Consider the following 144,179-nt stretch of genomic DNA (forward strand, 5'->3'; position numbering starts at 1 on the left):
GGGAATGTAAAATACCTAAAGCCTCATGTTTTTCAATTGGAAACCTCTAAAAAGCCAAAGATCTTCATTCTTGACCAGAAAAAAGGTAACAGATTTTTTTCCCTCTTGGCATTATCCTTTTGCAGTAATTGTTGACTATGAAGAGATAGTGAACTTCAAATTATTAAAGTTGGGTACAATCATTATTTAGTGTCTCAAATATAATTCTATTTTTTAGCTAAAAAAAATAAAGTTTTCATTTTAAAAAGTGGATGAAATAACTCAATTTATATATACAAGATTTTGATCATTTCTAGATATGCAATCCCATTGATCGTTTCAAAGATCTTGTACAATAACTAGATATTTAATAAACGCTAATAAAATTGAATTAGCGATTCCAATCAAAATAAGAAGAGACAAATAAAGAAAAAAATGTTGATAGTTTATGTGTGCAAATACTATACTGATAATAACGATTGTAAGTCACATAAATTCAAAAGATTTATCTTTAAACATTTACTATTTTAAAATACATTTATCTTTAAAATCATGCATTTTGGAGATCTTACCTTAACTAGAAATTAGGACATTTTATAATAAATAAGTTGATGCAGACATCATCTTATAAGTTAGTTTTATAAGGTTAAATTATATTTAAGGTTAACTTCTTAATATGGTATCAGAATTCTTTAGAGTTTGTCTATCCAAGTGGAACTTTATTAGAATTATTAGGTCATCCGTATTACTCATAAATATATAGTCTCATGTATAAGTCGGTTGATCTCAACACGAAGAAGTGTTGAGTGTTGAAAATCTCACATTGAATAGTATATAAGTAACAACAAACATCATATTATAAGTTAATTTTATAAGATTAAATTAGGTTTAAAGTACACTTTTTATTACCTTCCAATAAATATAGTAGAAAATAATTTAAAAAATATGAAAAAAAATTAGAGCAACTTAACTATATTTATTAACGATAATCTGAAGTAAACCCTAAATCATATCTAGAATAGGAGGAACAAGGGAGAGTTGAAATCCCAAACGGGATTGTGTCTTATAACAAAAGTTAAGGAGCTACATGATTGCAATAGTGTTAAGAATTTGTACATGCAAATTGGTGGGGATTTTATTTCCCTGAGTTGACAAGAAAAGGTGGTGATATAGGTAAATTAAGAGTAAAATGAAATAAAAATAGTGTTGCTTTATTGGCTTTGCAACAATTACGAAAATAAAGTTGGTTCATTGAGAAGGCGATATGATATATGTGATACCCCACTTTCATTACTAAGTGACGAAGAAGAATCATTATTTTGCTTTACTTAGCTTAAAGATCATACTTTTCTTCTTCTCATTTTCTCCTGCACCATGCTTTAAACAAACATTACTTTGTTATTGCAGCATAAAAGAGATCAATTGGTAGATATATATGATGTTCACATACATAAACATATAGAGCTGTGACAAGTTGACAAAAACTATGTATTAATCAGAATTTGATTAATGGTATGGTTTTTTTATATGGTTTTCTCAATTTTTTGTTACTATACTAAGTAGAGACAAACAGTTTCTAGACACTAGCAGATGTAAATGTAATTTGTATAGTTGAACATATCACTTTTGTTGGTTAATCTTTTCGGAGTTATACACAAATCATAATCTGTATAAGTTATAATAAAGTTCAAACATCTCTAAAATATTATAATTTTATTTATTAATTTATGATAAAAAAAAGTTAATCTGAATTTGATTACACATTGATCTGGCTAAAAATTCAAACTCCTAAAGTTGGACCTTATTCAAAGCCAATTCATAAACACTTATCCAGTTTTTCTCACTGCAATTGTTGCCTTCAAATTCAAACTCACATATAATGTTTATTTAGTTATACTCCTAATTTGACACAAATAGTAAAGAAACGAGTAAAAGGTTGTATGTGTGTGTTTTTTTTTTCAAAAAGGAGTAATGGTTGAATGGGAGCACAAAATTATGCATTTGTCAACTTGGATTAAGTAAGGACATTGAAAGCTAGGAGAAAATAATACTACTCAAAATTCTATTATTATGAATGTTCTTTTACCTCTTTATCTTAGTAAATTATGTAGTATTCAAGTTACAAGAGATAGTTTTATATACATATATATAAAAGCTTTTCTGTTAAGCATCACTATGCAACTTGTTGACATCTCAATTAGGTTGACACTTCAAGTAACAACAATCATCTACTATCACATGAAAAAAGTATTATTAAAAACAGAAAAAAGAAAGAAAATAAAAAAAAAATATATGGAGGGACTAAACCCAAAATCCATATGTTAACAAAAACGATACATATGTAAACTATACATTTTCATAAAGAATTCTAAGAACAAACTAGATGGAAGCCTATTATACCAATGAAATGATTCTCTATGAATAAATCCTAAATTAGCCAACTTATCATCACACGCATTCCCTTCACAAAAAATATGAGTAACCCTGAACCTAATTTTCCCACAGTAATTAAAACAAATATTACGTCGATTACAAAACATCCACGGAACATTAGTCATAACAGTAAACACAACACAAACCAAGACAGAATTACACTCAAGTCATACATTAGTAAGCCTCGTCTTTTGAGCTTCCTCCATAGCTTGTATAACTCCATAAAACTCAACAACTATTGCAGTCTAAACTTCAAGAAATGCGGAGAAAGCACCAATAAACTCCCTCATACTCCCACGAAAAATACCTCCACAAGTAGCAAAATCAGGATATCCCTAACAGCCCCATCATTGTTAATTTTAACCCAGCCTGATGAAGGAAACTTCCATCTAACAGGAAAATGACGAAGAACTTTACCAGTACAATTATTAATACCAAAAAACTTAATCACGTTAAAATCCAACATATCATTATTCATTGAAGCTTTAGACGAATTTCTCACTAGACAAGTTAAATCTTTAATTACCGAAATAGCCCTAGAAACATCAATTTTATCTTGAAATCTAACATAATTCCTCATATGCCATATCATCCAAATAGAAAAGGTTATCACAATAAGCTTAATCAATTTGACCAAAAGACTACCATCACTCTTAATAAAAGAAAGAAGATCATCATTATTAGATAAATGAGAAGTAAGAAAAATCTACCGAACCCAACTCCAAATATGCAAAGCATTAGAACATTCAAAAAATAAATGTTGAATAGATTACTCATGCTTTTCACAAAGCGTACACTTAGAACATAAACCTTTATTCTAATATGTTGATCTGTAGGAAGCCACCCATGAAAAAATTTCCAGGGTACTAGCGTTTTGGAAGGCGGAATAGATGAAGACCAAATGAATTTATCCCAACCACAAGGAACTCCTGGTTCCAAGAAAAAAGTCCTAGTCAATTTAAGAGTAAAACAACCAGACTCATCTAGAATCCAATTAGGAATATCTTGTTCCTCCCTAACCATGATATGATTAAAAAAATAAGGCATCTGCTATAAAGACAAGGGAATATTCCTATCACAACCTGTCCAAAACTGAGAGACTGTATCTGGAATGCTAGCACCATCAGATAACCCTGTAATATTTGCTAAAGAAGTAGTAGAACCTATGTAGCACAGACACTGACACAGACACTGATACGACATGAACACGGAAATACGTAAAATCTCTAAAATGTAGGACACGGGGACACGGATCTATATATTATATAATTATGAATTATATAAATTGACAATAAAGATTTATGTGCACAAGTATGCTCCAAATTATTTTTTGGAGCAGAAAGATGTTTTTCATGACTGGTTCACGAGGATTTGTTTCTTATTTTTATAATCATAAAACAATTTATACAATAAAATTTGAATTTTTAGAAAATTAATGTATTTTTCCTTTTTAAAATTGTGTTAGAACCGTATTAGAATTGTAAAAAATCTAACAAATACTTTTTGAATTGGACACTTCACGAATACGTGTCCTACAGGTGTCATACGAGTGTCGGTGTCCGACCCGAGTATCGGACACCGACACGCCATTTAAGAGGAGTATCCGAGCTTCATAGAGTAGAACACCATTTATCATTCTAAAAATTAATAAAAACACATGTACCAACAATCCAAGTATAATCAAGTATAGTAAAATAAAGCTGCTTAATTCCAGGCTAAAGAGATGAGGATCTGTAAACCATTCTAAACTCGTATTTTGATTTAAAAACCTTGACTTTCAGGAGAAAAGACCAAGACCTGTTGCTATAAGCAAAGTTCCAAGTAAGCTTAAGAAGATATGCATTATTTTCATGACGAAGATTAATAATCTTCAAACCTCCATTCTCAAAAGGAGAACAAATCGTATCCCAATTCACGATAATTATGCCTTTTTTTAGAATATCACTAGTCCAAATAAAATTTTGACACCATTGTTCAACTTGCTGAAGAAGTGAAACAGACCATTTATACATATTAAAGTTATAAGATAGAAATCTAGTAATCATCGTATTGACCAACTAAATCCAACATGCTAAGAGATTTACCCTTCCAAGATGCTAGCTTCAATTTGACTACTCTTAGAATTATTAACATAGTGACCAAAAAAATCACCATATGTTTTTTAAAAAAATACTTAAATTTATTAGACTTATTATCCCCCTACAGAAAACAAATATGTCATCAACATATAAAATATGAGAGGGAGTGAGATAACCTTGCAGACTAGCCATATGTAGAATTTTCTTATCATTCACAAGCTTAGAGATACATCTACTAAGAACTTCCTCTGCAAGATAGAAAAGTAAAGGAGACAAAGGACCACCTTATCTAACACCTCTACTGCAAGGAAAAAAACCACCAAACTGCCATTTTTTATGATAGAAAGCATAATTGAACGGAGAATTGTACTAATCCAACCGACAAACGAAGGGTGAAAATCAAAGCGTGTCAAAACTAATAATAAGAACTTTCAACTCAAAGTGTCAAAGGTTTTATGAATATCAAGTTTGTAAGCCACATTACCTCCTCTAACCTTTTTAGAAAGCATGTTAATAGCTTCATAAACAATACTAATGCAATCCTAAATTTATCTACCCTGCACAAATCCATATTGATTAGGAGAAATGATTCTAGCAGGAACAAGTACAATATTTTGTTGGTATTCTTACACACTTACCAATAAGTTTTATTTTTTTATTAAGTTCCATATTGTTTAGTTTTTTATAATGAATAAGTGAAAGTCCTCTTTAGTAGAGTGAAATAGTATTCACGTCCTTGAAAGTATCAATCTAGTATGATTAATTCTTGAAAGTTTTTAGTTGTAATTAAGTCTTTCAAGTTTTTTTTTTCATTGAAAATTTTGTCTTTTGTTACTAATTTTAGTATGCTTTATGTTTGAAGTTTGTCATAAATTTAAGTATTTTGAATTAAGTTTTTATAAAAAAAAAGTTGTCTAAATACTTAAAAAACTTATATTTTTAATTGAGTATTTGTTGTTTAATTTTTTCACTAACTAGGTTACATGACTTTTATTTCATCATATTCTTTAGTTATCTTCATATGTTAAGAAATATGAAGATTTATAGTTAATATAAAATAATATTTCATTTAATATAAAATAACAAGTGATTTTTATTATTTTCATTAAAAATGTGTTGGATAACAAGAGATTGTCATTGTTAACTACATTGATGGTGGTGACGACAACAATCCCTCAGTGTAGGTGATAATGTAGAAGTGATCAAGGAATATAATGACCTCTTATCCACACGTTTTCAATAAAAACAATAAAAATCACTTGTCATTTTTATTAACTATAATATCATTTTATATTAACCATAAAACATTACATTTTTTTGACATGTAGAGACAAATAAATAAGATAATGGGTAAGATAACATTCACACCACTCAATTAATGAAAAAATCAAACAACATGGATTCAATTGAAAAATATAGAAATTTTAAATACTCTATAGAAGAATTTTTTTAATAAAGAAACAATTCAAAATATTCAAATGTATTAAAATTTAATTAAGTCATATGAGAAAAAAATTGGTAGTGGAGCTTTGTATTACATTGTTGTTGTTGACATATTCATTTTTCTCTAATCCTAAAATGTACATTTTATACTAATGTTAGAGATGTGGTGTTATAGGGCACAATAGAGCCTTTCTTGAAACTATTACAAATATCCAACAACCACATGCTGAATATTAAACTCACCAAGTTTGCCCCAACCCTTCATACAACTGAGATACATTACATCATTCTAGATTTAATTTCGTTTATTCTAACTCCAAGACTAAACTAAATGCGAACTGAAAATGTGTTTCTTTTCTTAACAGACATATAAACATATTATCTTAATTACTTTGGTTATTATTTGATATAGTTAAATTAAGTTGCTGATAGAAAAAAAGTTAAATTATTAAGTCTATTTAAAAGGTAAATTGAACTATGATTGTATTTTTAAAGTTTATTTTGATCATAATGTAAACTATAATGTCATATTGTGGTTAAAAATACTTTCAGAATCAGTTATCATTTATGCATACTTTTGTGCATTTTCTACTAGTAAATAATTTATTGTAATTGATACTTTTGATGTATAATTTAACTTCAATTTATATTATGCAAAGCTTGTAAATACTACTTCACAAATTCAAAATAATAACCATTTAACTAAAATATGATTCATGTTATTTGTTAACTAATAAAATAATTACAAACAGCGTTAGACAACATCTAATGTTGTGACTAGTTATTTGATAAAGAAGTTATTAGCATAGAATGATAGAAGAATTAATGTACCAATAACAATAAACAATACAGATTTATTTATCTAAATTCTGTTTTCAAAAAGCTAAATGTCAATGCTTATATTTTTCAAAGATTAAAAATAGTAATTATTTCACTTGTTTTTATGTTCTAACATTCACCTCAATAAAGAATTAGACATGACTTAATATGAGTACTACCTTGTCAACAAAAAAAATTGAAAAAATAAATGACTGAAATTCTTTTAAGGAACAATCAATTAAATTTTTTTAAAAAATGCATTCATCATGTGTGCTAACTATGAATTGTCACTTGGTGTAGAACCTTAGCACTATACATCAAACAAAACTCGCCATAATGATTAAAATGAAAAGGTGAAAATGAGTTAAAAGTGCCTACTCTGTTCATCCATGTGTGTGTATAACAGTTTTTAGAAAAAGTATGTTAATGAAAATCAATTTCTTTTGAAAACAATCTTTTAGCTGGTATAAAGCATGTAACTAGAACACATTTCCACACCCTTATAACCCAGTAAAGAATATATCTTAGGTAGATACTAAATGTAAATGGTGATTTTCAGAGCAGAGAAATTAATTAGTACAAGCTACTTCAAATTAATTTAAGTGACTACAGTAATGAAAGATTAAGTTCCATGGTCCAAAAACTTCCTCGAGTGCAAGCCTGTGCAGTTATAGAGAAAGCATGACACCAATTCATGAAAGGAGTCTAAGCTTCTCTAGTTTCCAGGTACACACTATATAACCTATCTTATGACAGCAAAAGAAAAAAAAAATCATGGACCTTTCTTCTCTTCACCTAACAGATAATATAAACTTTACGAACACCTTCAGCCACCAGCTACTCACACTTGATGGACCTGTATATGTGACGAACAAAAAGCAGGGAGGCACGGAAACCTACACTACCAAGCATTAGGAAGAAACCATAGCAGATGCAGGCCATGTAACCGAAGAAGAACGAAGTTTGCATAAAACCAGACATATCTGATCGTGCGTAGTAGTAATACAAGCAATAGCCGTAGATGAACAAGCCAGTTGATCCACCGCAGAGGAAAGACCTGTGAAACACAGCAACATGTCATCAAGTTGAGAGTAAAATGAAGACTCAAGTTTAAACAGTGCCTCTAGCTTAAAAATGTTGATGACATAATTAAAATAATAATTACTATTGGCTAAAAAACAAATCTGGCAAAAAAGGGAAAAAAACTGTTGTTGCAAGAAATGCCACAATACTCTACTTAATATTTTCTTAATTTTGGACCAAGAAAACAGTTTGTTTACACAAAGTTGAGACAAATTCATGCACTGATATTTCTTTCCTGCCAAATTTGAACAAAAATGTCTATATATGGGCCATGCTTTGCATTGCCAGTGCTCAGGTAACCCAGACCTTTTAAGATGATAGGCCAAAATTTAGAAAATTTTGGCCCTGGTCTCAAAACCTAGCCAGGCCATGAATGCAACAGATAATCAGTATGTTTTCCGGAAGAAAAATAGCAAACAAAATTGTTGAAATATGGGTGAAATATTGCACATTTACTGTGCAAAAGACAGATTGATTTGTAGGAAATCCCTCCCTAAAATTAAGGATGTGGGATTAGGAGCTTATTTGGTAGAATTGCTCCTGATTTAGAGTCTTTATTTCTTGAAATTCATTTCCTTTCATTAGGATTTTTTTTTCCCCTTTAAATACTCATGTATTGTTTCTTTTTGAGATCAAGAAAAGTAATTCTATAATTTGTTTATTACCTACACAATTTTTCAAATGTAATCAGAGCTCTAGTTTTTCCTCCAGCCCTGGTCTCTACTTTTAACACCTACGGCCTTCATTGCCACTTTCTCTTCAAGAGGGTGCAGCCTTAATTGTTGCAATTTAACGTAACAACTTTAGTGTAGTTTTCTCTTCTTTGTAAAATCACCCATTAAACTACTGGTTGCTGATTTGCATCTTCATGATGTCTGATCCAAAATCAACAAAAGATTCCAGTTTTTCACAAAAGACTGGTGAACTCCAAGGCATTAGACCTTCATACAGGTTAAACAGGAAACCCTCCAAATCATGCTCTCGAGTAATGTTTCTTGTATGAGTGTCTCATATAGCACTAACTCTTGGATTATGGATTAAGGAGCTACAGATCATATGACATACTCATCTCAACTCTTTTATTCTTACACCCCATCTCCAAGCAATGGGAAAATTATTGTTGCCAATGGCTCTTTAGCTACAGTTGATATGGAGATATTCATTTGTCCTCCAAACTTATTCTTAAAAATGTTCTACATGTCCCAAAACTTTTGACAAGTCTTATCTTCATAAAAAATATAACATATAACCTCAATTGCTATGCAATGTTTTCCCCATCTTTGTGCATTTTTTCAAGAGCAGCACTCAAGGAGTAGGATTGGACTTCCTAAGGAAATAAATGAGCTCTACTACCTAGAACCATCTTAAGAATCCAAAGCTGACCAGCCCATGTCTCTTCTCAGTGTATCAAATAAAGACACTCTTTGGTTGTACTACTATCACTCAAGACATCCATCATTTTCTGTTTTGAAAATTATGTTTCCCCATTGATTTGATAATCTATATACCTCAAAATCGAATTGTGAGTCTTGTGAATTAGATAAAGACTTGTATGTCTTTTCCCATTAGCAATAATATGGGGACCATCTACTATACCTAATATCTTTGGGGCCTGTTGGTTTTTAACTTTTGTTGATGATTGTTTACTTGGCTCTATTTGCTTAATAAAAAATCTGATGTGAGCCCTGTTATTCCCATTTTTCATTCAATGATTCAAAATCAATTCAAGGTCAACATAAAAGATTTAGGTTTACAATGCTAAGGATTATTTCAACCAAACTGTGTAGTTATTTTCAATCCAAAGAGATCATCCTGGACTCTTCATATGTCTATACTCCCTAACACAATGGAGTGGCAAAGAGGAAAAATAGGCACTTGCTCAACACCACTCGAGCACTTATCTTTCAAGGGAAAGTTTCAACAAATTATCAAGTAGAAATTGTTATCACTATTGCATATATGATAAATAGACTTCCCTCACATAGGTTAGAGAACAAAAGTTCACTTCAAACCCTAAACAATTTCTTCCCTCACTTCAGGATCTCAAATGGCCTCATTCCTAGAATATTTGGGTGCACAACTTTTGTACATATACACAACCAAAATAGAGACAAACTTTATCTCCAAGCTGTTAGATTAGATGTGTCTTTCTTGGTTATTTAGCAACTCATAAAGGTTACAAATGTCTTAACCCTTCTAAAAACCTGTATATCTCCCTTGATGTCACTCTAACTAGGGAATTTTCATATCTTAGCAAAATTATATAACTGATTTGCTAGTAGGAACTGGAAAAATTGGGTGCAGACTATTATCAACTCCAAAGGATCCTAATCACAAGTTATGTAAAGCTGAAGAGGAACCAATAGTAGACAAGATGTAACACTAGTCGAAAAATTAGTAAATTTGGCTCTGACACACACACACACACACCAGACATTGCTTATTCAGTGAGTGTTATCGGCCAATTCATGCATGAATCAAAAGAATCTCATCTTCAAGCTCCTTAAAGAATTTTACATTACTTGAAGGGCACCCTTGGAAAGGGAATACTATTCAAAAGAAATGAAAGACCAACTCTTGAAGCCTACACTGATGCAGATTATGCAGGTTCTCTTGTTGATAGAAAATCAATAACTGAATATTGTACTTTACTAAGTGGGAACTTAGTGACATGGAGAACCAAAAAACAAAATGTGGTGGCAAGAGCATCGGTAGAATCAGAATTCAGGTCCATTGCATTAGGTCTGTGAGTTATTATGGCTAAAAATTATCTTATATGACTTGAAGGTTAATTTGGAGGAACCCATGAAGCTCTCTTGTGTGTGATAATAAGTTATCAATAGACGTTGCACATAATCTCATTCAGCATGAAAGGACAAAAACATGTTAAAATGGACACTCATTAAGGAAAAATTAGAAAGTTAGTATGTCCGTCCAAGCAACAGGTGGCTGAAATGCTGACAAAAGGACTCAATACCAGACTTCCATAATCCCATAACCAAGTTGGATTGATGATATTGTTAGAGATCCCATATCGACTATATATATATATATATATATAAGTGAGGACAATCCTCACTTACAAGCCGATTTTGCAAAATTGAGTTAGGCTTTAACTCATTTCTAATATGATATTAGAGTTTATCCTAACGAGGTTTGTTGGACCTACTGTATTACCCACTACCGAGCCACTATCAAACTATCCACATGTATCTAGTTCCATGCTCAAGATGTATATGTCTCAAAGTGAGTAGATGTGTTGGAGATTCCACATCAACTAGAAATAAGGTCAATTTACAGTATATAAGTGAGGACAATCCTCACCTTACAAGTCAATTTGTCTTGATTGAGTTAGGCTTTAACTCACTTTTGAGAGAGGTGTTGAAATATGGGTGTAAATATTGCACATTTACTATACAATATAGACGGTGAAATTCGTAAAATTAAGGGATTGAGATTAGGAGTTTATTTGATTGATTTGCACCTAATTTAGAGTCTTTATTTCAAGAGAATCATTTTCTCTATTTCAAGAGATTTATTTCCTTTTTCGTTTTTCCTTTAAATACCAACTTATTGTTTCTTTTTGAGATCAAGAAAAGTAATTCCATAATTATTGCTTACTACCTACACATTTTTTCACAAAAATATTTTGTAGTTGCATTTGTATAGGATATTTATTTCCAGGCAACCATAGAAAAAGATTATCTTTATGAATTAGCAATATTAGTCCTAGAAAAGTTACATATTCTAAGGCACATTCCCTTCCATTATAGCATCAATCAAATCTTACCAATGCAATCCACTAGTTCTAATCAAAGTGGGAAAACTAATGTTAGTATATTGCTATAGTGACCTGGGAGACACATGGACAAAGTGTCTGCTTGTTTGAGTAGACACAATAAGATGAAAGGGAAATAGGAAGTCAATGTGGAGATAATAAACTCTCGATACAAATGTGCTTTCCATATATTCAATCAAACAAGAAACCCTAAATCAATCCCACTACTTCCCACTTTAAGTTAACCCGAGTCATTATACAATATTTATAGTCATTTTACAGAAAATTAACATTCCAAGTATCTATGGTAAGAATCTCAAAATCCCAAACTAAATTGCAGCCAGCTCATGAATTAAACTACTGATTCTGAATGCATGATCGAAAAGGAGACTAGGGGAAAACAAGGACAGGCAGAAAAAGGAGAAGAGAAACTGGTAAATTAACTCAGACACAACTGAGTTCAAATTCAAAGTAGAAGACCTTTTGTAAAGAGCCCAAAATATGACCATGTTACAAAATTAAAAGCATAATAACCAACATAAAAAAACTTACAAAGTTTAGACCTTAATAAAATCCTAAAGATATGTTCATAGGCTTATGAATGACATCACATGTCATCCACTCCTTGTTGGGTAACCATATCACCTATTTTCACTAACTAAATATTATTTTTGAAGAGGGCCAATGAGAGAGAAGGGATGGTATTATGAACCAAGAATTGAAAAGAAAAAGAAAAGATCGATTTTATTGAACAGTATGAAAAGAACAATGAATAGGAGAGAAATCTCCCCTCCAAGGGTTCTCCTTAAGAAAGGATTTTTCCTTTCTCAAAATGCCAACGCTCAATTTACAATAACAACAAATCTGCCTCTCCTATCCTTCTTCCCTTATTTATATCTAACTAACCCTAACCCATTAATATTCTATCTATCTTAATAAACTTCTCCTTCTACTTGTATTCTAACAGATGGGGATTTGAGATGGAAGGAAATGACACTCCCCTCCCAAATACCATTGTTAGCCCCAAATTTGAGGTGATGTAGAGAAAACCAATCAGATAGATATACATTACTAACATTACATACATTAAAAATGTAACATGACAAAGTATTGCGTTATTTTCAAATATTATTTTTTGTAGAACCAGCATTGTCATGAACATATACTCTGGTAAGTGGGATGAAGGCCACTGGAACTTAAATATTAGAATATATTACAAATATCCGATAAATTATTGATTCTATATTAGAGTAATTTAATGTATCTAAGATTATGAATTAGGATTAGTTTTCACAATTCCTTATTATCTCTTGGATCAGTATCCTTGTTTCGTTATATTAAATTATTAGTTTCTGTATATTTAATGATTAGTTTCCTTACTTAATAGGGATTACAATCTAATGTTAGTATAGATAAGTATCTCATTGCTTTATATTTTGTAACATGAATATAAAGTCTTAATCAATTTCAGAGTTATTATCAATTATCTCCTTTTGCTCCATCAATACTAGAAGGCTAAAACCCTACAATTTTGAACATGGTATTAGATTGGTACCATCCTCCTCCATGACCTATATCACCACTACTCTTCTACTGCCACTGTCAGTTAAACGTTTTACAATCACGACCAAGCATGCCATCAATTGATACAAGCACCCAATGTCTAATGTCCAGGAAGTCCAATGCTTGCATAGACTAGATTTGGCATGTATCATACATTGCACTGCGCTTCTCTCCCTGCATGCATGTCCAGCAGCACATGACAGTGTATGGGGTCTCTGACTGCACCACTCTCTACAATACCAGTCACCTAAGCACTCTTTACCCGGATAAGGCCTCATCTGATCCAACTAACCCCCAAAATCTATCTAACCAAACATTCTTGTGCATATGCAATCCTATTCCTAACCATTGGTATCTTGTCAGGCCCAGTCCTCTGTCTCTGTTCAGCATTACAGATGCCTGTTTGGCTTTGCCATTGTTTTAGGTTCTGAATGCCTTTTATCCAATATAGCATTGATGGGGAGAAAGGTGGACTGTACCTAGCCCTGATTTCAATCCCAAACATGATTTGGCCGTGCTGGTCTCCAATCTCAGACACTAGCCCAGTCAATGTCCAATCTCAAATGCTTTAGCCTTGTCTCAATTACCCACTCCAAACTCATCTCTATTCCAAACCATCCAATGTATCATAACAACTTTCTCTTTGTACTACTGACTTTTTTGTGGTGACTTGCTTTCACCAATTAGTCATACTGTGATGAATTGAATGTGTATCATACTAACTTCCTGTTGAGGATCATATTGATGGTGATTTATCCTGACTCATTGATGACTCATTCCAATGATGAATTCTCCTTAGTTGTGAATGATGCAGACCAAACCAATCAACCTCAGTTTGAATTTAAATTTTGTGTCCTAAGTTTTATTATGGTTTCAAGCTTCAAACTTCTGTTTTGGATTAATTTGGAGAAGCATTACTTCATGCTTTGTAATTTGTCAACCAAGGACCATGCCAACAAAATCCCTTCCTCCTTGGTCTTGCAGCTTCAGACCAGTTTGCTGACTTTGAATACCTTTACCTTTAGCAGTACTCAGCTCTCTGACATCTCCAGCATCCCTGAGTTTCCTATCCAACCATGTCTTGCATAATATGTGCTTGCATATTTATTTTAATACATCAAGGTTTAGTGTGTATAAAGCGGCTGTAAAAATTATAAAAAAAAGATCTAACAATATTTCAGTTGTATCTTATAATATCTTAAATTATCTCTAAGGATTAGTTTCCCTATTTCCTTACTATATATACATTAGGATTGGTTTTCATATTTTTTTGTTATTGCTTGATTAGTTTCCTACACGACCTCATCTTTCATGGATAGGTTCCATATTTAATTAGAACAATGATCAATATTAGTATAAGGGAGGGCTTGTGCTCTATGTTTTTCACCAAATCATATACCAAACCTATATCAATTTTAGAATATCCAATCTCCATTCTCTCCTTTTCCTACCACAATAACTAAAATCCTATGAAACCCTATGATATTAACAACAAATTGTGTGATAGATTCAATTAGCCTTTACATATGTATCTCAACATTTAAGAGGAGTAAACTTAATCAGACCAAAAAAAGTGATAAGTGGATAAAAGAGCAGAGAAAAATGTACAACTTTTCCATAATAGCAAGTGTAATTTAAATTTTCTATTAACAATTTTTAAATATTTTATTGGAAAATATGTGTGAATAGAGTAAAGAATTTATTTGAGATTTTGTGGACACGATAGTGAGGATAGAAAACTCATTTCTTGTTACTATATTAGTAGTACATGCCTAAAACTTTATTTTAAAATCCCCCCTCTTTTCCTAGCCATTGACTGTATCCTTTAAACCAAGACCTATACGAAAAACTAGCTTGATTACTGATATAAGCATAGACAACATTATTTCTAGTGAAATACATATTACACACTCAATTTTAAAACAACTATAAAAGATAGCAATAGGATAAGTTACACACCTCCACCACCATTCATGATCCTCCGCAGCAAGTTGGAAGTATGTCAGAGCCACAGTGATGAAAGCAGTGACAATCAACAGAATAATAAAAACGATGAATAGTATGCTGTAGATGGTATAAATTCTGTGGCCCCATACACTTGCAAAAATGTAGTACAGCTCTATGTAGATGGCACTAAATGGGAGAAATCCTGCCATTGCCATCTGGGGAAGGGTACTCCTGTACCAAGGCAGTGGTGGAATTTCTCGGGGATATTTTGTAGTGCGGACAGGTGCTTGGAACTCAGATTTGCTATTTTTACCTGCAATACCACCCAACACAAGCAGTGGTGAAGTTACCAATGTCCATATTAGGACTATCACCAAAATTGTGCCAAATGGCAGGGCAGCAGTTGCACTATAAACAATTGCAACTGTGTTAAGGAAGCAGAACATAAGGAAAAGGGGCCCACAAAAGAGGCATCCTGTGAGCAATAAGTTCCTAACCTGCCAACAAGAAAATAAATGTATAAATCATTTAATTTCATTTCATAAAAATTATACAAATTAATACAGTAAAACCATTAACAACAATCAAAGCAAGGAGTTCATATGTACCCAATTAGACCCTTCAAGTTGAATGTAGAAGGAAGTAGCAGTGTAGCCCGCAATGCCAGATGTGAGAGCATATATGACCACCAGTGCAGTAAATAAAGCACCTCGGTTATATGGATAAAACACACCAACCAGTGCTAGCATAAAAATGAAGATTGTACTGCACAAGCATAAATAAACAGAGAATGACTTCCATTGGTGTGTATAACATAGAAAATGAAAAGAGGATTAAAAAGAATTCAAAAACTTCAACACAGAAAGGAGAAATAGCCTGATAAGATCCTTACAGTGTGAATAACTGAGTACCAGAACCAAGGGATGCTGCAAACAAAGATTTATGCTTTGGAAACCGAAAAACATCACCATGAATGTATTTCCACCCTGTCTCGTCTTGATCATCAGCAGCTTCCTCATCTTGAGCGTATCTGGAGAAAATTACAGCAGATAAAAACAGGAAACAAAGAGGGTGAGGGACGAAATGTTATAGGTAAACAAGATGAAAATCTGACGACAGATGGGTAAGCAAGTCGTACTTCATAAAGTCATTCTTCAATACACGCATGAGAATGGTTGCCAGAAAACCAGTCAAAAGAAGCACTGTTACACAGGAGTTTATGATCGAGAACCAGTGAATCTCTAAGTGATGAGGCAAAGAAGAAGATTGAGAGTACTTTTCCATTCTCTTCTCGAAAGGAGTATCAGTTTCCTTCCATTTTGCTGTGTACCTAAAATCAACATCAACCTCTTTATCCTCAGTCAGATCCACCACAGAATTAGGATCCATCCGGGCACTGATCTCAACCACTCGATCCTTGTTGTACAGAATATCAAACTGAATGTGCTTGTAAAGAAAATACTTGTACTCGCTAGGATCAGTTTTCCCTTCCTTATCAACCGTCCCAATAAATCCCCAGATTGGCAAGTCATCATAATACATCTGGAAATAATAGTCCTTCTTAACTGCTTCTCGAAACTGAGCAACTTCCTGCTTTTTGAGCTTCCGACTGCATACAAGCTTAGCGTCTTTCTCTGTTCGGAAATCAAGTTCATAAGGAGTACTAACAAGCCGATCGCCATTCAACACCTCACCAAGAGCTTCGGTCTTTTCTTTCTCGTTACCTGACATTTAAATGTATTCATTCTTCCGATTGCACATATTAAGAACCCATAAAAGTATACAAAATACATTAAACATAGCTACATACAAACTCCCATTTATTTTGTCCAGATGGTTCAATTCAACAACTACATAACCTAACCAAGAACACAATACACTAATAGCAGGAAAAAAGCAATCCAGTATGATCTCCCTTTCTAAAACTGAAACACTAAAACTAAACTAAAAAATCACACGTTAAAACTCCATCATGAGTCATCACAGTTGTATTAAAAATTGGATGAATAGCTTTGACTAAATCAAATAACAAAGTGTCAATTAAGGAAGAAATAAATAACAAAAGCTGAAAAACAAAATAAATTCAGATAGTTAGTTACCTGTTACACAGAATGGCAGGTCAAAGTACCGATAAGTTTCACTGAAACCAGCCAAATATGAGAAATCAGAACAATAAGATGACAACCTCGTATCACACTACGTTGCAATCGAACATAACAAAGCATGAAATTGAAAAGAAGATCAGATTTTGACGACGACCCAGAATCTTAAAGGGTGGAAAGAAAGTGCTGGAGGAGGAAGGGGTTGATGGGGTTGGTTTAGAAATGGGATCGAGCGAAAGAAGTAATGAACGAACCTTGGGTTGTGAAAGGGACCAACTTTGTTGGCGTAAAGAGGAACGTGGTCTCCTTCCTTGTAACGGTGATCGGAGGCATCGGATCTGACGAGGATTGTTCCCTGCAAAGAGATCAGAATCGCGAGAACCAAAGCCAACCCGCTCCTTCCCATTGCTCTTGATCTGCACTCACAATCAGATCAGATAGATGGATAGAGAAACAAATAAGGACAACCAGCAACCAATTTATTCACTACAATTTTCACGCAAATTACCACATTTATTTATTTTAAGAAAAAACAATGTTTCTACTTTTTCTTTTTCTTTTCCCACTATTCAAAATTAATTTTCTCCCTTTTATATTCAAGACTCTATGCATTATATCCTCCTAGATAACTATTATTTAATCTCAAATCATTATCAAAAAGTAATTTCAATACATATTTTCTTGTGGAAAATTCAACTTATTTAATAATATTAGTTTCAAAATTTTAAATTTTAAAGTTCTAAATATTAACAAGGTTTAAATATGTTTATAGTGTGTGAATTTAATATAATTATTGCTTTACTCTTTAAAAACATACGTAGAAAATTAGTTTTCCAAAAAAATCTATTTTTATGCCCCTAGAAAAATCTATTCCAAAGTGATGGTCTTTTTCTACTTACTCGATTAAAATTGTAGTAAATAGAGAACATTCAGGTGTGATTAACGAATTAATTTGTAAAATAAAGCATGTATCATTCGATATATCATTTTTTTAATTTTATAAATTCTTATTAAATCTTTATTGTTGATGAGAAAAGATACACAAGTTTGTTTCTTTTGATTAATAAAGTTAGTTAGGTGAGTGAGAGAGTGCGAAAATTATGTTTTCTATTTGCCCAGTGGACAATTAGTTCTGTTTCCTCTAAGAAATGAAAATTATTCATTAATCACAAGTGATGTTTGGTTTTCCAAATAAGATCATTTCAAATGAAGGTTCTTAGATTTGTGTTCTTAAGTTATGAACTTGTTTTCATTTTATTTTTTATTTAATTATCTTATTCGTTTTTACATTTGGTCAATATTCAATTTAGTATTATAATTTTTTTTAAAATTAAATTAATTAAATCTTTATTTTTTTCCAAAGTGAATATTTATTTTAAATATTGAAACGAATAAGATAATTAAATTTTTATTTTTTCCTTCTAAGGACAAAAGTGGAGGGAGCCAACATAAATATTTGAAATGAATAAATAAAAATTGAACTCACCTGCAGAGTAGCATTATAAAATGGGATAAAAAGGGGCACGTTTTGCTGAATTGGTGATTGGGTGATAACAACAGTGTGAAGTCACCTTTTATGAATGGTTCAAAAGAAAGTCACTTTCCATGCTCAGAATAAAGAGAAATTTTTTTATTAACAGAAACGAATGAAGTTTCAATTTCTTTTTAGAGTTTCTTGTTAGTTAAATTGACTGTAAAAGGGAGAAGGATTATAGCATCATTTTACTCTTAACTAAAATAATTTTGGTGTTTCCTCTATTGGTAATATAAATAAGTGTGAATTAGAAGCTAGAAATGGAAAAGATCAAGAATATATCAACACAAATGCAAACAAAATAAGATTGTAAAACACAAAAGAAAAAATGAATAGATAAACTTAATACTGTATTTATCAATTAACTAAGTTTGAAAAAATGACTTTAAAGAATTGAATAAAAGATGGGATTCTTGATAAAAGGCAATGATAATCAAGTAGATTCTACATCTAATATCAATCAACTCAATCATTAAATACTTTAAATAATTCATTAGTAGTAATAATAATCAAATACTCTTAATTTTAATTGATTTAACTATAAAGAAAATGAAAATATGTGTAAAATCATTCATTCAAAATGCATAAACAAATCAACATTATGTCCTAAATATATATATATATGACACAAATTACACAATTTTCATTAAGGATGCATAGATACACTACAAAAAAAATCATTAAATAGAAATTAATTTTAAAGACAAAAAATAATCAGTTACTATAGTAACTAAATTAGAAACCATTTTAGAGACTAAAAAATTTGTTGGTTTCTAAATTAGTTTCTATTATTGTTAAATAATTTTTAAGTTAGTATCAAATTAGCTACCAAGATTTTTGCTACCAAATTCAGTCAATCAGTATTCAAAACTTACCTGCAAGCAATAAGGGTTAGAAATATTAGTAAAGATAAAACGAAGGGTTGAGATTATTATACAGAACATTAAGATAAACAATTATAAAACAATAAAGAAAACACATTAACTCTCAAGTTCATTCAACAACAAATTCGTTGTTGATTATCTTAAGAATTTTCACTTTTTCATTTCTCACACAAACATCAAACTTAATCAAATAACCATTGATCAAATTTAACAAAATCTTATCAACAAATCAAGCGTCTACTTACTTATTCAATATCTCACTCATCTCCAAACGTCTACTTGTGAGATGTTTTTCTTCTACTCTTGAACTAAGTGAACAAAAGATTGATTAAAACTAAGTGAAATAACCAAGAACTCCAATTAAAGAAACAAAATGAATTCTCAACAAGTGTTTAAACATAATTCCTTAACAAACACCATAATTAAAAAAATCATACCTTTTAACACAAACTGCTATAGAGAATTTAATAAAAAAAACTTTAATGAATAGAAATTTCATAATTCATTTCAAAATCACAAGATAATCAACTCAAAGGAGCTTAGCCTTTCATGTGGAGAAAAACTAAAAAGATTACAAAGAAGAAAATAAGGAAATTAAGAAAACGCAATGCTTTGTTTTTCGAATGTTGTTGTGAAGCTTTTTGTCCTTGAAGTTTGTATCTTTTATAGGTTTTTCTACTCTAAGGATCTCGAAAATATATTTTATCTTATATATTGTTTACAATTTTCTTAATTTTCAACTTTCTAAAAAATTTAGTTTTTGTTTCTAGTTTTATCATGATTTTGTTACTTCATTGATTTTATAGATAATTTACTTCCAATTATGTTTTTGGAATATTGTAGATTTCATAACTCACAACCCTATATGTCACATCTCATACCATAGGAAATGGATGGAAGAGAACTACTCACTTAAGGAGAAAACTAATTGGTAGAGCTTGAAGAGAATGATGAGAAGAAGTGATGAAGAAGCAAGGAAAGAGGGAAGAAAGAAGTATCTCTTAATTCCTTGTGTCTTAGGTAATAAAGGAACCTTTTATGTCTTAATTTTGAGCTTTGGTTTGTGCAAAAAAATACCAAAAGAATATGACTTAGGGCTAGTTATATTCAATTGAAAAGGGCAAATTTGTTTAGCATATTATGAAAAATTGCATTATCATAACCTTAAATCCCCTCAGAGCAACCTCACTTCACAAATAGAATTCACTCCCAAGAGAAAGGATGAAGAAAAGCATTCAGTATGGAGAAACTCGATGAACACATCCCCAATATGGTAAAAAAAAGCTTTTAATAAGAAAAATTCATTGAATGCATGCCCTATACGTTGGGCATATTAGCTCTAGAGACATTTTTAGTGTAGGGTTGGAAATGTGAGCCAATATGAAAATGATTGAGTCAATCTGAAAATGATTGAATCAATCTGAAAATGACTAAGCCAATTTGGTCTATGCTGAGTAGATTTTGCCTAAGTTGAGTGAATTTGACTTTATAACTTAAAAAGTAAAAAACATGTTAATAAGAATGTTATGGTTGTTTTCCATCATTGGGGTAGGTATGGACACTACAATGTGAGATGAAAGCACTAGAAGCAATATGTTATATATAATAAGAAAATATCTAAAAAGGAGTGGGTACCAAAGAATCTTATAATTTTGTATGGAAAAGGGTTAGGGACTAAACTAGTTCCTAGTGGATGCTTGCGTCACATGATAGAAATAAAGTCTACATTCCTAAACTTAAAGCAATATGATGAAGGCAAGGTTGCCTTGGAAGGTGTTGGCAAGAGCAAGATAACAAGTATTGGTACTATAGGTATTTTTTTCCTTATCTCTATTAAAAATGTGCTAAGGGACTTAAGTGTAACCTACTGAGCATAAGTCAATTATGTGTCAATGGTTACATAATCTCCTTCAACAAGGATCATGTGTAGTCTTTACGTCTGATGGATAGACTGACATTTTAGTCAAACAACACAATAATCTTTGTAAGATTGTTTTGATACATCTTTACAAGCAAAAGGTAACATGTCTTCTTCTAGAGAATATGAAAGATGGTTTTAGCAAAAAAATCTTGGACGTATAAATATTAAATATACTTCAAACTATTCAAAAAATAGCCTCGTAAGAGGGTTTTCCAACCTTTCATGGAAACCCATCTTCTTTGGAAAGCTTGTCAAAGAGGAAAATAGTTAAAAAATTATTTTAAATGAAATAAAAATTATGTTTCTACTTTTAGGCCTCTATAACTCTTACACATGGATCTGTTTAAACCCACAAGAATGCTAAATCTGGGTGGAAAGGAATATGATTTGGTTATTGTAGATGACTATTTAAAATTTCCATGGTATTCTTCTTAGCCCACAATAACAAGTCTTTTAGGGTGTTTAAAGTATTTTGTAAAAAAGGTACAAAATTAGAAAGGTTTTTATTTTTCTAGCATTAGTAATGAACATGGTATTGAGTTTGAAAATGAAGAGTTTAAAATGTTTTGCGAGTCTAATGACATATATCACAATTTTTATTCATTGATAACATATTGACAACAATAGGTTGTGGAAAGGATGAACAAAACTCTTCGAGAGATGGCTAAACTATGCTCTATAAAAACTCTATCAAAGAATTTCTAGGCAAAGGTAGTAAACATTACTTGCTATTAACATACTGATCAAACCCATGTTGGAAAAAGCTTCTTATGAATTGTGGAAGGATAAAAGAGCCAACATTGGTTATTTTCATTCTTTTAGTTGTAACTCTTCTTAATACCAGGGATTAAATTGGTAAATTTGAATTTAAAGTTGGTAAAGGAATAATTTTGAGAGACTCTAATGGATACAAGGCTTATAGAGTGTGTAACACTCGTACCTTGATCATGGAGGAAACCATAATTGTGAAGTTTGCTGATTATCTTCAGACTAATAGAAACCTACAAGATCTTGAAGATGAATTTTGCAAATCTTAGGATTAAAGCCTCCAACAAAGGTATGGCAAACAAAGAAATTTTTTTAGGTGAAGTTAGATCGTCTAATGTAGTGAAGGTTCTGGTGTTCGAACTAGTCATTAATGATCGACTTCATTGGTATCTTTTCGATATGCATTGCAAACACTTTCATTTTTAGCGTCTCATCTTCTCTAGAGAAGCGAAACTCGAACAGATAGGACAAATGAAGATGTATCTGTTCTAGATTACACTCATTATATCCATTATAAGGACTAGAAGTTCATATTGTCTCACCCCTAAGAGCATATCCTTAGTGAGAAGATTGAAGGGGTAAGGACTATATCTTCTTTTAAAGATTGATCATCTTTCACTTTTGTGTCCCAAGTGGAACCAAATAACTTTGAAAAAGCTTTGGTAGACGAAGATTTATCCTTGCCATGGAGGAAAGCTAAACCAATTCATAAGAAATTATGACTTTTCTTCAAATCAAAATGTGATTGGAACACATTAGGTCTTGCACAATAAGTTAGATGAATATGGCAACATGGTAAGGTATGAACTTCACTGAAACTTTTGTTCTAGTTGCATGTCTTGATGTAATAAGAATTTTATTAGCCTTTGTTGCTTTTAACAATATCCAGTTCAACACTTTGACACAATAAGACTTTTATTTAATTGTTTAAAGGTTACTAGATCGTCTAGATCGTCTAGTGTCTCAACACAATCAACATTTAACAAGTCTAAGCAATGCATAAGCTTCCTCACAGAAACTACACAAAGAAATTAGTATGATTCTCCTAAATGTTGATTTTCTTCACCTTGAACATTTCCTCAATACAAAAAAGTGATATTTGATGTTGATATGCTTTGTCCCACCATGTTGCACATGATCCCTAACCAAAACTTATTGCATTTAGTATAAAAATTGATTGTCTTCTCTTGAGCAAACCCCATAACACTTATTAGACCCTTCAACCATATATTCTTTTTGTCATCTCCGCCTCCGTCATTGACATATATTATGCCTCCATCAACAACAATACCACTATTGTGGAGAGTAGCTTTCCAAATAACCAGAAGCCCACCAATGGTGAAAGAATAACCAATAATGGACCGTCCAACACCTAGGTATCGCAAAGTCTGAGTTCAATTAACCTAATGTATTACATTGTGAATCACTCTGGATGATAATTCCAATGTTTTTAGTTCCCTTCATGTATCTTAAGATCCTTTCATAGCTTGGTAATGTTCCTTCCCAAGCTTGCTCACATGCTTACTAGACAACTTGTGCAAGGTCTGATCTAGCACACACCATGACATACATCAAACTTTTCACTATACTCACATAGGTAACACAAGTTATGTATTTCACCTCATTATTAGTCTGAGAAATATTGAGCTAAAAAATACACATAGACATTGTCAAAGATGTGCTAATGACTTTATCTTTATCCCAAAATATCTTAACACTTTTTTAGAAGCACTTCCTTTAGCATGAAAATAGTGGACAACTTGGAGAGACCTTGTATACTTGGATAACTAAGAGTCACTTTTATCTACTTGTCTATAAACCATAAGTGAGAATGATAATATTTATAATTTATCTTTAATAGTAGAACTTATTATTGTTTAATTTTAGAAAACTAGATATTGTCTTATTTAGGTGAACCAATATAGATTTTGTATTATCATTTTGCTTCCGAATATTAACTATTCATTATCTTTTTAGAATGAACTATGAATAGGATTAATATTAACTATTTATTATCTCTTTATAAAAAAAAAACTATGAATGAGACTAATAAAATCATTAGAAACCCCTATTTGCATCTAATGTGCTATTGTGAAAAGTGTTTTAAAATATATTTAAAAAAATAGTTATGTTCAATTCCCTCTTTAGACAAACTTGTATATTCATGTCGAATTTGATATCTCTATTTTTGAAATAATGAATTTAGTTAAAAAAAGGTTTAAAGCAACCCAAGTAATAGACCCATAAGCAAATAAACATAATATGATGCAAATTTAAAACAAGATAAGTAATAAAATAATAGAACAAAAGAAAAAGGACGAAGAGAAGAGAAATTATGAATGCACCACTTGACTTAAACTTAAGATAAGTGAAATGCAAAGTCACCACTTGAACTTTTTAAACTCGGGATAAAAATCAAAGAGAAAGTTCCACACTCTTTAAACAAGGTACAATGCTCTACAAAATTCAAATTTGAATTCTATTAAATTTGTGAAACGAGGCTACCGTGGTGCTTTGTGTAGGAAGTTACACATCCAAGCTAAAGATTTAGAGGCTTCTATGCATTGCTACATCCAAGATCCTATAATTATCCTTCTAGTGCCACTTATCCTTCTATGGTGTTCCTATCTCGAAGAGTTTCTTTTAGTGGTAAATAATTCTTGTACTTATCCTTGAGAGATCAATTCTTTTTCTTTCCTTAATCCACTTTAGTTTGATGTTTTCTTTTAGCTTTGGCCGAACACATATTAATGTAGAAATGACTTTGGTAGAAGTCTTTCTTTGAGTTGAAATCATTCTGAAGTCCAAGAGAATTCCATGAACTTTCCTTTCTGTTGATGATTTCTAAAATAGATTAGAGTAGAAAAAATAGAAGATAAATAATTTGAAGCTTAAACATCGTTGTTAAAAATAAAATACTTTATATTCTTATGTTTTGTTATGTTTATCACTACAATAAAATGTGGTCATTTTTTCAATTTTATAAATTAGAATAATTTTTTGATAAACCGAAATTTATTAATAACAATATTAGTCAAAACAAGATTGCCACTAATGAAAACATCCCAAAGATGTCATGATTTTCCTAAATTTATTTCTATAATGACATTTTTCAGTACAACTAAAAAGCCTTCAACTAACAAACAACACCCAGTTTCTGATAAGCTTATTGTTAACAAAATACAGCTTCATGGTCCATTATCACTATTTGTTGGTGATATAGAGAGGAACCATATATTACACGACACACAAATAAACAACCTAAGACTCTTGACCCTGAAGACTAGCGAAAAGATAGAGTGCTGGGTGAATCAATCCTCACAATAATATCTTCTTCTTCTTCATCACTAGAATTATCTCCATGACCATGATGATGTTGTCTTCGCTGTGTGCTTTGTGAAGGTGGATTTGTAACTTGTCTTGTGACCTCATGGACCTTCTTAGCAGTTGCAGCTCCTTCTGATTTGACTGAGACAAGAGGACGGTGCGACCCAATGGTTGGATAGGACAGGCTACGAGGTGCTCTACCATGATGGCTTGACAAACTTCTACTCCTTCGAGGGATCTTCACCTTCAAAATCAGAAATAATTAATGAAAAAAATAGAAAGAGTTTTGTTGTATGAAGCTAATAATATTACCATGCTCCCATAAATGCTGAGATGCATTGCCCTTGCAGACAAACTATTGGTTTGTCGCTGAATCCCTGCAGATATCTGCTCATGGTTGTTGTGTTTGTAGAAGTGTTCGGGCCAACTCATAAGACCACTGTGTTTTCGACGGAAAGATCTATGAGGGTTATCCCCGGCATGCAGTAACACTGAACTTGACCGTCTAACAAGAGAAGCATCGGCTACAGGTGCTGGAATGTCAAAAAGAATTACCCTTGCTGTAGTTTCAACTAGGTAAAAAGATCCTTGATGAGTAAAACTATCTCCCTTCGAACCTGCTTCAATTTGAAACTAAAAGTTTTAAAAAAATCGTTTTCATCCACAATCAGACTATACAGTTTTTCAGAAGGGAACTGAAACGATATACTGCAGGCTTTTGCTTCGTGCAACCAATAAATTCTAACATGCACCCTTTTAATTTCTGAAATTTCATAATCGTCTTTTATTCTAGAATTGGAAATCTGAAATGAAAAATAAATTCCAAAAAAGAAAATCCAAAATAAATTTTTCGTATTCGAGAAATGAAATATCTGTATAGAATTGGAAAATAGAATACAAATAATACTAGAATTAGAAAATCAAAATCTCTTTCTGAAAAGACAAATATAGAATACAAATAATACATTATGAAGAACAAAATTCAGAAACATATTACGAATAACGGATTCCAGAAAACAAAAGTCCAAAAACATATTTCAGAGAAACTATCCTGAAAAGCAAGTTGTTCCATAAAGCCTTATCCAAAAAGGTGTTCCAGAAAATCCAAATTTGAAATTGTATTTCGAAATACCAAATTTAAAAAACATTTTGACCTACACCCGAATCCTATTTAAAAACTAAAGAAGACATTTTTGTCATTTAGGCAGATTCTTCCAACATCCAACTTTTTAAAACCCGCATACACTTTTAAATTTCCAAAAATGCCCTTCATTTTAAAAAGGAAAATCAAGAATTAAAAAAATAAGGAAAAATAAATCAAGAATATATTATTGTCTTCCGGAAATGAAATTCCAAAATATAATTAAAAAATCAAAATCTCAATTCGAAAAAAAGATTTTGAAATGCAAAAATATGTTTTGAAAAAAAATCCACAAAAAAATAATTTAAAAGCATAGTCTGAGAAAGGAATTTCAGAATCCTAAAAAGTGCTGCAGAAACCCAAATCCAAAAAAATATTTAAAAAAGGAATTCCAAAATATATTTTTATCCACACCCCTTTAATCTTTAATTTAAGGGCATTTTTGTTAAAATCGGGTGCAGGATGTAGTAACTGCCTTCTCAAAATTAAAAGGGAAAAACGGTTCTTGCAATAAGTGTGTTAGGGGTATGATATAAAGGCTAGCAATTAGAAAACCATCACTACTCAGAATGTTGATGTCTTGGTTTTATACTTCTTGTTCGACACGATTAAGGAAGAAAGTTGTAGCTGATGCCCTCTTTCTATCTCTCTGAAGGTTCACTGCCTTCTAATCATTTGGGTATGTTTCTTTGTTGGTAAGCCTCGTAAATGTTTGGTTGATAGAATCAAGAAAAAGCTTCATGCTTGAAAAGGTTCTTTGTTGTTGTCATACATGGGCAGGATTGTTACGGCATAGATGTATGACTCATGATCAAACTCAAGTCTACATCTGAGAATCTTGCCCAAGAAACTCATAGTTTTAATGATAACAAAAAAACACCCTTGTTTCTTTTGTTATGAACAACATATTTGTGGCCCGAGGGAATTGATTAAAACCATGGAATCCTGGATCGGAAATTTTATTCGGACTACCTATGTTAATAATGCCAAGTTGATCACGGTATCTTGGAGCAATCTTGTGGATTTATCAAGGACGGTGGCTTGGATATTAAATCTTTGTATGCTCTTAATGAGGCTTCTTTGGTGAAAGTTAGCATGGATTTTCTTGATTCTCGTTTTGAATGAGATAGTATTCTTAAGTTGAGAGCCGTGTGTGGGAACTTACTCAACATTTCATATTTCGACCCATCAATTTGGCATGTTATCAATCAGAATGCTGGTTTGATAATTGAAAATTCAACTTGGCAGATTGGTAATGGTCAAAAGGTTAATTTTTGACTGGATAAATGGTGGACTATATTGGCTTAAGAGTCCTAGTCATTTACACATAGCAGACTTCATATAAAATAGATCACGGTCTATACAGGATGCTATTGGTTCTAAAGATCTGGCTCTCACTGCTGCAATATATGCTTTAGTACTACCTAAGTTTGATATTGAGGATGAGCTTAGATGGAATGGTTTTGCGGATGGTACTCTCAATCATGAAACTTCTTGAAATTTTCTTTTGCATCAACCTAATACAATGAATGGTCCAGCACAGGTTTGGAGCAAATTTATTCCCCCACTACCTCTTTTCTTGTTTAGCGTATTTTTCATAATTTGTTGTCATCATATGATAACTTGATCAAGTGTGGTATGATAATTATTTCTTGCTGTCATCTTTGCACAGTGCTGCTGTTGAAACTACACAGCACCTGTTTTTTGAATGCACCTTTGCAAACCTCTGTGTCTGACTTAACATCTTTTCAGTGTCACATTGCTGCTGATTCTATCTCTTCAATTCTTTGTTTCTTGCAAAGATCCTGGAGCACTCAGGCCAAAACGATACAGACTTCTTTACTTGGTGTTATGGAAGCTATATGGACAACTAGGAACGACATCTGTTTAGATAATCATACATTATCCTATGACAGAAGTAAAAACATGATTTATGTTGAGGTAAATCGAACTGGGAATTGTTGTTTGGAATCCAATTCAATCAGCTCTTTCTTCTTAAAAGTTTTTAGTAGATATATATATATATATATATATATATATATATATATATATATATATTCTAGGAAGGTCGCATCCTATGTTCCTATTTTTTACTTTCTCCTCTCTCGTTCTCATTGGCTACTGATGTATCTAATTGTGGAGGTAATTTTAGAGATCATCATGCTTCCATTGTGGGTTGTTTCTCTTTATACCTTGGTGTTCATAAAGCTTTATATGTTGAGGTGATGGGTGTGATGTGATTCTAGCTATGGAAGTTGCAATTTCTAACGGAAGGACTAATCTTTGGATTGAGTGTGACTCTTAACATGTTATTCAAGCTCAGTCTAATACTTCTATTATTCCTTGGAATCTTCGCAAAAGAGGACTGAATTGTTTTGTTTATATTAATACTATGAGTATTCATTTTAGATATATCTAGTGAGGGTAATCAATATGCGGATAAAGTTGCTAAGTTTGGCACCAAATCTTAGGGCTATAATTGGTGGGATAATTCTCCTAGATTTATTTGAGTTTTTCATGGATAGATTTGATTTACCCTTTTATGGTTTAGGGATTAGTGGATCAAATTTGGTCCCCTACAACATTTTATATTTTCTTCTTTCTTTATGATATTTTGAGGTGCTGCATTGATGGTTTTTGTGGTGCCAACATAGTTGGGATGACAAACAACATAGTGATGCCTAAGAATTATCATTTCTATATAGAAAAAGGGAGTGCAAAACCATGATTGGAAAAACAATAAAATGAGAAAAGCAGCATCTTCTTAGATGAACAAAGATTTCTCATCCAGCCTAGTTATGCTATATGCATGTGAATTCTGTCTCCATGTGCCTTAGTATTTCCCAAACCATATTAAATTTCCTTGTTCACTGACCTTTTGTCCAATGGAAACTCAAGTAAAAAGTATTTGACAGAAAATATTTTACAGACAGCTTTAACTTGAGATAAAATACCTGATCCTGCCAAATTCTGGAAGCTTAGATTCCCTGGTGAAGGAAGCAGGGCAGCTGGTGCTGTTACCAGTTCTTGACGACCTTGAGTTTTGAGATATCCTTCTAGTAAGAGGGCAACTGAATGATGAGGAATTTCTATTGTTTCCCCTCTTATGAATATGGTCATCCGAGATCTCTCTGGATCTGCAATAAGAGCTCTTAAATCTTGCATAGCCAGTTTCTCAAATATCTGAGGAAGCAATAGTTTGGAAAGGAAAATAGCACTTTCCTGCAAATCAAGATAAACACAGTGTTTTATTATGACAAAAACACTCAAACATATTCATTTTAAATGAAATTAATTACATCATCCACCATTTTATGTCTTCAAAACAACCAAGCATATCTAATATATAATATCTTAAATATACATCTTTGAAACTGAAAAGCTGAATCCCGGTTGAGCTGAAGGGACTTAATGAAATTCATACACAATGCTTGCCGGAATTTCAGAATGTAGTGACATAAGCAGTCAGAAGCCATTAATGTCAAAGCAGCAGTTGCAATAATGAACTATTAGTGTAACCATACCTCCCACAGGAATTTTTCTGTTGAAGGATCTGATTTGAGACATGATATTATCTTATCAGCTTCAATAAAAATGCAGAATACCACAGAATCTGTGATGACATCACAGATATATGGTCTTCCGGTCAGCACTTCGTAAAGACCCAATGTACTCCCATGTGTAAAAGTAGGATAAAAAGAGTGTTTGGTTGTTGTCATCTTGCTTTCCCACTAGAAAAACAGCAATTTTCAAAGATGAATCTTGTGTGTACAATCAGAGATATGTTAAGCTCATAATGAGAGAATTTAATACCTTCACCACTCCATTAGAAATTAACCAAATACCATTTGACTTTGCACCTTCCTTGTAAAGTGTCAGACCACGGAATTTCATCATTTCCTTGGTACAGTTTGCAAGTGATTCACGAACTGAAGATGGGAGAGCACCCAACATAGGATGTATGCTACTTATTTTAGGAAGCTTAACCAAAGGAGGATTTCGAAGTAATTTCTTCATATCAGTCTGAAAAATAAAGGGAATTAATTAGTAGGTTCACTTCATAGAAAAGCAAACCATTAGATAACAGATAAAAGAACAAATGACTATCACAAGACACCTGGACAGCATCATGGAGATGTAGCATCTCTTTCTCTTCCAATATCCCAGTCTTCTCAAGGTTTTGAACATATCCCATTAAATTATGTAGCACTGCATATGTAACTTGCCTTGTTTTTACAACACGCAGAACCTGATTATTTGACATTCATAGTATAAAATAAAGAATATTTGAGAAAAATAACACATTTGAACGCCATAAGCTCAAGAAACTGATTAACAGATAAAAGACCAATCAATTTGACACTGACAGGCTGGAAGCCAAGCAGTTCATTAAAACTAAATTAGAAAAAACTCGGAGGTCTTGTTTAGCTAGCAAACCTGAGGGTAAGTTACATTAACATCTTCTAGAAACTTCCGTGCTTCTTCTCCTTCTACAACGCTTTCATTGATGACGGCAGAAGCAACATCACTGTCACCTACAAAAGAGTATACGTAGAGGATTACAATTAAAAATGTTATCTGACCAACACAAAAGTTTAAGAAAGAAACCAGTAATAACTAGAAAATTTGCCATGTGAGGGCATAAAATTGGACATCACGAGCTAAGAAGCACTGAACCATTGACAAGTGGAAAACATCAAGTACCCAAGGAGTATCTGAAAATGTATATATAACATCAAATCCAGTGCATTTGGATACCATCATATCCAATGATATCAAACCATGTTATTTTTAAATCTGACAACTTCTGATACACCTCAGATAGGGCTTAAGTTGGCATGATATGGCTTGGATATTCAGCCAACATGACATATGGAACACCTAAGAGGACCTCAAAACAGAATGTTTATTTCAATTCTAGCGTATGATAACCAGTGTAAAACAGTTAGAAAATGAAGCATATAACAGCTCTGCAAGGATTTAACTGCATTGACAATGGGAATGGGGACATAATGTTTTCAGAGCTACTATGAATTTCATGTTATTTGTGTTTGAAATATGGGTGTAAATTTTTGCACATTTACCGTACAATAAATATAGATTCATTGAATAATAAACGTAAATTTGTTTGTAAGAAATCCCTAAAATGAAGGGATTGAGGACTCAGCGTGAGACTATATATTATGGGTGGTCCAATAGCGGCCCAATAACAGGTGGCACGATAGGCCCAACACAAACACTCGCTAGGATAGACTCAAAATGGCTCTGATACCATATTACAAAGTGGACTTTAAGCATAACTCAATCCCATAAAACTGGCTCAATGAGGTGAGGTTTGCACCCACTTATATACTATGAAAGGCTCTAATCTCTAGTCGATGTGGGATCTCCAACACACCCCCCTCACGCCGAGACTGTCAACTCGTGCGTGGGACTATATATCATGGGTGGTCAAATAGCGGCCCGATAGCGGGTGACACGATAGGCCCAACACAAACACTCGCTAGGATAGGTTCGAAATGGCTCTGATACCATATTACAAAGTGGACTTTAAGCATAACTCAACCCCATAAAATCGGCTCATGAGGTTGAGGTTTGCTTAAAGTCCACTTCGTAAAATGGTATCATAGTCATTTCGAGCCTATCCTAGCGAGTGTTTGTGTTGGGCCTATCGTGCCACCCGCTATCGGGCCGATATCGGACCACCCATAATATATAGTCTCACGCACAAGTTGACAGTCTCAGCGTGAGGGAGGTGTGTTGGAGATCCCACATCGACTAGAGATTAGAGGCTTTTATTATATATAAGTGGGTGCAAACCTCAACCTCATGAGCCGGTTTTATGGGGTTGAGTTAGGCTTAAAGTCAACTTCGTAATAAATTTATTTGGTATATTTGCTCCAGATTTAGAGTCTTTATGCCTGGAGATGTATTTCCTTTTATTAGTATTTTATTTCTCCGTTAAATACCAATGTATTCTTTCTTTTTGAGATTAAGAAAAGGAATTCCCTAACTACTGGTTACTGCCTACACATTTATTTAAATGGTATCAAAGCTTTAGGCTTTTCCTGGAGCTTTGGTCTCTTGTTTTTACCACTTACGACCTTCATTGCCATTTTATCTTCAAGAGGATACAACCTTAATTGCTGCAAATTCATCATAACAACCTTTATTCCTGTTTTCTCTTATTTGTAAAATCACCCATTGGTCAGCCATCTGCTGATTTGCATCTACATAACTTTTGACAAGTATTATGTCCACCAAAAAACTAACATATGACCTCAATTGTTTTGCAATACTTTTCCCGTCTTTGTGTGCTTTACAGGAGCAGGAGTTAGGGAGGAGGATTGGACTTGCTAAGGAAAGAAATGGACTTTACTACATCTCAAGAATTCAAAGTTGACCAATCCATGTCTCTATTTAGGATATCAAATAAAGACACTCTTTGGTTATACCACTATTGCTTAGGACATCCATCATTTTCATTTTTTGTTTTAAAAATTATGTTTCCTGTTTCCCCATTTATTTGAAAATCTAGATACCTCAAACCTGCATTGTAAGACTTAGCAATAATAGAAGTTCACAACCTTTCCAATTAATCCATAGTAATGTATTGGGACTATCTAGTATAACTAATATCTTTGCCGCATGTTGGTTTGTAATCTTTATTGCTGATTGCACTAGGGTTACATGGCTCTATTTGCCTAAACAAAAATCTGGCGTGAGCACTATTATTCCCAATTTTCATTCAATAATTCAAAATTAATTGGGAGTGAACATAAAAGGATTTAGGCCCTTGGGATTATTTCGACCAAATTGTGTCTACTTATTTTCAATCCAAAGGGTTTATTCATGACACTTCATGTGTCTATACTCACCAACAAAATGGAGTGGCAAAGAGGAAAAATAGGCACTTGTTTGACACCACTCGAGCACTTCTCTTTCAAGGGAAAGTTCCAAAAACTTATTGTAGAGAAGTTTCCTCACTGCTGCATATATGATAAATAGGCTTCCCTCCCATATACTAGAGAGAACAGAAGTCCTCTTGAAACCCTAAAAATCGTTTTCCCTTACTTTAAAAAAATAGTCTCATTCCTAGAATATTTGGGTGCACAACTTTTATACATATCCACAACCAAAATAGAGACAAACTTGATCCCCAGGCTGTTAGATAGGTTTTTTGCGGTTATTCAGCAACTCAAAAAGGTTACAAGTGTTACAATACAACCCTTCATCTAAAAAATTGTATATCTCCATTAATGTCACCTTCTTTGAAACTAATATTTTTTTCTCCAATGATGACTGCCAAGGAGTTCTTTTAGAAAATTGTGATGACCACCTTGAACCCTTTGGTCTCATAGCTCCAACTAAATCCTCCAAAAATGAACCTACAACTGAGCAAATTAATTCTGGAAAACTTAAAGTGATATTATCATTGATGCTATTGAACTACAACCAGAAAATACTAGAACAGTTACACAATAAGAAGAGCATTCCAGACATTCGCAAGTCCATGAATCCAATCCAAGTTCTAAACCTAAAACTACAAACAGAGTTGAACCAAAAAGTGAGAACACTCTCAACCCTCCATATGACCTTGATTTGCCAATAGCCATTAGAAAAAATACTAGAAACTGCACAAAACAACCTCTATATCCTTTATAAAATTATGTTTCTCTAGATAGATTCTTGGCTAGCCATAAAAGGTTCATTGTTAGTTTGAATTTATTGTTGTCCCTAACATTGTTACTAAAGCTTTGATAAAGAAAGAATGGAGAGATGCCATGAAAGTGCAAATGGTTTTATTGGAAAAGAAAATACTTAGGAAATTGTTGACAAACCCAAAGAAAACAATATTGTTGACCAGAGAAAATATTGTTTTTTTTTCTGGAACATCAGAGGTTTGGCTAATTCTAAATTCATGAATATGCTGGGAAATCTTGTTAGAAATCATAAACCAAGAATTATTTTTCTTGCTGAACCTATGACTGATTTTTCCAATGCTCACACTAGATTTTTTCAATCTTTTGATTTGACGCTGATTGCTTTTTCTTCTAACTCTGCCAAAGTTGCTAAGCTTTGGTGCCTTGGTGATGCTAATTTAAATATCACTGTGTTACATTCCTCTATGCAATATATTGCTATATCTGTTATGTTGCAGGGTATATCCTTGAATTTAGCTGGCTTATATGCACCCAATTTTTATATTAGGAGGCACTCCATTTGCTGGGTCCTGGTGCATTATTGGAGATTTTAATGTTGTCCTTTCATTTGAGGAATCTAAAGGGGGTAATCCTCCTCATAATATCTCTTGCACTGATTTTTGTATTTGGGTTGACACCAATAGTTTACTTGTTTTTCCATTTTCGGGCCCTTCTTTCACTTGGTCTAATGGTAGACTAGGTGGTAATGGAGTTAATAGAAAGCTAGACAGGGCTTTTGGTAACTTTGATTGTATTGATCACTTGGAAAGTTGCAGATATAATGTTCTCCCTAGAAATTGCTATGATCATCACTTCTTTCTATTTTTGATAATGTGGCTGTTAAGAGAACTTCTAGTTTCACATTTTTTAAAATATGGTTCCAGCACCCTGGCTTATTTTCTCTAGTCAAGGAATCTTGGGCTGATCCTGCTTTTGGTTGCCGTATGCTGGTTCTCCAAAGAAAGCTGCAAGGATTCAAGGTGGTTCTTAAAGCTTGGAACAAGGTGTACCAAATTATGGATTTTTACAAGCATATGGTACCTCTTCTGATTAATGGATGAAAGTTTCTAAAATTCTTTTCTTCACTGATGATAACCGTCCTTTCAATGGTAAAACTATTTTAGGCTGCAATAAGGGTTCTATTCCTTTTAATTATCTTGGTGTTCCAACTTTTGTTGGTGCTCCTAAGTTTTGTTATTTTCAGCATTTTCCTTATCAGAATTGCATTTGAATTTCAGGTAATATGTCTAAAAAATGTATGTCTAATCATATGGATGACTTCTCTGTCTTGAAGTTTTTTGGCATTAGCACCAGACCTAGTAAGGTCTATATTCTTGTGCAAGTGTATTGGGACTTCCCTACTATGGACTGGATTAAAGGGAATACTGAAGGTGCTGCTCGGGGGTTTCCTGGCCCTGCTGGTTGTGGGGGTACCTTCAGAGGAAGTCGCAAAAAATATATTGGTGGGTATTCTGCTTTTTTGGAAATGAGAATGCCTTGTATGCTGAGGCGATGGAGCTATTCTTGCCATTGAACATGCTAAGAGTGTTGGTTTCAGAAAGCTTTGGTTGGAGAGTGATTCTACTTTGGTATGTCATGCTTTTTTCTTTTGTTGATGTGGTTCCTTGGACACTTTGAGGGAGGTGGAGAAGGTGTATGCAACTATGTGTTGGCATAGACTTCAAAGTTTCTCATATTTTTAGGAAACACAATAATTGTGCAGATAAATTGGCTAATATGGGTGTTGATAATCAAGACTTTGCCTGATACTTAGTTATGCCTTTTTGTCCTAGTTTGGATTTTTTCCATAACAGATACCAATTTTCTTTATTCCGTGTTTAGGTTGTGTTCCTTTTTATTACATGGTTTTGGTTTGGTCCCCCATATTTTGTATTCCTTTCTTTTGTCTTTTATGTTATGTTTCATGTGATGACAAATGATTAGTGGATTTTGAGGTGTCAGTCTAGTTAAAATGTCAAAATTCATGGTGATGCCTAGCATGAGTTTTTAAAAATTAGAAAATGGATATTCAAAGTAAGATATAAGGTTGATGAGTCTATTGAAAGGTACAAATAGAGGTTGGTCGCCAAGGGATACACTCAAACTTTTGGAATAGACGACTGGGAGACTTTTGAACTAGTTGCTAAGATGAATAATGTAAGGATTTTTTTGTCCTTGTAGTTCACTTTGATTGAAAAATTCTACAAAATGATCTTAAAAATGCCTTTCTACATGGTGACCCAGAAGATGAAATCTATATGAATATTCCACCTGAGTTTGAAGGAGATAGAACAAATAATGTGTGCAGACAGAAAAAGGCTCTTTATGGACTTTAATTGGAAGATTCACAAAAGCTATGAAGGGATTTGGCTACAAACAAAGTCAAGGAGATCACACTTTGTTTACAAACCATTTAGAGAAAGAAGGGGTAAAGTTTATGTTGATGACATTATAGTGACCGGAAATGATGAAAAAAAGAAGGAAGAATTGAAATAAAGACTAGTCGAGGAATCTGAACTAAAGGAGCTAAGAAGATTAAAGTATTTTTTAGGGTTTGAAGTAGCTTACTCTAACCAGGGAATTGTCATAAAAATATATAACTGATTTGGAGGTAGAAACTAGGAAAGACGAAGGTTTAGTATGCATGTCATACATTTCGTCCAAGCATAAGATGGTTGATATGCTGACAAAATGACTCAATTCCTCAGATTTCCATAATGTCATAACCAAGTTGGGAATGGAAGACATTCTCAACTTGAGAAGGGGTGTTGAATTGTGAGGGCAAATATTGCACATTTATTGTACAATAAATATAGATTGATTGGATAATAAATATAGATTTGTTTATAAGAAATCCCTAAAATTAAGGGGTTGGGATTAGATGTTTATTTGGTAGATTTGCTCCAAATTTGGAGTCTTGATGTTTAGAGATTTATTTCCTTTTATTAGGATTTCGTTTTTTCCTTTAAATACTAGTGCATTGTTTCTTTATGAGATAAAGAAAAATAATTCCATAATTATTACTTATGAGATAAAGAAATCCTAATAATGAGGATTTCACATTTTGTTCATTTTTCCTACATTTATTTGACTTATAATGATAATTTCTGAAATTAAATTGTTTAGGACAACTTGCTAGGACATATATAATTTGTTATATTTGATATTCTTAGGTGGAATTCTTTTTTATTTCTATTACAGGTTATTAAGGAAATGTATTCCCTTATATAGTGTTCTGATGACACTAGGTAGGAGATTACAAAAATTGATCGTGTGTAAACTAGAGATTCCAGCAAAGATAAGGAAAGGGATCCTTTTGAAGGTAAACTTGTTTACCTTGTTCGTTTGTATTATTTGATTCTTGAAGAAATAAAGAGATATTTTGGAGTGTTATTGTTCCAAAATTAGGGAGGTGTTCTTATTTTCAAGCAAGGACAATTCAAGAAAGTGAGTCCTAACAACTGGTCTAACCTGTCGGATACATTTCACTATCAAAAAATGATTTGGAACTTTGGAAAAAAGTAGTAGGCAAGATGAAGACCAATATGGAGTATATCAAGAATCTTTTGTTGCAGATGAATGAAAGGAAGCCTCATTTTGTTGTTAGAACTAATTTAGTAAGTAGGAACAGGAGGTACTCAGAGAGAGAAGCATAGACAAAAGTTTTGGGATCAAGAAAGTTTACCCACTTTTAAAGGAAAAGACCCATTGCGGTGTTGGCACATGCTAAAAAAACTTTAGGTACAAGAAGTAAAACGTTCAAAGAAACCAAAGATTGTTTTTATTAGTGCATTGATTCTAGTATTTGAGACAAAAATCCAAGGATTTACTTGAGAAATGTACAAATAATAGAGAATGAATTTCAGAACTTAATTCCTTCTCTTAGGTTCTCATATTTATAATGACATTGGAAGTTTAGATACAATGAATGAAGGAAAGAGAAAATAATAAGAAAGGCCACATCTAGGATTAAGTACAACACAAAACACATAACAACTTTTCAATAAAGTCTATTTAAGGTGATATGGTCCTCTCAAAGAATTTGCTAGCGCATCTACAAGTTAATCATTGTATTTGAGAAACTCAATGCATATTTCTTTGGACAATAGCTTTTCCTGAACAAAATGACAGTTGATTTCTATGTATTTAGTCCTTGCATGGTATTAAAGGAAAAGAAAGAATAGGGTAAATCCCTTGTGTATATTGAACACATAGGGTTATGTTTATATAGGAAAAAGAAACATATAGGCTAAGCCCATTACATAAATATGAGATATCTAACAATATCTATAATATCTCATAATATCTAATTATATCTAATAATATCTAACACTCCCCCTCAAGCTGGTGCATATAGATCATATGTACCCAGCTTGTTACAAATGTAATCAATCCTAGGTCCTCGTAAGGGTTTAGTAAAAATATCTGTTAATTGATTATTTGAATTAACAAACTCAGTCTTGATATCTCCTGATATAATCTTTTCTCGAATGAATGACAATCAATCTCAATATGTTTTGTCCTTTCATGAAAAACTGGATTTGAGCTAATATGCAGAGCAGCCTGATTATCACATATCAGTGTCATTTGAGTAACCTCTCCAAATTGCAATTCTTTAAGTAACTGTTTAAGCCAAATAAGCTCACAAGTAGCCGAGGCCATAGCTCTATATTCTGCTTCTGCACTAGATCTTGCCACAACACTTTGTTTCTTGCTCTTCCAAGAGATCAAGTTATCACCAATGGAGACACAATAACCAAAAGTTGACCTTCTATCAGATGGAGATCCTGCTCAATCAGCATCTGAATAACAAACGACTTTAGTATGGTTATTATGACCATATAACAAACCTTTACCAGGAGAGCCTTTAATATACGAATGACTGCATTCCAATGATCTTCACATGGAGAATTAAGAAATTGACTCACCACACTGACTGCAAAGGAAATATCAGGACGAGTAACAGTGAGATAGTTCAATCTTCCAACTAATCTCCTGTACTTCTCAGGATCTGAAAGAGGCTTCCCCTGATTGGGTAGAAGCTTGACGTTGGGATCCATGGGAGTATCAACAGATTTCGAATTCATCAACCCAATTTTCTCCAAAATATCTAATGCGTATTTTCTTTGAGAGATAACAATACCAGTATTGGATTGTGCTACCTCAATCCCCAAGAAATATCTGAGTTTGCCAAGATCTTTGGTCTGAAAGTGTTGACAAAGGTGTTGTTTTACTTGTGAGATGCCATGGTGATCACTGCCTGTAAGAACAATGTCATCAACATATACTATAAGATAGATACACCCAGCACTCGAGTGACGATAAAAAACTGAATGATCTCCTTCACTGCGAGTCATACCAAATTGTTGAACATCATTGCTAAATTTTCCAAACCAAGCCCTAGGAGACTGCTTGAGGCCATATAAGGATTTGCGAAGACGACATACCAATCTAGAAGACTCCCCCTGAGCAACAAAACCGGGAGGTTGCTCCATATAAATTTCTTCCTGCAAATCCCCATTAAGAAAAGCATTTTTAACATCCAGTTGATAAAGAGGCCATTGTTGAAGAGCAACCATAGCTATGAATAAGCGAACAGAGGCCATCTTTGCTACTGGAGAAAAAGTATCACCATAGTCTAAACCAAAAATTTGGGTATAACCCTTAGCCACAAGACGAGCTTTGAGACGATCAATAGTACCATCAGGACCAACTTTAATAGCAAAAATCCACCTGCAACCAACAACAGATTTCTTAGATGGTAAAGGAACAAGTTCCCAAGTTCCATTATTTTGAAGCGCTCCCAAGTTCCATTATTTTGAAGTGCATTCATTTCATCAAGCATGGCCTGACGCCAACCAGGATGAGCTAAGGCATCACCTACAGATTTTGTAATGGATACAGAAGAAATAGACGAAAGGCAGGTATAAAAGTGTTGCGATAGTCTATGGTAACTCAAAGCAGTATAATGTGGAGAGGGATTACGAGTAGAACGTATACCTTTACGGATAGCAATAGGAAGATCAGGTTCAACAGTCGGAGGTTCAACTATAGGAGCCGGAGGGGGATGAGGTGTTGTCATCAGAATAGAGTCTGCTGATGGACGATGAGACGGTTGACGACGACTATACACCTGAAGAGTTGGCGGCGGTGGTGAATTGTTAGGTGCACTAGGCACAACAAGAGGAATATTAACTTGATTAGATGAAGAAATTGAAGGAGAAGGACAAGACTTAAAGTAAAGGGAAGATTCACTGAAGGTGACATCTGCTGAAATAAAGTAACGGTTTAAAGACGGTGAGAAACATTTATATCCTTTTTGTGATCTAGTGAACCCTAAAAAGACACATTTGTGTGACTTAGGAGATAATTTATCAAGACCAAGACTAAAATTATGAACAAAACATGTGGACCCAAAAACTTTGGGAGGTAAAGAGTGGAGAGGGTCATGTGGAAATAAAATAGAATGAGGAATTTTGTTATCTAAAACTGAAGATGGCATGCGATTAATGAGATAACATGCACTAAGAACAGCATCACCCCAAAAACGCTGAGGAACATCACCATGGATTAAAATAGTACGAGTTGTTTCAACAAGATGTCTATTCTTGCGCTCAGCTACCCCATTTTGTTGAGGTGTATAAACACATGAAGTTTGATGAAGAATACCATGAGAAGCCATAAAATTTTTAAAAGAATAAGAAAGATACTCACGTCCATTATCACTGCGCAAAATTCGGATGGAAATTCCAAATTGATTTTTAATTTCATTGTAAAATATAGAAAACAACTCAGAACGGTTTTTCATTAAAAATACCCAAGTACATCTTGAATAATCATCAATAAAAGTAACAAAATACTGAAATCCTAAATTAGACTTAATACGACTTGGTCCCCAAATGTCAGAGTGAACTAAGGCAAAAGGAGATGAAGCACGTTGTGAGACACTACGAGAAAAAGAACTACGAATGTGTTTCCCTAACTGACACGACTCACACGATAAAGTAGACACATTAGACAAACTTGGAACAAGCTGTTGCATCTTGGCAAGACTATGATGACCCAACCGAGCATGAATGAGAGATGGAGAATCCATAATTGCGCCAACATGTGCAGAGATCTGTAGTTGATAAAGTCAATGAGACTCACATCCGATGACAATCATCCGTCCCGAACTCTGGTCCTGTAAAGTAACAAAATCTTTGGTAAAAGAAATAACACAGTCAAGGGAACGAGTAAGATGACTAATGGATAATAAATTAAATGGAGACCTAGGGACATAAAGAACATTATCAATAGATAAAGATGAAAAAAGATTAATAGTACCAACACCATGTGATAGTACCCTATATCCATTGGCCATGGTAACTGAAGGTAAATAACCCGTAGTAGATAGGGAAGAGAAAAAAGATTTATTACCAGTAATGTGATCAGTGACACTTGAATCTAGAACCCAAGGGCCATGGGAAGTGGAGTGAGTGAGGCCAACAAAAGATGTACCTGAATGTGCAACAGAAGCCGTTGAACTAGGGTTCTGACGATCCTCATACCATTTAAGAAATTCATTGAAAATAGCAGGCTGGCCTGGGGTATAAATTGAAGTATGGTCCATGGTAGAAGGTTGCACAGGGGCAATTTGAGCAACCGCAACAGATCTAGGAGGACGACCGTGTAAGACATAACATCTATCAATTTTGTGGCCATGTTTGCCACAATGGTCACACTTGTGACGCCCTTTGCCCGACTTGTGAGGGCGAGTACGATCATTATGCTGAGAGACTAAAGCAGAAGAGTCATCAACATGAGACGTTATATCAGCGGTGTGTTTACCTGGCACGCGCAAAAGGGTAGAACAAGTGGAAGTAAAATTGGGCACAATAGGAGATCCCAAAATTTGATCACGAACGTGAGAATAATCATCAGGAAGACCATGTAAACCCAATAACATGAAGAACTTGGATCTTTGTTCTAGTTCTTGAGAAGGAGTAGAGGCAGGAGGTAATAACTCATTAAAATCATGAAGAAGAGCATGAAGTTTACCTAGATATTCTGCCATTGTACCATTAAGACGTTTGGGAGCAACAATTGTGAAAAGATTTTGACACACACCATAAAGACGTTAAGTATCATTGGTGTATAATAATTTTGCTTGTTCCCAAACTTCTGAACATGTCTCATAGGTACGAAAAATTTGTTTTAAAGATGAGTGAATGGTCGATTTGATAACAATGCATAATTGAGCATCAATTTTTGACCAACGGACAACCTCATTTTCAGCAAGAGTAGGATGAGTAAGATGATCAACATAACTTTGACTCTTAAGCCATAATTTAATATCTGATGCCCAAGTGTCATAATTGGTTCCATCCAATTTGTCAATGGAAAGATGAACATTGACGTAATTAGTATAAATAGATGAATCCGTCATAATGACTGCAGAAGAAGCCACAGTGGTAGCGGCAGCAGAAGAAGCCATAGTGGCAGCGGAAGCGGAAGAAGCCATAGAAGATAAGGACAAATCCAGTCACCGGTTAATTGGCGGGAGCAACAAAGATGAAGGCTCCGACAGCGATTCCGACAACATCTCCGGCGAGATTCCGGCGGCGGCTCCGGCGAAGGTCCGGCGAGACAGTGGGGTGGTGGCTGGAAAATTCCAGTGAATAGTGGGTTCACCAATAAAAATTGAACCATAAACCCTAACCTTATGCTCTAGATACCATATTAAAGGAAAAGAAAGAATAGGGTAAATCCCTTTTGTATATTGAACACATAGGGTTATGTTTATATAGGAAAAAGAAACATATGGGCTAAGCCCATTACATAAATATGAGATATCTAACAATATCTATAATATCTCATAATATCTAATTATATCTAATAATATCTAACACATGGAATACTGGATTGGAAGCAATGTGAAGAGAAACTTGGTTATCACAATACATCTTCATTTGCTGAACATCATAAAAATCTAATTCTTGGAAGAACTATTTTACTCATACAAGCTCACAATTGAGAGATGCCATTGTCCTATACTCAACTTCAACAATTGATTGGGCAAATACATTTCATTTCTAGTTTTTTTTTTTTTCAAGAGATAATATTTCCTCTAATGAAAACACAATATCTTATAATAAAGCGTCTATCCATACGAGAATCTGCCCAATCAACATTGCAATATCCAGAGATTTTGGTATTCCCTATTCATAAAATAGACCTTGTCCTAGAGCCTTTTTGAGGTACCATAGAATACAAATGATAACATTCCAAAGATCAATACAAGGATTTTGCATAAACCGACTTCCAACAACAATTGCAAAAGACATATTTGGTCTAGTAATGGTTAGATAAGTTTTCCAATCAGTATTCTATATCTTTTAGGGTTAGAGAAAAGTTTTCTTTATTTTGTTATATCTTATTTGGATTCATAGGACAATCCACTGGTTTACAATCAATCATACTTGTCTCTTTTAGGATGTCTAGAGGATATTTCTTTTGAGAAATTACAACACCTTCCTTTGATTGGGCTACTTCAATGCCCAAAAAGTATTTGAGACTTCTAAGACAGAGTTGCATCTTCTTTCAGTTCTTTTTAGAAAAGAAAACTGAACATGTTTTCCTAATTGACATGACTCGCATTCTAGGACTTAGAGTTTGCGAAGTTCAGGAATCATCCTTTTTAATTTTCATAAATGTAGATGACCCTAGTGATCATTCAAAAGCTTAGGAGATGGGGATGCTAAACAAGACATTGATGGTCTACTACAAAGATAGTAGAGTCCTCTAGATTCATGTCCTTTACCAATCAATCGATATGTGCCTTGCTCTTGTAAAGAACTTTCTACAAAGGTTATGGAACAATTTAAAGATTTGTTTAATTGACTTAAGGAAATTAGGTTAAAAGGACAATTAGGGACAAGAAGAACATGCTTTAGGTTTAAGGAGGGAGAAAGGGAGATTTGACCTACTCCCTTTGAAGTAACTTTGGATCCATTGGTTAAAGTAATAACATGCAGAATATTAGGTTGAGAAATAGAAGAAAATAAGGAAGCTATTACCAAAAATGTGATTTGAAGCATTTGAATCAATTTTCTATGAACTTTGACACTCCAAGGTTTGAGAATGCAAGCTTTTGACAAGATAGAATGGGTGAAAGGTTGTGCTTGGCTGCCAGACTTTAACTTAAGATATTTTTTTATTAGTAAATTATGTTTGTTGCCTTCTTAGGAGAGCCGCATAAGGAAAATCACTTATTTCAAGTGTGGTCAATTCTTCTACAAAAGGAGCATTTAGGACATTTGCACCTGCTTTGAGTAAAGGAATCCATCAATAATCAAAATTAAAACAACCTTAGGGATCTAAATTAACACCCAAATCAGAAGGCCAACATACTGAACCCATTGTAAAAACTACAATGGTCGTTCCCGAAAGACAAAGGAGAGATAAATTGTGAGGAATCCTTGATGTCACACCAAACAGTACCGAGACAAAGAACCAAGGGTGGAAATGTGCTTAGAAGGCTCAGTCAGGTCGAACGGTGGTGGTCTAAAAGGATTCTGACCACTGGAAGGTGATGCGTGAGAAACACGCCTAGGTCAATCGAGAAGAAAACTACGGTTGGCAGTGTGTCTAACAAAGTTTGGACATGCGACCATCGGGTTGGATCGTGCTCCTTAAGACACACCAAACCCTGACTTCGGCGAATGATATTGTGGTGGCATACAATGACCAAATGGTGTTTTCTTTAACAAACATATAGAGACAGGTAGAGTGGGATTAACCCTCTCTGATACTAACTTGAGAAAAATACAAAATAATAAAGAATGAATTTGAAAGCTTAATTCCCCTTTCTTAGGTTCTTATATTTATAGAGACTGTAATCACATTTGTAAACACATCAGAAATACATCTCATCTATTTCTTTGAACTAAGATGACCTATTCTAACAAATCCATCTTGGAAAGAATATTTTGAAGCATTGATGAAATGATTTGGAGAATAGGTAAGTGGAGAAATATGTGAAAGGCCATTGATGGATTTATCGAATAAGGGAGAATTGTAAAGCGACGCAAGAGAGTGCTAAAGCTTTTACCACGTTACAAGAAGCTATCACCACTTCTCCGATTCTACCTATGACAGATTTTTCAGAAACATTCTCCATAGAGTGTGATGCATCAGGAAAAGGAATAGGCGTTGTCATACAAGATAAAAAAACCTATTGTGTTTTTTAGCAAAGCCTTGGAAGATTCTACACTTACAAAATCAATCTATGAGAAAGAATTGATGGCTTTGGTACTAGCTATTCAACATTGGAGACCATACATATTAGGTCATAAATTCACTACATTTATAGACTAGGAAAGTTTAAGAAATCTCCTGTAGCAGAGAATTACCATTCTAAACCAACAAAATTGGTTTGCAAAACTGATAGGGTTGAATAGTGTAGAAGGTAGGTGCTTCCCACTGAATTGGAAATGCTTTGTAATGGAGGAGTGAGGATAAAGAGATGCATGCCATATCAAGACCTTTTTGGACAAACATTGTAGAGATCGACGAGGAGCTTAGAAAAAATGTATTTTTGGCCAAAATTGTGGAAGATTTGAAACAAAACCTGGATTCACATCGATGCTACTCTTTGGAGCAAAGCATAATGTTGGAGATTCCACATCGACTAGAGATTAGAGCATTTCATAGTATATAAGTGGGTTCAAAGCTCAACTTATAAGCCAATTTTATAAGGTAGAGTTACGCTTAAAGTTCACTTTTTAATATGGTATCATAACCATTTCGAGCCTATTTAAACGAGAGTTTGTTGGGCTTATCAGGCCACCCATTATCAGACCGCTATCAGACAACTAATACTATATAGTTCCATGCACGAGTTGACAGTCTCAGCGTGAGGGGGATATGTTGGAGATTCCACATCGACTAGAGACTAGAGCATTTCATAGTATATAAGGTAGTGCAAACCTTACCTTATAAGTCAGTTTTATAAGGTTGAGTTAGGCTTAAAGTCCACTTCTTAATACAGACTGTATTACAAAGCTAGCGTTCCATGGGTTTCTAACTTTGTCCAAGAATTTCATACAACCCATACAGGGGTGACATTTGGGTATTTACTATAGAAGAATGACACAATAATTTTTCTGGATTGGCATGAAGGGAACAATAATATAATATGTAGCAGTTTGTCATGTATGTCAAAGAAGTAAATACCAGGCTTTATCCTCAGCAGAGTTACTGCAACCACTGCCCATTCCTACATCTGTATGGGAGGAAATCAGTATCGATTTTATTGTAGCTCTTCCTAAATCTGAAGGTTTGATACAGTGATGGTGGCTGTGGATAGACTGAGTAAATATGATTTTCATTTTGCTCAAGCATCCATATACTGCAATATCTATAGCTGAGATTTTTGTTAAGGAAATCGTTAGATTCCATGGGGTGCTAATCTCATGAAGTGACAAAGATCCTACTCTTGTGAGTTTATTTTGGTAGGAATTTTTCAGATTACAGAGAACTACTTTGAACAAGAGTACAATTTACCACCCAGGGTCAGATGGGCAAACTGAATTTCTGAACAGAATATTAGAAACCTATCTCAGGTACTTTTGTCTGGAACAGCCAAAGTCTTCAGCAGAATGTATTCCAAGGGTTGAGTATTGGTACCTTACCAATTTCCTAGGAGCTGCACACTACACTCCATTTGAAGTGGTTAATGGAAGACCACCTCCTTCCTTGGCTAAGGACCCTGGAAGAAGCTACATGGGCAGACATATCCTCTGTCAAAGATCAATTACCATCTTTTAACCTTAAGGACAAGGTTGTTTCGGAGCAGGGAGGAATTGTTGTATTCTGGATACTTGATAAACCTTTACAGCTTTATTATAGGAGAAAGAAAGGATTACATAAAGGATAGATATAGTTTGTTATATCTGTTATTGTTAGTTGGAATTCTTTTATATTTTTATTATAGGTTATTTGGGAAATATATTCCTTTATATAGTGTCTTGGTGACACCACGTAGGGGTTAGAAAATTCAATTGTGTAAACTGGTGATTCCAGTGTAGAAAAGGAGAGGGCTCCTTTAAAGGGTAAAATTGTTTACCATGTTCGCTTGTATAGCTTGTTTCTTGAAGAAATAGAGAGCTATTTCAGTGTAATTGTTCTAAGAAGAGAAAGATGTTCTTATTTTCAAGCTATAGTTTGGCAAATCAAGAAAGTGAGTCCTAACAGTTTTCAACATTTCTCCTAAAGAAATAAGTTAACACAGCTACTAAGCACAAAAAAACAAAAATGGAAAAAACATGAAGTAAAAGGAAAGAAAATTTGAAAACTGGCAATAGTAGTATTAGGATAAATAGACAAATTAATGAGGTAGACTTGTACCTATGAAGTCGTGTAATTGTTGTCGAGCAATTCTGTGAGCACGAAGAAACGCAGCACAAATATAACATGCAGATTCCAACCTTTGCACAGTGAAGTATGTCACTAACTTCGGTGGGAACATACTGGACTGTAGAAACTTGTAGTAACTCGGGAAGTGGACGCTAGATTTTAAACCTTTCCAGTCAAATAGAGGCTCAGAAGAAGCCAAATCTATTGCTTCCTCTACGGACAACATTAGGATATTAGCTGTTGTTTGAGAAATTCTTCCTTCATCAAGCATCTCCCAGTAAGCAGCTTGTACACCTAATATGAGTAATAAGTTCTGAAATTAGGCATGATATTGGTATATGGTAAAAACAAGGCTCATCAAAGGACTTAGCCAGCAAGAGACTACCAAAGACTGACTTAGTTGAGAATGTATTTCTCTGTAAATGTGCCTGCCTGTCAAAAGTTTACTAACTTAACATGAGTTAACAAAGCAATCTTTGTAAAGTATTGCATATATATACACCACCAAGAAAACAATAGTTGCATCTTCTTAACTTAGGCCTTAAGGCAAACACACACGATCATCATCAATAATTCTAAGCGCTGTCACATCATAGCAAATACAATGATTATAACAAATAGTTTAATCCGGGTCAGCTACATGATGATGGATCACACATTGTCATAAAATTCAGTTAATAACCAAATTCTAATATTATTAGTCACCAAGACATTGATTGTATTCTAATAATTTCCTTCAATGTCTTTCTTGATCTCTCCACCCATTCTCACAAGTTTAAAAATCACGTCATCTACTCTCCTGATAACATATCCATCCATCAAAATTGAAGTTGATCATATCGAGACTTTTATTTGCAGAGATTGGTTGCTAGAAAATTAAATATTAACCAAAAGGTCTTTTCTAATAGCAACTGTACATGCTACAAAACTGAAAGTACAAAAGAAACACAAGACGAGCAACTGAAAAGCTAATGCAAACATATTACCTTTATCTTTGAATTGAACAAGTTTCAAATAAATTTCTTGAATACAGTGTGGAAGAATGAATGCATAAAAAACTTAATTAAATTGAAAAGGCTTTAAGCATAATCCCCCAAAACATACTTGTCCTTACAGATGCAAGATGTCTTATGATTATTTGTCTTTCCTTTACTTTTAACTTGAAAAATTTATGGACTGTAAGAATTTAAGATGCAGTTAATCAAACAGAAACACAAGGTACAGACCTGATGAAGTTCCTTCTGTTGTAAAAAATGACACAAACAATGAAATACTATAAACTATAAAGTTAAAAAATTTAAGGACTGAAGTTAATGTAAATGTTCCCATACCATTCAGAAGGCGCACTCGTATATCTTTCAAGTTCATAGGATCTAGGTGACTATCCTTTTCAGGTGCACCATGAGGGTGAACACGTTCACCTTCAATGTCATTTAAGCAAGAGATGTATCTCTTCACTGAGGGCCAGTCAGCAGGCCCAAGTTCCTCATCATCTCCTAGTTCACTGAAAGCCTCTAATGCCTTGTCTAACATTTCATGCTTTGTAAAGTCAAGGATACGTCTCTGTTATTAAATGTGCAAAGCATGAGGATCAGACCAAATATAAGTCAGAAAAAGAGAACGAGGTGATATAGGGATATTCTTCATTTGGAATCAATTTGCAAGCATTTATACAAATTTAGAAGCTTTACTTTGTTTCTAACAATCTACTTTATTTGTGTTTAAAGTTATGTAACCCTCCAATCGTTATATAAATTATAATAGCTATGAAGCCCATTTACTCAAAAAATGACAGAGTAACTGTAAACCCATTAGGATATATCATTTGCTTGCAAAATAAACTTGACAGCACTGCTGCATTTTTTAAGCTTCCTTGGCTCACTAGTTTATTTTTATTGTTTATTATTGATACTCTATGTCATTGAAACAACAAGTGCAAATACATGTATATCAGCAAAGTATATGGATGAGATATTTTTCAAGGTACTTTCTTAGATTTAAGAGAAGAGAAGAGAGACCAACAAATAGGATAAAAACCTGAAGACATTAGTGAATTAATAAAGTACAAGATATCAAAACATTTCTTCTCTCAAAACAAGAACAAAAGTTGAACATAGAAGATGAGAAAAATCCTGACCTTAGCTGCTGATAAATTATCCATGCCAAGGTAGCGTAAAATGAGTTGTGTGGTTGACCCATTTACTACAAGTGTTAAAAACACAGTCCCACCAGTGAAGAAAACAAACTATACAATAAAAAAACAATTGAGTCAGTTCACAAAGACAATTAAGTTATCAAGGATTTCAGGGTTGTGATGACCTAGAAAAATCTTAGAGGAGCCATGCATTTGAAACTTATAAGTGTTACATTAATCATTAATTGAAAAGCATACCAGTGTTCCTGTCTCCGGAGTCAACTCAACTGATTTGCCACTCGAACGCTAAACCAATAAAAAATTTAATAATTAAAAGATTTAATTACAAGCAGATGGACATGAATGTGTGTGATAGCCATATAGGAGCACCTTTTCCTTGATTTTCTTAACATATATTATTAACCAAAAGAATTTCTGTAGAATTTGTTCTAGAGAATAGATAGACATATAGCATATGTCTATCCTTAAGTTGGTAATTAATTATGATGAACCTTTTAAATAGAAATGTCATTTTGAAATACATTTAGTTGAGACTAATTCCAAGATAATATTGTATGTGTTTGACCTTGTTTCAATAAGCAAGTAAATATGAAAAAAAATATGTTAAAGTTGAATTGCAGTTTTAGCCCTTTTGGTAACATAAATCTGAGATTTTTGGTTTCTTAGGTTCTATTGTGCCAATTGAGTCCGTCAAGATTCTTCAATTAAATATCAAGTTCCTTTATCTTGATTTGATCCAATTTAGAGTCATCTATTAGCTCAAAATAAAAAGGTATTCCTTTTGCAGATCATTGTTATCATAAAAATATTAATTTATGCACAATAATTGCCAATAGAACAATTTAGTGAGTACAATTGAAGCACCTTTTTATGTCAATATAGTTTAAATAGTGTTCTTAAGGTTATACATTGTCTTTAGTACAATCATGCATGCCTAGTCATAGAAATTGGACTTTAAGTTTAACTCAATCTCTCACAAAATCAGTGTCATACTTGCTATAATTTGGTTATAGCTCAAGCTAAAGAAGGATCTTCAACCCACCCTCTCACACTGAGGAATAGACATCTCACAAGTGTAGGAACAATTATTTATGGGTGATTCGATAGCGGCCGATAGTAGGTGACACAATTGGTCACACCAAAGCTCGCAAAGATAGAATTTGATACCATCATAGAAAATAAATTTTAAGTCTAACTCAACCTCACAAAACGTGAGGTTTCCACTCACTCGTACACTTTAATTTGGACATATCTCTATTTGATGTGAGATACCCATCAATTATTGGATTAAACACTTACCATTAAGCCAAAATTTTATAGTTGATAATCATAACACAACTCTTTCTACTTAAAAGCCCAGCAGCCCAACAACACAATTTGATTGTGGCTTGGTGTACCTGATCTTCGCTACTGGACAATTGATGCACCCAACAATAATATCCCCCTCAGCAATTGTCTTGCTATGGATCAAACTCTGCAATTGTGACTTGACTCACCTGGTATTCATCATAGGACATCGAATCGTGACCTTAACTCTAATACTAGCTTGTTATGAATCAAGAGGGACCAATAGACAGGAGATATAGGGTCATGAGTCAATCACATAAGAGAACATGACACCACTCGTAACCTAAAACGTTAAGAAAATAGGTTTGTTGGTTGTTCTCCTTCTGTATTGTTCATCCCACTCATTTTACACAATGTGAGACTTCCAATCTACTCGTGGAATGTGAGTCTCTTTCACATTGTAAGGTCCTCTTCCAACAAAATCCAAGCATTTTATAACAAATTACCTATGTCGTCTAAACCAGATGTACTCATCGATCACCAAGATGAAACTAGCTCTAATACCATCTTATAAAGTAAACTTTAAATCTAACTCAACCTTAAACAATTGGGTTGCAACGTGGGGTTTTCACCTAGTTATATACTATAACTTGGTTATATCTCTAGTCGATATGAGATCTCCAATACCTATTTTAACAACTAACTTTTAATGGTGGTTTCCCAAGTGTTTGGGTGCTTATTAGTTAGTGAATTCCATTAAATATTCGATGAATACGATTGGAGCCCTGATTATAAATGGAAGAAAACTTTAGAGACCTAATTGATCCAATTAGAACCTAGGGAACCAAAATTTTATAATCGCAATAGTTGATCGAAGGATAATATGAACAGAAGGATAGTGAAAGTAAATGTTGGAAACTCTTCATGCTCCAATTGTTTCTAGGGAAATAAAATCTACGAAAGCTGAATAGTGTGACTTATTATTCTAGGAAGTTACATTTTATATTTAGTCTTGTTGGAGATCCCACATCGACTATAGATTAGAGCCTTTCATTGTATATAAGTGGGTGCAAACCTCAACCTCACGAGCCGGTTTTATGGGGTTGAGTTAGGCTTAAAGTCCACTTCGTAATATGGTATCAGAGCCATTTCGAGCCTATCCTAACGAGTGTTTGTGTTGGGTCTATCGTGCCACCCGCTATCGGACCACCCATAATATATAGTCCCACGCACGAGTTGGTAGTCTCGGCGTAAGGGGGTGGGTTGGAGATCCCACATCGACTAGAGATTAGAGCCTTTCATTGTATATAAGTGGGTGCAAACCTCAACCTCATGAGCCGGTTTTATGGGGTTGAGTTAGGCTTAAAGTCCACTTCGTAATAAGTCTCAATAGGAATTATTGTATATAAGGAAACTACTGGCTGCTTCCTAACTCAGGAAATTTCATTAATATATATCGATGAGTAAAAGATGGATAAAAGAGCTTGTATACTCAAGATAGATTGTAAATTATGAAAGAAAAGATCTTTGCTAGAAACATGATTCTTATAGATGTAATATGAAATCTTTTGGGATGTGATCTAGTGTTTAATCCTTGCCACCTCCATTCTTCTAACATAAATTTGAATTTGAATGCAAATTAGGTGGGTTGAGCATTATTCATGTTTCAAGTCCAAAGTACTCTTGCATGTCAGGGTGTGTTAAGAGATTTAATATAAAATCATTTATATTTCTTTTCCTAACATTATAAGATCGTGAGGTTTTTAGCTAATGAGAATCCAGTGTTATCAATTGAGATTACAAAAAATGGTGGATATATAATAATCTACAATATCATATAGTAGATGGCATCATGGGCAAATAGCAAAAGTTGGTTTTCAACATTCTGTTATTTAACCAATGATACTAAATAGGAATAATAGTAATGGTATATTGCTAATTAGCAAACCATAAAAACCTGGTCTCTTGTCCGGCATAAGAACAACTACTAATTTTTCCATTTTCTAGTAGCAAGTATTAATTTCTTCTTCTACAAGTCCTATTGCCTTGGAAAGATGAATATATCTCAATATTCCTATTCATCCACTATTATCATTCCTATTCCATAATCAGTTGCGTTTTTATGATTTTTTCCTTGTGCATTTTAGCTTTGTTAAAGAAGCTTACTTATTTCCCTCTCTTTTTAATTTCTCTTGAAATAAAAGTTCTTCATTTCATCATAAAAAATCCAAAAAGAACCTTTCTCACTTGTAATCAATGATAAGTACATATAATAAGGAGCTCTTTAAATATGCATCATTAGTGAATGAATACTTGCCTTAACTGATAATGAAAGTGCCAAGGCAACTGCCCCTCGCAATCCTGACCAGATGAGAATAATAGCTTCTTTCCAATCCAAACCATATCCAAGATATCTTAGAAAGGGAAATAATACTCCAACTACAATGCATCGAGAAACTTGAACATATGCATAGAGAAGCAAGAGGTGGGTCCATGATGTTCCTAAAACAGACCAAATAATTTGTAGTCACTCTTTTTGGCACAACAAACATGAGTGTGAGCAAGAGCTCTCTCATACACAACAAAACTAAGATGATAGCAAGAACAATGCAAGACATAGTACGTAGATATATGATTTAAAGGAACAATTTAATGAAATTACAGTATCTATCTATGGACTTGCCAAAGTTCCTCGCCAACTTTGAGTACTTAAAAACTATGAAATACAGCTTTCTCCAGCATAATAAAGATTCATCAGCACTTTCATGCAAGATTGTTATGAAACTCCCATTTATTTAACATTATTTTCATGTATTTGCATTCAATATACTTCATCATGGTACAAATTTTCCCAATAAGAGAATGAGATGACTCTTCAAGTAATACTACCATGATAGAAAACAGTGTTGTCACTAAGTATTCCTTCAGCTATAACAACTCCACTGCAAAAAAGATGATATGAAAATATTAATGGAAGTGATATACCAGTAAGAATGTCCAACATTTGTTAAACCGGAAAAACATTTTCTATCTTTCCAATCCAAAACCATTAAAAGCATGTTTCACAAGTTATATTAATAGATTATAATTTAAGATTCCAACCAAGCCCTTACCTCAAAATGAAAATTAAGGTATTAGCTATATAAGCAATCATTTCCCTGGACAAAATAAATAAAAGGATTAAAACACAATTACACTTGACTACAAAATATAAATACAGAAAATAAGAGGATTCCATATGACAATATTAGGTGTGCCTTGCTGCACCAGCAAGGCATATAGTAATTAACTGTTTTAGCTTCAAGTCAGAATTTTTTTTCTTGTGTCTTTATAGAGATAGAGTATTAAGACGGACAAAAAACGATACATAAAAGAGGACAGGAAATCTGCTTAAATTAAACACAACACTGATTTATTATGTTTGAGTAGTCTTGGCTTTTCATTTTGTTGGAAATCCCACGTCAACTAGTATTATATAAGTGGAACATAACCCTCATCTAACAAGCTAGTTTTATAGAATCGAGTTAGACTCTCAAATTGTAACATAGTATCAAAGTTTATATTAGCAATTTTTATTAAGCCTAACAAGTCACCCACTATTTGAACATTACCAAACAACTCATAAATATCAAGTATTGCAAAGTTCACGTTCAAGATTGTTAAAATAGGTTTTAAATAGGCTTTATTGAAAATTTGTTGTGTCCTCTAGATATGACCTTTCTTATTCTTTTCTCTTCTCTGAACTACTAATGTCATTATAAATATGAGAACTCAAAGAGAAGGAAATCAAGCTCTTTGATACATTTTCTCATCTTTTATTGTATATATCTCAAGTTGATATCAGAGCAAGATTCTCCTTGTTATGTTATTAATTTCTGATTTGGATCCATAGGACTATCCACTGAGTTACAATCAATCATATATGTCTCTTATAGGAAGTCTAAAGCATATTTCCTTTGAGAAATTGCAATACCTTCCTTTGATTGGGTTACTTTAATGCCCAAAAATATTTAAAACTTCCAAGATCCTTGGTTTGAAAATGATTGTTGAGACCCCTAGACATTGATTGTTGGCCACTGGAGAGAAAGTATCATTGTAGTTGAGCCCAAAGATCTGAGTATCATTATAGTTACCTGGATATTCCTCAAGAAAGATAAGTCTGAAGTTTTTCATTTGTTTGTAAATTTTTACAAAATGGTTCACAATTTGAAAGTCCAATTAAGAGATTATGTTCTGATAATGGAAGAGAATATGTGAACCAGAACCTTTCCAAGTTCCTTAAGAAAATGGAGTTGTTCATGAACTAACCTGTGTGGACACTTCTCAACAAAATGAGGTTGCTGAAAGGAAAAATCGTCTTCTTGAGGTAACTAGAACTTTACTTTTCAAACGTTTGTTCCTAGATCTTACTGGGGGGAAGCAATCCTGACTGCCACGTATTTGATTAATAGATTACCCTCTCGGGTTCTAGAGGGTGTTACTCCTATTCAGCTTATGACCACAGTCTATCTTTCTATTCCCATTTTGACTAGTCTTCAGGGTCGTGTCTTTGGTTGTCCAGCTTTTGTCCATGTTCATAGTCCGTATCGGGGTAGGTTAGATCCTCGCTCCATCAAATGTTAGTGATTTGATTTTATTTGATTTGTACAACTTTAAACACCCATTATTTCTGGCTTTCATTACCTATTATTTCTTTTCTTAATTAGGTGGTAAAACAGCCTATAAATAGAGACTGTAATCACATTTGTAATACGCATCAAAAATACATTCCATCTATTTCTTAACTCTCCCCATATTTTTGGTTGTGTATGCTTTGTTCATAATATTTCCTCATGTGTCTTCTATTACTATTCCTAAAAATGTGACAGTAGCATTTGATCATCCAAGATAACGACAAGCCATGATTTTTGAATTTCATGCTATTGAACATAACAGTTCATGGAAGTTAATTTCTTTTCCATCTAAAAAGATTATGATTGGTTGTACCATTAAAGTTGAACGTAATGGTGAAGTTGATGGCCTCAAAGTTGTCAAAAATATACTCTCTTTTTCTTTATTTTATCAAGTTGGTAATAGAGTTTATAGCTCATCTAGGAAATCGCCTGGTTCAATAGACATTTGTGGAAGGGGTTTGTTGGGAAGTCTCACATCAGCTGCCTCAAGTCTAGGATTGTGGCTTCTATATCTGTTGGGGAACTTCACTTATGCCAATTGGTTTTAAGTTGAAATGTAACAATAATTAATAAAATATTTCTTTTCTCACTCTAACTATTCAAGTACACTTATAGATATAGGACATTTGACAAGGTTCTCTTACCATTTTGAAGGCAATGGGCAAATCAAGATCACAAGGTATGTTTAAGGATTCTTAATAAGAATGACTACTTACCTTGGTTAGGGAACTTGAATTTGTTGGACGAGTACCAATAGATGTGATAGAGAGTCGTGAACCATTACCTATAGCAACTTTTTTCGAACATGTGTATGGTGTTTTTGTGGAAAGATTAGTGTTGTGAGCAGTAAGGTGATGAGACGCACCAATATCAGAGTACCAAAGAGAATCATGAAGAGTAGTTGGGGTGCCAAGGATCGATGGTTCATCATCACTAAGAGACGAAGAAAAATGAGTGGTGTTAGCAGTAATCTGAGAGGGAGTTGAGGAATCAAACCTATGCCAGCAATGAAGTGCAGTGTGCCCATATTTTCCACAAATTTGACATTGCACCCGAAACGAAAAAGTATTGGATGGCACCTTGTTGTAGTTCTTGGAGTTTGAAAAACGAGGTTTGGAAGAGAAACGTTGTTTACCAGGACCAGAGGTGTGGGTTGAAGAAAAAGGTTTGGTAGAATTGGAGTTTGAATGAGAGAACGAAGATGGAATAGAGGAAACATGTGCCTGCAGAATTTGATCCATAGAATATTTGGCTTTTTCTATACATCCTTCTTTTTCTATACCGTGTAGGGATCAAGACATGATGCTACTGATGTGATGAATGAATCATATTCATCAAACAACCCATCAAGGATAGCGTCAATGTGATCCTCTATAGAGATGGGGCAATCCACAGCAGCCAAGTTGTCCACAGTTTTCTTGATTTCAATAAGGTAGGCAGAGACAAATCGTTCTTTCTTGGGCGTGCGCAGAAGCTGTTTGTGTTTCTTGATTTGGGCTCTGGTTTGGGATGCGTAGTGAGTTTGGAGGGTATGCCAAACTTGATGCGACGAATTCAGGCCAACTATTTTGGTGAGAATACCGGAAGTCATGGAAGCCAATAACCAAGCTAGGATGGATTGGTCCTGGCGATCATAGATGTTGGAGATCCCACATCGACTAGAGATGAGAATATTTCATTGTATATAAGTGGGTGCAAACCTCACCCCATAAGCCGGTTTTATGAGGTTTAGTTAGGCATAAAGTCCTTGGGATAGAGGTTGCTTATTCTAGACGGGGCATCTTTATTTTTCAAAGAAAATACATCTTGATCTCCTCAAAGAGACTAGTAAGTTGGGTTGCAAGACCACTGAAGTGCCAATAGAGCAAAATCATAGGATTGGGAATGGTGAGGAAAATCCAAAGGTGGAGAAGACACAATATCAAAGACTTGTGGGAAAACTCATGTATCTATCACACACTAGGCCAGACATAGCTTATGCAATTAGTGTGGTTAGCCAATTCATGCATGATCCAAGAGAAAGACACTTGCAAGCAGTAAATAGAATTATTCAGTACTTAAAAGCCTCTCCAAGGAAAGGATTGCTATTCAAAAAAGGCGAAAACTTGTCCATGAAAATATAGACTGATGCTGACTATGCAGGATCAATTGTTGATAGGAGATCCACCATAGGCTATTGCATGTTCCTGGGTGGAAATCTGGTGACATGGAGGAGCAAAAAACAAAACGTAGTTGCAAGATCAAGTGCAGAAGCAGAATTTAGAGTCATGGCTCAAGGTGTTTGTGAACTATTATGGATGAAGATCATCCTCGATGATCTCAAAATAAAATATGAAGCTCCTATGGGTTTGGTGTGTGATAATAAATCCACCATCAGTATTGCACACAATCCAGTTCAACATGACCGAACAAAGCACGTAGATATAGACCGACATTTCATTAAGGAGAAGTTGGATAATGGTCTTATAGCCATCGAGTACATCCCTTCAAGACTCCAATTGGCAGACATGTTTACTAAGGAACTTCCCACAAAACAATTCAAAGATCTTACTTGCAAGTTGGGAATGATAAATATCCATTCACCAACTTGAGGGGGAGTGTTGCATAATCAAGAGAATTCTTCTATAAATAAGTGCAGATTTCATTCTCTATTTATTAGGACAGATTTGTTAGTGATTTGATTTGATTTGTACAACTTTAATCACCCATTATTTCTTGCTTTCATTACCTATTATTTCTTTCTTTAATTAGGTTGTAAATAGTCTATAAATTGATACTGTAATTACATTTGTAAATTACACCAGAAATACATTTCATCTATTTCTTATAGATGAGATATTTGGGATTAACAGAAGGAGAAGAGTCACCATCGGCAGAGATGAGACGCGGCGGGATACAGGAGCTATCCAAGAAGTAAAGAAGATCAAGGCTGCAGAGGGTTGCAGTGACTTGTTGTCTCCAGACCAAGAAATGATCAAGCTTCAAGGGTATGAGTGTATGAAAAATGTGGGAAGAAGAGCCTCGGGTTTGGAAGAAAAAATTTTAACAGTGGTTGATGATGAAGCCATAGCTTGCTTTGGATACCATAAAAGGTTGAAGAGAGAGATGCGAGAAAAGAATGTATTATTCAGTATTTCACCGTATACAAAGGACAGAAGACAGTGGATATTTATAATACCCAATACTGCATAAGATGCGGGTAAAGTTGTTTTAACTTCTATAACTAACGAGGTCAGATATCTACCTATGTTGATCTTGTTTTCCACAACATCTAACCACATTATTCTGTTAAGATATTAAGGTTGGTTCAAGGTCTTATTATTCACAGGAAGATGAGTTGAAAGATATCTATGTTAACTTCACAAACACTCTTTCCGTGAAGCAATGGACTGTTTTATAAAAAGTGACATCCATAGAAACATATATAGGACAGTAGCTGAAAGGGATTACACTATTCAAAACACGAGTATTTTGTTTACTACATTAGTAGAAATGAATACAACTTTCCCTGATAAGACATAGGAACAAACCTTTAGAATAGTAAAACTCTAGCAAAGTCAAGTAAAAGACATTTTTTTCACTCTAAAATCTGATTTGGTTGAAGGGTATCTGCACAAGTAAGCTCCTGAACACCATTATCAAAATGTAATTTTTTAATTGGTTGCCAAATTGAATTTGAATCATGGTATAAATTTACAAACAATTGGAAAACATCAAATGGATCTTTTCTAAGAAAAATCCATGTCACTCGAGTGCAATTATCTATAAAGGAACAAATTAACAAATCATTTTGCACCAGATATATTACAAACAATCAGGAGACCCCACACATCTGTATGAACAAAAGGCTTAACATACTTCATAAAATCAAAAGTTGAATGATAGTGTTTAGCAAATTGTTATACTTCACAAATAATATTTTTATTGCTTCTGTATCAAGTGTACACAGAAAATTCTGGTTCAAAAAAAGTGTATGCAGAAAATTAGAAGAAGAAAAAAACTCTCCCATAGATGAACTTAATTTCTAGTCACAAAGTAAAAGGCATACCAAAAGTGATGCAAGCTTTGTTGACTTTCACCCTTAAAAGCTGTTCTTGCAAATGCAGAATAAAACCTGTAGAACGATTTCAATAATCAGATTTCAACAAAGGGATATTACCCATTACATACTAAAGGTCACCTTACATTCCCAAAGACATCACCGTCAAAACACCTGAGACACCTGAACCCTCCTGGGCCTGTAAAAGATTTTGACCATCAATTTCTTCATGCACAAGATAGAATTAACTTAAGATAACACCAATACATCCAAGAAATTAGAGTTACAAAACCAATACTTTCTACTTCTGTAAGTATTAATAATACAAATATAATCTCTAAATTTAGGAAAAGATGAATTCAAATTTGAATGGTACTTACAGTGAAATAAGCAATGTAGCTAACAGCAAATGTTAGAGCAATCTCAATCACTGTATCATTAAAAATAAACCCTAGCCACAAAACAGATGCAATCCCAAAAGCAAGACCCATTCCTACACTGGACCGAGCAAACAGTCAAATGAGTGAAGATATCTTTTACCACTATTGCTACAAAAAAGTAGGTGAAACCTACGCTCCAAGTGAAACTTGTGCTAGAAATTTGATTATAGCAACCCAATTGAAGGTCTCTCCAAGAACCATCCGATAGAAAAGAGTATAAACCACAATAGCCGTCCTGGACAAGAACAAAGATTCAGCTTTGACAAATACCAATACAAAAAAAAAACAAAACATTCATTCAAAAATCATCTACCACTTCTTACAACATAGACTCATTTGGCAAAATACATGAATTCATTTGAAGAGTAGATGTTAGTTAAAGAAGTGCAAAGTGTACTAAAAGTACCCATCATTCATCAAGGATTCCCCTTCAATTATTGTGCTTAGTTTTTTGCTGGCACCAAGATCTTTCAACAAAGCCACAACAGCAACAGGATCAGTTGCACTCAGAAGTCCCCCAAGCAACAGTGATGTTTTCCAGCTCCAATTGTATGGAAAAGTAAGCTGTATTACGACAAACGAGCTATAATCATATAAGACAAATAATGAAATCTAAACACATCAACTCACATACCTTCATAACAACTCCAAGACAAACAGTTGAAATCGCAACACCAGGACCAGCTAGTAAGATCATTTGTGCAAGACACCTCTGCATTTAGTCCAAAGTGCATCTTGTGTTGTAACATCAGGCATTTTATGAATAATAGTCGTTGACTTATATTATTATAATAAAAACATCAAGTTTGCTCCCTATTTAGTAACCTCGAGGATTTAATTTCTTCATCGTCCATCAGGTATTACTGATAATTGTATTAAACAATTATTTAACCTCATTTTGTACATTAAAGATTTCAAAATAATTGATATTAGAATTAGTTTGTTTGTAGCTCGGTTTTTAAGTTCATCTCCTTTAGTTTATATAGCTTTTCTTAGAATATTTAGTTTTCTTACATATATAAGATACGAAATGTCATAACAGAAAGAAAGTATAAAAAGAAAATAAAAAGAGGTATAGGATTAATCCCTTGTATGTAATAAACATATAGGATTATGTATTTATAAGAAAAATACAAAACGTATGGACTAAGCCCGTTACATCTAACACTCACCCTCAAGCAAGTGCAAGTAAATCGTATGTACCAAGTTTGTTACAAATATAATCAATTTTACGTTCCCGTAAAGATTTAGTGAAAATATCTTCTAATTGATCATTCGAATTAACAAACATCAGTCTTAATGTCTCCAGATACAATCTTTTCTCGAATAAAATAGCAAACAATCTCAATATATTGAGAATTGATCTTAATAGTAAGAGCAATCTGACTGTCACGTATAAGTGTCATTTAAGTGACCTCTCCAAATTGCAATTCTTTAAGTAGCTATTTAAACCAAATAAGCTCACAAGTACCCAAGGCCATAACTCTATTCTACTTCTGGACTAGATCTTGCCACAACATTTTTGCTTCTTGCTCTCCCAAGAGATCAAGTTATCACCAATGAAGACACAATATTCGGAAATGGATCCTCTATCAGAAAGAGATATTGCCCAATCAGCATCTAAATAACAGATAACTTTAGTATGGTTATTGTGACAGTATAGCAAACATTTTTCAGGAGATCCTTTAATGTACTTCAATATATGAATGACTGCATTCCAATGATCTATACATGGGAAATTAAGAAATTGACTTATCACACTGACTGCAAAGGAAATATCAGGACGAGTAACAATAACATAGTTCAATTTTCCAACGAATCTTTTGTATTTCTCAGGATCTGAGAGAGGCTTTCCTAATTAGGTAGGAGTTTGGCATTAGGATCCATGGGTGTGTCAATAGATTTTGAATTTCATTAACCCAATTTCCTCCAAAAAATTCAATGTGTACTTTCTTTGAGAGATAACAATACCATTATTGAATTGTGCTACCTCAATTCCCAACAAATATCTGAGTTTACCAAGATCTTTGGTCTGAAAGTGGTGACACAAGATGTTGCTTTACCTGTAAGAACAATGTCATCAACACATAGTACTACATAGATACACGCAACACTCGACTGAGTAAAAAACTGAATGATTTGCCTCACTGCAAGTCATACCAAATTGTTGAACATTGTTAAATTTTCCAAACTAGGTTCTAAGAGACTGCTTGAGGCCAAATAAATACTTGCGCAACATACCAATTCGAAAGACTCCCCCTAAACATTAAAACCCTGAAGGTTGCTCCATATAATTTTCTTCCTACAAATCCCCATTAAGAAGAACATTTTTGACATCCAATTGATAAAGATGTCATCGTTGAAGAGCAGTCATAGCTATGAATAAGCAAACAAAAGTTATTTTTGCCAATGAAGAAAAAGTATCACCATAGTCCAAACCAAAAACTTTGTGTATAATCTTTAGCCACAAGGTGAGCTTTGAGAGGAGCAATAGTACCATCAACACCAACTTTGATAGCAAAAATTCACCTACAACCAACAACAAGTTTTCCAGAGGGTAAAGGAATGAGTTTCCAGGTTCCACTATTCTAAAGAACACTTTATCAAGTATGACCTAACGCCAATTAGGATAGGCTAAGGAATCATCACCTATAGAATTTTTGGAATGGACACAAAAGAAATAGACGAAAGGTAGGTATAAAATGGTTGACAAAATCTATGTAACTCAAAGCAGTATAATAAGGAGAGAGATTACGGATATAGCATATATCTTTACGAATAGAAATAAGAAGATCAAGTTCAATTATCAGAGTCGTAGGGGATGGAAGACTTGGCACTAGGAGAGAGTCAGGCGCTAGACAATAGAAAGTCTATCGACAATTGTACACCTGAAGAATTGGTGGAGATGGGGCATCTTTAGGAGCACTAAACACAATAATAAGATCACATACAATTGGGATATTAACTTGATCAAATGGAGACACAAGAGGAGACTTAAAGTAAAGGGAAGACTCACTGAAGGTGACATCTAATGAAATAAAATAACAGTTAAAAGAAGGAGAGAAACATTTATATTCTTTTTTGTAATCTAGTGAATCCTAAAAAGACACATTTGTGTGACCTTGTAGATAATTTATCAAGACCAGGACTAAAATTACGAACAAAGCATGTGGACCTAAAAACTTTAAGAAGGGATGGAAAGGCTCATAAGGAAATAAAATAGGTTGAGGAATTTTGTTATCTAAATTCGAAGATGGCATGCGATTGTTTAAGAAATTAGAACGATTTTTTATTAAAAAATAACCAAGTACATCTTGAATAATCATCAATAAAGGTAACAAGATACTGAAATCCTAAATTGGACTGAACACGACTTAGTCCCAAAATGTTAGAGTGAATTAAAGCAAAAAGGAAAGCACGTTGTGAGACATTACTAGGAAGAGAACTATAACTGTGTTTCCTTAACTGACATGACTCACAAGACAAACTTGATAACTTGGACAAACTTGGAACAGGTTGTTGCATCTTGGCAAGACTAGGATGACTCATCTAAGCATGAATTAGAGATGGAGAATCCATTACCATGCAAATATTCATAAGTGATAAAGACCATGAGACTCACATCCGGTGTCAATCATTTGTCTTGGACTTTGGTCCTATAAACAAATAAAATCTTTAGTAAGAGAAATAACACAATCAAGGAAACAAGTGAGAAGACTAATGAATAATAAGTTAAATGAGACTCGGGGACATAAAAAACATTATCAATAGATAAAAAAGGAAGAAGATGAATAGTATCAACATCATGTGATGAGACCCTAGAACCATTAGTCATGGTAATAGATGGTAAATAACACAAACTAGACCAAGAAGAGAAAAAATATTTGTTACCAGTAATGTGATATGTGGCACCTGAGTCTAGAACCCTAGGGCCAAGAGAATTGGAGTAAGTAAGGCCAGCAAAAGATGTATCTGAATCAAAAGCAGTGGAACTAGAGTTCTGACGATCCTCATACCATTTGAGAAATTCATTGCAAATAACAAGTTGTCTTGAGGTATCAAATGAAGTAGGTCACAAAGTAGACGGTTGCGCAGGAGTAGTTTGGACAACTATAGTAGATCGAGGAGGAGGACCTTGTAAGGCATAACACCTGTCAATTATGTGGCTTAGCTTGTGACAATATTTACACTTGCAAAGGCGATTGCGATCATCACACTAAGATACCAAAGCAGAAGAGTCATCAGTGGAAGCAGGTATATCAATGGTTGGTTAACCTGTGTGGAACAAGTGGAAGTAAAATTAGGCACAAATGGGATCCCAAAATCTAATCACAAACTTGTGAATAAACATTAGGAAGTCCATGTAAAGACAATAACATGAAGAACTTTTACCTTTGCTCAAGATCTTGAGAAGGAGCGGAGACAGAAAGCAAGAGCTCATTGAAGTTGTGAAGAAAAGCATGAATTTTACCCAAATATTCAGCCATTGTACCATCAAGACGTCTGCGGCAATAATACTAAGGAGATTTTGACAAACACCGTAAAGATGTTGAGTATCATTGTTGTACAATAATTTGGCATGTTTCCAAACTTCTAAACATGTCTCATAAGCATAAAATATTTGTTTTAAAGATTAGTGAATAGTAGACTTGAGAACAAAGCATAATCGTGCATCAATTTTCAACCAACAGAAAACCTCACTTTTAGTTATAGTGGCCACACTCTAGGTAAGATGATCAATATAACCCTGACTCTTTAGCCATAGTTTAATGCTTGTTGCCTAACTATCATAATTAGTTCCATCCAATTTGTCAATGGATAGATGTACATTGACATAATTAGTATAGATGGACGGATCAAGCATAGTGGCAGTAGAAGAGGCCATAGTAGAAGAGGAGAGAGAAAAAACCCTTAAAATTCCAACAAACTCTTATCAAGTTGACAAGGGAAGATACAGAATGAGGACGTCAAGGCAATCTCAACGTTGGTAATCGTCGTCAGAAAAAAGGTCAGATGCGCCACCACGCATTGCGAAAAGTGATGGCAGTGACGCGACTTGAAGAGGCGTGTGAGGGCACGTCGGAGCTCCGATATTTATAATCTTTGCAGCATGATGGTCGCCTGAACGGAGGTGTCACCGATCCAAATGGAAGCAGTGGCAGAAAAAAGAAATGACTGGTGAACAGTAGGTTCACCATAAAGTCAAAGATTTTACCTAGCTCTTGATACCGTATGAAAATAAACTAAAAAGAGGTATAGGATTAAATCTCTTTTGTGTAATGAACACATAGTGTTCTGTATTTATAGATAAGAAACATACAAAAAGTATGGGCTAAGCCCGTTACTTCTAACAAAAACCATCACTTATAAATCACTAAATTGTACTCAGAAGAATCCAAGAAAAGAAACCTTAATTTGGTGAACTTCCATTAAGAATGAGCTCTCAAAAAGGAGAGCAGGAAGAAAAACAGCTAACAAAAGGTCTGGATCAATCTCTGACCCTGCATATAAAAAATATCAATCACTTCAATTATATTTAAACAAGAAGCAGTGAGAATGAAAGCTTCTTAAATTGAAAATTTTCTAAAATCCCAGTATATTCACATGCTCCAAGGCTGTAGATTGAAAAGCCTTTTCCTTTTTATTGGTAAGAACATAAGTTTCAAAGTAACTAGAACAAAAACAGAACAAACTTACAAAGACGAATTCCATCTCCAATCTTTCCCAGCCGATGATGAGTACCATATTCTGTTTAGAAATGCACCATCAATCAGCCAAGTCATTAACATTAAATAAAAAAGTATTTTATACGAGAATGCCAAAAAGGAGTAAATTTAAATGAAAAGAACAGTTAAGAACCCTGTTCAAAGGGAAAAAGTTAAACTGTGAAGAAGGCTTATCTTTCAGCTGTCACATAGATTGGCAGAAAATAGTTTTCCTTCTCTAGAAAACCTAGAAAAGGACCATTGTCTTAGGACTAATTTCCATACCCAGGATTTAAATTCAGAAATGCAACATTTTCCAATAACAGGAAAGTTTTCTGAGACCCAGGTAACCTCTGATGAGGCAAAGAACGAAGCAAAATTATAAAAAAGAAATGATAATCAATATAGAATAAGTTTAATAATTTCTACAAAATATAAACCTAAAGAAAAAAATTTGACAACATTTTCTAGTCTCCTTGAGAATGTCATCATCCCTGGTGAGTTAGGTGACGTTTCTAAGGTATGTACCTTAGATTAGATGGTTATGTATGAATATAACTAGTTAAAAGAATAGGAATCAGTAATTTGCAAAAGAATTCTATGAAAATATTTTGTCTGATCTATATTGAATTCCCATGATTATTATTTTGAAATTTCATTTCCAACAATATCATGATATTTTGAAATATGTTTAAATGTGTACAGTCCTTCGTTGGAGCTTCAAACAAGAAGCTCAAAAGGATCAAATTAGAATAAAACAAATGATGTATATAGAATCAACAAAGAGTAAAAGTTCAACTATAAACTGTTTATTTCCTATTCACTTCCCTTTGCTTTCAAATACTGTCTTTTTCTTCCCCAAACATGGTGAATAATACCATCTCGGCCCGATGTTGGTACAAGAATATGATTGGCATCTAAAGAGTAAAAAAAACATGTTTCAATATCATACCCAACTCGTTTAAATTTTATCTAGTATTTGACTAAAACAGGAAAAGGAGGAGGCCAAAGGGTGTGTCTCAATTTTTCTCCAGTCAGTTATCGTCCTTATATAGAAAGTCAACACCCCCAGATGAAGCCTTTGACACTAAAAAATCTGTCTTTTTCCTTCCTCATCACACCAAACCCAGGCAAAGAAGTCTAAGATTAGGGTGGTTCATTCTAGAAAGCAAACTATAACAACAACATCAACAACAAAAAGGAGAATAAAAAAGAGAAGGGTAGGACCTATAGATCCAAGTGCAATGCCAATTATGAGCAAGGCAACGGTGTAAGGAACTCTAGTCCCACGCAAGAGGTGCCTACAAGCAATCCCCAGAGCCAAACTGAGACCAAAGAAGATCACTGCATCTGCTGGACTGGAGTGTTCCCCTGAAGAGGAAGGAGCAGAAGCAGCAGAGACAACAGAAAGGGAAAAGGAAAGGGAAAGTGAAAGGGGTTGCTGCTCTTGTTCTTGCTCCATTTGCAGCAGTGGTGATGTTGAGAGATGAAAACTGGGAAGCAGCTATTATCAGGTTCGGGAAAAAATTTGGATCAATCACAAACTGAGACACGTGCAAAAGAGAGAGAGAGAGAGAAGGTTGCATATTTGTTTTATTTTGTCTGTGTAATCTAGCTGCTGACTGAAGAGTGATGATGTTCTACACGACAAAACAATGTGGCGGTGATTATACTTCGTTGACTAATGACTACAACTGTACAACAATCCTTCTGAAAAACATCAAGTTAGAGAAAAGTGTTACTTCTCATGTTCAAATTTTCAGATGAAAAAACTTAGTTGGAAAAGTAGACTTTATTAATATTAATTAGATTGATTTTACGATGAAGATGAGTTATGTGCAGTAAATTCATGGTCAGAGCATCTCCATGGGAACTAATGAGAAACTGTGTTCTTCCTAGGAACTTGAAATGTTCTTTTTTCTCCTTCATTTTTTAAAGTTAAAAACTTGTTTATTTTTATTTTAGTCAGGTTTTCAAATTTTCATTCTCTTTTTTTGAATAATAAAGTTTCATACAGGTATTCTCTCATTCTCCTAATCTCCAAATCTCCATGTGAGTTTTTATTTTAATTATACAAATTCAAATTAAAAATTATAATGGAAATGTCAATAAATTAAAACTTTGTTAGCATAAATAGATTAAACTTATCCCTATTTAAAATGAAAATAAAAATATTAATGTCAAAAAATGTATTCTTATTTAATATTATTTACATGACCTTTTAAAATATGTATATATATAATAGTACGCAAGTAATAAATTGGAAGCCTTATCCTTTAAATTCTTTTATTTAAATTTTATGCTATACAATCTTGTTATAAATACTTGATTTTTTAAATTTTCTTAAAATATTAATAAAATATAATCATTACTCGTACATTACATGAATTAAATTACTAGAAAATACATAATTTTCTTCTAAAAAACTATTTAATAATTTCTTTTATCTGATACATTAACACATATTTGAATATCTTTTTTTCAAGTACGTGATATTGTATAGCACTTTTTGTTTGATACCTAAGAATGTTAAAATTGAAAAATAGACTTCGAAAGTATGATTCAGTTGTCACTGTTAGTTTTTCTATATTTTTGTACGAAAGTATGCATATTTTCTTCTTCTTCACTTCTTTCTCTTTTTCTTTTTCTTTTTATTCTTTCTTCTTTTTTCCTCTTTCCTTTACCTTACTATTTGTCTTCTTCTCCCTTCTTTTCTCCTCCTTCCTTTTCTTTTATTCTTCCCTCTTCCTTTTTCATTGTTTCTTTTCTATATTCATTCTATTTTTTTACAGTGCTCCAACATCTTTTATTATTCCTCGTTCTTCATCTTCTTTCTTTTATTTTCCTTTTTTTTCTCTATTTTTTGTCATGGTGTAATATTTGTTGTTGGTGATTTCTTGATTATGGTAAAAGTTATGAATATTTGAAGGAGAGCATAAGGATGAGGTGTTTGAACATTAATAACTACTTTTGTAAGACAAAAATAACATTACAAGGGAGAATTCAATTGTTTTTTAAAAAATTGTATTTAAAAGATTTCTTTTCATTTTAAAAGGATTTTGCAAGAATATAAAATCTTTTAAGGATATAAAGACATAAGAACGCAAAGACTTTATATTGTTTTGTCTGAGTTTAATTTTTGAAAATTTCCAAGTTTCACTATTTCTTGATCACACGAACAAATATTCTTAATAAAGCAAATAAACAAAAACAGTAGATTCTCTAGACATTTTTCACTAGTTATTTTTTAAGTATTCTTTAAAAGTAATTTCTAGATGCTTTTATACTCTCCAAAATAGAACAAAAGTTGTTATAAATCAAAATATATTAGATAGATGGATTGAGAAGATTATACTCACTAAAATCTCGAAGAAAAACTAGTTTTTCATCTTTAGACAATATTTCCTTTAAATATGTGTTTCTCAATTTTCTTATGTGAAAATACATATAAATACATATGAAACTTTTGGAAGTAACCATATGTTGAATGTCTTTATGTAACCATGTCATTTAATGTTTCACAAATTAGTTTCAATGAAGAGATAGTTGATTTATCTTGTTGTAGTCAGAAGACTATTTTTTTTAGAAACAAAGGTTGAGTTCAAGAGATGGAGGAATTAAACTTTGAAAGATTTTCAAAATTGGATGAAAAGTTGACTTTGAATCAAAGATAAAACATTCAACAAGTTTTTTGGTTTAAAGAAGTGCTAAAATAATGTTTAAGTAATCTTCCACTTTAGAAAATGCTTGTGTTTGCTCTAATTTTAAATATGTAAAGGTAGGAAGAAAAGAGAAATATAAAAAAAAATATATTGTTTCACTCTTACAATAGAGTTACATCCAGTTGTATATTCACTATTATTAGACCAATTCACTATCATTCAAAGATTTACAAGACTCTTAGGTAAGAAACTAGAATGAAGAATTAACACACCAATATTTGAAACTCTACAATATCCTTTACAACCTTTTGTGAAACTTTATCACAAGAATCACCTTAACCACCCTAGTCAATAACTTACATAGATAAGAATGGAATAAAAAATAACAATCCCACTTGGACATAACTTGGGTAGAGAAATGAAAAAAATAAAGACTTAAAAGTGATTCATGAAAATAATTTTATTCACACTCAATAGCTTTAATCATATATATTTTGACTATAATCATGAATAAATTTATTATTTTAATTAAAATTCGTCTAAATGGTTTTTTTTTTAATTTAACCGTTATTTCTATTAATTATGTACTTTTGAGGTAGATGGTCTAATATTTCTCAAGATAGATGGTTTGAAGGAAACATTTACGACTGTGAATGAGCTGAATATGCAAAAGCCCGATTTGCTTCTTTGAATCATATCAGCAAAAAAAATTAGGAGAAGAATAAGAGAATAAAATCTACAATATCTTCAAAACATAATTGAAAACAAAGCTACTACAAAATACAAAGAATTAATGTCTCATAAGTGTTCTTATATAACTATGCTTATGAATCCACTTTTAAGTTGTCTCACATATTAATTAAATGATTTTTTATAAAAAAAAACATAATAAATAAAATATGATATTATCAAGAGTTAATGTAAAAAGAATACATATTTTATTGTTATTACATACAACACAAATTCGTAAGTAAGACCTTAAATCCATATGTAATGCTGCAGATTTTATTAGACTCAAACCCAAGTCCCTTCAATTACCAAAGAATCTTTAACCACTACACCAGACAAATTCTTTTGTCATATTATGATTTTTATTATACTTATTATTATTATTAATATCATTTATATTTTTAATATTATTAACTATTGTTAATATTATAAATATTAATAATATTTAATCAAAATTCGTATGTAATGCTCACTTTACATAGGATCCAGATCCGTATGTAAAAATCCATATGTAACGCTAACTTTACATACGGATCTAAATTCGTATATAAAATTATGTATGTAATGCGTACTTTACATACGAATCCATATTTGTATGTAAAAATTCATATGTAATGCTTACTTTACATACGGATCAAGATCCGTATGTAAAAATCCATATGTAACGTCACTTTACGTACGGATTCAAATCCATATATAAAATTCGTATGTAATGCTCAATTTACATACGAATTTGAATCCATATGTAATAATCGGTATGTAAATAGCAAATGTCTTGTAGTGAAAAAAAATACACATTTTCTTTTTTTAATAGCTTGAAGGAAGAAATTATAATTACAGAAATCTTATAATAGAGTACCAAATAACATTGACATAAATGTCTAATAATTATAAAAAAATAAACAATCACACATTATTAAAATTTAATGATTATAACATTTATTATTTTTATAAATATTGAGAGAGAAGATACCTCTGAATAAACTTCATATATATCAAATTATTTGAACCATTAATAGAGAGAATAAAAAATTATATAGCAAGAAAATTCTTTAAATAAAATAGAATTAATAACTAATTAAAATAGAGAAGTAATTTTTTAAAGTTTTTTTTATATAAAAACTTTCATATTTGACAAGTATTTTTTTTAAGTTACTTAATAAATTAAAAATTTATGATTAAACATTCGAAACTGATAATTAGAAATTATTACCTAAAAAAAAATATAAATATAAATAATCAAATATGCACGTTAAGAAGATTTAATTGAATAAAATTGAAATTTATGATTCTGATAAGGTAATACATTATCATCATTTGAATAAATAAATAAAAAATATAATTAAAGTTGTGATAAGAGAAAAAAAAAAGCATCTTAAAAATATAGATAAACTTGATAAGTATTAAATGATTTGAACAATTAAGAAACATAATATAAAATAGCATAACAAAATAAATATTTTCAAATAAAATAAAATATATCAAAATTGAAAATATATTCTTATACTCATATTGAATGAGAATTTTCATTAAAATCGAGATAAAGCCCTAAAATACCTAGTTAATTTGACTTGTAGACATGTGTTCCTTCCTATAGATATAGAGTAGAATAATATCTAAGTATACGCTGAATGAATGAGGCAATTAATTCATGCACCGCATGTTACACGTTCTAGTATCAAACTTTATTTGAAAACCAACATTGCATGCAATTCAACTTTATGCCAAAAGTCACACACACACTTTATTCCTCAAATAAAGAGTAAAAAGGTGAGGGTGGTAATAGTTTGTGGCATTATAGATTGTCTACTATAAAAACAATTTCTTGCAAATTTCCTCAAATTTATTACCATATTGTTTTTATTCTTTTATATTTGAATAAAGGAAATAATTGCCTTTTGGTTAAGTTTTTATGTAAATTTTAAATGCTAAGAATAAAATAAAATAGTGTTTTTATTTCAGATTTTAATAATATAAAATAACGATATTATATTTCTCTAATAATAATAATAAATGTGTATATTATTTAATTACTATTTATTAAACTTGATTTTAGCAGTTGAATGATGGGTCCAATTTTAGAAGTATTATTAGCTATTTACCTGGCATATATCTTAATACTTCTACCTTCCATATTTTTCTTTCTTTTTTTGAATGTCTTTCCAATAAAATAATATGCAAGAGTCTTCTTTTACATAAATTCAATGGATCAAATATATTCCATCATTACTGTGGCGTGCATGCATCACTTATGTCTCGATTTCTAAATATTGACTTTGAAAATATAAATACGCCATGGTAGTGAAGATTTTGAAAAACATATTTAGTTCTTAAAACACACTAAGGTCATGTTTGATAGACAAAAAAATAAATATAATAGATTAAAAGATGAGAAAAAAAATTAAACTAAAAATGGTTAGCCTGTAAACCAATATAGTCCTACATCGTTTAGAAGTCGAGGTCAATGACAGTTTATATATTTCCTTCATCTTCTGAGAACTTTTTCAGGACAAAATTGTGACAGAACATCAACCTCCAAAACAGACAATATTTCGGATTTAACCAAAAAAGATTCGTTTTAAATGGATTAAGTTATTCTTTCGATCTCATGTATATCTAAATTTTCTATTTATTTTTAGCTTTTCTAATATATCACATTTCTAATTCCAGAAGTTGAATACTTTTATTAGCTTTATGATCACGCATAATAAAAAGCAGCTACATGAATTAGAAAGACATTAAGTTACATCATGGGTGGCATATTCAAACAAAACATTATTCTTCCTCCTTTTCCTTCTTCTCTCCTGCACCACAAATTCTTCTATCTTTCTACTTTTTACTACTTTTCATTTTGCTGGGTGCAGTGGCGTAGGCCAAGTTTAATTTAATTTTTTATTCCACCTAATTAAATTTATTTAACTGAATTTAGCAATTCAAATAAATCATTGGATAAGGTTGAGTAATTTTTTTTTTAAAAAAACTATCTTTTAAGACAAACTATTTCAAAATAAATATATTTAAAAAATCTAAAAAATAATTTTTAGTGTTTCTTAATATTTATAACATGAAAAATATTATATTCATTATATAAAATTACTTTTTACAGTAAAATTATTAGAAAATGATAATTTTTTTATAAATTCATTATTGAGTCGGGTTGGATTCATCATTTATTAAATTATTAATTCTAATTGGGTGTACTATACAAATTTGAATCCAAGATAACAAAATGTAACCCAGTCCAATTAGATTAGATAAATTTATAGGTTGGGTGCTGCACCCTTAGATTTGACAATTATACAACATTCATTTTTATTTGTATTTTTGTTTATAAAATTAAATTAGACGAATTACATAGTGCTTTAAAACGGTCCTTGTTAATTATGAACAAGTTGAGAAGCACAATGTAGCAATTATTCTCTTTTATTAGTTGACCTTTGTGTAGAGATGGGTAAGTAGATTCGTTCAGTTTGTTTAAGGTATAGTCCATGAAGCATGTGTTTTACACATGCCAGATAAGTTAAGTGTATGAATAAAAAAGCTTTATTTGTCGGCCATTGTATTCTACACCTCCATGAGTTTTTTTAAGTTGCACCCTTACGGAGAAGATGAAATATCTAACATACTCTTATTTCACATCTATAAAAATTCCTATTTTTCTCCCTCACTCTCTTCATTTTTCTTTCTTGTCGTATCTCCATTTCCTGTGTCGTTTGTGTGTGAGAGGCCTTGTCGAAACAATGTTACTCTCCGAAGAATTGCATCAAACCCTGTTGTTTTGTCGTGTCGCTTAAAGAGATTGGTTTTCATGAATCTCTCTTCGTTTTCACTAGTGGTGGTTTATTCCAGATTGAGTGATTTTAGAAAGTTTCAAATTGCACAATCTGGAACCTGCTTTAAAGTGTTGTGTACATTCCACAATTTGGAATGTATTTTCTAATCTAGAAATGTATTTTGGATTGTGTATTCCATATATTAAGATAGTCTGAAATGCACAATTCATAATGTATTATTAATACACTCTAGAATGCATTTGTTTTAAAAAATATATATTTTTAATGAAATTATTTGGCATTTGGTTGAGATGTAGCTAGGACTAGAGGTGAGACATCTCAAGGCAAATTTAGACATTGACCGACTTCATCAGTTCGTAAAAGAGGTAGGAAGTAAGTTGCCACTAACATTGGTGGTGATGTGCAATTGTTATCTTCTGATTGAACCAAGGGCGAATATCATCTAGCATTGTCTTATGGAAATTATAAAAGCCTATGACTACTACAAGGAACTCTAATTAACATCTTCCATAATTCAAATCACATTTCATGTATAGATGAACATTGTGACATTGTCTAAAGAGAACGTATATGTAGATAGTAGGAAGTATAGATCTTCAAGGAGGAGTTAGAAGATGACCCCTCACCAGAATCTATAAACATCTTATACATTTGTCATCATAAGATGTCTAATAAATGATATAAAGAGTGAACTATATTTGTAAAAACTTCACTATGTTAAGATATCTCTTAACAAGCAGCATTATTCGCAAATCTTTTGTTTTGAGAGTTATCCTTGTATCTTAAACAACTTTTAATTGTTGTAGCTAGAATTGAAAATAATAAAATATTTGGAAAATTCAAAATTAGCTTAGTGAAAATGAATATTTGTATTCTTTATTTCAAGGGAAGATAAAAATAATATTTAGGAGTGACTTTGTGTACTACTCGTTGTGAGTCAGAAGTGACATAAATAATACTTATAATATGATTTTATTAGTGAAACCATTTTATAGTTAGTAAAAGAGAATTGTTTGTAGTCTAATTTTAGGCGAATCAATATAAAAAAATCAAGTGTCTCATTGTTTTGTTTATTACACAAGTAACCATCCTTCTTCTTCACTAATAACACTGGAGCTCCCCATGGAGAAACACTAGGTCGAATGAATTGCTTTTCCAATAAGTCTTCTAGTTGTTTCTTCAATTCAGCTAACTCTGCTGGTGCCATTCGGTATGGAGAAATTGACACTGGGCCTGCTCCAGGAATCAAGTCTATTGCAAACTCTATCTCTCTTTTAGGTGGAAGTCCAAGAATCTCATCAGGAAATACATCCATAAACTCCTGAACTACAAACATATCTTTTTGTACTTTATCAGTAACTATAGAACAAGCCAAGAGCATAAAACATTTTGCACCTTCTTGTATCTCTCTCTCAAACTGATGAGCTGAGATAACCTGCATTCCTTCTAATTTAGGGAAAATTAACTGCTTCCGACCACAATCTATAAGGATATGATTAGCAGACAACCAATCCATTCCCAAGATAACCTCCAAATCTTTTAGAGGTATACAAATCATGTTGATCTTGTATCTCTGCCCATCTATAATTACTGGACACTCAACACACATGGAAGAAGTTACTATAATACCTTCTGTTGGTGTAGATACCACCAACTCAAATTCTAATTCTCGGACTGGCAACTTAAGTTTCTTAGCACAACCAAAAGATATAAAAGAATGGGTTGCCCCAGAATCAAAGAATACAGATAATTGTGTTCCAAGGATAGAACAAATACCTCTAACAAGGCTATCAGACTATGAAGCTTCAACTCCACTAATAGCAAAAACTCTGCCAGCAGCTTTGGGTTTTTGATTACTATTTTGTTGTACTTGCTGCACTCCGCCAGAATTTGGAGCTCCCAATTGGACACGACAGTCTTTTGTTGCATGACCATACCTGTGACATCTATCACATGTCACATTTGACACTGGATGAGGGCAAAATCTAACAACATGTGGCCCACCGCATCTAAAACATCTGAAACTAGGTGGTGATTGAGAACTGGGTCTTCCACTGCTATAAGATTGAGGTTTGAAATAAGGTTTCTTTCTATCTTCATATTTAGGCATGCTTTTAGAAGGTCCTCCCACTTGAGGCTTAGCAAGTCTGCTACTATTTTTCAAACTCTCCACTACTTTTGCTTTCTCCACTAGAGCAGGGAAATCTCTAATGGACATAGGAATCACCACTTCTTTAAGTTCTTGCTGTTGGGTCTATTAGTGTCTAAGTTCAAGAGGGGAGGGGTGAATTGAGCTTATAAAATTTTCGCAAGAACACAACATTTTTCAGTATTCCATAGGCAAAAAGAACATATTGTTTTTACATGAAACAGATTGATTCTTCAGAGCAGTCTTGGCACAATTTGAATTTTGTTCAATGTAAAATTGTGATCAACAGAGAATTATAACAGAACCAGATCAGCTTAATATTGTGAGGATGAAGGATACAACTATGCTTAGAAATCAACCAAACTTACACACCACAAGATTTCAAGAAGAATGATCCTTTCTCAGGTTTTAATGAATGGACAGTTTGTTCACAATTCACTTAAACCATTATATGCAGAAACCTTGTTTATGATCAGAAAACTTTAACAAATCAGGAAGAACAGTTTTCACTTAAACCCAGAATTAACAGATTCAATTTCAAAATTAGTTCTTGACAGAATTAAGCAAAAAACCAGAAATGAGTGCAGGGATGAGAATACAAGGTACACACGTTTTTATACTGGTTCACTCATACAGAGCTACATCTAGTCTCACCTTACCCCAAGGTGGAATTCACTAAAAATAGTACCAATCACTTACAAAACCAACAGTTCTTGAACACTACAAGAACAACACACACAATGCTGAAAAACCCTATTTCAGCACACCTTGCACTCCAAGAAACCCTATCAAGGAGTGACTAACAATTACACCTTTACAAAACATAATAAAGGAAAGATTACACCTGAAAAGAAGATGCAAGAACTCAAAACCAGTAGTTCAATTTGCTGCAGAACTGCACCAACACCTTCACCAAGATCAAAGGTTTCCTAGAACAAGCACACTTGAAAATCTCTTTGGAAAACCTTTCAAAAACTCTTTCAATCCTTCTTCTCACATGGAAATTGTTTGATCTCTGTCAAAAGCGTAATTCCTCAGCCCTTATTCATGTGAGAGAGACTTTTCTTTATATAGAAAACAATTTCTAACTTCTTTTCAAAAAACAGTTGAAAAGCAGTTAAGAAAACAACAGATTCATTTTTTAACTTAACAGATTTATTTTGTGAAAACTGCCAACTCAGCTAACAGAAATAACTGTCTGAGTTTTACCTTTGGTGCCCTAACTAACTTGTGAAAAACCTTTCAGCAGACCAAAGAATAAACCTGTTCTTTCACAGTAAAACAGATTAAAGTGTAACAAACAGGCCAGCTCAGCTTAATTGAAATAACGAACTAAGCTTTCCCTTGGTGCCCTAACAGAAATTTAGAAAAGCCTTTTAGCAGAGAAGTAACAGATTCTTTCTCCATAAAACAGATTTATTTGTGTACTGTTTTAAAACTTTTAAAATCATTTTTAAAAAGCTTTTCAAAAACCATTTAACCACATCATGTGCTTGATCTAGACTTGGTTAGGCATCTAGGATAGGTTACACAGCAAAAGGCAATCATACACACTTACAAGCCTAATTACAAATGAATCTAAAAACCTATTACAATCTTCAAAGCACTCAAGCCATTTTCTTCATCAAACACACATCAAGCCTTGGTAGGGAAGAAGCTTCCTCCAGCTTCAACAATCTCCCCCTGTTTGATGGAGACAAATTCCCTTTGCTTTGCACAACTTTGAAGAAAGATCATGACCAAATCTGTACAGAACTATATACAAAGAAAACAGGTGTTAAAGCAGAACAAACAGATTTAGAAATGATATACCTGCAGATTTAACATCTGAATCATATCAGCAACCCCTGTGAATATCATCTGCAGAACTTGTACCAGGCTATTCTTCTCCCCCTTTGGATTCATCAAACAAAATGGGAGCACAAAATACCAAAGAAAAAAATAGCCATACATAACAGTTCAAATAAAACCAACATAGAGGTTCATTACAAACCACAAAACACCTAAAAACCAGTGCGGAATAAAAAAAACAATACAGATTAATCCCAAATTGTTCAACAACATATGAAAGATAAAGACTTAGAAATAGGATCACTTGTTGTTGTAATAGAGCTCAGCTAGCTGCACTTGAACTCCTTCAAGTTGATCATCCAAGTGTTGAAACCTGGCGTAAGTCATCTCATAGTGTGCCTTCTGCTCATCTGTGAGTATGTCCAGCCTGCTTAGCACCTGTCTTTCAAGCATAGACAGAGGTTCACCCCTGTACTCAGGTGCCTCATATGCAACTATTGCATTCTGACTAGTGGCAGCAACATCTTCATGTTCAGCAGAATGTACTGGTGATTCGTCCATGTGTTGCACACCATCAGCATTTTCTTCTTCTTCATTTCCTTGAGGAGCAGCTTCTTGCTCAGCCCTTTGTCCAACATTTCTTCTAAAAACCCAGCCATCTTCATCCTTATAGAATCCCATTTTCATGAGTGTGGAGTTATCTATTTCACTTGCAGCCTTAATAGAGTCATTCCTTTCATTGGTAGTGTCCACTTTAAAGTGATCAATTAGTTTTGACACAAATATTGCATAGGGAAGACGATAATCAGGTAGTCTTGCAGATTTCAGCATATGTTCAACCATAGTACTTACCCAATTTACCTTAAGCTGGTTCATGATGCAATACAGCAGTATCAAGTCTTCCTCATGAAGTACAGCATGATTACTTCCTCTAGGGGTAAGATGCCAAACAATTATATGAGCTAAGAGTCTAGGAATTAGAGTTAGGCTACCTGCATGATACCTAGCTACTGGTTCAGTGGGATTCCTCACACAGCTTCTATAAAATTGCAATTTGTTGAATCCTTGAATTCCAGCAGTGTTTCCTTTGCTCACTTTCAGTCCTGAATATTTGATTCCACCCACACTGCTCCAAATTTCCCTAGTGATCTTCAGCTTCACTCCTTTTACATGGGAAACCAGATTTTTACCATCTTGTTCAAGGTTGCAGTAAAACACCTTCACAAGATCTGGATAGACATATCCATTCATCTCCAGCAAACCAGTTTTCCAGGATACCTTGGCTGCTTTGAGATTGCTCCTTGGATTTCTTCTTTCTATGTGAGGAGGATGCCATGCTTAATCTGTTTTTCCCTGCATCAATATATTACCATACAATTCTAGAAGAAAGACATTACAGATTATTATTCAAAAGCAGAAACAAAACCTGTGGTGAAGCAATGTGCACCTGGACAGCTTATAGTGCAAGTGAGATGGTGTGAGGGACAAGCTAAATTGTGCTAGGTTTATATAGGATTATTAAACCAAAATTGAAAAGCACAAATTTTAATTCAGGGCAATGTAATCAGATTTTGGAAATAATGAATTTTGAAGAAAAATCAAATCCCACAGATATGCTACAGATTTTATTCCAATGGTGCAGCAGGTTCAGGTGTGGATTCACGTAAGAATATCTTGGAACCTGATTTTGGTACATCAAATCTGTTGCATCTACACAAAATCCAATTAGTTAGGATACTCACATTGATTTGCATGGATCTGCTGGTCAATAACCGTAAAAGCAGTCAACAATAAAGTGAGAGAGAGAAAAATAAATCTTTCTCTTTCCTAGTCGCAGTTGTGATTTCTGAAACAGGGAACGAAACATGTTAAAACATAAAACAACAGATTGAAATTCTCACTGTAGAGGACAATTCAAGCTAATAATACCCAATTCATTTAAAAGAAAGTGAAACCTGTCTTTAGCAAGTGGTTTAGTGAATAGATCAGCTAGTTGAAATTCAGTACCAATGAATTGTATATCACATGTTCCATTAGCTATATGTTCTCTTAGAAAGTGATGTCTAATTTCAATGTGCTTAGTCCTTGAGTGCATGACAGGATTCTTAGACAGATTTATGGCACTTGTATTATCACACTTTATAGGTATGTTATTTAACAGAATACCAAAATCACTTAGCTGCTGCCTTAGCCATAAGGTTTGAGCACAACAACTTCCAGCAGCTATGTATTCTGCTTCTGCTGTGGAGAGAGCAACACAAGCTTGCTTCTTGCAATGCCAAGAGATTAGACTTGATCCAAGCATGTGACAAGTCCCACTTGTGCTCTTCCTATCAACTTTGCAGCCTGCAAAATCAGAATCTGAAAAACCAATCAAATTCAAAGATACCTTGTTAGGATACCACAATCCAACATCCTTAGATCCTTGCAAATATTTCAGAATTCTCTTTGCTGCATTGTAGTGTGATTCTTTTGGATCAGATTGATATCTAGCACATAAACATACAACAAACATAATGTCAGGCCTGCTGGCAGTTAGATATAATAAGGAACCAATTAAACCCTTATATTTTGTTTGATCCACTGATTTTCCTGCAGAATCTTGATCCAACTGACAACTTGTTGAAATAGGAGTGCTGATTGCTTTGCATTGATTCATATCAAACTTCTTGAGCAGTTCCTTGCAGTATTTTTCTTGGCTTATGAAAATCCCATCCTTGAGTTGCTTAACTTGTAGACCAAGGAAGAAATTCATTTCTCCTAACATTGACATCTCAAACTCACTTTTCATGGTTTTCACAAAGTCTTCACACATCTCTTCATTTGTGGATCCAAAGATAATATCATCTACATAGACTTGCACAAGTATGATATCTTCACTTTTCTTCTTTAGAAAGAGAGTTTTATCTGAATTGCCACGGCTATAACCTTGAGACAACAGAAATTCACTTAGCCTTTCATACAATTGCCTAGGTGCTTGCTTCAATCCATATAAGGCCTTCTTAAGCATGTACACATGTTCTGGATTTTTGTGATCTTCAAACCCTGGAGGCTGAGATACAAACACCTCTTCATTTATGTAGCCATTCAAAAATGCACTCTTGACATCCATTTGAAACAGCTTGAAACCTTGTATGCTGGAGAATGCTAGAAGAAGTCTGACAGCTTCAAGACGTGCTACTGGTGCATAGGTTTCACCAAAATCAATACCTTCTTCTTTGTTATACCCTTTAGCAACCAGTCTTGCTTTATTTCTAGTGATAGCTCCATGTTCATCCATCTTGTTCCTGTACACCCACTTGGTTCCTATGATGTTCATCTCATGCTTTCTTGGAACCAAAGTCCACACTTCATTGTTTTCAAACTGGTTCAGCTCTTCTTGCATTGCTGTTATCCAATTGCTGTCTTGCAGTGCTTCTTCCAGACTTTTAGGCTCAATCTGTGACACAAAAGCTACTGTTCTGCAGAAATTGTTGAGTGAATTCCTTATTGAAACTCCTTTCTCAATTTTACCAATTACATTGTCAAGAGTGAGATCCCTTGGAGTCTTCCATTCTTTAGGCAGTCCTGCATGCACAGTAGATTCTTTGACAGAATTTGGATTAGTAGCATCAAGCTCACTGGATTGATTTTTTTGCATAATTGTTCTTAAATCATCCATACCAGGTTCATCCATAACAGATTTGGGCACAGAAAAATCTGTTTCATCAAACACAACATGTATAGATTCTTCAACTGCAAGCAATCTTTTGTTATACACTCTATAAGCATGACCATTTATAGCATAACCAATATGTATTCCTTCATCTGATTTAGGATCAAACTTCCCCAGATTATCTTTACCATTATTTAAAACAAAGCATTTGCAGCCAAACACCCTAAGATGACTAATGCTAGGCTTCCTACCTTTATACAATTCATAGGGAGTTTTCTTAAGAATTGGTCTAATCAATGTTCTGTTAAGCACATAAGAAGCAGTATATACAGCATCAGCCCAAAAATATTTAGGTAAACCAGATTCATTTAGCATAGTCCTAGCTAACTCTTCTAGTGATCTATTCTTTCTTTCAACAACACCATTTTGTTGGGGTGTCCTAGGAGCAGAATAACTATGTATGATCCCATGTTTTTCACAATATTTATCAAACTTTGCATTTTGAAATTCTCCCCCATGATCACTACGAATCTGTTTTATCCTATTTTCATTATGCAGAACCTTAACAAGTTTTTTAAAGGCTTTATATGCATCATTTTTAGAAGCAAGAAACAAAGTCCATGTATATCTTGAAAAGTCATCAACAATCACCAAAGCATAGTAATTTCCAGCTAAGCTAGCAATCCTAGATGGTCCAAACAAGTCCATATGCAAAACATCCAAAGCTTTATTTGAAGAAACCATATCTTTTGATTTAAAAGAAGTTCTAATCTGTTTTCCCTTTACACAGGCATCACACAATCTGTTATTTTGAAACTTTATGTTTGGTAAACCAGAAACAAGATCCTTAGATTTTAGCTTATTCAAGTGATTTGTATGAATGTGAGCTAGTCTCCTATGCCACAACCATGACTCATCATTTTTAGATAGCAAACACTCATTTTCAGAACAACTCTTTATAATATCTAGGAGATAAACGTTGTTTACCCTTTTTCCAGTGAACAGCACCTTACCAGACTTTTCATTTGAAATTGTACAAATGTTGGCTTCGAAATTGACCTTGTATCCCTTGTCACACAGCTGGCTAATGCTTAGAAGACTATGTTTTAGCCCTTCAACATATAGGACATTCTCAATAGTAGTTGAGTCTTTAGTACCAACATCTCCTCTTCCAAGAATTTTTCCTCTATTGTTATCTCCATATGTGACATGCCCTTCAGCTTTGAGTTTCAGATTTATGAACTAAGTCACATCACCAGTCATGTGCTTTGAGCAGCCACTGTCTAGGTACCACTGGTTTCTCCTGCTGTTTTTCTGCAACAAAACAGATTTAGCACATATGGTACCCCTTTAGTCTAGGGTCCAGCATGATTAACACCTTTCCTTAGGAAGCCATTTGGCCAATCCTTTAGGAACAAGATATCTCCTAGCTTTACATGTTCTAGATACATGACCAGATTTCATACAATAAAAACATGTTGCAGTATGCATTGTTTTTGAATTACTAAAAAAGGAAAAACCTGTTTTGGAAGGAACAAAGAAACTGGACAGCTTTTTCACATTACCTTTCATTCCAGGATTATATCCTAAACCATTTTTATTGAAAACAGCATTCTGTGAACCTAATAAGGTTTCAAGATTTTCTCTTCCCTTAGTGAAATTTGAAAGTGTTTTTAACAAATACTCAACTTGTTTTTCCAGCTTTTTGCAATTATCACAAGTTTTAATTGATGCATGCAAACATGTCAATTCAAGACTAATCAATTCAGTTTTAGTTTTGTACAGTTCTTCTTCAAGAGCTTTGACCTTTGGTTCAAGTACCCTATTTATTCTATTCAATCTGTTGCACATTATAGTCAACTTGTTTGCTTCATCATGTGTTTCCTTAAAGGCTATTAGCAGCTGATCATAGTTTTCAGAATCAGTGGAGAAATTACTTACTGAGTCAGAGTTGGATCCCTCATCATTCACCATGAAGCAAAGATTTACTTCTTCACTTTCAGTTGAAGAATTACTAGATGAGGATACATCATTTTCTTCCCATGAGATATATGCTCTTCTACCTTTCCCTTTGTCACTCCTCTTGCTTGCTGATTTTTCTTTACTTTGATTGTTTGGACAATCAGCTTTTATATGACCTGGTTTACCACATCCAAAGCACGTGTAATTGGAAGAATTTGAATCAATAGGTTGTTTGAAATACCTCTTTCTTTGCTGAGTTCTGTCACGGTTTTTCTTTCTAAGAAATCTGCTGAATTTTCTGGTGAGCAGACTCACAGTCTCATCATGTTCTAGATCACCTTCTTCCTCACTTGTATCATGTTCTATGGTAGTTTTCAGAGCAATTCCTTAGGCCTTCTTTTCCACTGTTTCTTGTTCTTTCAATCTTTTCAGCTCAATTTCATGTTCTATCAGCTTTCCAAAAAGTGCAGCAGTGGACATCTTGGATAAATCTCTGGATTCTGAGATTGCTGTTACCTTAGGCTGCCAGCTCCTATCAAGACATTTTAATACCTTTATGTTAAGCTCTTCCTTGTCAAAGACTTTACCAAGGCCAGTGAGGTGATTTACAATGTATGTAAATCGTTTCTGCACATCCGCAATACTTTCTTCAGATTGCATTCTGAACAGCTCGTACTCCTGAATTAGTGAGTGCTTCTTTGCCCGTTTCACATCATCAGTTCCTTCATGAGTCACCTCTAGTACATCCCACATCTCCTTTGCTGAGTTACATTGAGAGACTCTAAAGAACTCATCCATGTTCAGTGCAGAAGTGATGATATTCTTGGCTAAGGAGTCATATTGGGCCTTCTTCTTCTCAGTTTCACTCCATTCAGACCAAGGCTTCTTTCTTGTTTCATCTTTGACAACCTGCATAGGTATAAAAGGTCCACTGACCACTGCATCCCAGATTCCCATGTCAATAGATTCCATAAAGATCTTCATCCTGATTTTCTAGAAAGCATAGTTAGCACCACCAAACATAGGAGGTCTATTAATAGACGCACCTTCAGCAAAAGGCATTTTAAACTCAGACATCATACACACACTTGAGCAAAATACAAGCACTAGCTCTTGATACCAATTGTTGGGTCTATTAGTGTCTAAGTTCAAGAGGGGAGGGGTGAATTGAGCTTATAAAATTTTCGCAAGAACACACAATTTTTCAGTATTCCAGAGGCAAAAAGAACAGATTGTTTTTACATGAAACAGATTGATTCTTCAGAGCAGTCTTGGCACAATTTGAATTTTGTTCAATGTAAAATTGTGATCAACAGAGAATTATAACAGAACCAAATCAGCTTAATATTTTGAGGATGAAGGATACAGCTATGCTTAGAAATCAACCAAACTTACACACCACAAGATTTCAAGAAGAATGATCCTTTCTCAGGTTTTAATGAATGGACAGTTTGTTCACAATTCACTTAAACCATTATATGCAGCAACCTTGTTTATGATCAGAAAACTTTAAACAAATCAGGAAGAACAGTTTTCACTTAAACCCAGAATTAACAGATTCAATTTCAAAAGAACAGATTTAGTTCTTGACAGAATTAAGCAAAAAACCAGAAATGAGTGCAGGGATGAGAATACAAGGTACACACGTTTTTATACTGGTTCACTCATACAGAGCTACATCCAGTCTCACCTTACCCCAAGGTGGAATTCACAAAAACAGTACCAATCACTTACAAAACCAACAGTTCTTGAACACTACAAGAACAACACACACAATGCTGAAAAACCCTATTTCAGCACACCTTACACTCCAAGAAACCCTATCAAGGAGTGACTAACAATTACAACTTTACAAAACATAATAAAGGAAAGATTACACCTGAAAAGAAGATGCAAGAACTCAAAACCAGTAGTTCAATTTGCTGCAGAACTGCACCAACACCTTCACCAAGATCAAAGGTTTCCTAGAACAAGCACACTTGAAAATCTCTTTGGAAAACCTTTCAAAAAATCTTTCAATCCTTCTTCTCACATGGAAATTGTTTGATCTCTGTCAAAAGCGTAATTCCTCAGCCCTTATTCATGTGAGAGAGACTTTTCTTTATATAGAAAACAATTTCTAACTTCTTTTCAAAAAACAGTTGAAAAGCAGTTAAGAAAACAACAGATTCATTTTTTAACTTAACAGATTTATTTTGTGAAAACTGCCAACTCAGCTAACAGAAATAACTGTCTGAGTTTTACCTTTGGTGCCCTAACTAACTTGTGAAAAACCTTTCAGCAGACCAAAGAATAAACCTGTTCTTTCACAGTAAAACAGATTAAAGTGTAACAAACAGGCCAGCTCAGCTTAACTGAAATAACGAACTAAGCTTTCCCTTGGTGCCCTAACAGAAATTTAGAAAAGCCTTTTAGCAGAGAAGAAATAAACAGATTCTTTCTCCATAAAACAGATTTATTTGTGTACTGTTTTAAAACTTTTAAAATCATTTTTAAAAAGCTTTTCAAAAACCATTTAACCACATCATGTGCTTGATCTAGACTTGGTTAGGCATCTAGGATAGGTTACACAGCAAAAGGCAATCATACACACTTACAAGCCTAATTACAAATGAATCTAAAAACCTATTACAATCTTCAAAGCACTCAAGCCATTTTCTTCATCAAACACATATCAAGCCTTGGTAGGGAAGAAGCTTCCTCCAGCTTCAACACTTGCTTCAACCCAAATTCAAATTTTCTACATCTCCAAGCCTCAGTCATGGTCTGGGTGTAGAATCTAGCTAGGTGTTTGAACCTAGTAGCATATTCAGTGACTGAAAGATTTCCTTGTTCCAGCTGCATGAATTCAATTTCTTTTGCATACCTGACACTATCAGGAAAATACTCCTCTAGGAATCTTACTTTGAAGTTCTCCCAAGTAGCATCTTCACCTTTGTCTTCCATCATTTGCTTCATGCCTATCCACCAGAATTCAGCTTCTTCAGTTAGTACATAAATGGCATAGGATAACTTTCTCTCTTCAGGGCATTGAGTAGCTTCAAAGATTCTTTCTATGTCTCTCACCCACTGGTTTGCTCCATCTGGATTTACCTTACCATTAAATTTGGGTGGATTGTGTCTCAGAAAATCCTCCAGACTAAAGGTATGGGGTTGTTGATGAAGCTGAGTTGCTTCTGCTGCTAATCTAGTTGTTTCTAATTGATGAAGGGCGGTCTGATGTTGTTGTGTCATAGTAGCACTCTGTTGTTGCAAGGCTGTTGCCATCATCTCTATTGCCCGAGCTAAGTTGGGCATATCTACTGGTGGAGGAGGAGTAGGTGGTCTACGTGCCATCTACTAAGCACATAAAGAATTGGATTAGAAATTACTAAAAATTTTCAACTACATCTTTAAGACAAATTAACTTCAAAGAAATAATCATACGAAACAGGTAAAAACCAATCAAAACTTATCCCTAAAATGTACTCTAGCTACTTAGAATTAAGATAGAAAATAATCTTGATCTAGTCATGAGTGTGCACCCTCACCACTCTATCAAGATTCTTTTCATTCTTAATACTTTCATCTTTATTCATAACAATTAACTTGACTCGAACACAAACAAGATTTCAAGAAAAACAACTTTGTCAAATATCTTATTAGAAACTTTTAACTAAGTCTTGAGGCTAGACGTAACCAAAAATCTACACGCAGGAGAAACAGAATAAACCCACTACCCTCAGGTTATCCTAAGGATGAACCGCTCTGATACCATTAAATGTAACACCTCATAATTTACATATAACTATTACAATACCGGTTCTGCATATTTCCGTACAAGCTTACAGTTTTTCAAAACATTCCTAATACGTGATTAGGACATGGAAATACAAGTATTTACAATATAAGTTTCAAAATCAACGCCTTAAAACTCTTCTGATCCTCAGACACCTGTAAGATCATCTGCTCGTGTACGTAGTACAGTCATCGCAGTTCAAACACAGCAAGAAAAGCAAGGGTAAGCTAGTGAAAATAGAATTTTATAATATACGCAATACAATCAAAAGAGAAAACCAAGTTACATGATCAGTTTCTCAAATTATACAATCTTCTTCAAATCCCAACATTAAAACAATCACATAGATCTCACATTGATCTACACATCCAAGATATTCAACAAACAACGTCTTCCGGAAGACCCATATTAAGTAAGTCCCACCAGAGACTAACACCTGATCCAAAGATTACCAGCGAATCCAACAGAAAGGATCAGGGTAAGTTCAATACAACCCAAGCCGTGCATCTCATATGTCACGGTGTGCATGAACTCCCCCATCAGCTTCTCACCACCTGATATCTTAGTCTATGTGACTTAGATCATCAGTGAAGCTCGAAGATCTCTGTTACCACATAGGCATCAATACTTAATACACAACAAACATCAGTCCATACATTATCCCGACATCAATACTTAATACACAACAAACATCAGTCCATACATTATCCCAAATGTATGAATTCAATTTCATACCATTTCGTCATACAATATCATTCAAAAAGTTATCCACAATATTGAAAAGTTTATTTGACATAAAAAAAATACACTTTAATACTAAATCATCAAAACCCAATATTTCCACAAATTTAAATAATATATAAACAAACAACCCAATATAAATAAACACACAACATCCCTGCAAGAGAAATTGAATATTGGGACCACGTCCCTTCCGCATTCAGATCTTCTATCCTAGGGTGCTATTAAAAATTAAATTTAGCTTCCCTTACCTCAATTGCTTGCTTTTCAAGCAACTTTTAGAATTTTATTCCCCACCGTTTGGATAAGCTTCAAGATTTATGGGCTTAATGCAAATTATCCAAACAGAACAAAAATTCAGTATATAATAGAATAAGTTGAGAGGATTAAACTTCTCAACTTACCCCACCAAGATTGATGATTAAATCCTAAAGAAGAAAGAGAACAAAGGATATTTAGAGTAAAAATGAACTTACTCTGTTTAAAAATCTGATCGGGTAGAAATGTTCCTTAACTCCTCTGCTACAGCGTGGTATGATCAGATTCTAAAATAGATGAAGTTTGTGAGAGAAAATTAGGAGAGAGGGAGAGAAGAGAATATGGAGAGAGAGAGAAAGAAGAAAAATGGTACGTGGTGGAAAGAATGTTTCTGTTTTAAAAAAGGCACGTTGTTACAACTTTAATGATTATTTTTCTATTGATGCTAATCAATATTATTTCTTAAGTTAATAATGGTAAGGATTTTTTTAGCTAATGTCAACAAATTTATTTTTTTATATATGTCACCTATATATTTTTATTGACATCTTTGATGATTATTTAAATAGATATCTGGTATTATTTTTATACTAAATTAGTAAGAATTTTTTTAATCAAAAAAATTTCACCTAACATGAATTGAAATTGTTTTATATAAGATATAGATTTAAGGCTTAGAATTTAAGGTTAAAAGGTCACTAATCAATAATAAGAAAAAAATAATTTTAATCAATATCAACTAAAATAATTATGAATGATATATGTTAAAAATAACTTGACCGATAATAAAACATTCCTTGTCAAGTTAGATGAAAAAATCTTCCACACTTTACAAAAAAAAAAATAACATTAATAGACTTAGATTAAAATTATTATTTTGTGATAACAATTAAAATATTCCATTCAAATAAAAGAATTAAAATTTATCAAATTTGAATTGTTTTATTCTATCAAAATATTTTAAAAAAACTATTCAAAATTTTAATTTTCTTTTCTACAATAACAGTGTATTCTAATGCAATTGGCTACAGTAAATTTTATTTTTGGACAAATTACAATAAAGACATTAGAGAATTTTTTTCTTGCACCCATTTAAAGTTCTTCCTGAATTCCATCAAATAAGTGAAATTATCAAATACTTCATCTAATTTGCTCTCATACTGAAAAGCTCTTTCTAAAACACATTAAAACACATTCTGAAAAAGTTATTCCATAAATTTTTTTCCGGAAAATGTTTTCTGGAAATTCTTTTCTTCCTAGAAAATGTTTTTCGAAAGACATTTCATGAATGCCAGAATAAGTGTTCTGGAAAAGTTTCCGGAAAAGATATTTCAGAAATCATTTAAAAAAAGGGGTAAAATAGGTTTTTCGGAAATTGATAAGGTGCAGAAAGAGTTTTGACAAGGGGCAAGAAGAAACACCGAAAATATTATCCAATATATATTTCTTGAAATTAAAGTAATTATTCGGAAGAGTAACTAACAACTAAGTTACTTTAATCCACTTGATTAAGGGTGTTTCTTTCAGCATCCCGTCAAAGTTCTTCTTGTACCCATTAAATAGGTGAAATGACCAAAATGTCTCCATCTAATTGGCTCTCTTTCCAGAAAGCTCTTTATGTAATATATTCTAGAAAATTTCTTCCAGAAAATACATTTTGAAAATACACATTCTGGAAATTCTTTCCGAAAAATGTTTTCTAGAAATTCTGGAAAACGTTTTCTGGAATATACTTATAAATTCTGGAAATGGGTGCACAAAATGATTATGGAAAAGCTAATCTGAAAATCATTTAAAAAAGGAGTAAAATCATCTTTTTAGATATTGATGGGGTATAGGAAGAACTTTGACGGAGTGGAGGAAGAAACACCCCTTGATTAATCTTTGCTTTTTTAATTATCTTAAACTGTTTATACATGGTGTGATTTAGAGGCCTATTCCTAAAGCCCTTTTGTTTATCACATGTTTTTGTTTGGCCCCATTAATCTGGTGTATTGTGAGCTAGTGAAACTGCTGAATCTTGGGAAATTTGAAACGTTTGATACAGTAAACCTTCAAGCTTCGTATAGCATTCCAACTTCAATCCGTTGCTGCGGTGGAATCCCAAGAGTAGGCAAGCCAGATCTACAGTTATTGTGCATGACTTCATAAAAAGTAAGCACAAATTTATCAAACCAGCCACAGTTCAGGCCAATGTAAAATCTGGTTTTTCCACGAACATGAACTACCCCAGCAAGCCTTGCTTCTTTTAAGTTCGAAGTCTCTCCAATCTCTAGAGAATCAGATGAAAGATTCTCGGGAGATTGATGCTTCTGTATATGTTTTTCCAAACTACTAATGACTTGATCAACAAAATGATCTCCTTCTAAATTTAGAGCATCTGCATAGCCATACTGAATCATACAGCAATATACCCCTTCGAGATTTGATTTCTTGATCACAATCCTCTCATGTGGAGGAACCTTGGGTACTAACAAATATCTAAGAGTAGTGAATACTGTGACCTTATGAAGAGATTTCATGTTCTTTATGTAGTGTCCCAAAATAGGAGTCAACCCTTCTTGAATGTTGGTATAAAAGAAGCATAGCCCAGGAACCCTTTTAACACTGCTGTCAGCTAAAAGCTCTTCAAGTCTCTCAAAGGTTATCTTGTGGGTTAATTCGTAATCAGTCTTTCTTTGTCTACCATAAAACCAACCAAACATGATGAAAGCAAGGATAAATGATATGGCAAAAGGAATCCATCCACCTTCTGCAAATTTGGTGAAAACTGCACTGACATAGACCCCTTCCATCACAAAAAATACAACGAAGTACAGGGCAACCAGCACAGCAGGAGTCCTCCATATCATGATCATGACTAGTGTGAGCAGTATAGTGGTGATAAGCATAACTAGGCTCACAACAACACCTGCAATAAATGGCACACCGTCATCAGACTATTCCATATACTAAATAGAAGCAAATCTAAGGTCGCCATATGGCCAAAGATATAATCATTTGTAGACATAAGAAATTGTGACAGTTTGTTAAATTTATGATTGAGAAGAACTGCCTTAGACTTGGATGAAGAATAGCTTGTGTCGCCCCATATATTGTACTTCGACATATTGGAACTAGCAGAAGCCCTTCTGTTAATCTAAAATGTATCATTGATTGATTTCAAATTCAACATGGGTGACCCAAAGCTGTTATAAAATGGAATTCTTTATTCTTAATCAGGTGGTAACTATTTAAGGTTATCTAAGAAAACATAGGGCTTGAGAAACAGACATACCAAAAGCATTTCCTATATCTTTTCCATCTCCAAAAATAAGTATCACAGCTACGCAAAGGACCATCAGGATGTAGTTCACTTCAGGGGAGTAAACCTCTCCTTCTTTATTTTTAGATGTGTGGACAACCTTTACTCGAGGAAAATAATCCAGCACTACTGATTGCTTGATTACAGAAAAGGTGGCTGATATTAATGATTGGCTAGCAACAACTGCAGCAGAAGTGGAAATGATAAAGATAGGCCAGTATACTGAAGTTGGTATAAATTTGTAAAAGCCATCATCATGATCATTGGGATGCTTGATCAGGTAAGCTGTCTGTCCCGCATAGGTGAGAACTAATGAAGGGTAGATTGTAAATAGAAAAGCTAGCTGGTACCAAATTTACAAAGAAGAAAGGAGGATAAGATAATAATTGGCTGGAAAGGATGCACAACCTTCAAAGAAAGATAAAAAAAATAAAATAAAGAAGTCAACCTGAATGGACTTCTGATTAAAATGACCAAGATCAGCAAACATTGCCTCAGAACCTGTCAAGATGAAGAAGTTAAGAACAAAGAAAAAAAATGTACTATGTCACTTCAACGTAATCAATTTCTATAACTAAGAGATCACTGTATTCATATGAGAAGTCAATCTATAAAATCGTCCACCATTAAGTGTTTGGACATGTTCTAGTCGCCCCCTAAGGTTATCAAATTGCGAATCACCAAGCTTACTTTTGAATCATGAATAGAATACTACATTGAATAGTTCGTGATATAATGAAAATACCTTGAAATTACATAATAAAAATAGGGTGTATTCAGTGGCATTCATTTTCATTTAACACTTTAAGCTTATTTTTATTTTGTTAATCAATTTCTCTGATAACTATTGCTGAAAGGAAAAGCAAAAGGGAATGAAAATTAAAGAATCATTGAATTGTGAAATTCATGTCAATGATATGAATTGTACTGTCTCATCCGTGTACCTATTTGCAAATCATCACCTTAAACAAAATGTTGGCTTGCCAAATTGTGCAATTCTAATAACTATTCAAGATTCTCTTTTGCACAATTCTCATATGGCAACATTATGTAGTCCATAGCTTGACCTATCACAAGTACTTGAGCATAGCACGTGGATTTGTGATATGATTTCACAAGGACAGAAAGGCGTCTTTCAAAGATAAATTTCTTACTCCTATATCAGCAAGGATATATCATGTAAAAAGGATGAGTTAGATACCTGTAATGCAAAGGACAGTACCACCAAGTAAAAGCCATCCAGATTTTCCATTTCTCAAAAAGAAATGGAATATATAGTGCGGAGATAAAGCCTTAAATATGCTAGGATAGTGGTGTATGATGCTGTAAATTCCTACAAGTGGGGTACTCAGTGTCCATGCGCCCATTATTGGGGAAAAGAGGAAACTAACACGGGATGTTCCAAATTTTTGCAATAAGAACAGAACGATCAGAACTACTGAAGAGAGTGCTTCCACTAGCGCTGTGGCGGCATATGCAAAAAAGAAGAAAGAAATTAGTTATATAAACCAAAAGAATGAATCGTATACTCAAATCTACTCTAAATAAGCCTCAGGATAAAAAAGATTCCTTTGATGGTTTTATTAGTTGTAACCTACCTTTTTTACTTACCAAACAGCTTCATTATATAAACTTTGTTATTCAAGTCATTTTATTATTCATGATAGATGCTAAAGAAGCACATGGTCACAAGCTTCTGATCCTATTTTGGTATCCCAATGGCAGTATACAGAAATCCTACACAATCAGGACTGCATCTTGCACAAGCTCAACATTATCAGAAGAAAGTCCATCTCCTAATTTGTAAAGGACATAGTATCCGATAGGATAATGAAAGTCATACAGGCTATAGATAATATTTCCATAATCTCCTCTTACACTGCAATATTCATATGTTTTTGTCTTTGAATTATGCAAGTATTAGCTGATGATGTTGCTTGCATCTGATTAAATTAAGGGTTTTGTTAACATCATCTTATTAATGTAACAAAAAGTGGAAAAGAAATTAGAAAGGAATCATTCATTTCATCTGAGATACCAAACTTTAATAAATTCCACTGTTCACAATGAAAAACTCCCACTTCTACTTTTTTTAAAACAACAAAACCGTCAAATTAATTATGTTCAATAAGTTTGACAGTTTCCATAAATGGAAGCTGCAAAATACCAGGATCACAGTAAAACCGTTCGAACTCCAAAACTTACATTTGCTAACTGAAGGAAAAGGTGCTCTAAGTCCATCCATAGCTGACAATACTGAAAACAAATTAAGCAAAATCAAATCAAAACATTCCAAAGCGACAAAAAAGGAATCGAACTTTTGAAAAGGTGATAAAAACGAAAAAAAACTGTCACCAAACCTGAAATTGCTGGTGTAAGTATACCGTCACCAATAAGCATGCAAGTACCCAACATAGCAACGAAGAGCAAGAGCCTCCGAGCAACTAAGCTTGTTTGGAAGAACCTGGCAAGCAAAGTACTCTTCTGAACGTCCTTAGTTGTGTTCAAACCCACATGCTTGGAGGGCAGGATCCCAATACCGACATGCCTGCAAAGCAATGAATACAAGGCAAAAGTCCCACCTGCGATTCAAACATGGTCATCGTGAATAACAATGAAATATAAAGCAACAAATTTGCAGCTGTAGAAATGTGTATTTGGGTGAACAACAGCAAAAATTGATTTTAAATGAAAATAATAACAAGTTTGCTTCAGCTTTGCAGATCCCATTCAATGGTAAGAAAGGTGTTACCAAACATATTCATTAATTTTAAAATGAAGCGATTTGCATTGCAATGTTTTAATCTAAAGCAAGTTAATAACAAAATTTAGTATAACTTTTTTCAATTTAAAAATTATCAGCTTTGGATTCAAGAATGATTTGAACTTAACTCCCACTAACCGGCATTTGAACATGATTCTGAATGATCCAATGAGAATCGAAAGAGAATGAAAGTAGCTAGTACCTTCACCATGGTCATCAGCTCTAATGGCTACATTGGCGTACTTGACAACCCCTATGAGAGTAAGAGTCCAAAACATAATGCTGTAAATGCCCAAATAGTCATCTTCCGTCGGATGCTTGAGTGGCATTGAAGGGTACACGTAGAGGGGTGACGTCACAAGTCCTCCAAACACCACGCCAAGAGTCTTGTAAGCAAGAACCAAACTGTCCCTTCTTTGGTTCCCTTCCTGCACCTCAACGACATCATCAAACAAACATGTTAGTTACTGTTGTTCATCAAATTACAGTCGTTGAAACTGAAGTTACAGTGAATACATAACCAACCTTTTGTTGCTGTTGTTGTCGCTGCTGCTGAGGGGAAAATGCATGGTTGGTTGGGTGAAGGCGGCGAGCGTCGGAAGCAGAGTCTCCGCTGACGTTCACGACGACTTCGTTTAACGAAGGGTGGTCGACATGGATTTCCATTGATTAGCCCTCGTGTCGTGTGAGAAGACACAACAGAACCTTTAACTGAATATCAACAGAAGCAATTGTGAACACCTATTATAGACAGAGATTCGCTTCATTAGTAAACAAAAAAGATTATTTAGGTCATATGATTGGGAATTTATGAGTATTTTAAGGTTTCATATTTTGATACAGTTATGTATTATTATATAGTAATATACATAACATTGATTTCTTATTTTATTGTTTAAAATATTACTGACTTTGGAAGAGATGAACTTAAAAATACTTTTTGATTTGTTTTTTTTATTGGATATTTTTCTTTTTCAGATTATTTATTATTTTAGAATGTCATCAAAACGTGTTAACTATTTTTAGTATATTTTTAAGAAATAAATACATTAATGAAGTTACAATTGTTGTTATACAATGATTAATTATCTGTGAAAATGTATTTTCATCAAATAATTATTCTATCATGAAAACTAATTGAATTAATTATTTTTTTTAGATGTATTAGCTTAAACAATAAATAAAAAACATTCAATTTAAATCAAATTATACATTATTATATTAAATTCAAATTCTTGATATTCAACAAAGACAATTATTAGAATATTTTATCATTTATAATAAATTTATTCCATTCAAATCAAGTTTTTTCTTACAAATTATCTTATGAGAAATATACATATTTTTAAAGACAAAACTTATATATATATATATATATCATATAAATATTTTTAAAATAAAACTTAGATTTCAGCTTTGGGATGAAAGATATAAATTAAGAGAATTTTATTAAAAAATAAATAATTTTTTAGTTAAAAGTAAGATGCTTCACATGGATAACTTAAAGATATAAAATTAAAATAAAAACATATTTTCTGCATGTTAGTTGTTAAAGTTTGAAAAAAGAATGAAAAATTATGTTTTCTAAGCTCCCAAACCCATTTTGAGACCAACAGTTTGTCGTTTTTGTGCACTGGTCAAATTAAAACTACTACTCTTTACTAAATAATCATAGTTATCTACTAAAAAATAGAAAATAAAATCCAAATAATAATTTATTTAAAAGAAAATTCACCAAATGGATCCATCAGACTTTATTTTTCCAAATAGATCATTATTATCGAATTCCCACCTCCATTGGACGCTTTTGATAACTGAAACTCCTCTAAAATTCAATTTCTGGATATTTTGAAGAGATTTATGATTTTTTATGAGAAAGGAGAGAAAGTTGGAAAAAGAATAAAAAGTAAAAAAATTATTTTACGAAAATAGTACACTGAAATAAATAATTAAAAATAGGGATAATAAATTTTAATTGGTTTGATAGAGGGAAGAAAATAAAAAGATTGTGTAAAAGTGAATATAGTTTAGTTTTGTAATATTGTTTGAAATTAAATATGTGATTATCAGTTGATTGCAAATAAAAAATAATTAATAAAAAAGTTATAATTTTGTAGTGCTGCATTAAAAAAAGAATATAGTGGTTTAAATAAAATGAAATTATTTATATATTCACCAAATTATAATAAGAAATTAATGTAATAATATTTGCGAAAAAAAAAGTTATATGAAACAAAATAAAAAAAATAATAATTATATATAATGATGGTTAATAGAAATGTAATTTGTTTAATAATTAAATGTAGATGATTGAAAATATTTGAAACTTGTAGAATACGATTATTGTTGTAATGAAATTGATACTCATTCAGTCAAGTGTGGATTTTTTTATGTCATGATGGTTAATATAGGTATTATCTTATAAGTCCCGAACCAGTTCATCAAGTGTTGTCTTGTGTAAATATTTGGTTTGGACAAACAGTTCAATGTTGGCGGTTGATTTTTCACACTGCATACACATGAGTTGAGAAGTTGAGTAATTTTTCAACAATTGATTATTTGTGTGACATTGACATCCTTTTATATTTGTACAGAGTCGTATACAAGATTTTAATTAAGAACTCTAATTGGATGTTGGTAGTTGATTTTTGTCACTTGTTTTGGTCTCCATATTGTATTACTTGATATATGTTGCCAAATAACTTATTTAAAAAGAAATTGTATGAGATTGTCATTGTTGCAGGGTTAGAACATTTGTAGGTTAACCCATAATCATGTAGACTTTCTATTATGGTGGCTCGTTTGACAAGTCATTCGTAGTAGATTATTGTTGTAGTGGAATTGATGGGGTTTGGATTTATGGAAGAGCTTGTAGTGAGTGATTTTAGAAGTCTTATAATTTCTTCTTTAGATCTTGTTAACTTTGCATACAATTCAATCATTATACGAAATGAAAATTGGGACTTCCAAGCTAACATTTGAGATACATAGTTATCTGTTCATATTTGAACAACATCATACCTAATTAGACTGTGGTTTGTGAGTTGAGGTTGGTGGTAGTACAACTTCTTCAAAGTTGTTTGATCAGGAAGTTCCAAAGCAATGCAAACTTTTTCCTTCAAATATGAATGTACAATTTTGTCGGATGCAAAAATATTTAGGAGATGGACATTCAAAATGACCACCTTCTTCATTTTATGTTATTTGACCATTTGCAAACACAATTGCAAGATAAGAGATGAAAATAATCTATATTTTTGTGATGCAAAATGTGTCCATTTGAAGTTGAATTTTGAAGTAGTGGAGAGAAGGAAGGTTTTATATGTTTGGTCAGGATGTTGTGTTTTTAGTGAATGATTTTAATTTGGTAGATAGTTGAATTTATGCATGAAGAATAATTTAGTAACAGATAAGTATGTTGTTGTGAGTTGTGAAATAAACAATGTAGATTATATCTACTATAATGAACAATATTGATAATAGGCACATAAAACTATATAGTCATATGACAAGAATGGTATTAGTTAAATTTTTTAGGTGTTATAATTTTGTAATCTATAAAATAATATTTAACTTAGTTAATATAATAACTAATTATTTTTTATGTTCAAAACTAGTTTCTACTTAATAATTTTTTATTTTAATCAATATAAAAAAATTTAAAATAGAAAACAACATTTAAACTCCTATTATTTTTTTAATCAACAATAAAAAATATATTAAATGAGAATATTTGAAACACTCCAATCCTTTTAGGAACATATTTTTTGCACGACTATATTGTTTCCTGATGTGCATCTTCATGCTTATCTGACTTGACTTAGGTTTGTCCTTTGAAGTTCTTTTCATTTCATGATTTAGACAAAGTATTGGCCTTATGTAAGGAGGCCAATAGTCTTCATTCCTCAATTCTTCTAAGAGTCCTACACTTCTTTGTTGCTTACCACTCTAATTGCATCTTCTTGTGCAAAACTAATTTTGGTTCCATTTCAAAGGCACAAATTTTGGTGACGACATGGATGTTGATCTAAATACTACATCCAACCATTGTAGTTTCCACTAGTGGATCAACTTGAAGTCATGCCCGTGTTGAACAAGGTGCTTTGATGTCTCCAAATCCAAGAGGAATGCTTGAAGACCTTGTCGTTGATTGTGTATGTGTGTTTAGTAGTCTTTGAATTGTTAATTCACTCTTTAAGATGATCCAAGGTTAATTGAATCTTAATCTTCTTGAACAGATGAGTTTTCTAAAGAGTGTGAAATTTCAACCTGTTGAAATGTCGATTCAACCGGTTATTTGACACTTAGTGACTTTTGAAATGAGTTTGAAAAGCTTGAGTTTGTTTTGGCTTTACTGTAAAATTGATTCAACCGGTTGTTTTGAGAATTCAACTGGTTGTTTTTCTGAAAACCTTAAACAAAATTCTGGTTTCAATATTTTAAATGATTCCAACAACTTTTGGTTTTTGATTTAACTGTTTTAACCACTTGATTGGAGTATAAAAAGGTTGGTTTACGCTTCTGTGTAGAATAGAGATTAATCAAAAGCACTTTTCAAGATTTCAAAGATCTTTTTGATCATCTCAAGTGTAGAATAGGATTGGGTCTTGTATTTCTGAACTTTAATCTTTGATTTACCCAGGTGTATTCTATTCCCTTCTTCCTTGAACATTGTATTTTTGTGTGTTCTGGTGTGGTGCAATTTCAAAAGGTGTTTTTGGAAATTGTGTGGTTTGCCAAAAGTGGTGTGTGTTCTTGAAGGGTTCAAGATCATCACTTTTGGTGTGTGTTTTGTAATCTATGGTTGATCACATAGTGAATTCTCAGTGGTTAGCTGAGAACTAGATGTAGCTTTTGGTTAAGAGTGAACCAGTATAAACATCTTGTGTGAATCTCTTTATCCCTACACTCATTAAATTGTTTTATCTTTGTTTTTCAAATCTGCTGGTATAAATAACTGGTTGTTTCGTGAAAACAATTGGTTGATTTCCTGGAATCAACTTAAGAATTGTTTTCTATTTGGTTGAACAAATTTTAAATTGATTAATTCTCCATAGGTTTTCACTCTACCTTCAATACTTACGAAAATCTTTCAAAAACAATTCACCCCCTTTCCTGTTTAAGGCCTCTAACAGCCTACAACTGAGAAGGATGATCAATACGCCTTTATAGTGTGATAATTTTATACTCAAATAGGAAAATTGCTTAGTTATAGAAAACCTCTTTTGATATTGTTCCAATAAAAAAAAACTGCACAGATCACTGAATTTGTCGTAACTCGTAACGCAACAATTGCAACAATTTCATTCATCGTGAGTTTCAGAAATTAAAGAACATGAGTAGCTTACTAACACTTCACAAAAAACACGTTGATTGCATCATAAGAGAAAACGATGAATCACATTGAAGTCACCTGAACAATTCTGATCACCTTCTTTGATTGTAATTTTTGCCATAATTTGAAACTACACTTCAACAAATCTCTGTCAATCAATGTTAAGTCTTCTTTTGTTCAATAAAATCTAAATCATATTTCATAGTTGAATGTCAACATAAATGAATAACTTTTAACACCGAAAAATTGCCATCAACATCAAATTCAAATTCTCAAATCATGAATAATTTCTCAATAGAAATGCAACCGTGTGGGATTCGTAAGAACAACTTGTGTAGATTCAAGAACAACAGAAGCAAAGAATTTCAAAATACACAACATTTGAAATGCGCAACAAGCAAATTGCTATTTGCACCATCATATCTCTCTATTTGTACCACAAACATTTTCAAAAAAAAGTTACAAAAATACTGAAACTAACCTAAAAAATGTTGGATCTTAGACCAAATGATGGAAAAAAAACCTTGTGTAGGATTATTTTTAACAATTTTCACCAAACAATTGAGAAAAGAGAAAATATGGAGGAGATTAAAGATGAAAAAACTAAAACAAGTCTCTAAAAGCTAGAGTCTAGAAAGCCTTGAATTATAAGAAAAATAGAAACATATACATGCCCTAATACAAAAAAAAAAGGAAAAAAACAATTACAAGGCCCAATAAAAGTGCAAAATCAAATATTATTCAAACTACTTTACTATCTTTTTCTCCCTTATGAACTTACTTTCACACAATATATTATTGCGAAATCAACAACAAAATAAGGTTGACTTCATTGTTACTATGGTAGGATGATGACATATTTTTTTCCTTAATGATTTTCCAATATCACTTTCTTCATTTTTGTAGGACCCTAGATGATGTTGTGCATATCACTTATAAGAAAAAAAATGGTACCTACGTCAATGATGAGTATATGAAAATTGGGGTAAACTTCACTAATGGATTTAGCTTTCATGTAGTTGTTAAATCCCAGTGAAATATATGGTTTTAGTGTTAGACAAATTGATGTTGAATTAAGGGAAAAATAAGTTCAAGAAGGGAGGTGAATTGTACTTAGAAATATTTTTGCAATTAATTGTTTAAAATTACAACAATTTAGACAAAATTTTAACAGATTGTTTTTCAAAATAACATATTGATTTTTATAGAGAAATACACTTATTAAGAAAGTGAATATGTTTTATTAAAAAACAATTGATTAAATTCTTTAATACACGAATCTTAAAACATAATCTTGTAAATCAGAAATACGGTTTGAACAAAATTTGAATATGTTTTAAAGAAACAAATTTCTGAATGAAATTCAACAAGTTATTTTTTGAATTAATAGATTTTTTTTTTTAAGAATAACAAAAAAGAGATTTTACAAATTACAAGATAAGTGCAAAATTCAAATGTATCAAACGATGTTTTTAAAAAACCTTTGTTTCAATTTAACTTGTTTAACTAGTAACATATGCGAATGGATACAAAAAAATATCAATATATAATGTAACACTCAATATTGCTTATCACAATGTTTTAGTTATTACAAAAAAACAAACAAATTTGCAGAGAACAAAATCAAAAGATTGATTTTTACAAACAACCGATTGATTATATTAGTGAAGAATATTATGCAAAAAAATATAAATTACATCTAGTTCCATCTCACACCAAGGTGAATTTCTCTAAAGTAACACTATTCTTTTACAAAAAACAACAAAAATAATTCTTGAACACTATAAGAACAATACCACTTATTGTAACACCTTGACACAACAGTGAAAAACACCGAGAAACCCTATCTTGACCCTAACAAATACATAATTACAAAACAAAAGGTAAGGGAACAAATAAATTTTGATTGTGAACCAAGAAATACAACGGGACTTCTCTAATTCACAGTTGCAATGAAGAATCTTTGACCTCTATCTATATGATGAAGATTTGGAAAGATCTTTCAAAGACTAATTCTTTAAAAAGAAAATCTCACTAAGGTTCTCACGGATGTAAAAATGTAAGTTGTATGAGTAACATTTGTCTAAAATAATGCAAAGCCTTTTATAGAGGTTTAACAAAAATGACTTTTAACAAAATGGTACAATTAAGTATAATAAACATGTTAAAAAATCGAATCAATCTGTTGATTTCACTTAAAAAAATGTAATATGTATGAAAACTGAATTTTCTCAATTAAAAAGTACTCAAACGGAAAACATTTCTTATGTTACATATTAAAACACAGTGTTTTCAATATATAAAATATATTACAAAAAAAATTAAAACATTTCAGTATTTTCAATCAATTAATTTAAAAGATAACATATTGAAAAACTATAACTTTCCAGAAAACAAAATTAAAACCAGTTGAAAAACTTTTTAACCATTTGGAAAACAATTTGTTCTTGGATTCATCATTGTTCCTAAAGGCAAAAGATAAATTAAGACATACAAACTAAAAACTAAACTATCTAGACACATAAGGCAACAAGTCTTCATCATGACTTCATCAAACATCAAAGTTGGATCGTTGAGATGTCTAACAATTGCTACATAAATGAATTGTTGAATATATGGAAAGTCAATCACAAGAAAAATTTCATGCTAGTTACAAAAATTGTCATTATAATTTTTTTTATCAACAATAAAAATATATTAAATGAGAGTCCTAAGGATACTCCAACTCTTTTACAAAAAACACGAACAACTATACATGATACATAATAAGATAAAATTATACTCAAAGCCCTTCACATGATAGAATTTTTATTTTGGTTGAATTTCAACAAATGACGAAGTTAGCTTTGATTTAGTTATTGAGCTCTCAGTGGCCAGTCTTGGTGTTATTTTCCTCCCAAATGCTTTTATTGTATATACTTCTGAATGGTTGGTTAAATTATACATTTCTCTATATATCAAATCTCTTTGTTGGTTTGTAGTTTATGTTTTAATGTTATTATGGTTGACTTTCAGCCTACAAGTACAATGAGAGTTATTACTCATGATATAAAGGCTTAATAGAGAAAAGGTTTCAAAATAAGAGGGTTTTGTGGTATCTACGGTGTTGCATTGAGATTTGATCTAATTGTTCTTAAACAATGTTCGTTTTCGAATAAGTTTTTTGTTATGTTCATTTGATTTTCTCAGCGTCCAATCCTAGTTTTCTTTTCCTAACATGTCCTTTTATTTGATAAGCTTGTGATTATATGACTTGTTCAATATATGGTTTGTTGATTATTCTATAAGTTTAAAATTTGTTTTGGTGTGGTGGACGATGATTATATGACATGGTTGATTAGTTGTTCAATCTAGTTTGACTTGTTTGATTATTATAGTTTTGTGTATTGATCAAGTAGATTTAGAATTAGTAGTTGTGTGTGATCCAATTTCTAAGGAATTACTCCAATTTTATGCATGAAAAAATTGATGAGCTAATGTTGTAAAACCAATAAATTACATTAATTTATCTTCAAATAATTGATGTCTTATTTAGTGAAAAGCATCTAAGTCAGGTCTAAAGGATTGTTACATGGAGCTTGTGATACCCTTGTTTATAAGTGATCCACTCCAAGATCAAGTAGAATGAACTTTGCTCATCTAGTGCAACTACACCAAATGTGTAGGACAAGTTTGTCAGGATGGAATTGAGTTTGCAACGGTAAAAACCAACGCAAACACTTCCAGCCTACATTACTTATGAATGTGACATTTTTAAAATTTTTAATATATAATCATTAAAATGGAATAATATAAAACTAATTCTTTATTTATTTTAGTTATCAGAAAGTGTTGCTCTTTTAACAAATGAAATTAGAGGATCAAATACAAGAAACAAAATCGACTAGAAAAAACACTACAAATTTTAAAAATTAAAATCACTCTAAATTTTCAAAATATGCTAATGTAATAAAGTGGAAATTTCATAAGTTTTAGAATATTCTAGTTTGTTATTTTGTGTGTGGATATTTTCACCTTTTGAGATATTGGTTTAACGGATGCCTTTTTTTTAATCTTAAACCAAATAATTAATGAAAAATGTTGGTTAATTTTTATTGTTGTTATATTTTGAGATTCTAAATGTTGGTTGATTAGTTTGAATATTTTTTATAATATTTTTTATTATTCATTATTAAAAATAATTTTTATTAAATGATGAGATTATAGACACAGATAGACAATTACAAATAGTTTAATATTTAAATTATGACAGTTTCATGTATTATATTTCTGAATCTACTAGTTAAAACAATGATAATTAGAAACATGATATATAATAATAAAAATAATAACATCTAGATGCACCGTCCTATTTATATTGAGAGAAAGTAGTTTTTAATTAAGAATAATAATTATAATTTAAATTGACATGATTTGAAAGTTTAAAACACTATGTTATATAATATATTAAATGATAGGTGTTGTTATTTCTTTCTATATTTTATGATGACATCTAAGGTGATATAAAAAAATTCACAAGTGTAACCATCATAACTATTATTATTCCATGAAAACTATCTTAGTGGGAAACAAGAAAAAGACATGGGAGATTTTACATGTAGGATTGTGACATTGCATGCTTGAGTTGTATGTGAATGGATTCCACACGGCAATCACAAACTCATTTTTCAGCATTAAAGACATGAATGAATGGTGGAGATTACAAAGGTTTATACTCATTCACAACAACGCATTATACTTACAGTGAATCGGGTAAATTTCCTATCTAGCACCATTTATACTTTTATTTTCTTAACTAGCACCTTTTTCTTTTTATTTCCCTATCTAGCACTCTTTTCTTTTTATTTCCCTATCTAGTACCCTTTTATTTTTTATTTCCATATCTAGCACCATTTCAAAAATAAATTAAAAAATAATAAATTAATTTTTTTGATAATTTTAATTTTGAATGCATTAAAAAATAAATACTTTTAATGTTTAAAATAGTTAGAAATATAATTAATGAATAAAGAAATGTGTTTTTACAAAATAAAAATAAAAAAGCAATAAATTTAAAATGTTTAGTTTAAAAATTATTTTTTTAAGAATGAATAAAATAAAAAATTAAACTCTACAACAACATAAAAGTTGAATATATAAACATAAATTAGTATTTATTTTTATTATTATTGATGATGTAATTATGTTAATTTCAAGTAAAAAATACAGAACATAATTATAAAAAAACAAAGTTAAATAAGGACTGATATGAACATAAAAGAACAACATGATCGAATAAAAAATGTTCATATTGTCAAACACCAAGACAAACATAAACATAAAGAATATGTTCCATTTAATGTACCATAGAAGAAAATATTAAATGAATTATCATCTTTCATTTATTTTCATTTTTATGATCAACATATACTTATTTAATATCGCCTTATATCTCTTATATTTATCTTATTTGGATTTATTTTTATATCTTTTATCTTTACCTTAATTTGTTTTGCTTTTATTTTATATCTTTTATGTTTTTAGTTATTATTATTTTTTACCATTATTTTTTTTTATTTTCGCTGTTTTTATTTTCTAGACTTATTTTTTTTCATTTTTTGCTTCTCATTTTTAAGCATTAAGTGTAACATTTGCATTAGTTTTTTTTTTTTAGGATTTTGCATTTAGGATAGACACTTCAATATTACTTGTGTATCCACTATTAATTAATACTAATTGACTTTGTTTTTTTGTAATTATGTCATGTATTTTTTACTCGAAATTAACATGATTACATCATCAATAATAATAAAAATAAATAGTAATTTATATTTATAGATTCAACTTTTATGTTGTTGTAGGGTTTAATTTTTTATTTTCTTCATTCTTAAAAAAAAAAAATTTAAACTAAACATTTTAATTTTTTTAGTTTATTTTATAAAAACTCATTTCTTTATTCATTAATTATATTTCTAACTATTTTAAACATTAAAAATGTTTATTTTTTAATGCATTCAAAATTAAAATTATCAATAAATAAATAAATTATTATTTATTTATTTATTTTTGAAATGGTGCTAGATAGAAAAATAAAAAATAAAAGGGTGTTAGACAGAGAAATAAAAACAAAAGAGTGCTAGATATGGAATTTACCCGTGACCACTGTTTTACATGAATAATTTAATTCAAACAAATTTAGAAATAGATGTTTAATTTCTTTCTTACATTTTCACATTTCGTACTGGTGTGTATTAAATTACACTTGTAAATGAATAAAAAATATAGAATTCATTAAAGTGTCATATTATACAAATATAATTATATCATTTTTCAATAATAATTGTTACATATACAATTTTTTCTAAATATGAGAGTTATTAAACTATAGTATTATATAAATAATTATGTCTTTTTAATAATAGTTGTTATATATACAATTTTTTTAAATGCGAACGTTATTAAGATATCCAATTATACATATAATTATAATATTTTTTAACAATCACCGTCATATAGACGATTTTTTTGTGTGTGTGTGGATAGTTTATAAAATATGAGTGCACGAAATTTAATGAATTTAATTTTTAAAAGTATATATAAAAAATCTTTTCAATGATTCAGTATTATATTTTTTGTAAACAAATTATGTAACTTGAGAAGGAGATAAAAAATTTAATTTTAAATAAGAGAAAATAATTTTTCATTACTTTATCTAATTTAAGAAATAGTAAACAAGTCCTTTTTTTATTTAAGACTTTATTTTATTACTTTTATTTAAAGTATAGTTGTATCTTATATTAATGCATAAATTTTAAAAAAATGTCGTGAAATTTAACTCGATTTTTTTTATTTAATTAAAATAACAAAAGTTGTGAAATAAAAAAATTATGGAAAGTTTTAGAATTTTTTTTATTATTATAAAACACTGATATATACATTGAATCTAAAAAAAAATCATTTGTGTTTTTTTTTAATTAAACTATGGTCGTAAAAGAGTCCAATAATAACAATGCTTTTACACATAAAAATAAACAACCCATCATAGGTCTATCTTATGTCGACCTATATATCTATTTAAAAAGAGTAGTTTCGACTTACTTTTTTATAAAAAAAATCTATTTAAGAAGTCTTTTTTGTTAAAAATGTTCATTTAAAAAATCTTCGAACCCCAATTGTCAATATAAATAATAAAATTTTATATTTTTATTCTGTTAAATTTGTTTATATGTTCAAAACATATTATTTATCTTTTTTAATTATCAAACATAATAAGCTGCATAAAAGAGATTAAATTTTACAAGACTATTAAAAGATATTTTATATCTTAATTAAGAACATGGTAAAGAATAAGTTTTTGAATAAATAGTTTATTATGTAATATTATATTAAATAGTTATTTATAGTAAGCACCAATAATATATATTAATTAAATTATAATATTAGAAAATTATAATATTTAATAGACTTGTTTAAACTAATAATACAAGTCTACTAGCCTTTCAAAATTTGTTACACCAAAACATACTTTTAAAAGGAGTTGTAAACTGAAAAATGTTGTAAAAAAAAGGTTAATAATATTAAGTGATATAAGTTTTTTCTATCAAGTATGAGGGATGAAAAATAAATCTAATTATGTCTATTATTTTAAAGTTGTTTGAGAGAATTTGTTTTAATTTTTTGATTTTGATAAAAAAAAATTATATTGATTAAATGTAAGTATGAGTAATATTTGACTTTTTTTTATTGGATAGAAAAATAAGAATAGATATATAATACATTCATTTTGTCTCTGTTTTAAATCACTAAAAACATCCTTAATTAAGTAGGTAATATTAAAAACTTATTTTTATTGTATCTTTCATGATTTGTATCCTTACATTTAAAGAATATTTTTCATTACGCAATTTTGTATTCTCTCTCAATACTTCAACTCATTTGATATTCACCAATTTCATTTAAATCCGGAATGTACTTTTAATTATGTATATTTTTTTATATTTTTATAATTACTTTATATTTATATAATTATTTTTTATATTTTATTTTAATATTTATGTAATTGCAATTTCTTCCTTGAAATTTGATATTAAAGAAAAGAAAATATGTATTTTTTAAACATTCAATCCTTAATAATATAATATTTCACTTGTTTTATTTTTTTTTAAAAATTATTTAATTAATATTTAAGATAATATGAACAAAATAAATATATAATTATAAGTATATCTACTATCCAAATAATATACAAATATTATATGGACAAAAAAAATAGTGAAATGGAGGTAAAGAGAAATATAAATTTTATATATCAAGAAGGATAATAGTCAATTCATTAGAACAAATAATAAAATAATTGATAAACACGTGTTTAATTTCTAGTATTTATCTCATGTGTTTTATTAAAGGGAATATTAACATCACTATACAATTATTCTAACTATCTTTACATGTATTCTAAAATCTACAATTTTGAATGAATATTAATAAATTTCAATTCCATTTAGATGTATCCTAAATCTATAGCCTTGACTACATATTATCCATTAACGAACTTGAAATAAAATTATAAAATTTCATTGTACTAAAAATAAAATATGGTAATAGTTATTATATTAAAGGAATAAATAAAAATAATATAATCAAAGATATCGCAATATCTCTTATTATTCTTCAGTCGTTGTTAGTGTGGAGTTAATTACCAACCCACTCCATTATATGCAAATATATTCTACGCAATTCAATATTGACATGAATGGATTGCGCACTCAATTTATCGCAAGGTCAATATTGAACTTCTAATTTAAAAAATAAACATATATATATATATATATATATATATATATATATTAGTGCATGCATGCATGATGACAATCAAAACACGTGGGGGAAAACTCTTTTGCCAACAAAGTTATAAAAAATGTTAAAGGAATTAATGTTGGAATTTCATGTTGATTAATGATAAAAAAAAAATTCATAATAGATAGAATAGAATGTAAATTTTATTATTTAAACTTGATTTTGTAAAGTTGAATTAAATTATTTTTTAATAGTTTAAAAAAGTTATGAGAAAAATATAAATATTTAGCATATTGTTTTAGTGCTACTGTTGAGGAACTCGAATCCTACACACAAAGACAGGTGAACAAATTCGTTTATGGTTTTTTCTCTTTTTCACGTGCTGTATATCATGATGTATTTAGGCAATCTTTTCCATAAATATTTAAAAATAAATAAATTTATAAATCTAACAGACTTTTTTCAAAAATCAGAATTAATTTGCAATAATTAAAAATAATCTTTTAGAAAAGTTAAAAATAACTTTTGGCAATTAATTTATGATTAAGTTTTATATTAGTTTACGATTTGTTTTAATTTCTGAAAATATTTATAAAAAAATTTATCCAAACACATTATGTGTGTTTATATGTATATTGACCTTTGAAGAGTGGGAGGAGAATATTAATGGTGCCCTTGATATTGGATCATTGGTCCAATATTTATAAAATCACATAAACCCATTTAGGGAAAGAGACACAAAAACAATGATAATGTTTGTTGAGTATATAATACAATGAATGGATCATCTTTAAGCTTATACCACAACCAAATAATTATTTATTGAGAGTGTTGTCATTGTTGTAATCAACTTGAGAAATTATCTTTGGCATCTCTAGAATAACTTGAAAACGAAATCATTTAAAATTGACCAATAATGAAAAAAAGACAGAGATTACTATAACACAAAGGAAGCTTGATGATTATAAAGTTAACTTCATGATGGAATAGAAAAAGGGTTGCAAAACTTTATCATGGTTACTCCATACATTGAACTAAATATTATTTTTTGGCGTGAATAGTTTTTTATTGATAAAGAATGAATAAATTGAAACATTTAAGAGATCTTTCATTCATATATATAAAAAAAACACTTTAATTATTGGTGAAAACACTTTAATTATGTTGACAATATTTTTCTTTTTTTATTTGAGAACACTTTATTGGTAACAAGTTGGTCATGCATGAAGAAGGTTAGTTTATGTAATATCTATAAAAAAAAGAGTCAAAGTCCCACTACCCTTTATTTATTTCTATATGAAATGAATTGGTATTTTACTAGAAATTTAAAGAAAAATAATGTAAAACTAATATTTTTACTAAAAAAGTATATACTATTTTAAGGTGCTTTTTAGAGTATAATTAGATATAACTTTTAAATAGTTGCATTTTTTTCCATTATTTCCTGAATTTTACAATTCATGTTTATTTTTCACACAATTTACCACCATATCTTTTAATTTTTCATGCATTTTACGGAATTGTCTATTATAATTAGTTTATCGTCCCTAGTCAAGAGATGACATGATTGATTGGTGAAATAAAATTTTAACTTGACGCAAACATGACATTGATATATTGTTAATGTGACATTAATATACAAACGTACGATCATAGATAAAATGTGTGAATTTTTTAAAAAATATGGTAAAATGTATAAAATTATGATAATAAATTAGTAAAATGTGAAATATTTTTGAAAACGTAGGGATAAAATTTACCAAGAATACTAAATGATAAAAATGCTAAAAAGGGAATAAGAATATTTTTGTCATTTTCTTATTTAACAAATTAAAAACACCAAGTCACTTAACTTATTTAATTAATAGATAAAAACTATTTTATTTTTTTTATAAAAGTTCTCATGTTAGGCATCACAATGCAACTTGTCATCTCAGCAAGGCTGACACCTCAAGTAACAACAATCATCTGCCATCACATGAAAAAAGTATTATTAAAAAAAGAAAAAGAAAGAAAATACAAAAATATGGGGGGACTAGACCAAAACCCACATGTTAACAAAAACGATACATAGGTAGACTATACTTATTCATAAAGAATTCTAAGAACAGACTAGATGGAAGTCTATTATACCAATGAAATGATTCTCTATGAATGAACCCTAAATTAGCCAACTTATCAGCACATGCATTCCCCTCCCGAAAAATATGAGTAACCCTAAACCTGATTGTCACAGTAATTAAGACAAGAATTCCATCGATTACGAAGCATCCACGGAACATTAGTCCTAGCAGTAAACGCAGCACAAACCAAGACAGAATCACATTCAAGCCAAACATTTGTAAGTCCCATCTTTTGAGTTTCCTCCATAGCATGTATAACTCCATAAAACTCAGCAACCAAAGCAGTCTGAACTTCAAGAAACCCTGAAAAAGCACCAATAAATTCTCCCATACGCCCACGAAAAATACCTCCACAAGAAGCAAGACCAGGATACCCCCTAGCAGCCCCATCCGTGTTAATTTTAACCCAACCTGGTGAAGGAAATTCCCATCTAACAGGAAGAGGACGAAGAACTTTCCCACTACGAGTCTTAATACCAAAAAACTTAATCACGTTGAAATCCAACATATCATTCTTCATTGAAGCTTTAGACGAATTTCCCACTAGACAAGTTAAATCTTTAATTACCGAAATAGCCTTAGAAACTTCAATCTTTTCCTGAAATCTAGCATAATTCCTCATACGCCATATCATCCATATAGAAAAGGTTGTCACAGCAAGCTTAATCAATTTAACCAAAGGACTATCATCACTCTTAATAAAAGAAAGAAGATCATCCTTATTAGAGAAATGAGAAGTAAGAAAAATCTGGCGAACCCAACTCCAAATATGTAATGCAGAAGAACATTCAAAAAATAGATGTTGAATAGATTCTTCATGCTTTTCACAAAGCGTACACATAGAACATATATGCAAAACCTTATTCTGAATATGCTGATCCGTAGGAAGTCGCCCATGAAAAGTTTTCCAGAGTACTAGAGTTTTGGAAGGCGGAATAGATGAAGACCAAATGAACTTACCCCAATCACATGGAACTCATGGTTCCAAGAAAAAAGTCCTAGCCGATTTAAGAGTGAAACGACCAGACTCATCTAGAGTCCAATTAGGAATATCTTGTTCCTCTCTAACCATGATATGATTAAAAAACTGCGGCATATGCTGTAAAGATAAGGGAATATTCCAATCATAACCTGACCAAAATTGAGAGACTGTATCTGGAATGCTAGCCCTATCAGATAACCCTGCAATATTTGCTAAAGAAGTAGTAGAACACCATTTATCATTCCAGAAATTAATAAAAGAACCTGTACCAACAGTCCAAGAAGTATAATCAAGTATGATAGAATAAAATTGCTTAATTCCAAGCCAAAGAGAGGAGGATCTATAAACCATTCTAAACTCGTATTTTGATTTAAGAACTCTGGCTTTCAAGAGTAAAGACCAAGGTTTGTTGCTATAAGCAAAGTTCCAAGCAAGCTTAAGAAGATATGCATTATTTTCATGATGAAGATTAATAATATTCAAGCCTCCATCCGCAAGAGGTGAACAAATTTTCGCCCAATTAACGGTAGCGATTCCTTTTTTCATAATATCACCAGTCCAAATAAAATTCCGACACCACTGCTCAACTTGCTTAATAAGTGAAACAGGCCATTTATACATATTAAAACTATAAGCTAGAAATCCAGTAATCACTGTATTGACAAGCTGGATCCGACCCATCATGCTAAGAGATTGACCTTTCCAAGATGCTAGCTTCAATTTGACTTTATCAGCCAAAGGTTGAAGAAATCGACACTTTGGAGCACCAACAAAGATAGGCACTCCTAAATAATTGAAAGGCAAACAACCATGACTACAAGAAAGAATATTTTGAATTTTGGTGACAAATCTTGGAGAATTATCCATGGTGAAGAAACTACTTTTAGAGTTATTAATATATTGACCAGAAAAATCACCATATGTTTTAAGAAAAGTACTCAAATTTCGAAGAGACTTAATATCCCCCCTACAAAAAATAAAAATGTCATCAGCATACAAAATATGAGAGGGAGTGAGATAACCTTTCGGACTAGCCATATTTAAAATCTTCTTATCATTCACAAGCTTAGAGATACCTCTACTAAGAACTTCCTCTGCAAGACAGAAAAGTAAAGGAGACAATGGATCACCATGTCTTACACCTCGACTGCAGGGAAAAAAACCCACCAAACTACCACTTATTCTGATAGAAAGCATAGCTGAACGAAGAATTGTACTAATCCAACTGACAAACGAGGGGTGAAAACCAAAGCGTTTCAAAACTAATAATAAGAACTTCCAACTCAGAGTGTCAAAAGCCTTATGAATATCAACTTTGTAAGCCACATTACCTCCTCTAACCTCTTTAGAAAGCATGTTAATAGCTTCAGAAGCAATACCAATGCAATCCTGTATCTGTCTACCCTGCACAAACCCATATTGATTAGGAGAAATGATTCTAGCAGCCACAAGAGCAAGCCTATCCGCCAGTATCTTGGAAATAATTTTAAATTTGAAATTAGCAACAGCAATTGGCCTGTAATCTTTAATGGAATCAGCACCCTGAATCTTAGGAATAAGAGATACCACATTACTGTTCATTCCAGGGAGAACCCAATTTTGTTTAAAGAACTGTTGAACATCATTACAAACATCTGTCCCAATAATTTCCCAGCAAGAATGATAGAAAACACCACCAAAACCATCAGGACCAGGAGCACTATTACCGTTAAGATTAAAAACAGCATTCTTGATTTCAGAAAAATCAGGACATTTAATCAACATCATATTCTCCTCAGAGGAAACCATCACAGGAATATAAGTACCAATAAAATCTTCCATATTATCAGTATCCAGAACATTAGAAATAGACTCAGCATAAAGATTTTTATAAAAGTCCAAAATATGATCCTCAATGATTTTAGGATCCTCCGTAACCTCATTATCAATCCGTAGACGATGAATCCCACTAGAATTATTTCTCCTTTTGACCACAGCATGGAAAAAAGCGGTATTACGATCTCCATCCTTGAACCATAACATCTTAGCCCTTTCTTTCCAAAACAAATATTGACAGTGAAGAGCATGATCAAGCTCCTCCTTAGCAATCTTTTCTTGACAAAGAAGCCCATCACTATCAGACAAACTAGCAGTCTCTAAGTTTTTTTGAATACCAAGGAGGATACCCTGCTTAAAAAGAACTGCATTGTGAACATTACCAAAAGAATTTTTATTCCAATCTCGGAGCTCAAGTTTCAACCTTTTTAACTTATGTTGCAAGATAAACATAGGACAACCAACAACCTTATTAGCCCAAGAATCATGAATAAGCTTCATACACGAAGTGTCCTGAAGCCACATAGAAAAGAAACGAAAAGTGCTAACCTTCCGCAAAGAATTACTAGCAAGACTAGCAAGAATAGGGGAATGATCAGAACAATTTTTAACAAGAACCTGATAAGTACAAGAATCTCATTCATCCAGACACACTCCATTACATAAAGCCCTATCCAGTCTTCTATGAATTCTATGCAACCCTCTCCTTCCGTTACACCAAGTATAACAAGACAAGGCATACAAGAAAGGTCATTAGTGTTAATCCAGTTCAGGAATTCATTACAAGAAACCTGATTAGGAGCCACCCCCCCTTTACAGTCATCCGCCGAGAGCACAGCATTAAAATCTCCCAGAATACACCAAGGCCCTGTAAAGAAACTAAGATCCCTCCACAAAAATCGTCTAGACAAGTATGTGTTAGCACCATAAACACCTGCAAAGCTAAAACTTTTATCCTGTAGAAGACAAGTTACAGAGATAAATTGAGCATGAACCAAGAAATTTTGGACAAGATTAGGAACCGACAAACACCAAAGCTTAGCAACTTTATTAACAATAGGAGACGTAGCCACCAAATGCATATTAACAGATTTGAAAAGGACATCGAAAGCATTAGTGTACGACATCATGGGTTCCGCAAGAAAAACCAAGAGAGGTTTATGTAGATTAAGTAAACTAAGCAACATCTCCACAGTTTTGTGGTTTCCCAATCCTCTGACATTCCAAAAAAATGAAGAGACCTTCATTGCGACGTTGTAGAGAGAACTGCCTTAGTAGTTTTCTTGGATTTACCAGTCCCCTTAGGTGGTCTCCCTGGAATTCTTTTAGTGCGAACTGTTTCCTCCCCATTATCACTGTCAGAATCCTCCATGTCATTAGAGTCAGCCCAAAATTTTGAAACAACCTGATTTTCAATATGATCAGAATTAATTCCAACAGTGGTAGGCGGAATAGTTGACGCTCCCATATGAGAATCACCTCCCACATCTGTAGTTTCCAAAGCATCAAGAGAGGAAAAGTGATTTTGAAGGACCAACGATATTGCTTTAACATCCCCAATATATTTAGCCTTCTGAGGGGAGGTATGAGGCGACTGAGATGGTACAGTCACAATAGCAGAGACCTCCACATTAGGATTAGTATCTGCATGTGATTTAGCCTTCCGAGGAGAGGTAGTACGCAACGGAGATGGTACAATCACAGGAGCAGAGGCCTCCACATGATGACCATCAATAAGAGTCGTTGAATGTGACTCTGAGTCCTTAGCTTGCATAACAGCAAGTGAGTCCAAAGTGGGAGTGGACAACCCCTGCTTGGGTGAGGACCTATCATGATCTGAAGCATCCTCAAGAGGAGGCATATCTGCAAAATCATCCTCCCATCCATTTGTTTTATCAGCAAGGTGACCCAAGGGTGACCCTACATTAACCCCACCAGTAGCATCAACTTTCAAATTAACAATGGGACCTTCTAAGAGCTTCGTCTGCAGATCTTTTTGCCGATATTCTTTACGTTGGTTTGGAATCGTGGTCCTCCCTTGTTCCTGTTCATCAGAAGGTGTCTTCTGAGAAGGTTTATGTTGAGGCCCAGGAACACGACCCTGGTCATGGATCACTCGACATTGAGCAAGCTCGTGCCCAATCATCTTACAATGAGAGCAAAATGGAGGGAGCCATTCATATTCCACACCAGCTACAAAAGCAAAGTCTGGACGTTCAACCAAGAGATGATCAGGAAGAGGGGACAACATATCAATATCCACCAGCACTCTAGCAAACATACCCCTATTCTTTCTCATAGTATGCTCATCCAAAGACAAAGGAGTACCAAGGCCTCTGACGATGGAAAATATTGTCCTTGGTTTCCAATACTCCAAAGGCAAATGGTAAATTCTAACCTAGGTCTGAGCTTTGGTACTCCTCATGGTAGCTGGGACAAAGTCTTTTGTCCAGGCAAACAGTCTCAATAAACCAGGAGATAACTTCAGGGAACCCATCCCGAGAGCCCATCGCATGTCCTCTATAGAAGCGAACTCAAACTCATAGAAACCCTTTCCAAAAGGAATTGCTTTCCATGGTCCAAGAGTTTTCCACACCAGCTGCAACTTTTTAGTTAAATCCAGGTGTGTGAGAGGTTTATCCCCCTTAGATAGAATAACCCGACCATGAAGATGGGTTTTGCAATCCTCAAGACCAGCCAAGTAATCTGCCTCATCAATCCGGACAGCAATCATGTCACCCTTAATACAAGGGGTAGGGAGCTGGGACAAAGGAATGTCACATGTATTTCCCAAAGCCTGAGCAAAAGTCTTCCTTTGACCGGACATAAAATATACTTTATTATCAGGACATACTTTTCGATCCATCAAACAAGTCCATGGAATGAGGAAACCCGCAGAGCCCTCCGCCATTTTAAAAGGCTAACAAGTTGCCGCCAAGAACTTCCGCAAGACACACGGAATAGCGACCGCCTTCGCTGTCGCGCGAGCCACCACCTCTGCAGTCACCGCCGTCGGCCGCACCGGACGCCTCGCACCAGCCCAACAACCACCGCACTCCGTCGACGTCGTCGCGCAAACGCCTCTGCTGCACAGGACCCGCACCACGTCGTCTTCTACAGCTCTCGCACCACCAGCGAGCCACTGTGTCTCCCACTGTAGCACCGCCGCACCTCCAGTTCCGCTGCCGCCAGGAAACCCTAAAACCCCCAAATCTTCAATTTAGGTTTTGAGTTTCGTAAATTTACGTTCCTGTGTTCAGAAATTGATCCCCACAAGCAATCGCAGCAAGAATACCCACTGTTAATGCATCATCGACACCAGAAATCGGTGAAATTTCCTAACTGCTTCTGCAAAAGATTAACGAGGCAGAAGAAGAACAGTTGGCGATACTCTCTCCAATCTCGTTCCCGATTTTTTTTACTATTATTACTTTTATTAATGGTATATTTACTCTCCAAAAATATAATTCATTGTGTTTATTGAATTATAATATAGTTAGAGTGAATTAATACTTTTGTCCACATAGTCATTTATCTCTAACATTGAATTTAGATAAAATTCAAAATTATTGATATTATTTTATTTTATTTTAATTATTTTTTTTAAAAAATATTTTGTTTAAAGGAGATAGTTCAAGTTTATTCATTTTTTTGATAAATTACTTTAACAGTCATCAAATATGAAATAAATTATTTAAATATTAAAAAATTATTAATATTCATAATTTTTAGTCGATTTTTCTAATATTATTTTTCAATCAAAATTAATTAAGATTAACATGATAAAGTTTTTTCACTTTTTATTTTGTTCACGTTGACAATAACTAAAAAAAACAAGAAAAATAGTATAGATTTTTTAGAGATATAAAAAAAAATCACGCAAAATTGCTCTTAACGGAGGTTTAGTTTCAAAGATAAAATGGTAATATGGTACGCAAAATTAAATGGTTGACATAATTTGAGTGGACTAATTCAACCTAATTTACTTAGATATCATTAAGAATATTTTATTGAGATTGTTGACTAGAGTTTTTTTATCTGATTTTCAATGGATTTCAATTGAAAAATTATTCTATTTTTAACATTAGTCGAAAATAATCCTAGTAATGTTTGGTGAAAGTATTCCTAGTTAATATTAAAAAAATTCTAACAAACTATTAATAAAAAAAATAATATTGGTGTTGATGATAAAAAATAATTATTTTAGACATAAAAAATAACAACAGCAAACATCAATAGAAAAAATCTAGTTCATATTTATATTATAAAAAAAATAACCTTCATAATATTGACTGAGAAAACTTGGACTAATTTCAAACACAAAAGATAGATTTATCCTAATAAATTAAATAAAAAAATTCTTATCAAAATCAATAAAAAAAATATTAATCCACGTCAATTGAAAAGTAATCATTCTATTAATATTTTGTTATTAGTCAAATTGGCCATACCCTACTCAAAATTAATGAGAACTAAATTCGAGTTGAAAAAAAAAAATATGAAGACTATTGAGCTAAGAAAAGAATATGAAGACAAAAGAGTTTGAGAATATCAAAAATTCAAATACTTATTTTTTTTAATAGAATTTGAAATTATCTCATTTTAAATAATCCAATTATTCTTATAAAATCTTAAAATTTTAGTTTCTTCTCAAGTTATTTAACCAAACAACATATTTTTCCAGAAAACTCTTTAAACACTCATTCCACATTTTTTTTCTACCTTAATTGAGTCGCTATTTGAAAAGTTTCAAACTCCATAATTAGTTACTCTTCCTTCTAGCTTTGTGAGTGTAGTGGGTTGTCATAAGTCAAATATCAAATTAATTTTAAAAAAATATTAAATTCATTAACTGACCAGTATTTTAGGGCAGGTACAATGTATAAACTAAATATTTAATTTATATAGATAAAATTTATCATAAATATTTTTAATATATCTTATATTATAATTTAAAATATATAAAAAATAACTATTTGAACGCATAACTTATGTTTATGATTTATGATAAATAATTTAATTAAGAAATTATTAAATAAAAAATAATTTAAAAAATTATAAATAATTAGTTATTATTGACTAAATTAAATAATATTTAGAAATTAATAAAATTATTAGTATCTAAAGTAGTCTCTATTATTAATAAAAATTGTAAGCTATAATTTCTAAATTGTTAACTCATTATTATCAATGTTTTAACTACCAACTTTAGAATATAAAATAGTTGATAAATAAAATTTTAGTACTTAATTAGATATCAATTTAAAAATTAATTTAAAATTTTTATTAATAATATAAATTTCTTTAGATACTAATAATTTTACTAGTCTTTAAAATAATATCTAAGTTATATTCAATATAGTGATTAATTATTTTTTATATTTAAAATTAATTTTTATTTAATGATTTTTTTATAAGTGATATTTTAATTATTAATAAATAGATAAATATAAAAAATAATTTTATAAAAACTAAAAAATCATTACAATTCCTAAAATATTATGGTTGAAAAAAATCCAAGAAATGTCCTTATCCAATATACTTATTTTAATCTATATATCTTCTCCTTATGTTTATCATAAATTTTAAATTTTATATAATTCAATCAAATAAATATTTGTCTTGTATATTGCTCAAGTTAAAATTCTAGTAATTATTTTAAAATTATGTGTTCATTTAAATATTATTAAAGGTATAATCACATTTTTTTAAATAGATAAACAATAAAAAGTCATTTCTAATAATAAGGGGCGTAAATGGTATGCTAAGGTTATAAGAGAATATATAGCAAAAACAAGTTCCAATAATTGTTTTGAAAATTTTGATTTGTGTCTTAATTGTTAATTAATTTATACTAGTATTCTTACTCCAAGAAGGAGCATTATTCGTGTCCAACTCATTTTTTTTAAGACTTTTTTTTTCCCTAATGTTAGATGCTTTATTTTTTATTCTATATTAAGAAATAAAATGATTATTTAAAATAATTATTTAATATTCAATATTCAAAACCCACATGAAAATAAAATTTCAAAAAGAGTACCATCTATGTCTTTTGTAAACAAAAAATAGAAATTGAAACTATCAATTTAATTGTCTATCTATATATACGCATACAACTAATATTCCATCCAATCTATACACAACCTCCATACTTACATGTTTAGAGATTAAATATGTAAGAAACAGAAGAATAATTAGTAATAGTGATGACTATTTTACGGTAAATGTATCGTGTCAAAAGTAATAAACTTATCACTGAGGACAGATATCGAAACCATAAGGAACAATTGAGTTCTCAAGTACCATATTCACTAAATAGAAAATAGTAAGTAAAAATTTGTTGGATGTTTGTTGTGTATGAGATTGCAAGAATGTAAATAAAGCAAAGTAAAAAGTTGTTTGATTCAACAGAAAAATTGGGATTGTGGTTCATCCTTCTTATTCTTTTGTATTTTGAAAAACATGTAATATTCTATCTTTGATTGATATTGATCGCCATATAAAATTCATTTATATTGATCCCTCGCATATAAAATTATTAAGACAATCTTCTAAATATCGATTCCTCACATATTTATAAAAACTCCTTATCGTTACAAACAAATGTTGATGGAAATTAACATTTCAAATTTATTCCTAACATTCAAATATGTTAAGCATTATCATTTAAATCAGATGCTTAGAAGTATTTTTCAGTCAAATCTAAGGATCAAAAGCGTTAAAAATAAATTGACAATACCAATCATCAATCAAGAACAAAATATTATGTTTAAATATTACCTCAATTCATAAGAGTCTGAATAGATTACTCTCAATCTCAAAGGATAAAATTAGTCACTCATGTTGACCATTACAAGCATGGAAAACAAGAAAAGAAAATCCAGGAGTTTTCTCCTTGACAACTGTCTCCTTTAGGGTTTTCTATCTCCTTCTATTCTCCCAACGTTATGTCTCACGCCTCATATTTAACCTAATTGAGCTTGGGCTAAGTGACTTCTCATATAGGTGAGCTACAACTTGCTTGGGCGAGTTGGACGAGAAAAAGTCCAGCTTCTCTGAAGTGATCTCGCATGAGCGAGATTGGGACTCGCTTGGGTCAGTTCCTCTAGAGTGATTTAACTTAGACGAGTTAGGACGAGTTTTGAACTTTCCCTCTTAATCTTGTCTATTCTCCTTTAGCCCTTTCATCTCCATTTCTCCCTAAAATCCTAAAATTAACACAAATTTGAGAATAAATAATTCTTATTCATATTATAATCACAAAATATGTAAAAAAATTTAAATTCATAAATTAAGGGTTAAATTATAGTTATTTTATCAATAAATATCCATAAGTGTGTGCCTTTTAATATGAAATATTATTGAAATATGATTTTTATCAAATAGTAAAATTAATAAACTTCTCAGGAAGAGGTGGTGCTTACCTTGATAACAGGTCGATCATCCTTCTCTCTCCATGCTCCATTACTAGTTGAGACTAGGTGGAACACTCAGTCTTCCTTTCCTTCTGACTGTATTTCCTTTAAGGCCCCTGCCAAACGATCTTTCCACTACCAAAAAACAATAACCATTTTTCCATAATAACACTTCTCAGCTGCAGAAAATGGTCGAAAGCCAACAACATTCTTATATCATGTGCACAAAGAGAAAACCACATAATGGTTTAAATATGTAATATATATATATATATATATATCAATTATGTATTATAAAAAATATAAGTTGTGTGTAGCACATTAAACTAAAATACATATAAACTAACATATTAACTAAAGTTTAATTGGCTGAAGACTCAAGAGAAACCAATGATATAGGATAATGCCAAAACCATAACAATGATAGCAGTTGCAATAATACACATACTTACAAATGAAAATTTGAGAACTTCTGCAGTGCAATAACACTATATCATCACTGTACCAGTTGTTTAACACCATATGAACAAATTATCCATTTAAGGAAACTTTCAACAAAATATGGTAGGAAGGTAAAGAATTTGTCATGTAAATACATCATTGTGGCAAATAGTACATCATTGTGAGCCACCATTTGCAAATTAGCTATGGTAGTAGGTTAAAAATCCACCACACAATTATAGCAATGGCGCTACACCACTGCCATTACCAACAATGAATATCAAAATAATCAATTAAACTATTTGATATTTTTAGCTCATGAACATTATTAAAAAATAATTATTTATCTACATTCTATCTTCTACCCAAAAGGAAAACAGGAATATAAAGATACTCACAATGAAAAAATATAAAATTAAAGGAACAAATCCAGCAAATATTCAGAGTTTTGAGAAATGCAAAAATAGTGGGCAAGTTCTGTAACAGCGTAAACAAAAAAAAAAAAATAAAGAAGAAAAAGCCAAACCCCTGCCCCCACACACACACGAAACTTCTTTCTCTTTCTCTCTCCATCTCTCCCTTCTACCTTCTCTCTAAATTTCTCACTCTATACCTCATCTATTTTAGAATCTAATCATATCACTCTATAGCAGAAGAGTTAAGGAACATTTCTACCCGATCAGATTTTCAAACAGAGTAAGTTCATTTTTACTCTAAATATCCTTTGTTCTCTGTTTTTCCTTAGGATTTAGTCATCAATCTTGGTGGGGTCAGTTGAGAAGTTTAATCCTCTCAACTTATTCTACTATATACTGAAATTTTGTTATGTTTGGATAATTTGCATTAGGCCCGTAAATCTTGAAGCTTATCCGAACGGTGGGGAATAAAATTCTAAAAGTTGCTTGGAAAGCAAGCAATTGAGGTAAGGGAAGCTAAATTTAATTTTTAATAGCACCCTAGGATAGAAGATCTGAATGCGGAAGGGACGTGGTCCCAATATTCAATTTCTCTTGCAGGGATGTTGTTTGTTTATATATTATTTAAATTTGTAAAAATATTAGATTTTGATGGTTTAATATTTAAGGTGTTGTTTTCTTATGTTAATTACGCTTTTGAATGTTGTGGATCTTGTTTGGAATGATATTGTATGATGAATAATCTGGAATTGAATTCATACATTTGGGATAATGTATGGACTGATGTTAGCTGTGTATTAAGTATTGATGTCAGGATAATGTATGGACTGATGTTTGCTGTGTATTAAGTATTAATGCCTATGTGGTAACAGAGATCTCCGAGCTTCACTGATGATCTAAGTCACATAGACTAAGATATCAGGTGGTGAGAAGCTGATGGGGGAGTCCATGCACACCGTGACATATGAGATGCACGGCTTGGGTTGTATTGAACTTACCCTGATCCTTTCTGTTGGATTCGCTGGTAATCTTTGGATCAGGTGTTAGTCTCTGGTAGGACTTACTTAATACGGGTCTTCCGGAAGACGTTGTTTGTTGAATATTCTGGATGTGTAGATCCATGTGAGATCTATGTAATTGTTTATTGTTGAGATTTGAAGAAAATTGAATAATTTGATAAATTGATCATGTAATTTGGTTTTCTCTTTGGATTTAAGTGTGTATATTATAAAATTATATTTTTAGTCGCTTACCCTTGCTTTTCTTGCTGTGTTTGAACTGCGATGACTGTACTATGTACACGAGCAGATGACCATACAAGTGCATGAGAACCTTAGAGGTTACAGAGTTTTATTTTGAGTTGTGGATATGTAAATATTTGTATTTCTATAAATCCTAATCATGTATTAGGAATATTTTGAAAAACTGTAAGCTTGTATAGAATTATGTAGAACCGGTATTGTAATAGTTAGGGGTGTTACAAGTTCTGATGAAGATTCATATAAGTATTTCTATCTAACCCCTTTGATAGTTAAATAATTTATTTCTTTTTCTCGCATTTCATTTGTAAAAAAAATGATTGAGTATTTCTCTATTTTCATTTGTTGGACGATCATATACGTGCATTTCAGAGACAACAATTAAAAGATTCACAAATACATGACATAAACTAGAGACGAACTGAAAAGACTGGAGGCACCACGAAATGCACTGTAGTTCCCAAAACTAAAATGCACCACAATCTGGAACAAAAATGCTTGCACCACTTGAAAATAGTTTGTTTATAAAAACAAACAACACACTAACAATTAGTCACAAAAGTTATAATCAATTTTGAAAAATCAAATAGACACTTTTGAGATAAGGAGATCATAAGAGAAATTATGGATTAAGAGATGAAGAAATTACATGAGATAAAGAAATTATAACGAAAAGTTCCTATGCAAACTCAAATGCAAGTAGTCTTCATAGCTCGCATCCTATATAAACATGAACTGTATGATTTGCCTAAAACCACACTATATGTGAACTTGAAGTTTGTAAAAAAATTTGGTTCCGCCCTTCCTTAAATAAAAGTTTAAAATAATAATTCTTTTAATACAATTTATTAAAACACGGTTTTAATAGGGACAAAAAAAATTCAATAAATGCTTACCTTTTACCTTATTGTCAGTTACCAAACTCCTAATAAAATAAAGAATTTTTGTAATGATAACACCACCCATCATTATTATGCTTAATCAACAATGACATTTATATGTCATCGTCGTTTATTTACTTTGTAAAGCTAGATTTTTAAAAGAGAAACACCAAGGGATATAAGAACAGCCTGTTATCATAATGCCTTGTATGAAAGTTGTAGAATAGACAAACAACAACAATAGATATAATGACGGTTCAAATCCATTTTCAATTTTTTTATTAACAATGTTTGTATAACGATATTTTTGTAAATGTGAATGTTCTTACACCTCTTTATAATAGTATTTCCTGTTATAAACAAATTACATGTATAGTTGCTCTATCTTATATATAAATAGAGATTATAATATATCTCTTACTTTATAAATATCTATATCTTTCCCGTAATTTTTTATGTATCTACTTAGAATTTTTGACGCAAAAAATTATGTAAATTCTTGTTATTTTATCCTAATTTAATTGCGATATTATTTGATTATTCGAATATCAGTAGTCATTACTCCTCTTATGCAAAATTAATGAAGATAACTTACACAATAAATTATTTTATTCTTTTCTCCTGAAACATCACCAAGTTGCACATATAGAAACCATGGAATATAGACTTAGATCTAGACAGACTAGCCAACTTTGAATAAAAAGAATGTAATACTCCCGATAAAAAAATAAAATTATATATAAATCACAAGTGAAACTATTAAAGAGAACCTGCATTTAATATATTCATTTTATAATTTTTTATTTTCAACAAGTATGAGACATTGCATATATTTCATATTCTGTGTTTCTGTTTTAACAATCATATTTTTATTTTCATTTTTCTATTTAATCATTATTTTCAAAGTTGAAAACAATATTAATTATTATTTTTTCAATTATATTAGATTTTAAAAATATTACATTTCTAAAATTATACAAAATAACCTTACAGTATTAAAAACTATAATCCTACATTTAGTTAATTATTTTACCGATTTTGTTCTTGTATCCAATTGAGGAGACATCACACAAGTTTCATATAACAACAAACATAAAAGGACCGTGACCAGACTCAAGTGAAAGCTATAGTTCATATGAGAAATAAGAGCCATAATTTTGAAACTATAAATGAAATTTCAAAATAAATAAAAATTAGTTTAATAGACGTATTGACTTTAAAAGGCATGTTTGTTTATCTTTTAAATATAATCTAGGTATAGAGATTGTGAATCCACCATGATAGAAGGTTTAACATTTGAATATGCTTTAAAAAGTTGGAAAAAGTCTAAAATGCTTTATATATATATATATATATATATATATAAAAGTGGAGCAATTTTACTATATTTTTATTAAAATAAATTTATTTTAAAAAAAATTATGAAGTAAAAGCAATTATATCAATGTAACAAAATTTTAATATAAAAAGTTATGTAACGGTGTATGATTTTTATCATATGAAATTATGTCATATTTTTTTATAAAAACTTTCATAGACATTACTATTCAACCATCTTAACTAGACTGACATCTCAAATAACAATAATCATATGTAATCACATAAAAAAATATTATTAAAAAAAAATTAAAAATATAGAAGAACTAGACTAAAACTCATATGCTAACAAAAACTATACCTATTTATAAAAAATTATATGAAATTATGTCATAATAATATAATTTAAATTTATAGTATTGACAATGAATTCACGTAATTTGGAACCATTTTGGTTAATAAAAAAAATTGATTAAATAAATTTGTATCATTATGTCATATTAATATTTATTTTATTTTATTTAAATACATGTTTTGAATAAAAATATTAATATATAAAATATTAATTAATATAAATAGTAGATAAATTTTATATTAATAGTAATAATTAATTAATATTATTAATAATAATTTTAATATTAATAGTAATTAAAATAATATTATTAATAGTATTGATAATAATTATCAATAATAATATTAATATTATTAATAATAAAATTAATATTATTAATAATAAAATTAATAATAATAATAATAATAATAAATATTATTATTATTATTATTTATAATAATAATAATAGTAATAAATATTATTATTATTATTATTTATAATAATAATAATAGTAATAATAATTACAATACTAATAATATAATAAGAATAACAAAAATTGTAATATAATAATTAAATAGTCTTGGCCTAATTGTTACCGTATGGACTTGGGTTCAAATTCCTAATAAATAATAATAAACAGTACTTGTAATTGAAAATAATAGTAATGATAATTTTTTTGAAATATTAATAATAATTAATAATATTATTAATTTTCGACGGTATCAGTCAATAATACCTGTTTTTTTAAGTGATTATGGTAACTCAGTTGCAGTATGTATGTATTGCAGCTTTTGAAGTTTTATTTATGAAAATTATAGTAGTAGTGATACATGAACTGTTAGTTTGTTGTTTTGCTTTGATTTATCATCCATGTTTAATAATTTTAATTAATAAAGTTTTCTAAATGCACAATAATAATTTCTTGTTTAGACAGTCATATAAAAAAGTTTAATGATATCCAAATATGAAACAGTATAATACTAAAGAACCTTTTTTCTAAAACAAATTTTTACATAAAATTTACTTATCAAATAAAAAATCAAGATATTATATAATTTATTACTGTTTAATACATAATTTTAATTCATTTAAGTTATAATTAAATATAGTTATTTACATAAAATTTATCTACTATTTACTTTAACTTATATTATATAAATATTATAAAGATATTACATATCAATTCAAACTTAATTATCCTAAAGTTGTATTACCTATATACAACTATATTTATAAAAAAAATCAAAATAAAAATTATTTTAAATTATCATGACATCTCAACACAAAATCGTGTCAATTACATGACATTACTAAAGTCATATCATAATTATATGAGATAGCAAAAATCGTATCATAATTATATGATTTCTTCATATAAAAATTGTCATTGATACGATTAAACCTAATTAATATATATTTTGAATAAAATAATATCATTTCAGTAAATAAAATTACCATACTTTAGTTAAAAAAACTCTAAATAATCAATATGTACACGCGACCTTGTATGTTGTATTCACACACATTTTCATGTGGTGCTTTCACTTTTATTTTAAAGTTTAATGCACACTTTACAATTGACCTAGGCCAGCTGGTGTTTACCCATCATCTTGGTTGTTGTAATAGAATCATGCTATCTTCCAAATAACATCCCACTGCAAAAGTAAAGACCTAAACTTTTACTCAAACAGCAAAAAAAATTCTAAAAATATGACAATGACAACACTTTGACTCGTACTACATATATGATAATTAAAAACATAAACACCTTTCTCTTGTTAACTAGATAATTAAAGATTTAACTTGTCTAGTGGGAAATTCGTCTAAAGCTTCAATGAAGAATGATATGTTGGACTTCAACGTGATTAAGTTTTTCGGTATTAAGACTCGTAGTGGTAAAGTTCTTCGTCCTCTTCCTATTAGATGGGAATTTCCTTCACCAGGCTGGGTCAAAATTAATACTGATGGGGCTGCTACGGGTATCCTGGTCTTGCTACTTGTGGAGGTATTTTTCGTGGGAGTATGGGAGAATTTATTGGTGCTTTTTCAGCGTTTCTTGAAGTTCAAACTGCTTTGGTTGCTGAGTTTTATGGAGTTATACATGCTATGGAGGAAGCTCAAAAAATGGGACTTACTAATGTCTGGCTTGAATGTGATTTTGCGTTGGTTTGTGCTGCGTTTACTGCTAGGACTAATGTTCCGTGGATGCTTCAGAATCGATGGAATACTTGTCTTAATTTTTGTGGGACAATCAGGTTTAGGGTAACTCATATTTTTCGTGAAGGGAATGCGTGTACTGATAAGTTGACTAATTTAGGATTTATTCATAGAGAATCTTTTCATTGGTATAATAGACTCCCAGCTAGTCTGTTCTTAGAATTCTTTATGAATAGGTATAATCTACCTATGTATCGTTTGTGTTAACATATGGGTTTTGGTCTAGTCCCCCCATATTTTTGTATTTTCTTTCTTTTTTCTTTTCTTAATAATATTTTTTTTTTCATGTGATGGCAGATGATTGTTGTTACTTAAGGTGTCAGCTTAGCTGAGATGTCAAGTTGTATAGTGATGCCTAACACGAAAACTTTATAAAAAAAAAAAAAAACTAGTAAAATAACATATGTAAAATTTTAAATTTTTACTCTGAAATGTTGTTTAGTATTTTGGGTGCATATATGTATATGTGGGTGTAATGTTTTATAGTAATAGAAGACAAAAGTAGTAAGTTATAGATAAAGTGAAACTATAATTGAAAGTATTAGGCACCTTGAAAAGTAGTAAATAGAAAAGAAAAGGAAGGCATGAGCATGACTTGTTCAAAGCAAGTACTATCTAGATTCCTTTTGGGTACCCCAATTAATGCTTGAATTTCAAGATCATAAAAGCAACCGTGTTCGGTGTTGTTGATTGTACCCTGAGGCCTCGAACACGAAGCACAGACCCATTCAAATCCAAAAAGAACACAGCGTTGAGCTTGTGCCTTAAATTTTTAGCTCAATGCCTTAAGCTAACCACTTACTTCTACCTTTGGAATGAGTCTTCTCTTCTCAATAAGTTGTAAATAATTTCAGTAAGATAAAAAATCTGGATACGCGCACCATCCCACTCGGTTCACGCGGTCCAAACACATCTTATTTATACCAACGTCGGCACTGCTCACCCTTCACTTACTTTCCATTTCAATCTTCATTTTCCGATCACCGTTTTTTGGAACATATGGCTGCATCACCACCCAGATTGATCCCTGAAAGGGGTCAAGTTCTGAAGAGGATCCTAAAAATGGTGGTTGCTTGTTTCATGTGTGCTCCTGAGTCTTCTTCCGATTCTCATAATCACAAAACCTCTTCTTCTTCAGTCTTTCCGGCGTCACCTCCTTCCCGTCTCTGAACTCATTCCTCGCTTTTCGTGTTAACCTTTGACAACTTGTCAAAAATGGATTCTGGGTCTGTTGGGTTCTGTTGGTTTATTCAAGAACATTGCTCTTCACCTCCTTAACGTTAATTTTGTGTGCGTCTTATGTTGTAACGTTGTAGCGACAACTCAATTTTGTTTAGTTTCATGTAGATTCAGCCCCTCCCCGCTTTGATCCCGGGCCTGCAAAATTTGAAGAAAAAAATTTACTTTTGAATGTGAAAGTCTTTCTTATCGGTCGGAAATGCTGATTTGATCCGAAGATTTTAAATGTACTTTATATTTGTGTTATGGGAGTATTCGAGATCGCGTCTCGACATCTCCACAACAGCTCCCAACACAGCATAATTATAAATATAACTTAATTACGTAATTAATAAACACAACATGATAATTATTCATAAATCATGATTAAGACAACACTAGAACTATTTGCACTACTATGCTCATTCATATATAGAGAAATCTAACAAATTAATATAAATAGATAAACACATATGTAATTGATCTTACACTCTCCAATTAAATTGAGAATTGACTTGAATTCGTAAGAGTACAATTGCAGGTAACTTTACCAAGATCGAAAACCAAGGACAAATCAAGAGTTGAAGATTGAAACAAGAGCCAATATCAAGTTATAAGTATAAAAGACATCACAGCAAGAAAATTTAGGTGCCCACTGTGAGGCCAAAAAAAAGTTCTAGTGAAAAAGTCACATGGTAACCACAAGAAACATGACGGGTAATGCATTCTAAAGGAAATCAAGAACCATCATGCTGATCTAGTGACAATGATGGTAAAACTTAGAAAGGAGCTAGAATCACTAAAGAGAAAAAATGCATAAGAGATAGATTCTTTGAGAATGGGAAACATGTGGATGAGACAAAAACCTGTGAGCAATGGGACGATTTTGCTACCCACTGAAACATCTTCAGACCCAATAGGTTCCAATCTAAATACTTAATAGAGAACACATGAGATTAATAGGCTCCCACCACGTGTACACTAAAGTGTTTGCTTCAATGAATACCTTTGAAACATCATCACATCGATACCCCCTTCATAGAAGCCATAATGGAAGCCTCTCTTCCAAGCAAATGCAAAAGCCTTATGTTAGACAAGTATGATGGCACTACCGACCCCGAGGAGCACATCGACACATATGTTACACAAGTTAGTTTATACACCACCAATGATGCGTTTTTGTGCAAAGTTTTCTCGACCTCTCTAAAAGAGTAGACCTAAGTTTGTTCTCATGTCTCCCATCACACTCGATGGATTGCTTCGACACCTTGGTTGCTAATTTTAGAACACAACTCACAACAAAGCACGCCACATCACATAACATCATTGTACTAGTCAACATAAGGCAAGAAAAAATAGAGTTGCAATGCACATTCATGGAGCGATTCAGGTAGGTCGCCCTCAATCCCGAGGTGGCAATGCACCACATGATCACACTCAAGGCAGGACTACCATTTTTTATAGCCTCTATTTTGTGAAGTCAATTGTGAATTAGAGGAATTACGACAAAGAGCTGGAAAGTTTATGCAACTAAAATAACTAAGGAAATTCCATAACAAAGTGAAAGCACCTGATGATGGCGTCGATAGAAAATCATCGGAGAAGGACAATCACATGTCGTTTCCACCTCTATAAAGACAAAAAGAAGTACCTCAACCTCAGTGCTTCACAAAATACACACTCCTAAATACTGAGTGGGGCACAAGTTCTTGAGGACGCTTTGAACTTTTAATTAATATCAACGTCGAGGAAGACCTATACACCGCCTAATGCCAATCAAATGAAGCACTGCGACTATCATCGCAACTACGTCCACACCATTGAAGAATGCATGGCCCTCAAAGAAAATATAGAGGAGTTGGTACAAGTCGATCACCTTTGTTGATTCGTGAAGAGGAATTATGAAAAGAAGTCTCATTTTAGGGTAATTAACAACCAAGAAGACCAAAACAGGCACCCCGCGCACAGGGAAGCAGTTGTGACCATGACCAAGGCACGCCTTTGAGAGGCGTCATCAACATAATATTAAGCATATTCATAGAAGGTGAGACGAAAAATTCTTCCCAAAAGGGACACCTACGAACAATTACATCTATCAACGCCACAGCCAGGAAAACCAGGAGAAACATGCTTCAATGACAATGACTTTCAGGCCATTGACCCCAACCATGATGATCCCATGATCATCACGATCGAATTCACCAACTTCATAGTAATGAAGACATTAGTAGACCAGAGGAGCTTGGTGGACATCCTATATTGGAAAACCTTCCAAAAGTTGGGACTGTCAAGGATGCCATCATACCTTATGACGAGTAAACCGTTGGCTTCTTGGGAGAGCGTGTGGATACCCGAAGATACATCAACTTATACATCAAATTTGGTGAGGGGAGTAGAAAGTACAAGATAGTAAAGGTTAGGCACATCAGTTTTTACGTTAACACTTCATACAACATCCTCTTTAGCTGACCTTCGCTCAACAAGCTTAGAGCCATAGTGTCAACCCCTTACTTTGTCATGAAATTCCCATATGAAACTAAAGACATTGTGACTTTGCACATCGATCAAAAGGTGGCATAAGAGTGTTATGTAGCAAGTTTGAAAATTATGCTTAAAATACCCTGTCAAACGAAAGGTCAATCGGTTGGAAGATTCAAATGGTTGCCATGACCCATCTTGATCCCTAGCTCAATGATGACACAAAAAATATAATAAAAGAAAGAGACAACCTCTTGACAGGTAGGACAAAAGGGGCATAACACATGCCTAAGGATGAACTTGCTATAAGAGGATAAATAACTTATGATGAAAGTCCTAATGAAAAATCGGGATCACGAATATGAATAAAGTAAAGGGGGTTTGTGATTGTTCAGGAGGAAAATATAATAGACGTTAAAAAACAATAGAGAAAGCAAGTTGACTCTTAAGTTTATTCACCAGCCTTATTGGTTATCCTAAGATTATCATCCTTCAATTTTCACATAGATATCAAACTTAATCAAACAAGGATCAATTGAAATAAATACAACATTTAATAAGTAAAAGATATAGAGAAGTATTCATAGGATTTACACTGGTTCACTTGACAACTTGGATTACGTTCAATACCCTTAAGTAAACCCACTTAAGAGATTTTCACTAACTAGTTTTAACACCTCTCCAGGACAAGTATTCTTAAATCTCTCCAGGTACAACGAGTTTTAATACCTCTTTAAGAATAAAAAACTTTAACACCTCTTTGGGAACAAGTATTCAACACCTTTCTATGAATGAGTATTCAACACCTCTCCAGAAAAATCAATCCTAATCTCCCCCTAAGATCAAGATCTCTTAAAAATATGAGAAAAAAACTCTATACAAAGATAACAATGAAAGCTCACTGGGTATACTTCATAGAGTCAAGGATTTAAAATGGTTAGCACACAATCCAACTTAATAGACGCTCTACAATAGTAGATACAAATAGTATAAGCACAACTTTTCACACACAATGTATATCACTTTTCAATAGTGTTTATATGTCATTTTCTATACTCTTGTTCGTATTCTTCTATATTCTCTCTTCATCTTCAAGGTCATTATATATCCTTCAGAATATGACTGTTGAAACTTCACGTGTAGTAATTCTTCTCATAGTCGTTAAAGGCTTGAAATATAAACTCTTGAACATTGATTTCTTTCGCGTCTTGAACGTGTGGAACAATTTAAATTGATTCCTTCTATTCTTCAAATGTGTACGTTGAAGCATTAAATCTTCTTAACTCAATCAACTGTTGAAATTTGTCTTGTTGCTTCTTCTTTAGAGCAGTAGACATTCTAATAGGAAACTTTTGCCCTGATGCAATCTATGTGTCTTAAATATATATTTGAACTTTCAAATTGTTTCTTTATCTGTATAAAATCTTAACCTTGAGACTTTGACATTTTTGGACTCGAATCTTCATTTCGCAACACTATTCATTATCTTTCTCGTATTAGACGCTCAATAAGGAATGCTATGTTATGAGTCTTGAATACGTCTATTTCACTTGTTTTCACTTTGAAACATTTCTTTATATGTTTTTCTTCATTCACAATAGCTTGATATTTCTTTAATCTCTCATTGCTAGCTCTTTAGCTTCATCTTTATCTTGTTAGACGCTATATTTGGAAACTTAAGCTTTGGACTACATACACATCTTTGAGTTTCTTCATCAATTTCTTGAAATATTATGAGAATGAAAGATAATAATAATCATAATAATAATAATAAATGAGTATCACTAAAATAGCATCTCTTATATTTCTGAATTATCTTAACCTTCTAATTTCAATTATAAATGCATTTTCAAATGATTTCCAAGACAATAAAAAATTTATACGTTTAGATATAATCAAAATTCAAATTGGATATATTTTTACAATATATTTTTCAGAAAAACTCTTTAATTCATTAAATCAACGTGCCTCTGTTTTTTTTATAAAAAAAAATTCCAATAATACATTGTTCATTTTGAAACTTTTTAATATAGTCTTAAATATAATCCTTAAGACATAGTTGAACTCTGAAGCAATTTATAATCAATATAGAAAGTGTATTCCATTCATAAATCATTAATTATATAATATTTGGAGTTTTATCTGATTTTCTTTCACAAACACAAAAACTTTTCAAACTCGTTGAATCAATTACTTATTTGAAAAGTTTGGTTTATATGAATTAAGATCATCAAATAAGGTTCAAAAGCATTTAAGCAGTGTCAGAAAGTATTCTAAGAATGTAAAAATCAAGTATAGACACTCCCTGATACGTTAAATTATTTAATGAGTAGAAGACGAGTGATCATCTATTATGTAAAGACGAGTGATAGTATGACCATAGACACGGTTTCCTGAAGCTTTCATTGAGCTTTGGGAACATCTAACTTGATGTGCCTTTAGGGACATTTATGTAACCTTTTATTGTCATATCATTTAGCGTGTTGATTTTCCAGGAACATCTTGATAAATCATCTAGTGTGTCTATGTGTTATAAGACCATTTGAAACTTTATCATTATATGATCATTTGATATATTTAATCATCATAAACCGTCTAATGAGTCTTTATTTGAATCTGCACACTTAGTAGTTTTATTAGAAATCTTAATACACCTTATAGTGTTTTGTTATCGTAAAAACTTATAGACTCTCATATCACGAGACTGTCTAATGGGTGATAGACCGTCTAACGGCTACTGGATCGTCTAACGTCTTAACAAATTCAACTCTTCCTTCTTGTGTATTCTACTTATTTTCACAAATATTTTTCAAGTTCATTAAGTAAAAATGTTTTTACTTGGTTTACAACATTGACCCGTAATTCAATTGTAAATTGGAATCAATTAGAAATAAATTTTCATGAACAATTATTTAGGGAATAGACTATGGTAATTCTCATTGATTTAAGGCATACTAAAAGGTATCATAATGAATACTAAAAAAAAAATTAAATAAAAATCAATTTTAGAGACAAAAAATAATTTGTTATATTGACAAAATTAGATATTATTTTAGACACTAAAAAAAATATTGGTATCTAAATTAGTTTATATTATTGATAAATAGTTTCTAAATTGGTATCTAATTAGCTATCGAGATTTTAGCTACCAATTATAATTTTTTAGTCTCTAAAATAGTATATAATTTTGTTTAATTATTTTTTATTTGTAAAATTGGTTTTTATAGTATATATGATTATCTGAATCGATATAGGAAAATGAAAGCAGATGTTATACACATATATTTGATCATGAATTGATCATAATGGACTCCTCTTGATTGTAGTTTTCAATAAGAAAATAAAGTTAGTAAAGCAACCTGTAAGAGATATGACTCAATTGGAAGATAAGGTTAAGCGAATTGAACAAGTTGCTTTCGAGAAAGATAAATTTAAAATATTCAAAAAGCATACGTAAGAAAACAAAATTCTTTCTTAAATACGGAGCCAAGAGCCAAAGGTTCAATGTGAAAAGAAAACTGATCAATTATTATCTCCTTGAGAAACTAAAAATGAATTAGCGAACATATAGTTTTAATGTCACAAAAATAAATAATATTTTTTACATTTTTCTTAAAGCTAAGAAAATATAATTAATTATTACCATAAACTTCATTTTTCTTAAAGCTAAGTAAATATTTTAAATTTAGTTATTACTATTATGTGTATTGGGTTTGGGACATGGACCTACGACGATAGTTACTGTATAGTTATTGTATGTTTCCACCATATAACAACGACCATGTAAAGAACCATCACTAAAGTTATTTATAACTATTATTTTTAATTGTTATTAAAATTATCTTATTTTTAAAGACTTGTCCATCAATGATATTCAAACTATCGTTAAAAGTGTTTTTAACGATTGTTAAAACTTTTTTCTAAATAAAGTTTATTTGAGTTATTTTCTTAAACTATCAAATTTATAATATAAAATCTAATATAACAAAAGAATATATGATGAAATTCATGTTGAATTATTGTTTAGATGACAACACTACAAGTTGAACGGAATGGTGTTTGTCTTACCGCGTATTAGGGTTAAAGATAAAAATATATATAAAACTTAAAATTAATATTTTTAATTTTAAGTTATTCTTTTACATAATAAATATATAAAAATGAATACGGAAAGCAACGTGTCAATTACATGTTAGAAAAGCCAATATATTAATAGTGATAAATGCTGGAATAAACAATTTTGAGTTTGAAAATAAGAAACTCGTAATATGAACTGGCCTACTTCTCTTGGCTTATTTGATATTTAACATTTATTATTTCTATTAAACCCGAAATTTATTTCTCAAAGAAAAACTTGATAGGTTATTAATTACTATTACTTTATTAACTTTTTTTCAAAGGTATCATGCTAACAATTAATGTTATTATATCCTAATATTTAACTATTTTAATTTTATGAGTACAAGAAAATTATTAAATAAAAATAAATTTTAGAAAAAATAATAATTAGTTGTTATATTGACTAAATTAGATATTATTTTAGATATTAAAAAAATATTTTATTTTTAAATTAGTTTTTGTTATTGATAAATAATTTCTAAATTGATATTTAATTAGCTACTAAGGTTTTTTCTACCAAATTTAGAATCTAAATAAAAATTGGTAGTTAAAATATTGGTAGCTAATTAAATACCAATTTAGAAACTATTTATAAATAATAGAAACTAGTTTAGAAATCAATAATTTTTTTAGTTTATAAAATAATATATAATTTAGTCAATAGAAAGTAATTATTTTTAGTTTTTAAAATTAGTTTTTATATAGGTTATCTTATGATCTATCACTAAATATGTGGATTATGGTTATTTTAGTTTAACTAGTTGCTTTAAGATCGATTTCTTTATATGCAATTATGTTAAATTCTTAAAAAAAATATTGCTATCTATAATAATTATATTCTATTCAAACAAGACTTTCTTTTATTGAAAAATAAGAGTACTCTCTAAAAAAGTATTATTCTTAATGTCCATTCAATATCCATACTATTTGCATATGTTTTTGTTGAATGACAAGTTGAAATTTTAGTGAGAAAAAACTTGGTCTTCTTAAGGCTTTTTCAAGGCTTTACTTATTTGCACTCCCCTACTTACTAAACTCACTCCCTTTTTTCTTTTGTCTATAAAATCAGTTAATTAACCTTAATATTTTTCATGGATTTTTGAATAATCCTGTTCATATACTTTTCTTTATTATTTTCTTCATTTACCCTTCTTTCTTCTCTTTCATTTTTCTTCCGTTTGCCGAAATAGGTCAACAAAACTTGTTTTGACTCAATTTATCATTAGTTTGTAAAAAATAAACAGAAAAGTTGATATGATTAGACAAGTCGAAAGTTTTAATCTGCTTTATTAAGTCAGGTCGTTAGTTTTTTAAATTTGTTATTGTTTTTAATATATATATATATATATATTAAAAATACACTTGATCATATAAGTAATTTTAAGTCTTTATTTGGTTAATCAATGTCCCTAATTACATAAATTAAAAATATTATTACATTTACATATTAAATTACTTTATTATAATTAATAATTAAAGTTTAGTTTGTAAATATTAATTATTTAAGTTACTCTATTGTATATTTGTATCTTTCAAATGATACAGTATAAAAAAATTATTTTTTAAACTATTTATTTTATTTTAACTTTTATTTTTTTTAAAGTGAGTAGATCAACTTGTTGAATTTTTTTATAGTATGTTGAACTCGTTTCTAATCTTTTAGGTTAACTTTTCAAGAGGAACAATATCAAACAGAGTATTTCTTCCTACACATCGGTAGGTTTTATACCTTTATGCACAACATGAAAATATCTTTTTAACCTTTTTGTGTCACCCCTATACAATAGTTTCTAGATTATGTAATCCGGACATGCATTTGAAAAAAGACTTTTTGATTAATCCGAAAGTTAAAAAAGACTCATGAATTACATAATCCAGAAACTAATCATGCATCTGAAAAAAGGCTTCCGAATTATGTAATCTGGAAGTTAATTATGAATTTCAAAAAAGACTTTCGAATTACGTAATTCAGAATATTATAGAAAGGTATTTTTGGAAATATGAAAATATATGGAGGTGGGAGAAGAATATTTAGAGGTATAGGAAGAAAGAGCCTATGAAACAGGTGAGTGACTAAAACTGTCAACCCACCCTGTGGGGTTAGTGGGCCAAGAGGAATGAATTAAAACAAGCTAGTCAACTAAAAATGTCAACTCATTCTCCTTATATTAATGATAGATTAATGTCCAATTCAATTTGTCACTTATATTTTTCAAAATGACAAAAATAATGAAATATATCTTAATTCTCTGCATACAAATCAATAATTTGATAAGCACATATTTTTTCATTAAGTTAGAGTTTAATCAAATGCAATGAAAGAAAATTTGCATACTTTTAAAAGAAAAAAATATTTACATAAACAATAGAAAATGGACAAAAAGAATTGAGAGGACAACAAAAGTAGGGTGTAAATGATAGAGTTCTTACGTGTTCTATATAAACGGGATTATATTTGATAATGAAATAAAAATACAGAAAAGAGGAATGTAAATAGAAATTTAGGGAAGTGTAACTAACGAAAAGCATTTTTTGAATTGGGTTCTTAAACAAGCTAAAACACTAGGTATATTAAAGAAGCAAAAGAGGTTGTTTCTTATTGCATTTCCATACGTATATTAAATATGAAATTAATTTTTTTGTCTTTCAGTAAAAATTTAAAATCCTAAAATCCCACATAGTTTTTCACCTTCTTCCTTCTTTTGTTTTTTCTCACGGCAGCACCCCATGAATCCATTTGCTCTCCTTGAAGGTTTTTTTTGTGTGGTTCTTGACATATTTTGACAGTGTTGGACAATCCATTTGTGATTTTCTGGTAGAAAAAGTTAGTTTTTTAATTCTATTTCACTCTTCTATTGCCCTGATTTTGTCATATGTTGCTGAGTTTTTTTTGTGTGTTTTGAACGTCTTCTGGATTACATAAATCAGAAGGTAACATAGAACTGGAAGTGTAATTCGAATTATGTAATCCAAAAGCAAATTTTTCAAAACAACATATTCTGAATTACATAAACCAGAAGTTATTCATGGATCCGGTATTAGGTTTTGGATTATGTAATATGAAATATGTTTTTTTTTAAAAAAATTTACTTCCACGTTACATAAACTAGAAGTTATTCTTGGATCTGGTATTAACTTCCGAATTATGTAATTTGGACTATTTTTTTGGAAAATTTGCTTATGGATTACATAATCCAAAAACTAATACCGGATTTGGAAATAACTTTCGATTTACGTAATCCATAATATGTTTGTTGAAAAAAATTAATACTTTTTATGGACTCGCTACTACTTAAATATTGAGTTTGATCTTGATTAAATTGAGCAAGATTGTCTGAATAGACATGGGTAAAACTAGAGGTGTTGGATCCTAAGGACATGGTCAGATAAGACAAACAACATCAGTCTGTAGAGGAGATCGCGTGAAATTGGGGAAAGGATTGTTGTTGATGTTAATGCGCATGAAGAACAACTACAACATGGATTCCCTTATGCTCATGAAGAGCAAGTGCAACATGAGGAATGATTCTCTAAAGGACCACCTGACTTCTCATTGTTGATTAATTTTGTTGATCATGTCCTTGTCAGGTTGTGGGAGGGTGAGGAAAGAACGAAAAACCATTGAACTGAATTGTTTTGATTAGTTTTGTTTATTTTTTTTTTAGTTATATTGAATATATACAAATATTTGAGTTAGGATTTGGGAGAACTTAAATTGGTATCCCATGGTAGGAAGTTACGTAAATTTGGATTGCATCATGCTGAAATTGAGACTTTTGTCTTTAATTCTGGATTGTTGTATTTGTGCAACATTAACTATGAGGCGCAGGACAAATGATTGATTTAAACCTTTGTGGAGAGGTTGCATGGGGAGATGAACACCTTCCACCTTCCATAGGTGAGATGACAGTCACACTTGATAATGTGTCATCACTTTTACAATTGCCATTTTAGATTAATTCCCTAAATACATCCCCTTAGAGTACAGTGAAGTTGTGACTGTCTTGGTTGAGTTACTAGGGGTCGAGGAGGGTTGTTGAAAGGCTGAGATGAGGTAATGTTACGACACCCACGTATGATTGAGTTAGTTAAGAGATGTATATGAGGAGTGTTGTGTCCATTATTCTTGAGAGTGTGCTATCAGTGCATACTTTTTGCATCTAGTTGGATGTAACTTATTTGCATATAAGAGTGTCACTTTCATCTTTGTTTCGTACTTGTTGTTAACAAATGATATATGAACATTTTATTAAAATTTCAAGAATGTGCTTAAAATCCACATAATTATGCCATAAAAAAGTGGAGTGTATACCATATGACTTTCTAATTGACTAATCCAGATGGTATTTCACAATATGGAAATACCTCCCAGATTAGTCAATATGGAAGTCATATGGTTCAAACTTCAAACTAGAATGTAATTCCTCATTCAATAAATATCTTCCAGTTTGGTCAATTCAGAAGACAACCCAATCACTAAACACACCATATTGGATCCGGAAACAACGTCCGAATTACATAATTCGTAACAAAGTTTACTATTTAAGTACCTTTCAGATCAGCCAATTCAAAAATGTCTCCAAAATCCAAATAATCATTCCAATTTACATAATTTGGAACATACAAATTACGTAATCTAAAGATTCATCGAATTACACAATTCAAAATACACATAAACATACCATAAACAATGAAAAAAAAAAAAATTGTAAACACAATCACCTCCGAATACCAAGGACCACCATGAACGCAAATTAACAGCAACCAACAATGCCTTTAACACTCTTTTCACGTACCAACAGTAAAAAATCAACACACCTTCACACAATTAAAACTTCAAACATTTTAACCTTTTCACAAAAGAATATTTGTGGGTGACAGAAGAAAACATGTGGTGCAAGAAGCACCAACGAAAGATTAAAACTTGAAACCCCAATTTGTTAAGTGGTGTTCTGACGTCAAGGTGTGACGTTTCTGACGTCACTTTTCATTTAAAGATTTTTGCTTAATTTCATAATATGTGTTTTGGGTTAAATTGGAGAGTATTATTAAAATAAAATAAAAAAGTGGTGGAATCTAATTTCCACCGTAAAGGATCCGAAAAAAGCAAAAGTGTAAGAAGCATTTTTGTTTGTTGAACAGACCTTTTATGTTTTTTTAATATGCTATCGATATATAAAGAGAAGCAGAGAAAAGAAATAAGAAGAAGAGCACATGTTATCACAGTAATGAAGAAGCATGCAAAGTCTCGAAAATGACAGTTCAAAGAAAAAGTATTTTTTATTTTATTTTAAATATTAATTAATAAATATCCAAACAATTTATAACTGGAATACGGCTGAGTATAAACAAATTAAGAATTTTTACTTTGCAGATTTTTCTTTTCAATTTCCACTTATTGATCTATTAATTGCAAAGGCGAGTTATTCATTCTTAAATTTTGCATTAAACAGAATTTAGAAAAAGTAAGAAATGTAATTTTTATAAATTAGTTTATACTATAAGTTAATTTTAATTATTAAATAAAGTCATTATTTTATTCTTTTTCATTTTTCTTCTTATAAGTCTTTACGGATAAACTGGTTCTGTGTGTAATTTGTAAAATTCCAAATTAAGTGAGGATGATTTTGTTTTTTTTTTTTTTTTCTTAAAAGTGTTTATTTAATAAAATAAACATATTTTAACTTTTTTATGTGGTTTTTTAATATCTTTATTTAAAAATATACCTTTTTCCACTTATTTTAATTTAATAACCAAATTATCCCTGCTTCTTAAATAAATAATTTGTTTAAATTACTTATTTTAAAGTTAAATAAACTTGTCTATAATTTAACAAACTTGTCTTTGCTTTATTCATGAGATGTAAAATATATGAAAATTTGTATATATGTATTAATTATTCTGTCTTTGCTTAAGCCATCTTTATCCACAAATTACGGGGTGTATTAATATGATTCTAACGAGTTTTTTGCTATAGTTATTGCTGTCGTAGTATAAATAATTTATTGAAAGTTAGTTAAAAGATATTGTTTGGCCAATCGTATTTAAATTTGAATTTAATTTAACTATTCCATCTCTATGAGTTCATATAACAACTTACCATAAAATATTTCATTGTTTCCTTATATTTTTTTGTATCGTTTATTTGGTTTATTCTAACATTAGTAGAGCTTTTTATGGTCTACTTTATATATATATATATAATATTATCTAACACAGAAGAAACGTGAATGAAGATGGTGATGAATTGATGATTGGTTCTAAAGCTAGCAATATTCTAGGTAGAATAATAATGTAAACTTGTTCAATTAAAAAATTATTTTTGACATCCATTTACCCCAAAATTCACCCTTTTGTAGCTGTAAAGGCAAGAAGAATTCTCACTATGATCCATAGTGAGTGTATAATGTATTAGCATATTTAATATTTTTTCTCATATCCACCACATCTTCCCCTAATAAAGAAACTTCCTCTTTTAAAAGAATTTTGACCATGACTAAAGAAAGAAAGACCACAGGATGAAAAAGAAGAATTCATTCTTTTTCCTATTTCATACTAAAAATATCATTAAATAAAATTTAATTTTAGAGATAAAAAATAAGTCAAAGACTAAATTAGATATTATTTTAAAAAATAAAAAAAATATTGATATAAAAATTGATAACTAACTAAATACTAATTTAAAAATTAATTTATAAACTTTACTGATTAAAAAATAATTTAGATATCAATAAATTTTTAGTTTCTAAAATAATATCTAATATAATCAATATAATAATTAATTATTTTTTATTATTAAAATTGATTTTTATTTAATAATATTTTTTAGTGTTCTTGTAATTTAATTCACATATGAGAATTTAGGAAGATAATGAATGAAATATGAAAATCTTTCATACTTACAAGGTCGAAACTATAAAATTACATCCAAGTCTCTTCCTATTTTATTTTCTTATTTGTTGTTTGCATGTTCAAAATGACTCCAAATGATATTTTTATTCATAACTTTGTACATCTAAAGTTTAACTCTAAAGATACACTTTCATGTCACTAATTTTTGAAATTTTCTACAATACAATAGTACATATAAAAAATAGTATCAAAAATATTTGTTAGATAAAAGGATGAATATTTAGAACACAAATTGTTTCATAGTCCTTAATAATATGTTAAAAATTATAATTCTCATTTTCAAGGATAAATTCATCTTAGTTTTATAATTAATGAGTAAGGCTAAATTGCTTTAATTTTTCGAGGAAAAAAATTGATCAAACTTTTTTAATTTAGTTTAGTTTAAATTATTTAATTCCAATTAAATTAATTTCATAAAGAAATAAGTTACTTTTTATTTACGTTACCAATTCGAACAATAGAATTGTTAGATTCAACATTAATAATTGATATTTATGATGATTAAAAACATTATAATCATAATTTAAAAAGGGATAAATTTACAATTTAGCCTCTTTTATCCCTTCAAATATTGCTAATTTTGGTAAAAGAGTTAAAGGATGGTGCTACAGCTTCTTTGTTGCCTCTAAACAAATAGTTAATTCATTAGATTTTTATGGATATTGTTGTTACTATTATCTTTTAAAAGGTTTAGAGTTTAGGGTTTAGGGTTTAGGGTTTAGGGTTTAGGGTTTTTATTAATTAAAAAAAGAAGTTGATAATTAAACTTTTTTAGGTGATATGATTTGATTTCATGGAGAAGATTTCTATGGCAAGTTGAAGAGTTTTGAGTATAAAGAGTTTGATATGATCACTACAAGCTTTCCATTTGTAGCAACACCATCTTTTGCTTCATCATCTAACCATAACCTTGTTACGTTTCTTTATTGAAAGTTAAATTTGAATGTGATGCAAACGGGAAGTTGTGAATTAAAATTTAATAAAAAATTAGATTGATCTATTAGTCTTTATCCACCATGTTCCCATGAGGGAGTAGCTGGACCCAGTTGCACTTTGCAATGAACATAATGATGGTGTTAAAAAGACCCAAAGGGTGTTAAAAAAACACTACAACAAATTACAATGATCCACACACGAGGAGTAAGAGCAGGAAAATCAAAAGGTTTAGATGGATGTTTGACCTAAAAGACAAGAACAAGATAAAAAAAAAAGGATCATCTCTGATTTAAGGCTTCAATGGTGGTAAAGAGTCATGAAAGTGATTTACCAGTATTTATTTTTTCTCTTCACTAACAATGATCCTATTAGTTGTTGTATATGGTAAAAATTTAACCTAATTAAATTCTCTATTACATGGA

At 31.7% G+C, this 144,179-nt stretch overlaps 4 protein-coding genes across 11 annotated transcripts; all 4 read right to left on the minus strand.

Annotated features, from left to right (window-relative positions):
- Positions 1 to 7,325: 7,325 nt before the first annotated feature.
- On the minus strand, positions 7,326 to 17,835 carry LOC137811648 (transmembrane 9 superfamily member 2). Its single transcript, XM_068613452.1, has 7 exons — positions 17,480 to 17,835; positions 17,223 to 17,263; positions 16,262 to 16,847; positions 16,016 to 16,153; positions 15,732 to 15,888; positions 15,136 to 15,620; positions 7,326 to 7,809 (listed from the first exon to the last, which is right to left on the minus strand). Exons 1-7 carry the CDS (start codon positions 17,629 to 17,631, stop codon positions 7,590 to 7,592), a joined length of 1,779 nt encoding a protein of 592 aa, XP_068469553.1. The 5' UTR covers positions 17,632 to 17,835; the 3' UTR covers positions 7,326 to 7,589.
- Positions 17,836 to 25,377: 7,542 nt separating this feature from the next.
- Positions 25,378 to 67,662, minus strand: LOC137811650 (sodium/hydrogen exchanger 8). 7 transcript variants are annotated; one of them, XM_068613456.1, is made up of 23 exons: positions 67,428 to 67,662; positions 66,193 to 66,243; positions 65,905 to 65,996; positions 61,130 to 61,207; positions 60,902 to 61,059; positions 60,629 to 60,730; positions 60,436 to 60,553; positions 60,202 to 60,254; positions 60,065 to 60,130; positions 54,457 to 54,501; positions 54,233 to 54,285; positions 53,661 to 53,845; positions 50,294 to 50,341; positions 50,039 to 50,146; positions 49,233 to 49,464; positions 47,893 to 48,195; positions 31,238 to 31,335; positions 30,918 to 31,049; positions 30,614 to 30,823; positions 30,325 to 30,531; positions 29,755 to 30,022; positions 25,972 to 26,276; positions 25,378 to 25,897 (listed from the first exon to the last, which is right to left on the minus strand). In XM_068613456.1, exons 1-23 carry the CDS (start codon positions 67,660 to 67,662, stop codon positions 25,616 to 25,618), a joined length of 3,429 nt encoding a protein of 1,142 aa, XP_068469557.1. In that variant the 3' UTR covers positions 25,378 to 25,615. The 7 variants fall into 7 exon arrangements, with proteins under 7 accessions (XP_068469557.1, XP_068469555.1, XP_068469556.1 ...); XM_068613454.1 differs by having other exon boundaries at positions 25,378 to 25,903; XM_068613455.1 differs by having other exon boundaries at positions 25,972 to 26,279.
- A 22,825-nt stretch (positions 67,663 to 90,487) lies between these two features.
- On the minus strand, positions 90,488 to 95,579 carry LOC137811653 (probable potassium transporter 17). 2 transcript variants are annotated; one of them, XM_068613460.1, is made up of 8 exons: positions 95,313 to 95,579; positions 94,990 to 95,221; positions 94,384 to 94,605; positions 94,229 to 94,279; positions 93,225 to 93,485; positions 92,472 to 92,524; positions 91,997 to 92,366; positions 90,488 to 91,630 (listed from the first exon to the last, which is right to left on the minus strand). In XM_068613460.1, the coding sequence occupies exons 1-8, from the start codon at positions 95,451 to 95,453 to the stop codon at positions 90,774 to 90,776; spliced, it is 2,187 nt and encodes a 728-aa protein (XP_068469561.1). In that variant the 5' UTR covers positions 95,454 to 95,579; the 3' UTR covers positions 90,488 to 90,773. The 2 variants fall into 2 exon arrangements, with proteins under 2 accessions (XP_068469561.1, XP_068469562.1); XM_068613461.1 differs by having other exon boundaries at positions 94,990 to 95,215; positions 95,313 to 95,578.
- Positions 95,580 to 116,215: 20,636 nt separating this feature from the next.
- Positions 116,216 to 116,728, minus strand: LOC137809403 (uncharacterized). The gene has a single exon (XM_068610522.1). It carries the CDS (start codon positions 116,726 to 116,728, stop codon positions 116,216 to 116,218), a length of 513 nt encoding a protein of 170 aa, XP_068466623.1.
- Between the last annotated feature and the right edge of the window lie 27,451 nt (positions 116,729 to 144,179).

Source organism: Phaseolus vulgaris, chromosome 2 (assembly GCF_000499845.2).
Source record: "Phaseolus vulgaris cultivar G19833 chromosome 2, P. vulgaris v2.0, whole genome shotgun sequence".
NCBI lineage: Eukaryota > Viridiplantae > Streptophyta > Magnoliopsida > Fabales > Fabaceae > Phaseolus > Phaseolus vulgaris.

Bases quoted from the DNA above. Each gene is read 5' to 3' on its own strand.
- LOC137809403 (XM_068610522.1), bottom strand. From the start codon at position 116,728: ATGGCGGAGGGCTCTGCGGGTTTCCTCATTCCATGGACTTGTTTGATG.
- LOC137811653 (XM_068613460.1), bottom strand. From the start codon at position 95,453: ATGGAAATCCATGTCGACCACCCTTCGTTAAACGAAGTCGTCGTGAAC. The intron at 94,280-94,383 runs GTTTGGTGACAG...ATTTGTTTTCAG, and splicing joins ACTTACACCAGCAATTTCAG to TATTGTCAGCTATGGATGGA. The intron at 92,525-93,224 runs GTATCTAACTCA...TCATCTTGACAG, and splicing joins TACTGTCCTTTGCATTACAG to GTTCTGAGGCAATGTTTGCT.
- LOC137811650 (XM_068613453.1), bottom strand. From the start codon at position 67,662: ATGGAGCAAGAACAAGAGCAGCAACCCCTTTCACTTTCCCTTTCCTTT. The intron at 60,731-60,901 runs GTACTTTTAGTA...GTTCTTGTCCAG, and splicing joins GAATCCTTGATGAATGATGG to GACGGCTATTGTGGTTTATA. The intron at 31,336-47,892 runs GTACAAGTCTAC...ACTCTTTTGTAG, and splicing joins ACAATTACACGACTTCATAG to GTGACAGTGATGTTGCTTCT.
- LOC137811648 (XM_068613452.1), bottom strand. From the start codon at position 17,631: ATGGGAAGGAGCGGGTTGGCTTTGGTTCTCGCGATTCTGATCTCTTTG. The intron at 16,154-16,261 runs GTACGACTTGCT...AATTTTCTCCAG, and splicing joins TTGAAGAATGACTTTATGAA to ATACGCTCAAGATGAGGAAG. The intron at 15,621-15,731 runs GTACATATGAAC...TCTTGTTGGCAG, and splicing joins AACTTGAAGGGTCTAATTGG to GTTAGGAACTTATTGCTCAC.